The sequence below is a fragment of the Peromyscus maniculatus genome, chromosome 20 (genome assembly GCF_049852395.1).
Source record: "Peromyscus maniculatus bairdii isolate BWxNUB_F1_BW_parent chromosome 20, HU_Pman_BW_mat_3.1, whole genome shotgun sequence".
NCBI classification, from domain to species: domain Eukaryota; kingdom Metazoa; phylum Chordata; class Mammalia; order Rodentia; family Cricetidae; genus Peromyscus; species Peromyscus maniculatus.
Genome location: NC_134871.1, coordinates 45,210,726 through 45,333,248, shown reverse-complemented (window position 1 = coordinate 45,333,248; position 122,523 = coordinate 45,210,726). Strand labels below are relative to the sequence as shown.

The window sequence follows — 122,523 nt, the reverse complement described above, 5'->3', positions numbered from 1 at the left end:
TGGGTGCTGGGAATAGAACATGGGTCCATCAGTACTCTTTCTTTTCTTTTTCTTTCTATCTTTCTTTCTTTCTTTTTTTTTTTCTTGTTTTTTTTTTTGTTTTTTTTTTTTGTTTTTTTGTTTTTTTGTTTTTTCAAGACAGGGTTTCTCTGTGTAGCTTTGGAGCTTGTCCTGGATCTCACTCTGTAGACCAAGCTGGCCTCGAACTCACAGAGATCCACTGGCTCTGCCTCCTGAGTGCTGGGATTAAAGGCATGTGCCACCGCCAGCTAGCTCCAGGACTCTTTCCTGTAGAACCATCTTTCCATGCCCTGCCCCCCTACACCCACACAATCTCTTATTTATTTTTTTTTTTTTTAGAGATAGAGTTTCTCTGTATAACAGCCCTGGATATCCTAGAACTTGCTTTGTAGACCAGACTGGCCTCGAATTCACAGAGATCCACCTGCTTCTGCCTCCCTAGTGCTGGGATCAAAGGTGTGTACCACCATGTCCTGCCAAAACTTTAATCCTTAATGCAGAGATTAATCAAGAGAGCTAGACAACTTGAAATTTGGGCTACATAGATAGATGCTGGCAGGGCCTCAGAATGTGAGTGACCACCGATACATGCCAGCTGGGTCAGGTGGTCAGGGCAGGGGCTGTACTCTGGTCCCTTCACTCATCCAGCAGTGTGAGTGCCCGAAGTGACCTTGGCTGCCTCCTGGTCTGAAGAACCTCCACAGGCTACCTGCAGTAGTTTCTTTGGAGCTGATCCTATTTAGAGTGTGCCGAACTCCCTCGTACCCGGAATTTATCTGTCTCATCAAATCTGGGACATTTTCTGAATTTTCGCTTCAGACTGCTTTTCTGTAGGCCTGTCCTCCTTTCCTCCTTTCAGACTTTGCAATGCAGGCAGTGATCTTAGCTCTCTTGATGCTGTGCCCCCAGGCTTTGAAGCTTTGTTCGCCTCTCTGAAGTCCCCCTTTTTTTTTTTTTTTTTTTTTTTTTTTTTTGGTGGCACTGAGCCGTAACCCTAACCTGCTATTTGGGACTTTTCTCCCAATAATTCTAATACCTGGACTCTCACCAATGCTATTTGTCGATTGTCTTCTCTCTCCAGACCCTCCCACTCACTCCAGCACTTAGAATTCGAGCCATTTTTGTTGTTTATCTTGTATACTTTCATGACCTGCTGTGTCCTGGGAAGGACCCCAGAGGATGTTGACCTTTTGTGCAGCTGGCCCTCATTTTGGTTAGGTTTGGTCCATGGGTAATGTCCACCTCCCAAGCTGGTGCTCTCAGTACCCACTCTCTTTTGAAGCTTTTGCTGTGCTGTGGTGACACTTTCTCCACCGGTGTCCCTCAGTCTGGAAGTGATTCTGAGCCTTGGGTGAGCTGTGTGAAGAGCAGAGGGTCTCTCCTCTAGCCCTAGGGAGGCTGCCTGGATTCCCCACCTCCACATACTCTGGTCCCCAGAGGTTCTCTTGTGATTGCCCATTTAGATGCCAGGGCCTTTTCCCCACCTTTTAATGTTCTGTGCGTGCCAGGCAATTCCATATAACATGCTCAGAGCAAAGCATCTGGAGAAGAGAGGGGCCCTGCCATGCTGCTATGACCTACCAGGACTCAGTGCCGAATCCGCTGTCCACAAAGGTAAAAGATTCTGAGGCTCTTAGATCCATATACTGACACCCATGCTGACACCCATGTTGAGAAAAAGGGAGGAAATGAGGATTCCTGTTATACTCTAGATACAGTGGTTGTCAACCTTCCTAATGCTCTGACCTTCCCATACAGTACTTCATGTCGCGGTGACCCCCTGCCATGAAATTATTTCTTTGCTACTTCATAACTGTAATTCTACTACTGTTATGAATCATAATGTAAATATATGATATGTGACCCCAAAGGGGTTGCAACCCACAGGTTGAGAACCATGGGGTTAGAGCTTGTAGAAGAATGAGTTAAGTTTTTCTCAGGACTTTTAACTTGCCATTACCCACTGCAGTGCCCAGACTCTGCTAGCCTCTGGTCAAGGCCATAGGTACAATGAAGAGGCTCCCTATGGTACCAGTTGTCTGTGATCTGGTGTTCCCATCCAGCCACCACTGTGAGCATTCCAGTCCCCCCAGAGAAGTAGCTGTACATGTTCTATCCAGAGAGATGAGCTGTGGGAGATCTGGACTGAGGCGTGGGGCGGGGGGGGGGGGGGGGGGGAGGCTCAGTGATTGGCTCAGTGATTGCTATTGTGACTTGAGAAGCAATATCACTCCAGGTTCTAACTTGCAAGCACCAGCTACAAACTGCAGCCTCACCCAGCAAGCTCTTGTCGGCCGCTGAAAGGATGTCACTGGCCATATCCTGTTCCAGGAAACTCAGGATCCTAAGAGACGGTCAGGGTTTGGACAATGCATGCTGGTGGGCCCTCCTCGGCTCTCTGTGCCCAGTAGCTTCTGAATGTGCTGACAAGTAGACCCGAGGTGCTCTGGGGTAGCCAGTGGGCAGCATTCTGTGTGTCTGAAAAGGAGGCGGGTGAGTGGGGTCAGAATTCGAGAGGTGCAGCAGCCCACCTGTGCGATCGTAGTGCCTGTGCATACCGCTCATCAAAGCCAACCCTGTGATCCTGAGACCCCTTAACAAAATGTCTCCCAGCCGTAGACACCTGTGCTCACAAAATGAGCATGGCTTCGAAAAAGAGTGAATCCCGGCGCAGGCTCCAGCTCCTGCTCAGCTCCCAAGTACTGCCTTTGACCGCCAGCCACCTCCTCTTTGGCCAGTTACTGGTGTCTCAACATTCCAGTTTCCTTTCTTTTTTATTCTTTTTTGTTTGTTTGTTTGTTTTTTGTCAAAGGGGCATAATAGACTCAGAGGTGGTCGTGTATACAAGTCAAATGTATCCTGGAGTGATACCAAAACGTCTGTAGTGATGGTTCCATGGAACAGCTTTTTAACATGTTTGTAGTTTTCCTCTTTTTATTTTAATAGAAGACCCCCCCCCCCAAAAAAAAAAATCAGGCCAAGGCGTCCTTCTAGCTAAAAGGAAATTAGAGTTGCTTTAGAAACTATCCAAAGGCACAAATTAGTTAATAGTTTGTGCTCAAAACTGTCTTTATACTGGGCATAGAGGCCTGTACCTGTAATCTCCCCCACTCAGAGGTTGAGGCAGGGAGATCATGAGTTTGAGTGCAGAACACCGGTCGAGTGCATGTATGCATGCACGCACACACACACACACATACACACACACACACACACACACACAGAGAGAGAGAGAGAGAGAGAGAGAGAGAGAGAGAGAGAGAGAGAGAGAGATTTCACAGAAGGCTGAATGCCAGTATTAAGTGGGTTCTGGCTGCTTCATTCCCTACAGGTCAGGCACAGCATTTTGTCCAGCTGCCAACATACCAGCATACTGTTTATTCCTTTTTCCTGGTGACATGAAGGTCAGATTGGGGCCGTCCAATGCCTGATCTCTTTTCCTCACTCAATTTGCCTAGTATTGCCTGACCAGGCCCAGGAGGAGTTGTTTGACAAGCCCAGCATGGAGAGGACCACCCAGATCCGAGCGTACCTGTGGCGACGCGGGTGACGGAGAGGAGTATGCTATCTAGCTGGGTAAACCCCTCCAGGTTCCCTTGTGTGCTGGAGGCTGGGGTAGAAACTGACTCATCTGATGCAGGGCCCAGATGGGGACAGGTGGCTTCACAGCAGAACACATGGATGTCCTCCATCCCACACCAAGGCTGAGACACTGGGGGTCAGGAGACACCTAATTCCTATGTGTCCCGAGGACCTGACACCAGTCACATCTGCAGCCATTTGAACTGTAATGGACACAGAAGAAGCTGGACTTCTTAGGTATCCAATTACCTTGGGATCAGCAGAGGTTCCGGGAAACTGAGGAGACCCCCAAACATCTTTCAAAACGATCCCAAGGGCTGTATGTGGCAGCTCACACTAATAATCTCCGGACCCAGGCTGGAGAGACGGTTCAGCAGTTAAGAGCATTGGCTGTTCTTCTAAAGGTTCTGAGTTCAATTCCCAGCAACCACATGGTGGCTCACAACCATCTGTAATGAGATCTGGTGCCCTCTTCTGGCCTGCAGGCATACATAGAGGCAGAATACTGTATACTAAATAAATAAATCTTTAAAAAAAAAAAAATCTCAGGACCCAGGAAGTAGAAATTGATATACCAACTCCCCACTTAGACAAACACCCAATGGTGGTCTTCAGAAAATAAGGTTTTGAGTTCAGCTGATATGGCTGCAGACCAATGACATTCAAAGTCACAAACAAATTTCCCTGGAAGATGTGCCGTGTGGCACCTTCACTTTACTCCTGTACGTAATTTTCAAAGCAGTGCCATCGGGACACAGTGGTACAGTGTTCTTTCCTGTCTTCCCTAGTCTCCACATTTGAAAGTCTAAACTAAGAGGGTCATTGTTGAGCCATTCACAAGCATCCTGGACAATATATTGAGATTCTTGTCTCAAAGCAAATAAAATGAAGTAGTGCCCACCACATAATCTGAGGACATAACCAAGAGTTATAGCTGCAGGGCTGAGAGCTCCTAGAAATAATAGAGCAGGGAACAGGCATGAGCCATGGTCACCACGCTCGTGAGGCAAACCTGAAAATGTCACCAGGAAACTGGGCATTTTACAAAGAGAAAACCTCACCCTGAAAACTACTGTAAGGAGCCGGGCGGTGGTGGCGCACGCCTTTAATCCCAGCACTTGGGAGGCAGAGGCAGGAGGATCTCTGTGAGTTAGAGGCCAGCCTGGTCTACATAGAGAGTTCCAGGGTAGCTAGAGTTTTACACAGAGAAACCCTGTCTTGCAAAACGAAACAAACAAACAAACAAACAAACAAACCACAATAAATAGAGTTAAACAGATTTAACAACAGGCAGGTTTCAGCAGCATATCACAAAACTTGCCAGCAGATGTGGGTGAGAACTTCAAGTCAGTGCAGCAGGCTTTGTGAAAAGCACAGCACGTGGTGAGGGAGTCATGGGGCACAGAGGGGAGAGGAGAAGCAAGGCACACAGCAGGACCTCCCAATGTTCACCAACCGATTCCTAAAGGGAAGGGGCTGGGACATGGGCAGAGGAAGTACCGGAAGGAGTGATGAACTGGAATTTGCCAGATGTGAACAGACATTAATGTCTACTTTTAAGAAGTTTCCAGCCGGGTGGTGGTGGCACACACCTTTAATCCCAGCACTTGCAGGGGGGAGGGGGGGAGGGGGGGGCAGAGACAGGCAGATCTCTATGAGTTCCAGGCCAGCCTGGTTTACAGAATGAGATCCAGGACAGGCACCAAAACTACAAGGAGAAACCCTGTCTCAAAAAACTAATATATATATATAACAAAAGAAAAGTCAAGAAGAAAAAAAGAAGACATTTCCAAGAAGCTGGGCGTGATATAGTACATACCTTTAAGTGTCTCCATTACTTAGGAGGCAAAGACAGGCAGATCTCTGTGAATTAACTGAAGACCAACGTGGTCTACATAGTGAGTTCCAGGACAGCCAGGGCCACAAAAAAAGAGAAACAAAACCAAAAAAGAAGTTCCCAGGACTGGGAATGTAGCTGACTGGCAGAGCACCTGCTTAGTGTATACAAGATGCTGGGCTTGATCTCCAAAGCCCCAGCAAAGACACAATGATGCTACAGACATCCAAGAGCCTCCGGGAAGCAAAAGGTGGTTGGGCAGAGAGCTGAGCTCTCCAAGGCAGCAAGAAGTCAGCTGGAGTAGGTCCTGGATGCAAGACCACACTTGGAGAGCCAAGGACACACACATAGATATAGACCTAAGGTATTGTTGATAAGGTATACAATGCCACCTTCAGTCTAGTGACTCTCAAGATGACCAACCAGAGACCGTTTGAATTATTTTGTGGATTATTACCAGGTATGGCCTCTGCCTTTTTGGTCTACAACAAGGCTTGTGAGTCAAGCCAAGTTGGTTACCAAAGTCTGTTTTACTGGGGGGGGGGCTGATAGAAGGAAGCCCTACACACAGAGTGGATCCAGAACAAATCCCTCTCTCCAGCTCACACGCTGCCCTTGCACAGGACCTTGCTTTTTGATTCTTCGGGGTTTGTTCCTGTTCTGTGCACAGTCTCAAAACATTCCACATGTTCTTCTGGGCCTTCAGGGATATTTGCACGCTGTGTGGCAGTCTTTCGTTTGTAAACAATGAGGCCTTTGCTGCTGAAACTCTGGCTGGACTGATATCCATAGCTACACTGTAATCCCTGACACAAGCAAGGTGCTCTTTATATCCAACCCAGACCTGGCCAAGGGTTCTTAGCACATTCCGGGGAGCATTTTCCTTTTATTTCTTTAAAGAACTTAAGAATTTAGTGCTGTTCTTGTTTCTTGTTATAATGAAAAGCAACGACTTCTATGTTCAATTTTAAATTATTTTAATTGTATTTAATATATATATATTAGTATCCTGCCTTATGTATGCCTGTGTATCACATGCATGCTTGGTAGTCACAGAGGTCAAAAGAGGGCATCAGATCTGCCTGGGTGGGACTGGAGTTAGGTTGTGAAGCCCCATGTGGCGCTGTCCCCATGGGGCACTGGGAATCAAAACCCGGTCCTCTGGAAGAACAGTCAGTGCTCTTGACTTCTGAGCTAACTCTCCAGTCCTCTATGATTAATTATTTTGCTTGTCTTTAGAGACCCAGCCTCATGCAGTCCAGGCTGGCCTCGAACTCCTTGTGTAATTGTGTATGACCTTGAACTTCTGGTTCTCCTGCCTCTCCCTCCCAAGTGCTGAGATTGCAGGCAGATGCCAACATGTCAACCTTCTATGTTCAAAATTTAAAGACCCTTCTAAGTTAAGAGTGCTTACTATCATTCCAGAGGATCCAAGTTTATTTCTAGGGCACAGATCAGGCAGCCCACAGCCACTTGTAACTCCAGCTTCAGCAGATCTGGCTCTCCTGGTTTCTTCAGGCACCTGACACACAGATGACATTCATTCACATTCGTTCACACACACACACAAATAAAAACAATAAAAATAAGTCTTTAAAAATATCTTTCTAGGGCTGGAGAGATGGCTTAGCAGTTAAAGGATAGGCTTGAAACAAACAAAAAAAATCTAATAATCCACTAACAAACCATACTGATGTAAAAGTAACTAGTTATAAAAATTACTCTAAAAAGTTCAAATATAGACATTCTAACTGTTAGATTAAATGCGTTTTAAAGTTTGACTATTTGGCCACGTGGTGGCAGCGGCGGCGACACACACTTTAAATCTCAGCACTCAGGACATAGAGGCAGGTGGATCTCTGAGTTCGAGGCCTGCCTGGTCTACAGAGCAAGTTCCAGAACAGCCTGAGCCACACTGAGAAAACATGTCTTAAAAAAAGGGGTGTGTGTGTGACTACTTGGAGACAGGATCATTAAATGGAAATTAAGATATACTGAGGTCACTAAGGTAGTCTAGAACTTTCTATATGGCTCAGGATATCCTCAAGTTCCCAATCCTCCTACTCCAGCTTCCTCAATGTGGAGGTCACAGGTATGCACCCTCATACCTGGTGTGACTGATTTAAGGAAGAGGAGGTCAGGGCCTGGAGAGATGGCTTAACAGCTAAAAGCACTTTCTGCTCTTCCAGAGGACCCCCTTCCACTCCTAGCACACATGTAGAGACAACTCTCTGTAACTCCTGACCCTCTCCTGGCCTCCTTGAGCACTCCATGCACATAACACATGCAGTCAAAGCACTCTTGTTGTGAGATCCTACTCAGTATTATCAATAAAAACTTGGAGACAGATGTTGAGGGTGAAAGCTGAAAGATCAGAGAAGCAGAGCAGCCAGCCACCAGAGACTTCTTAACTCTATGAAATCTCAGACCTAATGCAGGATCCTGTCTCTACGAATCAGACTGAATCCGGGCAGGGAGACTGTCTCCACCCACCTTACATTCCTGTCTCCACCTCCTGATTATGCTGGGATTAAAGGCATGAGCCTCCTAAGTGCTAGGATCAAAGGCATGAGATCCCACGTGCTGGGATCAAAGGTGTGAGCCACTGCCTCCGGCTCTGATTTTCTTTTAGACTGGTTCAATCTTGTGTAGTTCAAGGGTAGACTTGAACTCCTGATCTTCCTGCTTCCTCTTCCCAACTGCTGGGATTAAAGGTGTGTGCCACCACTGCCTGGCCTCTATGGTTAACAAGTGGCTAGCTCTGCCCTCTGTTCTCCGGGCAAGCTTTGTCAGAGCACAAACAAAATATCATATAACACACTTTTACACACACAATAAAATCAATCTTTTTTAAAAAGGAAAAAAGTTAAGACAGTCCTATACAGACAGATAACTGTTCAAGGACATGGGGAGATTCGATCCACATATCAAGGGGAGAACTTCAGGAGGGGCAAGCCCTGCCCCACTGTGATCTTAGATTTCTAGCCTTGGGCTTTGAGAAAATTAATTTCTGCTGTTCAAGTCACCAGGTCTGTGATATCTGTTATGACAGTTCAAATAAACAATATAATAACTGCTCTCTCTAATGAGAAGGAAAAGCCAGGTGGTGGTGGTGCAGGCACCCAGCACTGGGGAGGCAGAGGCAGAGGCAGGAGGATCTCTGTGAGTTTAAGGCTAGCCTGGTCTACAGAGTGAGTTCCAGGCCAGCCAGGGATACACAGAGAAACTCTGTCTCAAAAAAACCAAAGAAGAGGGGGGAGGGAAGGGGGAAATGTTACATTGTGTCACTTATTACACAAGTTAAATTTTGGTCTTCCACTTCCATCTATTTTTAGTCAATATTGAAAAATAAATAACACTTTCCCGTGGCATCTAGCAAGTCATCTCAAGAGGAGAAATAACTTGTATCTTTACATCTGTCTCGCCTCCACCTCCTCTAAATGCAGCTGGATGGCGTCCAGTGTCTCCCTGAGTGCTGTGACTACTGACAATCCATGCAAAGCTCAAAACTCTTCCACCGAGAGGTGTGCCCACCACACGGCTTCGTAGTTATTTGCCTCTACTGTTCTATCGATCAAGTGCCATTTGATCTTTTCGGCACATTTTTGTTGGATAAAAAAATGTAAACATCCAAGTCGTTCTTGACGGTAATTTGCTGGGTATGGTGGTGGGGTTTCATCACTGAGGGCCTTGTACCCGGGAAGCACTTGGCTGTAGCATGCATTGCTTCCATTTAGCACTACTGCCTCTATTTCTTAGTAATAATTAAAGATTCAATAGATGTCTATTCTCCTGCAATCTCTTGAAACAGTTCATCTCCCCCCCCCCTTTTTTTTCTTAACTGATTGCTTTCAAACGCACACACGCACTAGGAACCACTTTCAAACTTCAGAAGCTGCAGGGAGGGTGGCTTGTCCCCACTGTTGTAAGGAATTTTCCTGCCACACGGGATTCCCCAGAGGAGCCCAGAAGATCAATGTTGGCTTCCTTGGAGAGAGAACCGAAGCCACAGTCTCGCCACCCATCCCAAAGGGGCCAGCCTCTCCACTGCATTCCCCTGGTCTTGGAGGCAAGTTTCCAAACCCAGGCTGCTGTTCTGGAAGGTATTCCTAAGAGCACAAAGCCAAGTGGCGAGACAAGGAGCCTCCTCCCTTTCTATCTGGAATGCTTGGCCTCTGAGGACACCTGCCCAAGCCCTGAGAGCCACCTGACAGAGGAAAAGAAACAGGAATTCTGAAATTAGATCACCTGGCTACCCTCAGCAGGGAGAGGTTCGGAGAGACCCTGAAGGGACACCTGAGGGGTCATGGTAGATCCACAAGAGGCAGAAGAAAAGCACTAGGTACTAAAGCTCAGGGCAAGAGGTTAAGGGGGTAGATGATTTCTGAGAAGTGGGGGTAGGCGGAGTTTCTCTGTCCCAACTGCCTGCTCCCAAATAACCGGCAGCCGTTTAACCGACTCAGTGACTTAATATAAATTATAAATGCTTGGCCAATAGCTCAGGCTTGTTACTAATTAGCTCTTACAATTTAACCCATTTCTATGTTACAACTTAACACATATCTATGTGTTGCCCCAAGGCTCGTGGCTTTTACTACTATCCCATTTTGTGTGTCCAACGCTCTATCCATCTGGCTGGTGACTCCTCTGACTCCTCCTTTCTTCATCCCAGCATCCTCATAGTCTGGTTTTCCCACTTAACCTCCTCCTGTCCAGCTATAGGTATAGCTTTTTATTAGAGAATGAGAGTAATACTTTTTTTTGTTTTGTTTTTCAAGACAGGGTTTCTCCATGGTAACTTTGGAGTCCTGGAACTCGCTTTGTAGACCAGGCTGGCCTCAAACTCACAGAGATCTGTCTGCTTCAGCTTCCTGAGTGCTGGGATTAAAGGCGTGCACCACCACTGACCAGCTTGTAATATATATTCTTAGTGTACAAAGATTGTTCCACAGCAAAGGGGTAAACCCAGAGGACATCTGATAAATAGCAAGGACCTTGGCAGAATGTGAAGATGGATAAGAGTGGAGGCAGGGACTAGAAGCAAACTGGATCTGGAGCAGTGGCTGAGGAAGGTGACTAAGAGCATTCTTCAGGCTTCTGCCCCATGCCAAATGTTGGATTCCAGAGCCCTCCCTAAATCCAATGTCTCAAATAAGGCCATTCCCTAGGCATTAGGTTAGAATGCACACATCCGTTTGACCTGTGACTGGCAGAAAAGGGAAAGGAAAATGCACTGAGGCTCGGCTCAAATGTTGCCACTTCAAGAGTCCCTTTGAACCACCCACCTAACCTTTCATGCATCCTCTCCCGCACATCATCGCTCACACCACTGATGAGGGCCTGGTGTGTGCTGAACACTGTCCGTGGCACCAAGAGCAGACACTCTACCCTTGCCACTCTCCAGCATGGACAGATGAAGCAGAGCAACACGTGCGGGTCAAGTGCCAAAGGTCAAGTGCCAAAGGTCAAGTGCCAAAGGTCACGGGAAAAATTGTGCGGCTGGGGAGGAAAGGAGCTGTGCAAAGATGGAGCCCAGGAAAGTCTTGTCTGAGAGATGACACTGGAGTCAAGACCTGGAGGACGGGGACTCAAAGGATGACAGAAAGTGTATTCTGTGCATAAGACACAGTCGGAGCAAAGAGCCTACAGGGATGGGCCTGTCAAGTCCAGCGAGCAGTCAGAGCCCAGGGCAGGTTTGCCCACCACAAAGGCTGCTTATGAACAACAGTGGTGAGGCTGGGCATGGTGGTGCGCACCTTTGATCCCAGCATTTGGGAGGCAGAGGCAGGCGGATCTCTGTCAGAGGCCAGCCAGGTCTACAGAGTGAGTTCCAAGACAGCCAGGGCTGTTACACAGAGAAACCCTATCTTGAAAAATCAAACCAACCAAAAAACAAAACCAACCAAACAACGCCCCCCCCCCCAAAAAAAAAAAAAAAAAACAGTGGTGGCAGAGGTCATGTGGGATGGAGCCTAAGGGAAGCCTGTGTGGGCATCCAGATGCCCTCTCCCCGATGATTCTTAGACAATATGTGTTTCTGCCATCACTAATGTATGAACACCACTAGCCTTGGCGTTGTGGATTGTTTTTACGATTTATTTTATATGTCTATAATAGTGAGTGACTGCATATATGTACGTGTACCACTGTGTGTGCTTGGTACCCATGGAAACCAGATGAGGGCATCAGATCCCCTGGAAGTGGAGTAACAGGTAGTTGTGAACAGTCTTGTAGATGCTGGGAATTGAACATGGGTTCTCTGTTAACGGATGAGCCATCAGTGTTGTGGGGTTTTTAATTGGGTTCCATCTGTAGTCTGAACCCTCAAGAGGCTCTGCTAACACTGTGTGGTACAAGGCTCCTCATCATTTACATTCTTTGCGCAGACTCTCCAGTGCGGCTAGGGCCCCAGTTTAAAAGACGTTAATAGGTGGATCCAGGGACTTGGGAATTAATTGTCTTCCAAGCATTGGCCCTTTTCTGGTTTCTGTGGGCAGCCCTTTTTCAGATTAGGATGGATAGGCCACCAGGACCAGCTGCAGCATTCTGAGCAAGCTATGCTAGAAGTCAGGAGCAGAGGGAGCAGAGCTGGTCAGCGCCCAGCTGGTGTTTACTTCCGGACGGCAGGTTATGGTCTCTATATAGCTAGGAGGGCAAGTGTGAGAGTGAGGGTGGATAAAGGTTTTTCGGGAATTCTGCTGGAAGTGGCAGGTGAGACGTGCTCCGTCTTCGTGGTTCCACTGCTTCAAGGGAGCCCACAGTGGAAAGGAGAGGGTCACATGGGGGCGGGGGAAGAAACTTGCCATTATGCAAAGTGGGCTTATTCACTGAAAGGGAAGCACGGAATTCTGGGACAGGGAGAGACAGGTGGTCAGGATTTAAAGTGCATCCTGTCAGTTTGCTGGTGCATTCATCCGCCACCTCTAGTGGTGCTCTCCTTGTGTTCCCTTGGCTACCGGAGGGGAGAGCTGGTCCCACTTCTGAAACCTTACGGCCTCCAGCCACTGAAGTGCCTGCCCCCAAATGCCCTTGACCCTTGCTGCCCCATCCAGGCTCTCGGACCCTCTCCATTGGGCCGAGTTCAGGACATATGTGATAGGATGCAGTGCAAAAAGAACTGGCTCCGAGGGTTAACCAGAGTGGTTCCCGAGGAGGCCAGCCACGGCGGCGTGCTGCGCACGGAGAGCACAGCTCCTAGGATAGCCTAGGAGAGGCCTCCGCAGGAATGGGCGGTGCCTTTGAGGGGCGCGTCTCTCCGGGGCGGAGCTTTTGGGGGGAGCAGGCGTGGTCTGGGTGGACGAGGCGTGTCCGGGGCGGGGCTCTGCCGCCCTCGGTCGAGCTACTCTCCAGCACCGGCCCGCAGAGGCGGCTCCGGAGGGGCGGGGCAGCTCCTCCCTCGGGTCCGCTGCGAGCCCGCACCTCCCAATTTCCCGGAGCCGAGGAGGGCTCGCGGCGGCTGCTTCGCTGGGCTCCAGGTTGGGCTGCCGGGCTCTGGGCCAGGGCGGGCGGGAGCGGAGCGACGGCTTGCGCGGAGGGCGGCGGCCTGGGCCCGCCGAGCCATGGCGGCCCCGGAGCCGGCGCCGAGGCGAGGCCGGGAGCGCGAGCGGGAGCGGGAGGACGAGAGCGAGGACGAGAGCGACATCCTGGAGGAGAGCCCGTGTGGCCGCTGGCAGAAGCGGCGGGAGCAGGTGGGCACGGGTGCGGGTGACGCTGCCGTCCCGTAGCCTAAGGCTGGAGGCCACGGGGCCCGTGGTGCCCGGGCAGCCTGACGGTCTCCCCTGACGCCCTGGTGAGAAACCCCCGTTTCTTGAACACCGGTGTCATCCTGGGACCACCTCCACGTGCCTCTTGGACCCCCCCGCTACCCCTCTGGGGATCGTCCCTAGCCTCTAAAACCTGCTTCACATCCTGGTCCACCCCTGGACACGACCCCTATCCTTCTAGGGGGTAGATCCCCAGCCTCAGCACCCCCAGCTCTCACACTGAGCTGGGCAGAGCTGGCAGCACATTCATGGTTGGGGGAAGGTTGTGACAGGGACCACGTCCACACCCTGGCTCTATTCGTACCAAGACACACATCCTTCCCACCCAGGTGAACCAAGGGAACATGCCGGGGATCCAGAGCACCTTTCTGGCCATGGACACGGAGGAGGGGGTAGAAGTGGTGTGGAACGAACTCCACTTCGGGGATAGGAAGGCCTTTTCGGCCCATGAGGTGAGGCCTGTCCATACCCCCTTTGCTCCATGTCATGATTGCCCCCCCACGACCATCCTCCTTCCCTAGGAGAAGATCCAGACCATGTTTGAGCAGCTGGCGCTGGTGGACCACCCCAACATCGTCAAGCTGCACAAGTATTGGCTGGATGCCTCTGAGGCCCGCGCGAGGGTGAGCTAGGGGCGGGTGTAGGGCGGAGTGAAGCCACAGGCTGGGTGGGGCAGCATGGGGACCCACCCGCAACGGCGGAGCCCGCCTGCCCGCAGGTCATCTTCATCACAGAATACGTGTCGTCTGGCAGCCTCAAGCAGTTCCTCAAAAAGACCAAGAAGAACCACAAGGCCATGAACGCCCGGGTATGGGGAGTGGGCTAGGGACTGAAGGGAGTCCGGCAAAAACTTAGGGACAGTAGTGGGGCGGGGGGGACTCGGAGTGGCCGCGGGACAGGAGCGGGGTAGCGGGCGGGCTCCGCAGGCTCAGCAGCCTTTTGGTGCCCACCCGACGGAATCGTGCGTCCGCTGCCAGGCCTGGAAGCGCTGGTGTACGCAGATCCTGTCGGCACTCAGGTGAGGACCTGGGCTTGCCCACGCGCTTGCCCCCTGCCCCGCACCTTTCCGGTACCCTCTGACCCGGTTCTTCCTGCCTCCCTCCCTCTATGCTTGCAGTTTTTTGCACGCCTGCAGTCCCCCCATCATCCACGGGAACCTGACCAGTGACACCATCTTCATTCAGCACAATGGCCTCATCAAGATCGGCTCCGGTGCTGGCGAGGCGGGGCGGGACAGGGGGCCGGGTTGGGGAACCTGCGGGAGCCCAGGGCAGAGACTGCCCAGTGTGCCAGCCTGCTGACGCCTGCTTTTTCTCTCCGCGTTGGCCATTGCAGTGTGGTACCGCATCTTCTCCAATGGTGCGTGGGGCCTCTGGGGTGTGGGGACCATGGAGAAACTGGTCTGCTCAGCCCCACGCTCTCCCTTAGCACTTCCTGATGATCTACGGAGCCCCATCCGCGCTGAGCGGGAGGAACTTCGAAACCTGCACTTTTTCCCACCAGAGTACGGCGGTGAGTCCTTAAGGGGCTCTAGGGCACCTGACCTGCTGGCACATCCGACTGACCAGCCCTGCCTTGTTCTTCCCATTTCAGAAGTCAACGATGGGACTGCAGTGGACATCTTCTCCTTTGGGATGTGTGCACTGGAGGTACCCTCCGCTCTCTGCCTAGCCTCTTCTCCTCTGGGCTCCACCCCATCTCACCATGTCCAATCTGTCCCTGTACCCAGATGGCTGTACTGGAGATCCAAGCCAATGGGGATACCCGGGTCACAGAAGAGGCTATTGCTCGAGCCAGGCACTCACTGAGTGACCCCAACATGCGGGTGAGCAGCTTACCTTGCCCCTCTGGGGCTGGCTGCAGGTGCCTCAGCTTGCCCTTAAAGTGCTTTAGGCAGGCTAGAGGTATAGCCTGATCAGTCAGTGCATCTGAAGGTCTACCAGCTGCTGCTCTGAGGCCTACCTGGGAAAAAAGACTTCTGGGAGCTCACAAAGTTCACAAGGGTGAATGGAAGTGGAGCGTGTGGGTGTCTGGGGCCCAGGGCTGTCCTCAAGTTTGCAGCATCAGATGCTGAGCTGCTAATGGGATGCCTTCTCTTCTGTGCATTCATACAGGAAGGCTCTTGCAGCATCACGGGGGAGGGAGGATGTGGTGATTGGACCCGAGGGGTCTAGGGTCTTCAGGGACCCCCTCGAGAGCGAGAGTTTTCCACCCACCTGCCTTTCCTCTCTACCACCTAGGAATTCATCCTCTCCTGCCTGGCCCGGGACCCTGCCCGCCGACCCTCCGCCCACAACCTTCTCTTCCACCGAGTGCTCTTTGAGGTGCACTCGCTGAAGCTGCTGGCAGCTCATTGCTTCATCCAGCACCAGTGTGAGGGGCAGAAGCGCTGGGGTGGGCCGGGAACCTGGGGTCAGAACATAGAAGGGTCTTTGCAGGACCCTTGGCTTGGGTCCACCTCCCTGAACGTTCTTATGGTTCGCAGACCTCATGCCTGAAAATGTGGTAGAAGAAAAGACCAAGGCAATGGACCTCCACGCAGTCTTGGCTGAGATGCCCCAGCCTCATGGACCCCCAATGCAATGGCGGTGAGCAGTGACCACATGAGCCCCCCCCCCTTGCTAGCTGCCTGGCTAGCCTTTGGCCTGACATCCCCCATGTTCCTCCCTCCCACCCTATTCTAGGTACTCGGAGGTCTCCTTCTTGGAGCTGGACAAATTCCTAGAGGATGTCAGGTGAGAGCCGGCGTGAGACTGAGGACGAGCGCTGTCAGGCCTGAGCCCCCAGTTATCCGCTGGTATACCTCTAGGAATGGGATCTATCCACTGATGAACTTCGCGGCTGCCCGGCCCCTGGGACTTCCCCGTGTGTTAGCCCCGCCCCCGGAGGAGGCCCAGAAGGCCAAAACCCCGACGCCAGAACCCTTTGACTCGGAGACCAGGAAGGTGAGCCCCAGCTCCTGCTGCCCTGTCCTGCCTCTCAGAATTGTCCACAGCCACACAATGGGTGCCTTTCCCTGGGCGCCTGTCTTCCCCCACGCCAGTTCTCCTCCAGGCTGCCAGAGACCAAACCCAAGCTGACCCCTTGGTGGAAGCCGTAATCACACTGAGACACCCATGTCCCCCCAGAGGCTCCCGTCTGGCTTTTGCAGCCCTTTTCCCCCATCCTGTTGCACGCCCCGTCCCAGAGGCTTTGGACACCTCCATTCCTCACCTGGATCCAGAGCCATCACCCTCCCTCCCTCCCTCCCTCCCTCCCTCCCTCCCTCCCTCCTTCCTTCCTTCCTTCCTTCCACAGTGCACCTAAGTTTAAGTTCAAAGGCCAGTAGTCAAAGTGTCCTGGATCCTGGCTGCCCAGGGAGCCCCAGCCTCCTGGCCTGCTCACCTTGCTTTTGCTTTTCTGTACAGTCACATCCTGGGACACAGCAGTTCTCTCTCTCTCTCTCTCTCTCTCTCTCTCTCTCTCTCTCTCTCTCTCTCTCTCTCTCTCCCTCTCTGTCTCTCTAACACCTCAGTGCTGGTGCAGTGAGATGAGCTTTCTGGACTTCCCTTGGAGAGATTTATCATTTGGGGGGGTCTCTGCCGATCCTTCTGGGCTCCTTTGCTAGGCTCCTCAGACATTTGGTGTATGTGCTTGGCTGAGGAGCCAATGGGGCGAAGCTACCATCTGTGGGATTATGACTGAACGCCTCTAAGCTGTGCACACTGTGGCTCATACGGCTTCCCTGCCCTCAGGTGGTCCAGATGCAGTGCAACCTGGAGAGAAGTGAGGACAAGGCCCGGTGGCACGTGAGCAAGGGCCCTGGGCGGGGCGAGGGGAGAGAGATGGGGAGGTGTCAATGCTGGCTCCACCCTGACCACGCCATCTCATCCACAGCTCACTCTGCTTTTGGTGCTGGAGGACCGGCTACATAGGCAGCTGACCTATGACCTGCTCCCAAGTAGGCTGATAGGGGGGACCCGGTGGTGCACTGGGACTCACGCAGGCTCTGGCCGGTGCCACAACTCATTTGTCCTATGTCCTCTCTTCAGCCGACAGTGCCCAGGACCTCGCCGCTGAACTAGTGCACTATGGCTTCTTGCACGAGGTAGGCGGGTATACAGCAGGTTTGGAAGGGTGCAGGGGTGGGCCGAACTGCCCAGTACTCCCATGCCTCCCTACCCATCCACTGCAGGACGACCGGACAAAACTAGCAGCCTTCCTGGAGACCACCTTTCTCAAGTACCGTGGGACACAGGCTTGACCTTCCCAGGCCTGGCAGCCCAGCAGGGATACCAGGGTTCAGGGTTGTCCACTCGGCAAAGAGCCCCATACTGCTCAGAGCTGCCTTCTGCCTGTGTTCCCTGGAGCCAATGAACACAGGCCCTGCTAGTGAAGACACCGCCCCACCCCACCCCCAGCTTTCTGCAGCAGTCAGGGTCCCGGGGGTGGTGATGGAGCCCCAAGCCTGGATGGGAGTAGAGGATACAGGTCATTTAGGGGAACTACTCCATCTGTTATTGGACAACAACCATGCCTTCAGGTGACAGAGAAACCCAGGGGAGGAGGCCGAACTCAAAAGTAATAGAGCTCCTTCAGGTGTCGGACACAAAATTGGGCATGAGGCGGACTAGACCTGGTTGGAGCATCAGAGGTTAGGGAGCTTAGAAGAGTTGGACCCATGGCCGGCAAACTCGCTGGCCCCACCCAGACCAGTCCCAATCCCGTGCAGACCTGCCCTGAGTCCTCTCTCCGATCTTCCACAAACTTGAGACCAGGACCTGTGTCCTCCCCAAAGTCCTCCAGCAGGGTCTTTCTGGTCTTCATTCCTGAGGGCTCAGAGGTCAGGTGTCCTCTGCACCTCCTCCCTGGGGAAGTTGTGTGTCAGAGCTCAGAGGCTGTGGGCTCCTGGCTCCCTCTTTCTCCCCAACCCAACTTATCTCAATCTTACGCGTTTCAAAGTCCTGATAGATACTGCCCCTCACAACCACCCTGATTTCTTGGTTCTTGAACTGCCTGTCTTCCAACTTCAAATTTAAAGTCTTAAAAATGTTTTTAAACGTATGTATACATTTTATGCCTTCAAGTTCCTTTTTAAACACTTCTTTGTATGTGAAACCAAGAAAGCTCACTACTGTGTTATAAATAGTTCCACATTGCTGCTGTCACACTCATGCCAAAAGTAGTGGCTTGGGACAACGCAAACACAGTTCTGTACATCAGAAGTTTGATACCGGCTCTCACTAGATTAAAACCCGGGCATCAGTGGCTAAGTTCCTTTCTGGGAAGTGGGGGGGGGGGGTTGGGTGGGGGGGGGCTCACCTCCTGCTCCTTCACGCTATTGGCAGGAATTCACTCTCCTGCCGTGGTAAGGCAGAAATTCCTACTTTTTTACAGCCGCCAACTAAGAGCCCTTCTCAGCTTCTAGAAGCCACCAACTTTTCTTAATTCTCCTTCCACCTGCAAGACCAGCAGCGTCAGGTTGAAACCTCTCTCATGGACTAGGTGTCTGGTTTCCCACTGCCTGGAAGGTTGGGGCCTTTTGTGAGTAGGTTGGACCCACCTAGATAATCTAGAATGCCGTCCCTCTCAGGGCCTGTAGATGGATCACACCTGCAGAGTACCTTTTTCATGGAGACTAGTCATCCCGGGTTTTGGTGCTTGGAGAATGGGCGTGGGCACAGGCAGGGGTGGGGGCGTGTTGTGTTGCCTACCATATCATCTTAACCAAAACCTAAACCTAAAATAAAGCCTATTTGTCATGGGACACTTAATAAAGTGAATGAACACTTGATTATGCATGGTCTGACATAGCTTATTTGGAAAATCCATAACAGATTGTACAAGTGATTAAACTGAACTTGAAAGCATCAGTGCTGTGCTTTATCTTGTCTCTGTTCAGCTTATCTTTAGAGATAAGATACTGTGTTGCCACGTAGCCCGGCTTGCCTGGAGCTCAGTATCCAGACCGGGCCTCTGCTGGGTTTATAGGTGTGAGCCATCATGCCTTACTGCATATTGTTTTAGAAGTAGAGTTGTTGGGGGGCAGTGTCAATAGTAAATAACGAATATAGTTGTCTACCCTGATTTTCCACGAATTCCAGTCTCTTAGCCTCAGCCTGGAACTCACGCCGTAGACCAGGCCTGCCTCAAACTCACAGAGATCTGCCTGTCTCAGACTCCCCAGTGGTGGCATTAAAGCTGTGTACCACCATGCCAGGCCACAAGCATGCTTTTGGTTCTGTTTTTTGGTTTTTTTCATATGTTAGGTGTGCCCACATGGCAACTTGTAGGGCTCATCACCTGCCCACCCTCTGCCCACCCCAGCATCATCCAAGTTTGATGGGCATCACAGCTGTCTGAATTTTGTAGTGTAGGTCTCCGCAAGGAACAAGGTGTCCTAGGTTGTATTTTGTTTCTTGCACAACTTTTTGTTTTCTCTGAAGTTAATAATTTTCTTTTTTGCTTAGTTTTTAGAAAACATTCATTTTGGTGTCGTGTGTGTGTGTGTGTGTGTGTGTGTGTGTGTGTGTGTGTGTGTGCCATATCACAGAAGGAGGTCAGAGGGCAATCTGTGGGTGCTTGCTTTCTTCCCACCATGTGGGTTCAAGGGACTGAACCCCGATTATCAGGCTTGGTGGCAAGCCCCCATGCCTGGAAAGCCCCTCACCATCTCTCCTCCTTAGTTTTCTGTATGTGTCTGCCATTAAGTCATCATGGGGGTCCTCTCTCAATATTTAGGACGAAGTACAACTGACCACTATTCCTCCTTTACTGGCTCTCCACTGTGAGGGCCTGGTGCCTCAGGCTGCTTGTTCTGCATGGTGGCTCAGTTGCTGGCATGTGTCGTCCTGCACCAGGATTCTACTGCATGCTGTTTTCTTTTCTCTGGGTCCCATGCATTCCTCTTCCTTTATTTTACCCCCCTCCCCACCCTGAAAAGGTACATCCTTCAAAGTGCCCCAGAAAAACACATGGGAAATTATGGAATCTTTGCCTGTGTGTCCTTATTCTAATCTTCTACATGACTGAAAATGTACCGAGGTACAAGAAGTTTGCTTAGCTGAAAACCCTTTCTGCTCAGGACGCAGGGTGTCAGGTTACGTACATTCTTCTAGTTCCAGGAATTGCCATGCTTCTGAATTCTGACCTTTGTGTAAGAGCTCTTCTGTCTCTCCTGTCTTTGCCTGCTGTTTTGGAAATTATCAGAAACTCACCATTGGAAGAAGAAGAGGAGGAGAGGGATGAGGGGGAGGAGGAGGGAAAAATGACATTTTAGTAAATTGTTTATTGACTTCTCTATTTCCTAGATAAATTATTGAGATGTACATTTGTATTTTCTATTGTTCTACATTTATTTATCATGTGTTTATGTGTATACACTTACATGAGAGGGCTCAAAGGCAGAAGTGAAGACTTTTTTTATTTTCTTATTTTTTTGTTTTTAACACATCTCAACTGCAGTTTTCCTCTCCCTTCCGTCCAGCCTCCCCAGTCCCCCAGATCCACTGTTCCTCTGTTTCCCTTCAGAAAAGAGCAGGCTTCTCGGGGATATCTTCTGAACACTGCATAACAAGATATAAGACTAGGCACAAACCGTCATATCGGGGCTAGGCGAGGCAATCCAGTAAGAGAAAAAAGGTACCAAGAACAGGCAAAAGAGTCAGACACCCCATTCCTATTGCTAGGAGTCCCACAAAAACACCAAGCTAACAACCATAACATACATGCAGAGAACCTAGCACAGACCTATGCAGGTTCTGTGCGGGCCGCTTCGGTCTCTGTGAGCCCTGATTGATCCGGTCTCTGTGAGCCTTGATTGATCCGGTCTCTGTGAGCCCTGATCCGGTCTCTGTGAGCCTTGATTGATCCGGTCTCTGTGAGCCCTGATCCGGTCTCTGTGAGCCCTTAGGAGCCCTGCTTAGTTGATTCTGGGGACCATGTTCTCCTCGTGTTCTCCACCTCCTCCGGCTCCTACAATTCTTCCCCCTCTTCCTCAGGGGTTTCCCAAGTTCCAAAGGGAGGAACCTGATGGAGATCTCCAACTTGGGCTCTCTCTCTCTGCCTAATGTTTGTTTGTCTGTGGGTCTCTGCATCTGCTTCTATCAGTTGCTAAGGGAGGCCTCTCTGATGACACTTGGAACAGGCACTGATCTGGACTTCTGGCTGCCAGGGTGGCCTCTGGTAGAGCAGGGAGACAAGACTTATTTTCAAAAACAACTCTGTGAAATCCTGGGGTTCAGATGTTTTACATGAGCAGGACTCAGAGGGGGATATTGCCTATCGGCAACTCTAAGAACCTGGTCCAAGCTGGGCGATGGTTGCACACACCTTTAAAATCCCAGCACTTGGAAAGCAGAGGCAGGAGGATCTCTGAGTTGGAGGCCAGCCTGGTCTACAGATAAGAGTTCGAGGACAGCCAGGGACACACAGAGAAACCCTGTTTGGAAAAAACAAACAAACAAACAAACAAACAAACAAACAGCTAACACTGAAACACTGGTGTTTACAGGCTGTACCACCCCTTTAGGAATGGATACAGGTCCTTCGGAGTGACAATAAATCAGGGACAGGAGAATCAGAGTAGGGGGCAACCGTGTTCTGGGCCACGCTGTGACAGGCATTCAGAAGCTGCTTTTGATAAAAATCCTTGACTCTTCCTTGACTCACAAGGTATCTAAAGCAGCCAAATGCTGTTACCATGCAGTCTAGCCTTGGCTAGTTCTTTTAAAAAAGACGGTCTCAACATCTCAATAAGTTTTAAGTTTTTAGCAGCTTGCCAAAGATCTTTTTGGAAAGTGTTGTACATTACTATCAATGGAAGCTGCCACCAGAGGGTGGTGCCTGGGGTTCCCCCTGGTGGTGGTGGTAAGACCCAGCCCACTCAACACCCTGGGTGCGGGGTGGGGATTGGGTGGAGGGGTGTTGGCCTCCATTTTCATGGGCTGGTAAGCCCATCTTGTTCTAAATCTTGGGGAATATTGACCAATGTGATTATTACAGTTTCTGTTTTCTGGTACTTTTCAATTTCTTTCTTTCTTTCTTTTTTTTTTTTTTTTGGTTTTTCGAGACAGGGTTTCTCTGTGTAACAGCCCTGGCTGTCCTGGAACTCGCTCTGTACACCAGGCTGGCCTCAAACTCACAGAGATCCACCTGTCTCTGCCTCTTGAGTGCTGGCACTAAAGGTGGGTGCCACCACCAGCTGGCTTTTTTTTTTTTTTTCTAAGATAGGATCTCTTTATATCTGGCTGTCTTAGAGCTTGCTTGGAACTAAACTACTTGGAAAGGTAGACCAGGATGGCTTCCAACTCATAGAGATCCGCCTTGCCCCTGCTTTGAGTGTTGGGATCAAAGGTATTTGCCATTCACATACAGCTGAATTTTATTTTTCAATCTATGAACTTGCTCGTTTTCAGATTTGTTTTTCGAGACAGGGTTTCTCTGTGTATCCCTGGCTGTCCTGGAACTCACAGAGATCCTCCTGCCTCTGCCTCTCGAGGGCTGGGATTAAAGGCCTGCATCACCACCACCTGGCTTTTCCTTCTCATTAAGAGAGAGCAGTTATTATATTGTTTATTTGAACTGTCATAACAGATACCACAGACCTGGACCTGGTGACTTGAACAGCAGAAATTAATTTTCTCAAAGCCCAAAGCTAGAAATCTAAGATCACAGTGAGCCGGGTGGTGGTGGCACATGCCTTTAATCCCAGCACTCAGGAGACAGAACCAGGAGGATCTCTGTGAGTTCGAAGCCAGCCTGGTCTACAGAGGGAGATCCAGGACAGGCTCCAAAACTACACAGACATACCTTGTCTCGAAAAACTAAAAAAAAAAAAAAAAAAAATTCACTGAAGCTCTTCCCTTGATATTGATCAAATCTCCACCCCATGTCCCTTATCTGTCTGTATGTGACTGTCTTAAATTTTTTCCTTTTTAAAAAAGATGTATTTATTTTATTGTATGTGTAAGAGTGTGTTATATGATATTTTGTTTGTGTTCTGACAAATAAAGCTTGCCTGGAGATCAGAGGGCAGAGATAGCCACTAGTTAACCATAGAGGCCAGGCAGTGGTGGCACACACCTTTAATCCCAGCATTTGGGAACAGGAAGCAGGAAGATCAGGAGCTCAAGTCCACCCTGGGCTACACAAGATTGAATCAGTCTAAAAGAAATTCAGAGCTGCAGACGGTGGCTCACACCTTTGATCCTAGCACTTGGGATGGCCTGCCTTTGATCCCAGCACTGTATCAGAGATCCACCTGTCTCTGCCTCCTGAGTACTGGGATTAAAGTGTGTGCCCACCACACCATTGGGCTCTTTTCAATCTTTTTATTGGGGAGGGGGTGGTTTTGACAGGGTTTCTCTTTGTAACAGCCCTGGCTGTCCTGGAACTCACTCTGTAGATCACGCTGGCCTGGAACTCAGAGATCCCCATGCCTCTGCCTCCAGAGTGCTGGGATTAAAGGCATGCCACACCGCCTGGCCGAATTTTTTTTTTTTCTTTTAAGAAATCTCATTGGGTGATCTTTATGTTCTTTTTTCTTTTTTTTAAATCTTTGGTGATATTGCTTTCTCAGTTTTCAGTCTTATTCTTCTGCTTCCTTTATTGCTTCGGTTCCTTCTGTCTTATTTCCTCATCCTCTTTTGCTTGGCGATTCTGGGCTGGCTGGCTGGCTATGCTTAAGAATGAGATGCTAAGCCGGCTCTCAATGCTTCTTTTCCAGAGTGGAACTAATTTGCAGCCACTGTTGGCAGAGCCAGACCTTCTAGCACCATGTAGTAGGAGCAGAGGTCTTGAGACAACTACGTTTTTGTTTTTCCCTATTTGCGCTTTTCCAGAAAATTCCAGACACAACCATTAAAAACCAGACTGCTGAAGCAGCAGCGCCCACCCTCTCCAAAGCATTTCACTTCTCTGTCCTCTGAAGCTTTGTTTTCCATATAGCTCCTGTGTAGCAGGAATCTTAGAAGGTCTTATTAATAAAAAACAAACCCAGGAGCTAGATATTGGGGTGAACACTGGAAGATCAGAGAAGCAGAACAAGCCACAGCCACTTCACCTTGCCAATTCCTCAGCTGATCCTGTTTCCTCAGACTGGATGCCTCTCAGCTGAACTGTGCTGCTCAAAAGCCTAAAAGCTTAACCAGCTCTGTTCCTGGTCCTCACGCCTTACATACCTTTCTTCTTCCTGCCATCACTTCCTGGGATTAAAGGCTCTTGTTACCACACCTGGCTGTTTCCAGTGTGGCCTTGAACTCACAGAGATCCAGGCAGATCTGCCTCTGGAATGCTAGGATTAAAGGCGTGTGCCACCACTGCCTAACCTCTATGTTTAATATTATGGCTGTTCCATTCTCTGACCCCCAGATAAGTTTATTGGGGTGCACAATATATCAATCACACTCGTATGGTATGAAAGGGACTTCGGAAGGAGAGGAAAATATTTTGCCTTATTTTGCTAGAGATCTCTAAAATTTTCAGGGGTAGAAAACAGAATGGCTACGGGAGCAGTCGAAGGTGCCTGAGCTTACAGATGTGGTGTCTTGCAGGCCAAGCCTTAGGGTCTTGGGACTGGGTGCAACTCGAGACAAATATCAGGACAGCTCCTCCTCACAGAGCAAGGATGAACATACAGATTTAAATATAGCTCAGAACTTGGGGATCAGCGTACATATTATGCCCACAGGACTGTATCCAAGGGATGGGCTGGGGAAATTATCTCTTGGGTCCATCTGCATGTCATCGTTTAAGGAGGCTACTCTCTCGCTAGGAAAGAGATGGTGTTTCCAAATAAATGCGGAGTCCTGACTTTGAAGACGGACAATACAAAGACGATGCATCAGTCCTTTTGTCTCTTGTTTCAGCTGTCTATGAACAATCAAGGAGGAATCTGCCACTCTTTTCAGCTGCTTTCTGCGAGTGGACTCAAGTGAAATAAGGGTGCTGGTAAAAGGGGCACGTGGAACTGAGTCAAGAATGCTACCTGCCCGGCGGTAGTGGCGCACGCCTTTAATCCCAGCACTCGGGAGGCAGAGGCAGGCGGATCTCGGTGAGTTCGAGGTCAGCCTGGGCTACAGAGCGAGATCCAGGACAGGCACCAAAGTTACACAAAGAAACCCTGTCTCAAAAAAAACAAAAAACAAAACAAAACAAAAAGAATGCTACTCCCACACTTCCGCCCCGCCCCGCCCCCGCCCCGCCCCGCCCCGGCCGCCCCTCTCCGCCCCGCTCCGTTCAGTCCTACTCCGGTGCTTTAACTGCCTGCTCCGCCCCGGAAATACGTCCCGGTCTCCGTCCACGTAGCTAGGGAAAGGTCTATCGCGAGACTTCCGCGTCCGGCGCCCAGATCGCGCGAGACTGCGGAGGGAGCGAAGGCTTGTGGCGCGCGCGGCGGCCGCGACAGACGCAAGATGGCGACGGCGACTATAGCTCTCGTAAGTGAATCTCTCGCTGCCGGGGATGGCCGTCAGCTAGTGGGAGTGAGTCGCGGGCCCGGCCAGGGCGCGGAGGGCCCCTGGGTGCGCGGCGGCTTGATCGGGCCCCACACGGATCCTTTTGTGGCCCTCCGGCACGCGGGGCGGGGGCGGAGCGGGCGCGCGCCTGCCGCGGCTGTGGCTGTAGCTTCCGGCTGGAGAAATGCAGTTTCCGGCAGCTGGGCGGGGTGGGCTGGCTGCAGGCGCCCCCAGCTGAGTCTCCGCGGGGCGGTCCTCGCTCTGTTGAGGCTGGACGACCGTCATCTAGGCGGGCGGCGGCACCAGGGAGCCGTGACCCCGGCTCCTGGCCTGCGCGACTGCGCCCGTGTTGGGGGCGCGGAAGGGGCGGACCCATGGCATTTGCTCTGCGCGGTGGTGCACAGAGAAGCGGGTTTCCGATTCTGTTACCCCACGCGGGAGGGCAAGGACATCCTCCCACATCTTTCGAGCAGTCATTCTGTCCCTGGCTCTGTTGGAGAACCCGACAGTCAGTGCCGTCCTTGGTCGCAGGTCTTGTGGGCATCCTAAGACTTTGCAAACCCCGTGTCTTGTGCTGGCGAGCCTTGACCTGCTCTGCTCAACGTGTCCCCTGGCCAGTCAGGAATATTCCGGGAGTGTCTGCCCCAGGTCTTCCTCCCCCACTTACTTTAGGAACCACTTATCTCTCGGCCCTAACCCCACTGCAACCCGGCCTTTTGTTAACTGCCACCCTCACCCAGAGGGATGGAGCCAAGGTCTGAGAACACTTAAGCAGGTGACTGGAGTCAGGACTGGTAGGGTCAAGTAGTATACCCAGGCTGCCATTGCTTGGCCCTAGCTGGGAGCTGCACCCTCACACTTGGAAAGGGGCACTTGCTACAGCTTGTGATGGATAGATATAGTGTGTGCCAGTCACATCATGGGTGACTCTTTTTTTCTGGTTTTTCAAGACATGGTTTCTCTGTGTAGCTTTGTGCCTTTCCTGGAACTCACTCTGTAGCCCAGGCTGGCCTTGAACTCACAGAGATCCACCTGCCTCTGCCTCCCAGAGTGCTGGGATTAAAGGCGTGCGCCACCACGGCCCCGGCTCCTGGCTGACTTTTTAAGAGATCATGCTCTGCTGCTTGAAGCTACAGGAGCAAATGGTCTTTGTGTAGAGACAGCCAGATGGTTGAGTGTTTGGCGACTGTCCTTAGGGGGCTGTCGGATTATAGAAGAGAGGGGGACAAAGTATAAGATACTTTGAACAGCACTGGAGGAGAGTGGATGCCTCATCTCTGAGTAACCCCCAGTATTCATGCAATACTGAAAGGTTAGCTGGGGGGGGGGTCAGCTTGGTGCCAGACAGGTAGTGTCATTGTGGAGATGGGCTCGAGATGGACATGGGCAGTTAAGTCTTACCATTGAAGCAGTTGGAATAGTCTTTGTCCTCAGTTGACTATGAGGCCCCTAGAGTTGTCTTTTTCTCTTCCTTGTTTTGCTGCATCCACAGTGCTCAGTACAAGCCTGGCTACCCAGGAAGCAGCACTGCACCAGTGAAGGGACCTGAACAGATGGAAGACAGCGTCCTGCAGCCAGTCCCCTTCTAGGGCCTGACCCTGCTGTCAATGGTACTAATAACTGCTAGAACCTGTGGCTCACTTCCCAGAGACTAAGGGACTTCATGGAAGATGGTTCTGTAAATCTTCGATGCTGCCTAAGAGCTAGGCCATGCCCCTGCACGAGAGGAGCTTGAGGCCTAGATTTTAGGTGATTTGCCTCAGGTTATTTAACGTGTTTTGTAATGGAAGTAACTAACTGTTCTGAGCTGGTGAAGGGCAGAGCTTGGCTTGTGCACTGGAGACCTCCGCAGCACTGTCCCTCAGGGGGCTTCCCCTCTCTTGATGCACCACTGCCTGGTGTCGGGGAGCACTGTGACTGCAAGGCCTCTGTTTCCATTGCCCAAGGTGACAGCCTGTGACTGTTAGGTCTTAGACCTGGGACAAAGGGCTAAGATGCATATTAGTGATTAGCCGGGATAACAAATGATAGTTTTCTCTAGGCTTTCCTGGTGACTGGTTAGAACAGAATTCTAGATTGTTGGAGAACTCTCCACCATGGTAAATGGGCTAAATTGGGTGGTTTTCCTTTCCCTTTCTTTCCTGTCCTGTCCTGTCCAGTCCTGTCCAGTGTCCATAGGTGAGCTTTCCCTGGAATGCTCATATGCTTTGTCTGCTGCTTTCAGCACTATCCCTGATCCTGGGTGGCTAGTAATTTGGAGAGGCAGTAAGTTATACATGTGCCCCAGATTCTCATTTCTCACTGGTGTCTGGCTGATGCCTGAAGCATGCTTCCACTGTGGGTGGTAAGAAGCAGCTTCTGTTGTGGATGCCTGTGTGTGCCACGGGACTCACCTTTCCTTTAGTTGACTCTGGGATAGCATTTCTAAGTCACGGTGGAGCTGAGCTAGGCAGTAGCGCAGCACTGGTGTTTGTAGCACCAGGAGCAGCTCCAGGTACGTGCTGGGCCGGCCACACATAGTCTTTGCAATATCCAGGCTGTGCTGCTGTCTCCCTTCAGTAGTCTGATGACCTGAGAGACCCCCTTTGTCCAGGTTGGCCAGCCTCTGGCTTTGTCTCCAAGAATGGGCACAGTCCTCTCTGTGTTTTGATACTTGTGGAGCGTGTTCTTGAGCTGTAGTGTAAGCACATTCTGACTTCTGTTCACACTGCAATCTCTGAGAAGTTGGGGTGGATTTTAGGGCCTGTCCATCACATCCTACTCCTTATACATTGCCCACTTCTATCAAGGTCTGTCGGGTGGCAGGGGCTACTCCACTAGGGCATATTAAGAGCTGCATATTAAAGGGCTGCCTTTAGACAACAGTGTGCTATGTTTCCTCTGGGGTGGGTCTTACCCAGTGTAGAGAGCTAAGTTCCCAGCTGTCTCCTAGGACAGCTTTGTACTTTGGCTGCTGGGAGTAGGAAGCCTAGATTGAACCAGAGCTTGTGGAATTACTGGAATAAAGGTTGAGCTTAGAGGCCTGGCCCAAGTATGTGTAGTTAGTGTCTGATGGAAGCAGTGTTCCTGCTGCCTTGGGAAGGATAGGAGGATACAGCCAGCTCGTCACCCTGTCATCTAATCTGGCTCAGTCTGTCAGCAGAAAGGGGTGGCTTTCCTTGGCCTTGGGCTGGAACACTGCTTGCTCTCTGTCCTTTTCTTTTTGTCCCTTCCCGGGAGACTGTCAGCTTGCTCCAGCTGCTGCTCTGCTTTATGTCCGAAGCCTGGGTGGCTGCAGATGTGCTGGCAGGGTAGAGGGTCTAAGGGCAGTACAAGGTGCGATTGGTGCTGGTAAGGAAGACATCCTCAGCCGACCTTCTTAAGCCCTTGCCCAGCCTCCCTTGTTCTAGATGGGGAAGGCAGCCTGCAGCTTTGGAAGAGGAGAGGGTCTGGATGATGGGTTTCTACATGACTGTTGTGACATTTCCTTCCTGCCTGCAGCAGGTCAATGGCCAACAAGGAGGGGGGTCCGAGCCTGCGGCAGCAGCCGCAGCAGCAGCGGCGGCAGTGGTGGCAGCAGGAGACAAATGGAAACCTCCACAGGTATTAACCATAACCTTCTTTTCCTTTCCGTCGTCAGACCATGCATCCTTGGGCCTAGAGAGACCTGACTGGGGCAAGCAGGACATGTGGTCGGGGAAGTCCAATGAGCAGCCTCTGCCTTGCCCTGCCCCCTCCTCAGCAGGCTTCTCTTCGCCTCTTTTCTATGAGAGTCCATCTAGCTGAAGCCTGGCAGCAGGGGGAGGAGATGGGATGATGGGAATAACTACAGCCTAGCCCTCGGTGGTGCTGGCTTTGAGCCATTAGCATTGTGCAGAAGGATGGGGCCCGTTTCAGAGTGGCAATGGGCAATGTTGTGTCTAGAGCCAGAAATGGGGATTTCCATTTTTAGCTCTTTGTTTTCATGTAAGTAAAACAACAACATGTAAATCAAAGCACACGTGTCTTAGGGACACTCCCCCCCCCCATGCTTCTCTGGGCTTATTGGTGGGTGTGGATGGATTTTTTTCTCTAGTCACTGGCCCATGGGAGTAAGTCTTCTGAGACGTGAAGCTGGGCTCTGTTGTTACTAGGTGATAGGTTCTTTATTCCCGCCTCCACAGAGTCCCACAGGTTTCAACAAGGTAGTGTGGTGGCCTCTGACTAGGCCTCCCAGGCACTGGGTGTGTGCGTGTGCGTGTGTGTGTGTGTGTGGGGGGGGGGGCAGGCAGAGATGTTGGTATGCAGCCTGGGTCTTGGGAAGTTGTGGGGGCTAAAGCTCTCTGTCCTGACTGGCTGGCCAGTATGCCATTTGTTGGTGAGAGAAGGGTCTTTTGTTCACTAAGACAAAGAAGAGATTGAAAAGTTTCTAGGGGGCTGAGAAGAACTGGCTTTTATTTCCATGGTGACAGCCTACTCTAGTGTCACAGCCTCCTAGGTCTGGGGCCAGCTGAGAGGGCAGAGGACAGATCTAGTATGAGCCAGACTGCAGGCCTTGGTCCCATCCATTGCCAGCTCTTGAGAGACTTTGGGGTCTTGGGACTCTCCCCCAGGGGGGTCTTATAAGCTTCCTGCCTTTTGACCTTTGACCAGAAACTCAGCACTCTGGCATCCGTGATGGGGTTTATGGGTTTTGAGTCAGGCAGACCCTACCTGCCTCCTGTGTACTTCAGTCCTTGCCTGTTACTCCTATGCTGAGGGCCACCTTCTCTGCTGTTTCTCTCAAAGGCTGTGTCTGAAAGCCTAGAAGTCTCACCAGAGGTATTTTGAACTGCTTAGATACGTAGACTGGCTCTGTCCCTTACACACTGGGCTTTCCCTGCTTACATGGCTGTTTCCCTTTCCTGCAAACAACTTGGAAATGGCATTGATAGGAATAATAATGTAAACACAATTCTGGTAGCATTTCATTATGTCTGCAGCAAGTGTGAAGCCCTCCCTAGCCAGTCCCATGTGTTTTACATTCATTTGGCTAGGGTCCTTGCTTTTGGTGTGCTGAACACATGTATGCCATGCAGGAGTGTTAATCGAAATGGGATGGAGCCTCTTGGAGGGCTCATAAACCAAGGAGAAACACTTACCTTCTCGGGGAGTTGTGTAGAAAGACTGTCTTGAGGGCCCCAAAGGGCATTATTGGAGGGAGGCCCTTGCCTTATTCCGGCGTGGCCCGAGGCCCTCGAAAGGGCTGTTGAGGGAACCAAGAGGCTAGAGTGCCAGGTAGCCTGTAAATGATGAATCTTCAATCCTGGTTCTGCTCTCTTGGCTCTGGAGGACAACAGAGGTTGGCTATTGGGACAGAGACTCTGGGGTCAGATTGTCAACAAGGGGGTAGTAGGCACACTGCTCTCCTATGATAGTTGCATGAGGAGGCCATTGTACTGCTGGCCCTACAGGGTACCTGCCTGGTTGAGTATGTCCTACCCATGAGTCAAGCCTGTGACGGGAACCTAAATGGGGATAGCAGTGTCTGAAGGGAAGGCCTGCATCCTAACCAGGCAGGAGGTAGCTTGTACCGGGGCTTGTTTTACTTTGGTTTAAGAGTCTAGAGATATAGAGGGCCTGTGGGGTTTCTGGAACATAAGAAATTTGGGGTTTGCTGCTCAACAACTCCCCTGTTTCCTACTCCAGGGCGCAGATTCTATCAAGATGGAAAATGGGCAAAGCACAGGCACCAAGCTGGGGCTGCCTCCCCTGACGCCCGAGCAGCAGGAGGCCCTCCAGAAGGTGAGAGTGCACCTCTTGGGCACAACTGCTCAACTAAGATTGGTAAGGGAGGCCACCCCCCTGCAGACTGGGCTCCCCAGTGCTCCTCACTGCCATCTCTTGCAGGCCAAGAAATACGCAATGGAGCAGAGCATCAAGAGTGTGCTAGTGAAACAGACCATCGCGCACCAGCAGCAGCAGCTCACCAACCTACAGGTGAGCCCCACCACCCTCCTGCACGCCACTGCCACTATCTTGGGGCTGGCTCTGCTGGAGGTCCTCCTGCCCAGCTTGGGCCAGGAAACCTCCACTGCCCCTCCCCATTACCTCCACCGTCTCCTCCTCTTCTCTGCCTCCTCCTGTGCCTGTGGCCGACTGCCCCCAGAAGGTGTTATCACTCTCAGACTCTCAAGATTCATTCTCTGGACCACCAGGGTCCTCTCTGAGGCATGAGTGGCCTGGCCTTTCCTCCTGTTGCTTGATAAGGCCCTTCTCCACCCCCTCCCCACTCCTTCTCTGTAGCTCCGCCCAGTTCTCCTTCTTGGTCTAACCACTGGTGCCTCTGGGTCTCTACCACACCCAGGCTGTGCACAGCCATGGTGGCAGCATGTAGGTTGTGATCCTCCCTGCCCCTGTGGTCAGGCCTTTATCCCCGAGGCCCTCGGCCGAAGGGGCAGTTTAAGGGTATGCTCCACTGGGCCCTACTCTAGGCTGGAGGCTGTGATATCTGTGGGAAGAAGCCTGAGTGAAGCTGACAGGTTCCTGGGCCTTGAGCCTTCCCCATCCCCAGGTCCAGCCCTTAGACGTTCATACTGGCTGTTCACTGTGCTCTGTCCATCCCTCTCCTCCCTTCCTTCTGCCCTCGCCGGTCTTGCTGCAAAGGCTGTGGGCGGGGCACCTGGGGCTCTGAAGCCCCCCTGGGCAGGTGCCAGTGACCAGCCAGAGTGGCCAGCAGTGTGGGAAGGCAGGCGGGCCTCCCTGGCAGGGCGGGGACTCCGCGCCTTGCTGCTGTCCGCGTGAGGTGTTGACGAGAGCGGGAGACTGCTCGGCTCCAACAGACTGAACTCTGTCTTTACTGTCTTTCAGATGGCAGCAGTGACAATGGGCTTTGGAGATCCTCTCTCACCTTTGCAATCGGTCAATAGAAATGCTCACTTCTTCTGGGGCTCATGTCCTTAGTCAGGGCTAGAGGGGGGCAGTGCAGCCCACTGCTGGGGACCTTGCTCCCCTGGCCGGCCCTGCCCGCCAGCTCTGGACGAGCACAGCAGAGCGCCAGGCATGGTGGGGCCAGTGGTGTGGGCACTCACCCCGGGACCGCCCCTGGGGAGGCCTCCATCTGCTCTGAGGGTCCACCTTAAAACTAACCGGCCAGGTAACTGCGGAGGGCAGCCGCGGCAGCCAGCCAGGGAGGGTAGCTGCCAATGCCAGGCTCATCTGTGCCTTGCCACCCCATGTGGGGGATGTACCTGTGGGCCTCCAGCTCCGACAGTCTCCAGGCTGCCCGGGCTCTTGGGTTGGGGTCAGGCCCCCTGATAAGAGAGGGGTCCTAACTGTGGCCCCATCATACTCTGGAGGGAGGATGGATGGATGGGGTGGGGGCTGGGGGCCTGAGTGAGCAAGAGAGGGAAGGGCAAATAACAACTTGGGTCACAGACCTAGCTCTCAGCAAGGGGTAGAGGTCATGTGGCCATGACTGCAGTAAGCAGAGGAGTCTGGGAAGGAGATGGCTCTTCCTTGCCCAGAGGCAAGTTGAAGTGGCCAGGCCCTATCCTGGGGAGATCCTATGGGAAAGACATGGCCCTTTCTCTGGGGTATCCATCCACTTGGAGGGCCATCCCTGGATGAGTTGCCCTCACATTTGAGACATACTCTGTCTACTCTGGGAAACACCTGTCTGAAAGGGAGCTGTTGACCCTCTGAGGAGTCCCGGGAGATGTGGGCAGAGAGACCTGTAGTTGAGTAGTCTCACCTTGAAGGGGAGACTTAATACTCTCTTGTCAACTGTGACCTGAAGGACAGATGTGGCTTCATGTCTGTGTGGGGCTTAGAGAAAGGGTGGCTCTATCCTTGAGGCCCTTCACCTGGGCAAGAGCCTGAGGCTTATCAGGAGCCAGTTTGAGGGAATGACCTCCAATTCAGGGAGCTCCTAATGTGAGGAAAGATAGGCCCCACCTGGGTGAGTCCTGTGTTGGTGGACCTTTTAGTCCTCTCTCTTAGGGAGACTGGGCTATTCTAGGCCTGCTAATGTCTGAAGAAGTCAACTGGTCTCTTGCCACTGGGACCTTTGTTAGGGTGAGAGGAGCCCATGTCTGTGTTAAGGATAAGGCCCTGCCTGGCACATGGGGCCCTCCCTGTGGCTCTAGAGCCCCCTGCCTGGCATGTCTATAAAGTGTTGGAAGGAGCCTTTCCCAGGGCATGGGGAGGTCCTTCATTGCAGTGGCCCAGCTCACTGCTAGTCCTGCCAGCTTCCCTGTCCCAAGGATCCCTGAGGCTTCTTCATTGGGTTCTCTGCTGCCTTGTGATGCTCTTACCTGGGCCAGCTCTTATGGCTACAGTCATGTGCTCCAAGCAGCTCTTTTTTTGTGGGAGGTGTTGGGATGGGAGAGTGTAGAGCACACTGAGTCCTCACCTATGGTTCCCTGCATGAGCAGCTTGCTCCTTGTTCTCTCCAGAGAGCCCCTGTCTGGGCTCCCAAATTCCTTCCCTGGGATCTCTTCTGGGCAATGGCTGCCCTGTCTTCTGCCACCCTCTCTTCTGGCCTCCATGCCAGTAGGTGTCTCTGGCTTGGACAGCTCCTCCTTCCCTCTTCTGTCCCAATACTTGGCTGGACTAGTGGGAGGATCTCCCAGCCTAGCCCAGGTACCTGGCCCCCAGACTGGAGAAGTGGGCTGAGTTACAGGGCATTCAGCCTTAGCTTCTGACCGCCTGTCAGCTCTGCTGCCACAGTCTGTCTGGGACCTGGGTGGGCTGGGTACTTCCATGTCCTGCTGTTGGGCCTGGCCTTACTTGGGGTGGGGTCCTGCTGACCCCTAAGCCCTGGCTGCAAGGGCCCAGCCTGCACTTGACTGCTGCGTGGGGAGCCCTTCCCACAGCAGAGTTGGGTGGGTGGGCCAGGACGGGAGAGGGCTGCTGAGTCTCCTGCCTTCCTGACAAGCCAGTGGCTCTCTCCTTCTGTCCTGCTGCAGATGGCAGCTCAGCGTCAGCGGGCACTGGCTATCATGTGCCGAGTCTATGTGGGTTCCATCTACTACGAGCTGGGGGAAGACACCATTCGTCAGGCCTTTGCTCCCTTTGGCCCCATCAAGAGCATTGATATGTCCTGGGATTCTGTTACCATGAAGCACAAGGTAAGGAGGTACCCCAGTGCCCTAGCCTGCCCCCCTATCTGCTTTCCTGGCCTGACAGCATCTCTCTGTGTTTTAGGGCTTTGCCTTCGTGGAGTATGAAGTCCCAGAAGCTGCACAGCTTGCTTTGGAGCAGATGAACTCAGTGATGCTTGGGGGCAGGAACATTAAGGTAACAATAAGAGAGTGTGGTCTTGGACCTGTAGCTGAGAATGCAGGGAGTGCTTTGTGTACTCACATACATACAAGCAGTCACCACAGGCCTAGGCTGATGGTAGACTTTGTTCTTGACCTCTTTTCAGGTGGGCAGACCCAGCAACATAGGACAGGCCCAGCCCATCATAGACCAGCTGGCTGAGGAGGCTAGGGCTTTCAACCGCATCTACGTGGCCTCTGTACATCAGGACCTCTCCGATGATGACATCAAGAGTGTGTTTGAAGCCTTTGGCAAGATCAAGTCTTGTACGCTGGCCCGGGACCCCACAACCGGCAAGCACAAAGGCTATGGTTTTATTGGTAAGTTTGGGGAAAGCCAAGGAGAAGAGGGAGCCCCCCTGGTACTGGGGCCGGCCTTCCTCACTGCTCATCCTGCCCTGCAGAATATGAGAAGGCCCAGTCGTCCCAGGATGCTGTATCGTCCATGAACCTCTTTGATCTGGGTGGCCAGTACTTGAGGGTGGGCAAGGCCGTCACACCCCCCATGCCCCTGCTAACACCTGCCACGCCTGGAGGTCTCCCGCCTGCTGCCGCTGTAGCCGCAGCTGCAGCCACAGCCAAGATTACAGCTCAGGTACGAACTGGTGCAGTGGCGTGGGTGGACAGTGAGTGGGTGGACAGTGAGTGGGTGGACAGGCCCATTGATCCTTCGGGGGTGGAGATAGCCAGACTAGAAACTGACTGTGGTTGCCTTTTGGTTGCAGGAAGCAGTGGCTGGAGCAGCAGTGCTGGGTACTTTAGCTACACCAGGACTAGTGTCCCCAGCGCTGACCCTGGCCCAGCCCTTAGGCGCTCTACCCCAGGCTGTCATGGCTGCCCAGGCCCCTGGAGTCATCACAGGTGAGTGTGAGTGGGTCAGGCTCTCCACCGTTCTTTACCCCTCACCTCGAGGCTCTGTCTTCAGCTCCCCAGCCCATACTTACTTCAGTGTAAGACTTGAACCCAGGGCAGGCTGGCCATAGCCAACCAGCTCTCTGCTCCTCAGGGAGGGTGTATGTGTGACTGTTGAACTTGGTTTTGCTGCAGGTGTTACCCCAGCCCGCCCTCCCATTCCTGTCACCATCCCCTCTGTGGGAGTGGTGAACCCCATCCTAGCCAGCCCGCCAACACTGGGTCTGTTGGAACCCAAGAAGGAGAAGGAAGAGGAGGAGCTGTTTCCTGAGTCAGAGCGGCCAGAGATGCTGAGTGAGCAGGAGCACATGAGCATCTCAGGCAGCAGTGCTCGGCACATGGTCATGCAGAAGCTGCTCAGAAAACAGGAGGTAGGTGGGCCGGTGCCGGTGCCTCTCAGGGAGAGGGGGTAGAGTGTGCTTGACAGGCCACGGCATTCAGTCTCCTTTCTCACAGTCCACAGTCATGGTTTTACGCAACATGGTAGACCCCAAGGACATCGACGACGACCTGGAGGGAGAGGTGACAGAAGAGTGTGGCAAATTTGGTGCTGTGAACCGAGTCATTATCTACCAAGAAAAGCAGGGCGAGGAAGAGGATGCAGAGATCATCGTCAAGATTTTTGTGGAATTTTCCATGGCCTCAGAGACTCACAAGGCCATCCAGGCCCTGAATGGGCGCTGGTTTGCTGGCCGTAAGGTGGTGGCTGAAGTGTATGACCAGGAGCGTTTTGATAACAGCGACCTCTCTGCGTGACTTTGGCCTCATTGCCTGGACTTGCACTTACCCCTTACTTCCTCTGGGTTTTGTAGAGTGTTAACAGTGGTGTCCCTGGGACCAGGCACTCTGCCCAGCCCATGCTGTAGTGTACATAAAGGTGCAGATACTGCTGGCCCTGAAATCCCTGTCTTCAAGTTGGTCCCTTGCCCCAGGCCTGTGTGGGATATCTTGTCTGCTGCTCTGTTGACAAGGCACCAGAGACCAGAAGGGTGTTAGGCATACTGCGCAGGCGTGAACAGAAGGGCCGGGGTATGGGGGGGCGGGCAGCCCTCGCATACATGAGTAGTGCTGAGAGGGGTTTGAATCTTGGAGCCGTTCGATTCAGGATCAAGGGAGTGCCTGGCATGCTGCATCTACGTTGTCACAGCTGCTGTAATGGGTCACGTCGGAGTCGGGCCGGAATTCCCGACATGCTCTGCGCTACGAGTTCCGCTACGGGTCGTCGGAGGCGCCGCGCCGCGGGGCCTATTGGGAATTGCAGTTTTGAGCAGTGAGGGCGGGCCTAGGCTTCCCGGCGGGCTGCGCGGCTGGGCGGTTGTCGCGGGCAGCGGCGGCGGTTCCGGCTGCGGTGCTGCGGGCGGACGAGCTGCTAGGTGAGCAGGCCGGGCGGGATGCGGAGCCGCCGCCGCGCCCCCAGCACCTGAGAAAGCGCTGCCGGGTCAGGCCGCGCCGCCAACTGGGCGCCGCCGCCCGAGACTATAGCTCGTATTGAACGCGGGCCGAGCCTAGTGCCGACCCCGGCCGCAGTCCGGGTCCCGGCGGCCCGCCCCACCCCCGCGCGGGCCGTGCCGCTCCGCCCGCGCCCGGCGCTCATGCGGGCCGAGCCCCGCCCCCCGGCCCGAGCCCGCCGTGCGCCTCCCGAGCCCGCGCTCACTGCCCGCCCGCATCATGCTCAAGTGCATCCCGCTCTGGCGTTGCAACCGGCACGTGGAGTCGGTGGATAAGAGGCACTGCTCGCTGCAGGCTGTGCCGGAGGAGATCTACCGCTACAGCCGCAGCCTCGAGGAGCTGTTGCTCGATGCCAACCAGCTGCGCGAGCTACCTAAGGTGAGCGGCCGCCGCAGCACCTGCTGCCCCGCCCGCAGTCCCGCGCTCAGTTTTCTGGGCAGTGTGTGACTTCTGGGGCGGCCGGCTAGAGCGAGACCTCAGCAGGCGCTGCCCGGGCTCGGTCGGCACCGCAACCTCCAGCCGGCCCTGCTGGTTCCTACTGGCCAGAGCCCCGCCCCAGCCAGCCCCACCCTCCCCCAGTCGCTTGTGTTGGCACCTGGTGGCAGCCTGTCTGGGGACCGGGTGGATACTGAGCCTAAAAGGGGAGCCAACAGAGAAACCCGTGAGAGCACAGGAGGTGGATGGGACCAGGGTGCGAGGTCGACCTTGGCTAGCAACAGCTTGCTGGGCTGCTTTAGAGGTAGGGCCTGGTTTTCGTGCACCGCGTTCGGCTCCTTTTTTCCCTTGGGTTCGAAGCTGAGTGGGATCCTCCTCAGAGGATAGTGTCAGATCTATTCTGTCATCTCTCAGCGGAGGGCCCACCTCTGACTGCCAGTGTTCCTTCCTGTCGGTTTGTTTTTGGTTTTGTTGTTCTGAGGCCACTCCAGAAAGACCAGAGGAAGCAGGTTGTGAAAGATTTACTTTTCTGAGATGGGGGGCCGAGTGGTCTGATATTCTTGAGGGCTGGGTGGCACGGGTTGTGACCCCAGTCCAGGTCTGTTTGTGCCAGCTCTGTTCTTCACGGATCTTTATAGTATCTATGTGTGGATCCTGAAATTTTGTACCTGTGTTTCTCTCTGGTATTCTTACTACAGTTCTCTGGACGGTCTTTGTCCAGCTCTTGCTGCTCGTTGCTGGGGTGCCTGAAGGGTTTATCTGTGGTGGAAGAAGCAGTTTGGGGAGTGGGTAGAATCCTAAGAGTGGCCCATAGGGCAGAGGGCAGGACCTGTCTAGTCAGGAGCTGATGATATTTCAGCTGGGACATGTTATCTGGGAAGCAGAACAGTAGTGGTGCTTATGGCAGATACCACAAGGGAGACCACCACACCTCAAGTGGACAGGGGTATGTTGTGCATGTTTCTCTGCCTGGTTTCTAGCACACCAGGTGTCATGGCTAGACTGCCAGAACCGTGTGTGACCTGGGACACACAGAGGTCCAGGGACCTGTGGCTGTGATCCTCCTGGTCTAGAAACGCCTCACTACCCTTAGAGCTTTGGCTGTAGATGTTCACTGATCACATCTTCTGCTACCCACAGCCTTTCTTCCGGCTATTGAACTTGCGAAAGCTGGGCCTCAGTGACAACGAGATCCAGCGGCTGCCTCCTGAAGTGGCTAACTTCATGCAGCTCGTGGAGCTGGATGTGTCCCGGAATGGTGGGCAGGCAGGCGGGGGTGGTCCTCTGGCTGTGTGGAAGTAGGGTGGAGGGGGGGGGCTCCTGGGATCTGAGCCTATAGCATCCTCATGCAAGCCCCTCTCCACACGTAGACATTCCTGAGATCCCCGAGAGCATAAAGTTCTGTAAGGCTCTGGAGATTGCCGACTTCAGTGGGAACCCCCTGTCCAGGTAAATGTCGTCCATAGTGGGGTTGGCTTTGGGCCGTGGAGGGTTCCATAACCCTTCTGGGGGATCTAAGGTCTGCTGCTTCCTTTCCCTAGGCTTCCGGATGGCTTCACACAGCTGCGCAGCCTGGCTCACCTGGCCCTAAACGATGTGTCCCTGCAGGCGCTGCCTGGAGATGTGGGCAAGTGAGTGATCCCCTTGGTGAGTGGGTCTGAGTGCAGGGAGCACGCGTCTTGGCCCTTTCTTCCTCAGCCTTGGTCCTTGGTCTCTTTCAGCCTGGCCAACTTGGTGACCCTGGAACTCCGGGAGAACCTGCTTAAATCTCTCCCTGCGTAAGTTTGGGGCCTCCACCTAGACTGTGGTAGAGCTATCTGTGTTGGGGCTTGGACATCAAGCCTTTTTCTTCTGCAGGTCCCTGTCTTTCCTGGTCAAGCTAGAACAGCTGGATCTGGGAGGCAATGATCTGGAAGTGCTGGTAGAGTGAGGGCTGCCTGGGGAAGGACAGGCGGGGTAGCTGCCGGAGGAGGTCACACTGGTTTCTCCTGTCTCTGTCCTTTCTTGTAGCCTGACACTCTGGGGGCTCTGCCTAACCTAAGGGAGTTGTGGCTGGACCGAAACCAGTTGTCGGCACTGCCTCCGGTAAGTGAGGGTGGGGCTGGCTTTACCCCCCCCCACACACACACACACATGCTGCCCTTTGACCTCTTGCCTGTCCTCAGGAGCTAGGGAATCTGCGGCGACTGGTATGCCTGGATGTGTCAGAGAACCGGCTGGAAGAGCTGCCTGTGGAGTTGGGTGGGCTGGCACTGCTCACGGATCTGCTGCTTTCCCAGAACCTGCTTCAGCGGCTGCCAGAGGGCATCGGTCAGTGTGCCTGCCCAGAGGGCCCTGGGGACTGTTCACTCTCATCATTGGCCTTATGAGGTGTCAAACCGTGTCTTGGGTTAGGACCTGACTTTACCCAGGCTAGAGGTGTCCAGTGAGGGAAGGTTAAGATAAGGCCAGGGTTGGATACCCCACTGTCCAATTAATACCCAAGGGTCAGCATCACTTATGGTGACCGGAGTCAAGAGTATGGGTTTACAAGGGTCAGTGGGTGGAAAGAGCCTTGGGGAATAAGCATAGGGAATCTTGGAGTTCTCAGAGAGCTACCACCCGGAATGTGGGACCAGGCTATGGCCATTCTGAGGAACCACATACTCAAGTACCCTTGACTTGACTCAATCTAGTCACCGTGTCTCCTTGATGCCAGGTCAGCTGAAGCAGCTGTCAATCCTGAAGGTAGACCAGAACCGGCTGTGCGAGGTGACTGAGGCCATTGGGGACTGTGAGAACCTCTCTGAGCTGATCCTCACAGAGAACCTGTTGACGGTAGGGCAGCCCTGAGTCACCAAGCCCTTTAGGGTGTGCTGAGTGCAGTCAGTGCTAATATGTAGCAGGGACACAAGTACCTCGTGGCAGTGGCATGTGCTGGTGGTGGCTGATCCCAAGGGAAGTGCTTGCTAGGGCACCCTTGGTCAGGAGAAAGAGCTCACTGGCAAATGAGATGGCCTAGGACTTCGGGGACCCTATAACCCTGCCAGTTAAAGCACTCAGGCTGTGCTTCTCCAGACACCGTGCAGTGTCGGGGAGGACTGGGAGGAAGGCCAGGGTAGAGTGGACAAAAGGAAGACTGCCCTTCAGTGTGTGTGCCCCATTGTAACCAGGGGGGGGGAAGCTGTAGCGCCCAAGCTAGAGATGTCTGCTGTGATGGTAGCCTCGGGCTGAAAGTCAGACTGGCGTGTGGGTAGTGTGGAATGTTCCTGTGTGTGGAGTACCCAGAATCACAGTAGTGAGAGAAGACAGTGCCCTGGAAATGAAAGAGCAGCTCTGAGTGCTAGGCACCTTGGATGGTGGGGGTCACAGGTCCATAGCCTGGGTAGACTGAGCTAAGTGGTTATAGGAAAGGGCTAGAGAAGACAGTCTGGGGTCTTTCGTGGCTTGGCAGGGCGTTTGGTGTCCTTGAGGGTAAACAAAACAAAACAAAAACTGTGCAAACTGGGTCCATGTCCAGCCGTAGTTCCTGAGGACTTGGGGAACCCTGGGGAACTAGTCAGCTTACCTCAAGGGAGACCTTTCCTTTCCCAAAGCCTCTCTCTTTCCTCCTGCCCCAGGGGGTTTCTGTCAGCCTCAGACCCTTCCTTTTCCCGGCCAGGCCTTACCCCGCTCTCTGGGCAAGCTGACCAAACTGACTAACCTTAATGTGGACCGGAATCATCTTGAGGTGCTGCCACCTGAGATTGGAGGCTGTGCAGCCCTCAGTGTCCTCTCTTTGAGAGACAATCGCCTGGCTGTCCTTCCCCCTGAGCTTGCCCACACAGCTGAGCTGCATGTGCTTGATGTAGCTGGGAACCGGTGAGTGTCTGTGTGGCCCCTGGGGACCAGGCTGCGTCCTCTGTCTGTGCTGACCATGCCTGCCTGGCCTCCAGGCTGCGGAGTTTGCCGTTCGCGCTCACTCACCTCAACCTCAAGGCACTGTGGCTGGCGGAGAACCAGGCGCAGCCCATGCTCCGCTTCCAGACTGAGGACGATGCCCAGACTGGCGAAAAGGTGCTGACCTGCTACCTGCTGCCCCAGCAGCCCTTGCCAAGCCTCGGTAGGTTGCTGATGGATGGGTCTTGAGTTTTGGGTGGCTGAGGCAGAGAGACCAGCGTGAGTCCCTGACGCATGCCTTCCACAGAAGACCCCGAACAGCAGAGCAGTCCCTCAGGGAGCTGTAGTGATGCCCCTCAGAGCCGTGTCAGCGTCATCCAGTTCGTGGAGACGCTTGAAGGTGACGAGGATGCTGAGGAAGCTGCAGCCGAGAAGCGGGTATGGAGGGGTGGGGACTCTGGGCGGTACGCTTCTATCCCACCCCTGCCTGACCCCTTCCCGGCCTCTGTTCCTCATCCCTGTCCCCATGGCAGGGCCTACAGCGTAGGGCCACACCTCACCCCAGTGAGCTCAAGGTGATGAAGAGGGGCATTGAAGAGCGCCGGAACGAGGCCTTCATCTGTAAACCTGATCCCAGCCCACCCTCACCTTCAGAGGAGGTAGGCGTGAAGAGATTGGGAGCCCTAGATGTCATCCATCCTGACAGTGAGCCCTGAGGGCAGAGGCTCCATGGGGAGGGGCCCGGAGATAGGGCTGGTGAATTGGACTGGGGCCACATAGTCAGGCAGCACCTGGGGCTTGGGCTGGGCAGCAGCTGGGTGCAGGATGGGTCTTATGTAGTGCCTACCTGTGGAGTCAGAATGAGGGGCAGAGCCAGGGTTGGAGTTTCCCAGGTCTGAGTGCTAGGCATGCCTTGGTGTCTCGGGATGAGGTTGGCCAGGGGTCAGGCTGAAGGAGAGCTCTGTTTTCCATCCCTCGGCTGTCCCTGGGAAGGAGTTTGGTGCTAGAGCAGGCCAGGTCACTTGCTTATTAAGCTTCAGGGCTGCGGGATGAGTCTGGGTAACTGGGTCCAGCGGTTAGGCAGACGGGGCATGTACTGGCCGTGCGTGGCTACTTCCCAATTTCGATAGCAGTAGGAGGGCTCACTTCAGACTGATGGCCTCCTGGGACCTCCTGTGCTTGTCTTCCCGAATCCGGGAGAAGGCCTCGCTAAGGTCTGGCCACAGAACCGTGACCTTGCATGACTCTGGAAGCGGACAGGGAGTGATTGCAGGAAGTAAGCCGGCTGGGGTATTATGACCAGGGCAGCAGGAACCGGCCACCTGGGTGTACCTCTGGGGGACAAACTTCCCTGCAGCCTGACCCCACTCCTCCTCAGGAGAAGAGGCTGAGTGCCGAGTCTGGCTTGAGTGGAGGCTCTGGCCCATCAGCAAGCACAGTCTCCGAAGGCCAGCCTGAGATCCTGCTGGCTGAGGAACAAGGGCTAAGCCAGCAAGAGGCCATACCTGGACAGGAGGAAGACACAGAGGAGGACTATGATGAGGTAAGGGCAGACGGGAAGGCAGCCTGTAGGCCAGAAGGCAGCCTTTCTAGGGTCGATGCTTCTCACATCCTATACGTCTTCCTGAGCGGGATGTGTGGTTGGGGCCGTGCCAGGCGTCGGTGGAATGGTGAAGGGCTTCCTCTGGCAGAGTTAGTGCCAGATGTGGGATAGGCGGTGGTCGTGAGGGCTCCAGGGCAGGTTGAAGTTCACTTCTCAGCCAAGTTCAGTGCAGCCAGATTCCGCACGTCCGTGCTTTCCCTAGACGGTGGGTGTCCTCCTTTTCCCGGCCCCAGTGTATGCTTCCACCTGCTTGGTCTCACATGTTCCCAAGTCTCCATCTGGAAGGAGCAGTGTCCTCCGGTCTCCACAGCTGGATTTCCTGTGCACTTCTACATTCACACCAGGGACCTGGGCAGCTTCCGGCTGTTACCTGCAGGGCTTAACCAGTCAGCCCCAGAGCTGGGCCCTGGCAGGAGCGAGCTAGGGCCAGGGTGCCACCCTCATCTTCCTACCACTTAGCCCACAGTGCACTTCGCCGAGGACACACTGATGCCCAGGGAAGATGGTGAGAGCGAAGAGGGCCAGCCCGAGGCTCCCTGGACACTGCCCAGCGGCCGGCAGAGGCTCATCCGCAAAGACACACCCCACTACAAGAAGCACTTCAAGATCTCCAAGCTCCCTCAGCCCGAAGCTGTTGTAGCCCTGCTGCAGGGCGTGCAGACAGACAGGCAGGGCCCCGCTGGAGGTTGGCACAATGGCCCCCACACACCTTGGGCTCCTCGAGCCCAGGAGGAAGAAGAGGAGGAGGAGGAGAACAGGGTTGAAGAAGAAGGGGAAGCCACCACGGAGGAAGAAGAAGAAGAGGACAAAGAAGAGGCCGTGGCTTCTGCCCCCTCTGTCAAGGTGTGTGTCATTCCTGTCCCAGTCTGACCCAGGCTCCGCTGGCTCAGTGGGCTGCTTTGAACCCTGGCAGGTGACAGCATGGAGAACATCCGGCCCTAATCTGACAGCCCTAATCAGGTCAGGCCCTGGTCTCCTGACCCCTTGGTCCTCAGGAGAAGAGGACTGAATGTGCTGTAATGGGCATTGTTGTCACATGTCCCCATCACTGAGTCCCAGGGTTCCCTGCCTGCCGTTGATCTTATTTCAAGTGCTTAGCAGCTCCCTGGGCCTGCCTGGTGGGGTAGGAGGCCAGGGCGCTTGGAAGCTGAGGGCCCCTGTGTGTCCTGTGTGTTCAGGAATCTTGGACAAGGTCTTCCTCAGGAGCTGCTGGCTCTCCCAGGATCCTTCCTGCCTCAGGAAGTGACCAGCTTTGAGGCCTTGCCGCTGGCCTGTGGCCCATCCTGTGGATCTGGTGGAAGCTCTTATGCCTTGTCAGGGCCTTGTGGGATCCAGGCAAATCTATAGAGCGGTGGCATCTCTTCTTTATCGTCATGTTTGATTTTGATGCCTCAGAAAGGACCTTCCCACTTACTGGAGACTCCTCGAGGCCAGAGAAAGCCCTAGCTACCAAACGTCCAGCCCTTTGCCCCGTACTGCTCCTACCCTGAGAGTGTGGGCTGATGATACATGATATCCGGGGCAGTGTGGGGGTCAGTCAGGGACAACCAGGAATAGACCTGCCCCCCTGGAGCCTTCACCCTAGCCAGCCGAGCCACGCCATAGAAGTGGTCTGCAGAGTTGCTCATGATCTACAGACGGGGGATCCAGGTGGGAAGGGGCTGACTCGGATCACAGGAGCTTGATGAGATCTTCCTTCTGTCCTGCCTACTTGTGGTGAGGGCTGGGTAAGGTGGTGGCAGTTCCCAGCGGTGGCTAACCTGCATGCCTCGCTGCTCCTGTCCTAACAGGGGGTGTCGTTTGACCAGGCCAATAACCTGCTGATAGAGCCTGCTCGCATTGAGGAGGAAGAGGTCTGTACTGCTCACTGCTGCTCTTTGCTCTGGGCCCGGGGCTCCTGCTGACTTTTGCTTCCTGGGCTGCGGGCTCTCACTTCTCCCCACCTCCATGGCTCAAACTCAGACCTTCTCCCAGAAGAGTTCCTGACAGCTGCCACAGGACTGGGGTTCTGGCTCCACTTCCCCAGGGCCTCCTGCTCCCCTGGCTGGGCAAGCATGTCTCCACACTGGGGCAGCCTGCCTTGTAGGGGATGAGTGGAGGTACTGGGCCATTTTTTATATCCTACTGAGAGCCTTCAGGTGTCCTTACGGATAGAAGCAAGGCCAGGCTTCCCTTTCTGGAGGACAGCTAGCTCTGCACTGCGTGGGCTAGCTCACAGAGGTTGTGCCTGCCCTGGGATCGTAGGCACCTCCCCGCTTCTCTTTACTACCCTCGTCGGCACAGCTCCCCAGGGATGAGTTGTAGGGGGTTGTCAGCAGCCAACCAACCTGTCTTGCTGCTGCAAGCTCCTGGGCTTCCCAGGTCTTCTCAGATATCCACGTCCACTCTGTTTGCAGTTGACGCTCACCATCGTGCGGCAGACGGGGGGCCTGGGCATCAGTATTGCAGGGGGCAAAGGCTCCACCCCCTACAAAGGAGATGATGAGGTAAGAGCTGCCTTGTCGGTAATACCAGGCCCCCATCTCCATGAGCTCCCTCTTGCCCACACCGGTCACTCTGTCAGGGGTGTCAGTGGTCACATCCACTCGGGTGGTCAGGCAGGATGTTTGGAGTCTGAGAACAGCTTACAGGGCAGCTGAGTTTTTCCCTTTGCAGACAGGTTTTCCTTCCCCATTTTCTCATGCCAGCTCTGGGGTCAAAGTCTCTTTCGAGGTTGACTTGTGTATTCTCGCTTCTTGTGCTAGAGCCCTCCCAGTAGCTGAGTGCAGCCCCTCTGACCTCGAGGACTGCTGTTCTCCAGGGTGCATGTGGGGTCTTTGCATCCTCTGCAGAAGCAGGCCAGACTGTCTGGCTCTGCACCTTTTACAGCCATGAGGCGGGGCTTGCCTCTGCTGGTGCTCTTGTGGACCAGTCCCCACTTGTCTTCTAGGGCATTTTTATCTCTCGAGTGTCTGAAGAGGGCCCTGCAGCCCGTGCTGGAGTCCGAGTGGGTGACAAGCTCCTTGAGGTAAGTGTGACCTCCTCGACTCGCAGCAAGGGACAGCTATGCCCTTCCAGGTCCAGATAGTCCTGATTATTAGGCTACTTGGCTATTCCCATCAGGAAGTAGTCTTCCCATCCAGAAGCCCAGGGTCCAAAGATACCTGGGTAAAGTTATTGAGACCTTCAACAGTAGGCTTAGAAGCCCTCCGTGCCAAGCTTCCTCTCCATCCGGGTCTGGGATGTAGCTTAGTGGTAGATCACTAGCCTACCACGTATTATTATAACATTTTGGGTTTAATCTCTAGTACTACAAGGGCATGAGTGTAAAAACAAAGAAGCTGCCCTCGGCCTAGACAAGAGGCACCAGGCAAATCAGAAGTAGCCCGGCAGGGTCAGACCTCTGCAATACTGGTGGGAATCTTGTGTGGAAACCCTGGAAGTTTCTGCCTGGATACTTGGCCATTGGAGAACTCAGAGGAAAGCTTTGCTCTTCCTGGGGGGACAAGGATGAGTGAGAGAGAAGGTTCTGGGGTTCTAGAACAAGAGGGCTTGGGGAGAAGGTGGGTGCTGATGTCCCTCATGCTTTCCTGCTCAGCTCCACTTCCAGCTCTGCCTTGAAGCATGTGGAGTTGGCAACCTAATAGCCTTGCATGTTCTCTGCTAAGCAGATGACAGTTTCTGAGTGAGCGCACTGGTGTAGAATGGCCACAGGCATCTGCCCGTGCCTCATCGCTAGCACAAAGACAAAAAGAGCATAAGTGCTGGGCGGCGGTGGCGCACGCCTTTAATCCCAGCACTCGGGAGGCAGAGGCAGGCGGATCTCTGAGTTCAAGGCCAGCCTGGGCTACAGAGTGAGTTCCAGGGCAGCCAGAACTGTTACACAGAGAAACGCTGTCTTGAAGAAGAAAAACAAGAGCACAAGCATGCTGTCAGGATGGCTGTGCTGTCAGGATGGCTGTGCTGTCAGGATGGCTGTGCTGTCAGGATGGCTGTGCCTGAATGCTGATTTGTGCTGCGGCTTTGTCCTCTGCTGCCCACAGGTGAATGGTGTGGCCTTACAGGATGCAGAGCACCACGAGGCTGTGGAAGCACTTCGAGGAGCAGGTGCTGCTGTGCAGATGCGAGTGTGGAGGGAAAGAATGGTGGAACCTGAAAACGCAGTCACCATCACCCCCCTGCGCCCTGAGGATGACTATAGTCCCCGGGAGCGGCGGGGAGGCGGCCTGCGCTTGCCCCTGCTTCCGCCTGAGACTCCTGTACCCCTCCGCCAGCGCCATGCTGCCTGTCTTGTGCGCAGTGAAAAGGGGCTGGGCTTCAGCATTGCTGGTGGAAAAGGCTCCACACCTTACCGGGCTGGTGATGGGGTGAGGCAGTGGTCTAGAGGGGAGGGGGTCTGTCCCTGATGAACGGAGGCATGTTAGGTCTCTAATAGAGTGGCTTCAGTGTGGCTTCTCTGTCCCTGCAGGGCATCTTCATATCCCGCATTGCAGAGGGAGGGGCTGCCCACCGGGCAGGCACTCTACAGGTCGGAGACCGGGTCCTCTCGGTGAGTGGGGCCAGGTATGTCCTGGTTAGTGTCTTTTATTTGTCTTGCTTACCCTCTCTGACCTGAGTGTGTCCCTGCAGATCAATGGAGTGGACATGACTGAGGCAAGGCATGACCATGCTGTCTCCCTGCTGACTGCTGCTTCCCCTACCATCTCCCTGCTTCTGGAGAGAGAGACTGGAGGGACTTACCCACCTAGCCCCCCACCACATTCCTCCCCAACCCCTGCTGCTACTGTTGCTGCTGCCATGACCACTGCCGTCCCCGGGGAACCTCTGCTCCCTAGGCTGTCCCCTAGCCTGTTGGCCACTGCCTTGGAAGGACCATACCCTGTGGAGGTGAGACATCTGCCCTTGTCCTGCTCAGCATCCACTCAGCTCCCGGTGTAGAGGAAAAGCCTGCCCAGGATCCGCTAGGCATAAGTTGTAGCCACACTAGGCAGAAAGCAGCACATGTCCTTCCTGCGCGTGCCCGAGAAACTGAGGTTCTCCAGGCAGCCTCCATGATGTTTCCCCTCTGCCCTAGCATAATCTGCCAGGAGCCTGCTCTGCTCCTTGCTGTGGTCGGTGAGGATGTGGAGATGTCAGGCTGTGTGCATAATAGGGTAGCAGCCTGCCCCACAGGCAGATGGGCCGCCTGGGTCCATCCATCCTCCTTGCACTTGTGGAGTCAGCTCCTTTCACCCTTGCCCTGTTCTGACTGAGGCCCGCCCTGTGTCCTCAGGAAATCTGCCTGCCCAGAGCTGGCGGTCCTCTGGGGCTTAGCATCGTAGGAGGTTCTGATCACTCCAGCCACCCATTTGGTGTCCAGGATCCTGGCGTATTCATCTCCAAGGTAAGTAGGCCTGGCAGGCAGCTTGTGCAGGAAGCGCCCACCCCAGCCAGTCTGGGCAGCCATCAGTGCCCCTGGTCTGCTGATGTTGTCCTTCCCTATAGGTGCTTCCTCGGGGCCTAGCTGCTCGCTGTGGCCTTCGGGTTGGGGACCGCATCCTAGCAGTAAATGGGCAGGATGTTCGGGAGGCTACACATCAAGAGGCAGTCAGTGCCCTTCTCAGGCCCTGCCTGGAGCTGTGTCTGCTTGTGCGGAGGGACCCACCACCTCCAGGCATGCGGGAACTCTGCATTCAGAAGGCTCCTGGGGAGAAGCTGGGCATCAGCATCCGAGGAGGCGCCAAGGGCCATGCAGGGAACCCCTGTGACCCCACAGATGAGGGCATCTTCATCTCCAAGGTGAGGGCTCTTCCTTCCCGGGGCCACAGATAGGCAGGTGCCTGGCGGCGATCTCACACTGTTCTCCCTCCAGGTGAGCCCTACAGGGGCTGCCGGGCGTGATGGGCGGCTGCGTGTGGGGCTGCGGCTGCTGGAAGTGAACCAGCAGAGCCTGCTGGGCCTCACACATGCTGAGGCTGTGCAGCTGCTGCGCAGCGTGGGTGACACCCTCACCGTGCTTGTCTGTGACGGCTTTGACACCAGCACCACCACCACGGCAGCCCTGGAGGTTAGTGGCCTACCCTGGGGACCAGGTGCTGTCCTGGCACTGCCCTTTAGAGTCTGGCAGTCTGGTGTCTGTGCTTGGGTCGGAAAGTGCTTGGCAGTTATGAGCCATCCGTGTGTGGGGTGGAGGGACTGGGTTTTGCAGGCCCTTTGCTGAACCCTGTCACTACTGTCTGGGGGCTGGGGTCTGGGTGGGCAGGCAGTGTAGAGGTAGGGGAGTCCGCAGCTGAGTGACAAGAAGCTGAGAGAAGAGCTGTAGCAGGGCTCTGGGAAGGCAGCACTTGAGGGCATGTGGCAGCTGGCAGGACAGAGAGGACAAGGAGCCCTGCTCAGAGTCTCCCTGTACCTCCCCCCAAAGCAGGAAGGCAGCTTCCTGGCTCTGCTGGCCCTTAGGATGTCTCTCTGACAGGCCCTTGGCCGAGCTGACTCCCACCCTCTGGCTCCTGGTTTCTTTTGCTATACCACAGGGCAGAGCCAGGGCATGGGCCCAAGATAGATCCTCTTCTGCTCTCTTGCTTCCTGGAGTAGAGCAAGACTCTCCGGCATCAGAACGAGGCTGAAGCCCAAGAGGCAGGCACCCTGGGCAGGTCTCCCGCTAGCCTCGTTGCTCCTCTTGGGGTTCATGCTTCCTTCCTCATTGTCCTGCTTCTACCTGCTCTCCTTAGGACCCTCAGCTTCTTTCCCTGTAGTCCAAGTGAGTGTTCAAGGAACCTTTATGTGCACTGGCTGTCTGCTGCTCCTGGACATCCTCACTAGCCAGGCGGGTCTCCAAGGTGCTGGTGGCTGTACTCCCGGGAGCCATGGCTTTTACTCCTTCATCACTAGGGACAGGCAGCCATCCTAGGTTGGTCTCCTTTGGCAGTGGATTTTTGAATTAGTGACTTCCGGTCAGATGCTGACAGAAAGATACCCTCTGGCCACAGACCCTGCCTCTTGTCCCAGACTAGCTGGCGAAGGTCACTGGATGGGAAACAAGTTAGCCTTGTCTTTGTGTCTAGATGGGTATTGGGCTGCAGCCTGTGTGAGCTGCTACTCCCTGGCTTAAGGTTGGCCCCTGTCCTGCTTCTCCCCAGGGGAGTCCTGTGTCCTGGGCCAGTTTTTTTGTGTGACTTCTCCCTGGGTGATCTAGTACCAGAGAAGCCCCGCCACCGCTGCCTTTTGTTTATGCACATCAGCACGTGTGTTGGAAAGTGTTGCTTCGTGCACACTTGAATCTTTTGGTTCAGAATGAAGCCTCTGGAAAGAGCCGGAATGTCAGTGCTCCAGGGCTGGCGTGGTCCTGGGTTCCCTTGGCTGTGCATTTGCTCCCCGCTGTAGTGGCCCAGGCTGTCCTTGAAGTACCTGGGTGGCTCAGGAGTGTAGGGAAGCAGCTGTGTATCTGCACGTGCTTGGTCCTGCCAAAACCTGTCTTGGCTGGATCTCCATCTGTATCCTGTCTGGGGAGCAAAGCAGGTTTCTGTTAGCCGAGCTAGTGAGAAGGTCTGGGCAGTGGGCAGCTGACCAGGAGCCTTTGAGAGTCCTTTCCTGCCCACAGCAGCTGTCTGCTTTGATGCCCCTTCTCAGTCCTTGTCTCATCGAGATGCCTTCGCATAGTCGACTTTCTGCTCCCACACCCTAGGAGGGGGACCTTGCCCGTGCTAGGGAGGGCTCCACTGAACTCTGGCCCTAGCCCTGGGACCCCCTTGTGAGCTTCTCAGCACAAAGCTGTTGTCCTTCTTCCACTGGGACTTTTTCTTTCTTGATGCTTCTGGCTCCAAAGTTTGTTTGTTTGAAACAAGTCTCACTGTGTAGCCGAGGTTGGCAGTCCCCTGCCCTCTCCCCTGCCCTCTTCCCCGCCCTCTGAGGTTAGAGTTACATCTGTGTGCTCCAGCACCCATCTTGTTTCCCTTTTAGGGTGGGATCCTTTGATTTCCAAAATTTGCAAATTTATGAATTAAGGCTTCTCCTGTAGGACTGTGTGTGTGGTTTGGTTGTTTTGTTTTGTTTCAAGATAGGGTTTCTCTGTGTAACACCCTTGGCTGTCCTAGAACTTGCTTTGTAGACCAGGCTGGCTTTGAACTCAGAGATCCGCCCGCCTCTGCCTCCTAAATGCTGGGATTAAAGACATGCCACCCCTGCCCAACATACTTTGATTTTGACAATACCACAGTGGTTTGTGAAAAGCCCTTGCTTCTCACTGCTGAGGGGAGCAGGATTTGGCTGTGTGGTAGGTCCTGTGCACTCTAGGACCTGTTTCTGGACTTGGTCACGGTGTTCTGTGAAGCTTGCCAGGACAGTGCCACCCTGTGCAGAGGCAGTCACTTTATAGTGTGTTCTGCTGCTGCTCAGTTACACCACCCTTCCATTTTTTTTGTTCTTTTGAAGTTTCGTCTGCTGTGTCTTCTCTTCTGAACAGATATGCCAGGTTCCATCACAGAACTGGCTGGGACTCTGGGATCATTTTGTGGGATTTTCTTGAGCCTCTTCCTGGCTCGCTCTCTCTTCCTGTTGGTGCCAGGGACCCCTGTTGGCTGGCTTCGCGGTGTCTCCTGGCAGAAGCCCTGCGGCTCACAGCCATCACAGTGATGCTGGGCCTCTTCCTAGGGCTTCCCTCTTTGTCTGTTTTCAGACAAAGCTTTGGGCCACTGATGGTGGTGGCCAGGGGCCTTGCCTTGTACCAAACTTTAGCAACTGTTTGTTGTAGTTTCTTTAAGAACATTTTCAAAAGGCGGGAGCTACCTCTGCTTGTAATTGTAAAAACAGCCCTCTCTAGTGGACATCGGGTTTCCTGAAGGGGCCTTACATATATGCTCAGTGGGACTGGCCTGGTCCCAGAGGCTCTAGCAGCATGCTTGGGAGAAAAGAACCATTCTTTACATATCAGGACTCTTCACTATAATGTATGATTCTTGACTTCTCATAGAAAAGCTGAGGACCTGGCACTGGTGGCTTTTGTCCCCACAAGATTGCCCATTCTGAACCCTCTAGGCATGGAAGAGCATACATATATCTTCACTCACAGTCCACTTTAAAAAGAAAAACTTATTGCACTTATTTCTGTGTGTGCCTTGATACGTGTATGGAAGTCAGAACAACTTGTGGGAGTTGGTTCTCTTTCCCATGTCAGCCCTGGGGATTGAACTCAGGTCATCAGTCTTGGCAGCAATTGCCCTTCTCCCCACAAGCCATCTTGCTGACCCAGCACCTCACTTTCCTCACACTGCCCACTTGAGTCATCTGGGCTTGTTTGACCTGTGGGATCAGTTTGCCCGCTATTGAGTGGCTTTGACCTGCACCTTTCTGCCCCCCTCGGGCTTTTGGGTGTAGTGGGGTCGGGGGTGCCCTGTGCTGAAGACTGGTGTTTCCGTCGATCTAGGCTCTTGCTTATTGTCAGACCCGCAGCTGTGGACTTCTCAGTTTCTCCCTACAGCAGCTAGTGGGTCCTAGAAAGGGTGCCACGGGTCGACTCAGCAGCTCCACTTCACCCCCACCCGAGGGGGCCTGAGTCGTTGTGGTCTCAGAGGAAGCGCTTAGTCTTTGTGTTTGGTGTCAAGAGGATATTTTCTGTCGCATCTCTAGTTCCCCTGTAGGTCGAGTTCATCCTCTTGATCACACCGGCCCATCTTTCCCATCCAGATGGGGCTTGACTTGCAGTTGTGGGACTTGGTGCAGCAGTGATGCCCATGCAGTAGCAACTGCTTCAGCACTCCCCCACCCCAGCTAGAACTACCTTGAAGACTACCTGACCCTCCTGTCCTCTTCACTTGAGTCCGCCTGGGTTGGTGCCGGCGTGAGTCCTCATCCTTGACTTGTCCCTGAGCATGTGCCCTGAGGACCGGCTCTCTCCTGCTGGCATCTTGTTCCCATCTCCTTACCCATCACCAGTGCAGACTCTTTCCATGGGCGCTAGTGTGTATTAGTCAGTTCTGTCTTGTTTAAGAGTTATTATTTTATGTGTATGAACATTTTTGCTTACCTGAATGTTTGCCGTGTGCATGCAGGAGCCCGTGGAAATGAGAAGGCATGGGATTCTCCTAGAACTAGAATTTTGGACAGGTGTGAGCTGCCATGTGGATGGTGGGAACCGAACCCAGGTCCTCTGCAATTGCTCTTACTGCTGAGCCATCTGTCTCTTCAGCCCCAGCCATGGCTATTTTAATGATCAAATTGCTCCAATATTGTCTCATGGAAGGGACTTCAGGCTGGCCTGGGTCATTTTGATGCCACCCATCTACTCTAAGCACTTCCTGACTTCTGGACTCGTCCCACACTTTCCTGCCCAGCTGTACTGATTTCTTTTGGTGAACAGTGATGTGTAGAAGCCAAGGTCTAGTGCATTGCTCTTGGGGTATCATGATCAGAGATAAGGGCTGTGTGTGGATAGTTGCTGTCTGGTTATTTCTGGAGCCATAGGAAGCCCGGGTCACTTCATGGCATTGTCCATCTTTCCAATCAACACCACAGGTCAGCCCTTGTTACTCAGTGGCCTTTTCTGACGTGGGAAACCAGGCTTCTCAGCCTTGCTGTTTGTACTTTCTGCTCAGTCCCTGTGTATGACAGTCCTTCCCACCCCGCTGAGCCTGCCTCTCTTGGGCCTCCCCAGGGCCTTTTTGACTAAATTATTCCAGAAGTGAAGAAGGTAGGCACCTTGTTTATGTTGGATTTAGTAGTGTTGTCAGAGTCTGCAGGAGACAGATTGGTCTGCCATTGTGATTGCTTTTACCCAGCGTTCTTACTTCTAGTGATCTTTGCTCTGTGTGTTTAGCTACTCATTTGGTTGGTGTTTGTGATCACTGCACCTTCGTGAATTCACTTTCTGCTCTTCGTTGTCCCCTGTTCCTGCTTGACACTCTTGACCTCCAGTTCATCTTCCCCATGTGAGCGGCTGCTCCCTGTGTGTTCTCTCTGTCTCTCGTTGTTCCCGTGCTCTGGATCAGCATTACACAGCTGGGCTGTGTCTGAGGCCACACTGTGCACAGAGTAGGAACCCTGATGGCAACCATGAGACTGTTATCTGTCTTCCATTCTGCTATCACCTCCTCTGTATTCCTCTGGTGGTAGAGGCCTGAGCTGGTCCTTCGTGCTTTGTGGACAGAAGGCAGCTGATGCCGCATTTCCATCACCTATGTTTACCCTTCTTCTAAGTACATTTTAGGCCCAGGCCATGTGTTCTCAGCTGCCTTCTCCCTGCCCAGGACCGTGCATGCACGCATGCATGCATGCGCGCGCGCGCGCGCACACACACACACACACACACACACACACACACTCACACACACTCACACACACTCACACACACACACTCCATCCCAGACTTCCAGTCCCAGAGCTAGTTGAATTTCACCTTACAGTATTTCTGAATCCTTAATCAGCACCCAGACTGCACATTTTAAATGCAGCCTATCCATCTGGAGTGTTACTGTGCTTCCAAGGTCATTGCCTTTGGCTACTCTCTTCCCAGTGCCATCTTATCAGCATTCCTCCTTTGTCCCTAGAGTGGCCACAGTCGGCTTGTTTTATCCCCATGCCAAGCATTGTGGCTGAGCATGGCTGCTTCACATTCCTGTCATGTTACAGACTTGACCTACTCCCACAGTGACCCCATGAACCTAGGACCACAACTGCTCTTTGTCCCTGGACGACTGGGGACAGGTACACAAAGAGTCATGGGTGGACCAGCAGGTTGTCCACAGAACCTCAGGTGGCCAGCTTGTCAGGATATGGGGTCCTGGTCCAGTCCTCAGCCTGCCCCAGAAGTGGGACCTTGCCAGCAAGTTTCTTCTCTCAGCCCAGTCCTTTCCTTTCAGGTGTCTCCAGGTGTGATTGCCAACCCATTTGCAGCAGGCCTTGGCCACCGGAATAGCCTGGAAAGCATTTCATCCATTGACCGGGAACTGAGTCCTGAAGGCCCAGGCAAGGTCAGGATCAAAGTGGCTGGAAGCCCGGGACTGGCTCTGAGCTACTGGTTCTTGACCATGTCTGCTCTGCTTATAGGAGAAAGAGCTGACCAGTCAAACCCTACCCTGGGAGCCTGAGGCTGCAGAGACTCTGGTGAGTCCCACACAGCCCAGCTCTGCGTCCTGGGTAGCCGCTCCTGTCAGGACATTGCAATGGAGTGGTGGGCAGTCACTTTCCTGGGACATAGATCCTCTCTTAGCACTGTGGTCCATTCTGTCCTCCAGGGACGGAATCTGGAGCCCCTGAAGCTGGACTACCGGGTCCTGGCTGCTGTGCCCAGTGCGGGGAGTTTGCAGAGAGTGAGTGGTGCATGCTGCATTTTTCTGATCTGCCTGTCGTCCCCCTTGTCTTAACTTCCTCCTTCCCTGGGGGCCACTGCTGCCAGCTTGAGAGCCAAGGTCACCATGCAGAGAGCTTTGTCTTGGGTCAGGCAGGGCTTGTAGGTCTGAGCTAGAGCTCTGCCTCCTAGCTAGGCACCATTTGGGGTGCTGTTGTTGTTGTTTGGCAGTGCTGGGGATACAGGATGGAGCCTCATGAATGCTGTATCCAAGCACCGTACCACTGACCTACATGCCAGCCCTTGTCTGTCAAGCTTTTGACCTTTCTTTGTGGCTGTTGCTGTGAGCCCCTCTCCTAGGTGCCAAGGGACCCTTTGAAGTCCCTGACCTCTTCCTTGCCCAGTCTCTCCCCCAGCTAGCTGGGGAGGGCAGAGCCCTGCTGCAGGCAGGCTGCTGGGAAGAGGCAGCTGTCATTCCTCTCAGGCGTCTTGGTGGGGTTTCACGGACATGGCTGCCATGGAGGGGTGGGCTGAAGCAGCTGCAGCCTGTGGAAGAGGCCTTGTGGGTGTGGAAGGTGCAGCACCAACAGCTGGTCTGGGAGTGGCCACTCGGGGACCTAAGCTAGGGGTGTGGCCTGTGAGACAGTCGTGGGCCTGGGAGCAGGAAGAAAGGACATTCGGTCCTCATTGTTCTCCGAGAGGTATTTAAACTATCACTCCCAGAAGATGATGGGAGACCATTGCCAGAATGGGAGGGCTTAAGGGGTGGGCTTGCCGGGACATTGCTGAGCAGTGGGGGAACAGGGAGGGGTCAGGAAGGGCGTTTGGATTTTTGGGTATCTCTCCCCACTCCAAACAGCCCTAACAGAGAAAGCCAGCATAATTTGAGAAAGGGGGACAGTTATAGATTGGGATGCTTCTCTGACTCATGTATGATTGGGAAAGAAGCCCGGGTCAGGTACTGGTGGTAAGTAGGCTTTTTGTGTCCCAACCATCTGGTTTCAGTCTGTTCATCTACTGCCAACTTTCCTTGTAGATTTTAGGGCTGCACCCTTGGTAGTAATCTACTGCTGTCAGCAGGCACCTGACGGTCCAACCTAGACCCTGGGGAGAGCAGAGGCTGAGGGCCAGGGCCACCTGTGTCCAGCCTTGGGGAAGGAGAGCCCTTTATGGAGGTCTCATGGTCGGTCATCCAAGCCTGTCTGATGGCATCCCTGGGCTGTGTGTGTGGTCAGGTTAGGTCACAGGGCTGTGCCTATGCTGCCAGGGTAAATGCGTGGACCAGTTCTTGCCCTGGGTTACTGCTAGGCCAGCTGACCCTCGTTCCCAACTGCTACCCTCTTCCTCAAGGGACCATCTGTGACCACTGGAGGGAAGATGACTGAGGCCCCCTGTTCCCCTGGCAGCCAGCAAGTGAGCATCCCAGGCACAAGTGCCTCATTGTGGGCACCTGTGCAGGTGGGTCCTGGTATGCAGGGTCCCCTTGGGGTACTGCTGTGTGATGTGTTTTTGTCCAGGGACACCTTCCTGATTAAAGCTGGCCTTGGTGAAGGCAGACAGCTTGCTGGAGGAGTTCAAGGCTTCCAAACATTGAGCATGAGATCTTTTCTGTACAGTCGTTCTTGTCTGTGGGTCCCTCCTAGTCCTTTCCTGATGCAGGGAGAGGGAGGGGCCAGGTCTCCAGCCTTCCTGGCAGTGCCTTGCAGGGTGGGGGTAGGGGTGGGCACAGGGTCATTCCCAGCCTAGCTCCTAGCCTCAACCCCTCCAAGACAGGTTTCTGGATGAATGTCCCCTTGTAGCCTGCCTTGTCTCCATCTCTCTCTCTGTCTCTCTCTCTCTCTGTCTGTCTGTCTGTCTGTCTCTCTCTCTCTCTCCCCCTCTCTCCCTCTCTCCCTCTCTCCCTCCCTCCCTCCCTTCCTCCCTCCCTCCCTCCCTCCCTCCTCCCACTCCTGGACCTCTGATCCTGTTCTCCTCTGTCACCACCCCCTTCCCCTTTGCAGACAAAACCGGGGGTGATCCAGCCAATGGCTCAGGCCTGGCCAAGGGGCTCCCCGGCCCCCGGGGGCAGAGGTGGTCCCTGTTCTGTGAGTGTCCTGTTCCACAGTGGGTGAGGGTGGGGAGCAGGATGGTGGGTGTGGGTCAGAGGCAGTTGGAGGATCCAGCTGATGGTTCTTTGGAAGTGGCTGCACGAACAGCTGCCCAGCCTCCCTTGGGGTTTTTCCCCAGCTGCCCTCCCCCGATGAGCTGCCAGCCAATGTGAAGCAGGCCTATAGGGCCTTCGCGGCCGTGCCCAGCGTGCACCCCCCTGAGGACAGTGCCACCCAGGTATGTGCAGTGAGGCCCTGCTGCTGCTACTGCATGCTCTGTAGGGTGGGTGCCCGAGGTGAGTGCCCCCGAGAGAAGCACCAGCCAAGTCTGAGGGCCTGCTCCCCCTCTAGCCTCCAACACCTGGTCCCGCAGCCTCCCCAGAGCAGCTGTCCTTCCGTGAACGGCAAAAGTACTTCGAGTTGGAGGTACGGGTGCCGCAGGCAGAGGGTCCCCCGAAGCGTGTGTCCCTGGTGGGTGCTGATGACTTGCGGAAGATGCAGGAGGAGGAAGGTGAGGAGCCTGGACGTGAGGAGAGGTCTGGGTGGGAAGATGACCTGGCCTCCCTCGTCTGACATGTGTGCCTGCCCACAGCCCGCAAGCTGCAGCAGAAGAGGGCACAGATGCTCCGGGAAGAGGCGGTAACCTCAGGGCCTGACATGGGGCTGGCCTCAGACAGGGAGTCCCCAGATGATCAGCAGGAGACTGAGCAGCCCTGGGCGGTGCCAGGCCATGCAGGAAGGTGAGCGGGGGAGGCTGAGCCCCACTCCCTGCCTGTCTGCCGCATGCCGTTTCCCACCACGCATCCTGTCCTTCCCCAGCCCCAGCCCATCCTCACCCCCACCCCTGGGAGGCAGTGTCCCCGTGAGGACAGCTAAGGCTGAGCGGCGCCATCAGGAGCGGCTGCGCATGCAGAGCCCTGAGCTTCCTGTCCCAGAGCGAGCCCTGTCTCCTGCAGAACGCCGGGCTCTAGAGGCAGAGAAGCGGGCACTGTGGAGGGCAGCCAGGTGAGCACACCCCCACCACCACCACCACCACCAGACCCTACCCACTGCACATCAGGTCCCCTGAGCAGCATTCACTGTCTGGGTCCGCAGGATGAAGTCTCTAGAGCAGGATGCCCTCCGTGCACAGATGGTCCTCAGCAAGTCCCAGGAAGGCCGTGGCAAGCGAGGACCCCTGGAGCGGCTGGCTGAGGCTCCCTCACCCGCACCCACTCCATCTCCCACTCCGTTAGAAGGTGTGTGTTTTCATGGGCCAGCCCAGGGCCCCGCCTGCCATGAGCACCTCTCCCAACACTCTCTTCCTGTTCCCCCAGACTTCAGCCTCCAGACCAGCGCCTCCCCTGGACGCTTGGTAAGGATCCTAATCTAGGGCCTTCCACAGGCCCCGGGGTCTGTCTGACGCTGCAGGGCTCTAGACTCCCCTCCAGCCTCACCTCCCTTGCTCTCTCTGCCTTTCCCCTCATGCTGTCCTTTCAAGCCCCTGTCTGGAAAGAAGTTTGACTACAGGGCCTTCGCAGCCCTGCCTTCTTCCAGACCTGTCTATGACATCCAGGTACCCGAGGCCCCCTGGCCTGTCTGCATGCTCCTGCTCCCTCCTGCCTGTCACCTGCCTCCCTCCTTCATTCCTTTCTGTGTGTTTCCTGCTGTTTCCTGCGTGTGGGGCCTCCCCACCCACCTTGGTCTCGGCCGGCTGTCTGCTCTGACCCTGCCCCAGGCTCTGTGGGCCTCAGACAGCCAAGCCTGCATGCGTTCAGTTCAGGCAGGCCCGGGACCTGCCCTGACCGTCCTGTCTCCCCACCAGTCACCAGATTTCGTGGAAGAGCTTAGGTCTTTGGAACCATCTCCCAGTCCTGGTGAGTTGACAGCTGTCTGGGGTGAGGGCCCAGGCACCCAGAGTTCTGGCTACCTTTGGTTCACGGCTTTTCCACCCTCTCTGCCAGGCCCACAGGACGAAGACGGAGAAGTGGCCCTGGTGCTCCTCGGCAGGCCCTCGCCTGGCTCTGTGGGCCCTGAAGACATGGCGCTGTGCAGTAGCCGTCGGGCCGTGCGGCCAGGACGCCGGGGCCTGGGCCCTGTGCCCTCCTAGGGCCAGGTTCCTCCCCAGACTTAGGGTGGGGAGCCTGCCAGCTTCATCACCTCCCTTACCCCAAGTCTTTTAGCCTTGGTGTTAGCATTTTAAAGAGACCCCTCAGGAGCTCCGGCTTCTGACTAACTGCCCCCGTAGCCGGGATCTCGTGGCGAGACTGTAACTAGTGATGTTTGTACAACCAAAGACTCTATTTTGTGGTTTAAGGAGAATAAAGTTAACTACATTTTACCCTCTGTTGCCTTTTATGCTTCCACCCACCTGTGCTGACTTCCCTGCCCTGAAAGGTGCCAGTGCTCAAGGCTACCTTCCCACGCCCTTCTCCTTCCCACGCCCTTCACCCTTACCCTGGCACCTGTTCCCCTGTGGGATTCAAAAGCCGCTGTCCTCCTGCCTGGGTCCAGACTGGGGATGTGGACTGCTCACATAAATGCCTGGGGCACGTGCTTTATTGGGGTTCGACTAGAGTCCTCCACTGGACAGCTGCACGCGCACTGGGAGCAGGGTCTGCAGCTGGTCAGCTGGTGGCCACTGAACTCGGGTGACGAAGAAGAGGCGGAAGTGGTCCAGGCGTGCCTCTTGGAACTGGGAGGGGTCGTACTCGGGTCCGTCAGTGGGCCGCAGCAGGGACAGATAGCCCTCCTGCGCCAGCAGCCCTCGACTCAACAGCGCCTGCGCCAGGCCAGGCTGCACCGCCTCCAGCTGCTGCTGCACGACTGGGAACAGGTCCATTTCCCGCAGGTCAAACACCAGCGGCTTCCCGTACCTGCACGTGCGTCTGGTGAGGGGGCAGGTAAAGGCCGGGGGAGGGGGGGAGGGGGGGAGGGGGGGGCCGTCCTGGGCCCTGCCCGCCATACCTGATCGCCCCAAGCAGGGCCAGCCGGATCGTCTCGGGTCTCAAGTGCTCCGGGTTTACAGTGTCCACGTAGTTGGTGTCCTGATATCTCAGGAACGTGGCTGCCTGGCCAGAAGGGTCGATGACAAGAGGCCACCTGAAAGGCAGCCACCTGGTCACTGCCGTCCGTGGGCACCTCTGACTTTGTACCCACACCCAGCCTGGATACTGACCGTCCATCAGCTCGGATTCGGTCACCTACATCCTTCATCAGCACGTCGTGAAGCTCCGTGACCTTGCACTTGAGCCCAGGGGCTTCTGTCTCATCTGTGGAGGTGCCAGTCTGAGGAGCACGGGAAGTGCTAAATCCCTTCCCTGGCGTCTCCTCTCAGGGTCCCCCAGCTGCCCCACCACAGCCATGCCCACCCTCCCTGGTGTCTCCTCTCCGGGTCCCCCAGCTGCCCCACCACAGCCATGCCCACCCTCCTGGGTGTCACCTCTCTGGGTCCCCCAGCTGCCCCACCCACCACAGCCATGCCCACCCTCCTGGGTGTCACCTCTCAGGGTCCGCCAGCTGCCCCACCCACCACAGCCATGCCCACCCTCCTGGGTGTCTCCTCTCCAGCTCCGCCAGCTGCCCCACCACAGCCATGCCCACCCTCCCTGGTGTCACCTCTCCGGGTCCCCCAGCTGCCCCACCACAGCCATGCCCACCCTCCCTGGTGTCTCCTCTCCGGGTCCCCCAGCTGCCCCACCCACCACAGCCATGCCCACCCTCCCTGGTGTCTCCTCTCCGGGTCCCCCAGCTGCCCCACCCACCGCAGCCATACCCACCCTCCTGGGTCTGCTCCCGCAGCTCCAGCCTGGCCATGGCCAGCGTCTCCTCAGCCTTTTGTGCCTCCTGCCGCAGCCTGTCCACTTGGGCTTCTGCGTCCTTGATGGCCTAGAAAAGGGGCCACGCCGACCATTGCTCTCCCCGTCCCCTCGGCGTCACCACCTGCTTTGTGGGAGGGTGGGAGGGTGGGGGTGGCTGCCCAGGTACAAGAGGTCAGTACCTGCCAGGACCTCCTGGCTCTCCACCCATGCCCCCCAAGGAGGTTTGGAAGGGGAGCCCCCAGAGTGGTGTGGGGGCATGGGGAGGTGTAGGAAGCACAGAGGCGGGGGAGCCCCACCTGCAGTGTGAGCTCCGTCTTGCCCATGCCCTTCCTCTCACACTTATCGTGCTCCGTGATCCTCCGGTTGAGCTCACAGTAGGCCTGTTGTAGCTGCGGGCAGACAAGGCTTGCAGCAACTCACCCCCGCCTGACCCTTCAGCTCCCCCACCCCACCCCTCCCCGCCCGGAGGGAGGCCTAGATCACAGCTCACCTCCTTGTGACACCTCTGCTGCTCCTTAGCCAGCTCCTGCACCTTGATGTTGATGCTGCGGTGGGAAGAAGCCGGCTGGTCAAAGTCGGCCATGTTGTTTGCCATCATCCGCCCCCCTGCGCCCCGTCCCCCCCCCCTCGGCGCACCGCTTGGCCTCGGCCTCCTTGTGCTTCTGGATCTCCTGAGCCCTGCGCTCCTTCTCAGCCTCCATGTTCTGGAGCATGGCTTCTGTGAGGCTCAGGTCCCACGACTGCAGCACGCTGGCCACGGTCACCAGCGAGGCCACCTGAGTGAGGACAAGGCATTTGGGGCGTGGAGCCGTGTGTGTCTGAGTGGCCTGCCGGCCTAGGAAGGAGGCGCTTCCTTTTTAAGAGGAAAGGCTAGGGTGCCGTGGCTGGGAACCGAGAGATCACAAGCCAAGACCACAGGTCCCCTGGGCAAACTGTCCACATCCAAGCAGGACCTGGCTCCAGGGGCAGAGCTCCCAGGGCCACTTTTGCCCCTCTCCAACTGCCCACCAACCAGGCTGGCCTCCATCTACCACTCATGCTAGGCCATCAGGGCCTCTAGGCTGCCCGCACTACAGGCACAGACACCGTTGTCTGGAATTGCTGTAATCTGCTGTCCGCCTGAAGACCTGCCCTTCTAGGACACAACCTCTAAGAGCCACAGAGACCTGGGTGTGACGGTTTACACGTGTGACCTCAACATTCTCTTCCTAGCCTGGCTGTGAAAAGCAGAGATGATGCTCGTGAGGTCACAGGAAGAAGAGGGATGGTGAGGCCTGGCAGACTCGGCCATCATCCACAGATACCGGAGGAGAGATGGAGAAGGGTCTACACAGAGGGCTGTGAGCCTCAGGAAGGCTGGGGACGCGGCTGACCCGCACGAAGTACGTCTGTCCAGCCCCCCTCGTGCCGATGCCTTAGAGTCAGGCCCTGTCTGTTGGCCCCAACTTGGCTCAAAGCCCGACAGAGACAAACGCATAATCTTTCAGATTCAGCGGCTTTGCAGGGAGCCCAAGTTTAGTTTTAGAAATTCAGGGACTGCCTGCTCTTCATCGCCTACCGATCAATACCCAGTTGCTGCAAGCCTCCGTCAAGACGCCGCCCCCGAGGGCTGCCTGGGCTCTTCACTGCCAGCATTGCCCTTCACAGATCTGAGCTCCTTGGTGTTGAGCGACATCAGATGGCAGTGGCCCACCCACCACCTACAGAGGGTATGCCTCTGACACCTTTGTCCAGTGTCTTCTCTGGTCAGCTCCATCCTTGGACATCATAGCACCCATGTCCTCGCCTCTAGATCCCTCCTGTTTGACGCCTCCTTGGACAGATCCATCCTGGACCCCTTCCTTAAAATCACCACTCTCCGCCTGTCCACCCTAGGAACACAGCCTCTTACCCTCTCCACTTCTCACGTTTCCTTACAGTTTTATACTATGGAGTGGACTATCCACGGGCACTTATCTAAAAGAATAGTTATTGAGAACTATGTGCCAGGATTTTTGCCAAGGAACTTGATGGTTATCTGTGGTCCCGCAGTGGATAGAAGAGCTGCACTCAGTGGAAACCAAGAGCACCAGAGAGCGGCGTGGTGCGTTGATGGGTGTCCCCTGAGCAGGTCGGTGGTTTAATAAGTTAATGAAGTGTCAGGATAAAGACTGAGCTAATTGAAAGGAAGACATAACACACGACATGTGGCAAGTTACTGCAGTTAACTGATGCCCGAGTCCGGCGAACATAAGAACGAGTTGATGAATTTACTCAATACAATCTTCTGGACCCACCACCTCAGCACGCCACTGTCCTTGTCCCCCCCCCCCCCCCCCCACACACACACAGCCACAACCACTCCTCTTCTCCCTTCTGTAAAAACCACCAATCTGTCCTCATTTCTATCATTTCACCACTTTGGGATGGAATCGCAGACTTAGCGCTGCAGGAGGGGCTTTTTCTCATAGATCCCTGGAGGGTTATGCGAGTTGCTGCCAATCACTGCCTCCATCCTCCTGGCTGAAAGGCGGTCCAAGCTGTGGGTGTGCCGGCTTTCACCATGAAAGGATATCTGGATCCGGACTGTGTCCAGTTTGGGGCTCTTGCCTTGCAAGCTTCAGTGGACATTGTTATGGGAACAGAAGCTTCAGTCCGCTGGGCTAAGTGCCCAGGGACGTGGCCGCTGAGGGACGCAGTGTGTTTTGAGGGACACAGTGTGTTTAGATCTTCAAAGTCCGCAGAGGAGCAGCCCTTGGTCGTGTGTGCAGCAAGGCATGAGACTCCAGGTTGTCTACAGCTTGCCAGCACCGGTTCACCCCTTCCGTCACTTCAGCTGTCACGGTGTGTGCTCACCCAGGACACGCTTCTCCCTGTCTGTCATGGCAGGACAACGTTTATTTGCTGTTGAGATGGAATTTGCTTATATGCCCCAGGGGAGTGTCCTTGGTGATATATGATTAGTGGCTGGTTTCTCCCCGTAGCTGGCCATTACTTCTTGTCAGGATCTTGTGAAAGGAAACTTTCCTTTCTTTTCTTTCTTCTTTCTTTTTTTCCCCTTCAGAGAAGACTGTGAATGTAGTCCCCCACCACCACTAATTATGCCATCGAGTTTCCCACATGTGGGGAAATCGCAGGGGTCAGCACATCTGGAGTGCAATGGATAAGCCTCGCCCTGGGAAAACACCTCTGTGATCACGGTGTCTCCCCTGCCCTTCTGTCTTCTCCGTGTGGTTTCTAAGAAGGCTTCTGCATGCCCTAGGGCCCAGAGATACTCCCTGTGTCCAAAAGCTTAGTGGTTCACTGTTTATGCTGAGATCTCAGCTCTGCTGAGTTGATTTTGTGTCCGGTATGAGACTCAGATCAGAACTCCTTTCTTGGCCTGTGGACTGCCAGTGAGTGGCTCTGGTACCTCGGGTTGAGATGGGTGTCCTTGTTGACAGCTAAGATTCAGGACACCTCCCCAATTACCAGCCCTGTGGCTGCCCAACTGACCCTCTGTGCCCGGAGCTCTTGGGCACTCTCTGAATCCCCAGACTCCTGCTGTACCGTTCACCTGTAGACTTCACCTGCTAGCCCAGGAGCTTAGGCTAGACCCCAGAGAAGCGTCCACAGGAAGCAAAGCCGGAAGGGGCGCCTGAGGCTGGGGGTCCCAGGCTGGGCAAAGAACCCGAGGTCCCTTCAAGGGGCGCAGAAGCAAGTGTTTGCCCAAAGGCCTGACACCCACCCTGCCATTGCCGGCAGCACCCTCAGCTTGAGGGGTGAGATATGGGGTGACTAGCTTTAAATTCAGGTGACCTAAAGGAAATAAAGGTGAGGTCAGGGGTGGTACCCAACACCTGTGACCCCAGAACTGTAGAGTCTAAGGCAGAAGGATCAGGATTGTTCCTGGCCAACCCGGGATATGAAGTGAGTCATTTTGTGTGTGTGTGTGTGTGTGTGTGTGTGTGTGTCTGTCTGTCTGTCTGTCTGTCTGTCTGTCTGTCTGTCTGTCTATGTCTCTGCGTGTAAACAAACAAACAGAAGGCAGAGGCACTTCCTGGCCTGGCTTCTCTGAGTTGCCCCACAGCTGAGTGAGCCTCAGCAGCGACCTCCGACCCGGACCGGGGACCCACGTGTTCCCAGTGCTCAGCCTGGGCACCACAGCACTCCCTCCAGCTGGGAGGCAGTTCCACCGACGGAGCCGGAAGACACAGGAAGTGCAAACTAGTTGGTGCATCCCCAGTTGCCTAAGCACCTGGGATACCTGGCCAACCTCTGAAGCCAGAGGACTGTTTCCTAATCTACCACAGCAGCTGTATGCTCGGGTAGCCAGCCAGAGCACTGATGGCGCTAAAATAAACTGCACAGAAGGTGTCCCCTAGCAGACCACAACCAATGTTCAGAAACCGGCGGCGGCGGGTGGGGTGGAACCAGATGCAGAACCTAGGGATCCCTGTATACTGTCGACATTTTTTTTTTCTCCTTATGAGACAGGTCTCTCTGCCAGGCTTCTGGCCTGGAACTCCTATCCACCCACTTGCCCAGTCCTGGGATTACAGATGTGCACCACCACACCAGAAACCTTTGGAATAGGGATGTGTGCATGCCAGGGCCACACCTGCTCCGGAGTGCTCCCGTCATCCGCGTACACCCGGGGGTCTGCTCCGAGCTTCAGAAGCACCTCCACGGCTTCCAGGTGGCCCCCAAAGGCAGCCCGGTAGAGCGGCGTGCGGCCGAAGGCGCCCTGCGGAAAGGGCTCCCTGAGCGCGGGCGGGGACCGGGCCACGCCGCCGCCGCGCGCACCGCGCCCACCTTGCTGTTGGGGTTGGCACCCAGCTCCGCCAGCAGCTGGATGGCCATGGGCTGCCCGCCCGCCGCCGCCTCGGACAGAGGCGTGTTCCCGTGGCTGTCCTCGCACTCCACAGTGGCCACGCGCCTCTGCAGCCGCCGAGCCTTGCCCGCCTCGTCGTGGCCCACGCCCTCGCGCGTCAGCAGCTGATCCACCTGGGCGCAGGGCAGTGTCACCCCGGCGCCCGCCCCTTCCCGCCCACCCGCCGCCGCCGCCGCACGGACCTCCTTAAGCACCGCGCGGATCTCGCCCAGGTCCCCTTCGAAGGCGGCCTCCAGCAGGCGGCGGCGGCGCTGCAGCTCCTCCCGCCGCGCGCGCTCCGCCGCCTCCTCCTGCTCGCGCTGCCGTCGCGCCTCCTCCTGCTCCCGGCGCACCATGGCCAGGTAGGCCTGCAAGACATGCATGACCCGTGGTCACCGTCCCCAACGCCCAGACCGCTGCCGCAGTGTCCGCAACTCACGGTCACTGTGCAATCCGGACATCATGCCCACAACCTTGAGGGCCCCGTCTAAAACCCAAAGGTCACGGCTCCCCTTCACACTCTGTCCAGACCTTCCCTCTTCCTCCGTCGGGTCCTGGCACCCAGGGTCTTGTGGCTGGGCCCTGCTCACCTCTCTCTGCAGCTTCTCCATTTCATCCAGGTACTCCTGGCGCTCCTTCTGACGGTGGGCCAGATCCTTTCGGGCCAGATGTTGCCGGAAGGCACACTGGATGATAAGGGCGGCTTTGTCCTCGGCGGTTAGGGCTGGAGTGAGGGAAGCAGAGATTTTGGTCCCCAGTCCTCCTTCCTAGCCACCACCCATGCAGCTTCTGGGGCCATATAGAGGACCTGGATGGTTCTCAGAAAGCATGAAGGCTGGATGCAGGGACCATGTCTGTCTCCCAACACTCAGGAGGACCTGTGGAGTCCAGGAGTTTGAAACCAGCCAGGGCTATGTGGTAGATAGTGTCTCAACAGTGATAAAAATTCCTAAACAGCTGAGTCAGAATAATGCTCCCTCAGTAGAACCAGGGAAGGAGAGCCAGCCAGGCTTGAACAGGAAGTCCACATCCCCTGGGGCCTGAAAATCGCAAGCAATCTGCAGCTGGAAAGATACGGTCTGGGAGAAGTTGTCGGAAGCCTCCAGGAAAGAACATCAAAACTGCCACTGGGTCCTCGGGGCTCCCCAACCAGAAGAGAGGCCCAACACATCCTCGAAGCCTGGTGGTTGCAGCTAAGCCATGAAGAACCCCCAAAGGGGAGGTTCTCAAGTGGTCTCAGGACATTCAGAAGAGGCGGTGAGTCTAGAACGTGAGCCTATATAGCCACACATTCAGGCCATTTTGCAGAAGTGTACCTGCTGCTGGCCTGGCACAGTGGCTTCCAGGAGCAGGGGATGGGGAGGACACCATGCAGTCCTTCCTGTCACTGGCTGTCACTGGTGAGAAAAGTCATGGGGACTACTGCACCCCACTGGGTCTCTCTGTGTCCCTTCCTCTGTGTGTGTGTGTGTGTGTGTGTGTGTGTGTGTGTGTGTGTTTCTAGGTGGGTGGGGGGCAGCAGTGAGATCAGCAGCATTTAACAGAAAGCTGTGAAGAGTTAGAAGAATACGAGCAGACAAGCGAGGTGTCCAGAAGTAGCTTATGCACCCAGGATAGGTGAAAATCTTGTCTAACAGGGACTCCAAGACAGGCTGGGTAGACCGCCAGGATAAGTGAAAGATGAATCAGTGGGCGTCAGGAAAGAGACAGAAAACAGGACTTAGATGGACGGACACAAAGAGATTCAGGAGCGGGAAGACTGGGCAATGTAGTTCGGCTCGGCAGAGAGAGGAGGTCCCAGGTGGGTGGCTCAGTTGAAGAACAGCATAGAGCAGAAACCAGGGAGAAAAAAACAGAGCACGGCACAAAGTCATCTGATTACCTAGGACCTCCAGGACGCAGGCAGACCGTGGAAGGAAGAGACCATGCTTAGAGAATCAAAAAGTCCAAAAATGGAGCCGACCCCGTGGCCCACGCGGGAAGGTCACTTGATCCAAGGGGTTGGAGACTAACCTGGGCCACGGTGAGAACCCCTCTCAACCATTCCCCCAAACAAAAAGAAGACCCAGAAATCCATCGTGTGTGTGCAGGTGCGCATGGCTGACTGGCCAGCGATCCCAGGGACCCTCCTGCTTCTGACGCTCCAGGGCTGGAACTACATGGGTTTTGGGGATTGAACTCAGGTTCAGTGTCTGTGGTGCAAGCCATTTGCTGAATGCACCATCTCCCGGTCCCCAGAAAGGAATCTTTTGATTCGGCCTTTGGTGGGTACGGTAAGCAAACCCCCCACCACCGAGCTATACCCGGGCCCTATTTTATTTTGTTTGTTTATTAATTAATTTTTTATTTATTTATTTTCGAGACAGGGTTTCTCTGTGTAGCCCTGGCTATCTTGGAACTCACTTTGTAGACCAGGCTGGCCTCGAACTCACCGAGATCCACCTGCCTATGCCTCCCGAGTGCTGGGATTAAAGGTGTGTGCCACTGCCACCACCCCGATTTTGTTGTTGTTGTTGTTGTTTTGAGATAGGTCACAGCAATAAGACAAGTGACTAAGACATTTAAGATTCCTCCAAATGGGCTGGAGAGATGGCTCAGAGGTTAAGAGCACTGACTGCTCTTCCAGAGGTCCTGAGTTCAATTCCCAGCACCCACATGGTGGCTCACAACCGTCTGTAATGAGATCTGGTGCCCTCTTCCATATACATAATAAATAAACAAATCTTTAAAAAAAAAAAAAAAAGAAGAAGAAGAAGAAGAAGAAGAAGAAGAAGAAGAAGAAGAAGAAGAAGAAGAAGAAGAAGAAGATTCCTCCAAATGTTTCATTGGGAATGCAAAGGGCCTCCAAAATAGGCAACTGGAGAAAGAAGATACGATTGAAAACAAAATGACAGCCGGGCAGTGGTGGCACATGCTTTTAGTCCTAGCACTTGGGAGGCAGAGGCAGAGAGATCACTGAGTGAGAGGCCAGTCTGGTCTACAGAGTGAGTCCCAGGACAGCAAGGACTAAACAGAGAAACTCAGTCTTGGGGGGGAAAAACCCACAAAGATGTTTGAGGAATTAAAAGGGAAAACTGAAAACTTTTATAAGAGAACTGGACCCAGTTATAAACTCTAGAGTGTAAACAAGCAAAACTCAGAGCTCAGAGCTCAGCAGGGATGGGCATGGTGGCACAAGCCTTTAACCCCATCACTTGAGAGCCAGAAATAGGTGTGTTTCTGTGAGTTCCAGAACAGCCTGGGTTACGCCAAGAGAACCTCTGGAAAATAACCACAAAAGAACTCAGCTGGGGCCCAGTGTGGTGGTGGTGCATGCCTTTAATCCCAGCATTTGGAGACCAGACCTAGGCAAGTGGATCTCTGAGTTCAAGACCAGCCTGGTCTACATTTAGTGAGTTCCAATCCAGACAGAGGGACATAATGAGATCCTGTTTCAAAACAAAACTAAACAAATTAAGAACTCAGTTAAGCTGGGCAGTGGTGGCACATGCCTTTAATCCCAGCAATCAGGAGGCAGAGGCAGGCAGATCTCTGTGAGTTTGAGGCCAGCCTGGGCTACAGAGTGAGTTCCAGGAAAGGCACAAAGCTACACAGAGAAACCCTGTCTTGAAAAACCAAAAAAAAAAAAAAAAAAAAAAAAAAAAGAACTCAGTCAAGTGTTAAGTGTAACAGCATAATACAAAGAGCTGAAGTTAGAATTAGTAATAAATATTAGGAAAAAGACAGGGACAAAAGACAATGGCTAATGCGGGTATAACTGGAATAACACATAGACTATCGATGTTGCAAGACAGGTTTTTGAGACAGGGTTTCTCTGTGTAGCCCAGGCTGTCCAGGAACTCGATTTGTAGACCAGGCTGGCCTCAAACTCACAGAGATCTGACCACCTCTGCCTCCTGAATGCTGGGATTAAAGGTGTTTTGTTTGGTTGGAAGAGTTTTGAAAGCTAACAAAAGCCATCAAGTCACGGCATTGAAATGCATTTTGAACCTCAAGAATGGTAAATACAAAAGTAAGCAAGCACCCAAAAACCACAGAGTCAGAGAAAGCGGCCAAAACCGAGAGGGGAGGCGAATACACTCAAAGAATCGATACATTTATTAAAAAGCAAAAATAAACAGCAGTAGCACATGTATGCTTCTGGATACAAAAAGGCATGCTTCAGACAGATGGGAGCCATGACAAATTAGACTCGTAGCTTCATGAAAGGATGAAGCAAATAAAAAGACATGTGTGACTAAACACACACAAAACAGTAATGCCACTGTCAGATTCTATGAGAGTTACAGGTAAAATGCAGACGTACAAAAACAGCACAGGAGAACCACACAGCATCCCACAACACTGCGCCCGTCTCCTGTCTCATGGCTCCGATGCTCTTTCTGCCCTCTCTTCGATGATGTGCCCTGAGCCTTGCAGAGGCCGACATAGATGCTTATGGCCTGCGCATTCAACACCACTTTCTCAGCACTCTGACCAGTTATGAGTCTCTGCAGTTACTGCTGCCCACTACAAAAACGACGAAAAGAACTTTTCTAACTGTGGTGGTCTGAACAAGGATGGGCCAATAGGCTCCTGTATTTGGACACTCAGTCACCAGAAAGTGGAACTGTTTGAAAGGATTAGAAGGATTAGGAGGTGTGGCCTTTTTGGAACAGGTGTGTGGCTCTGTTGGAGGAAGTGTGTCACTGAGGGTGGGCTTTGAGGTTTTAAAAGCCCATGCAGGGCCCCGTGCCTCTCTTGGCCTGTAAATGAGGATGTACTGGGCTGGAGAGATGGCTCAGAGGTTAAGAGCACGGACTGCTCTTCCAGAGGTCCTGAGTTCAATTCCCAGCAACCACATGGTGGCTCACAACCATCTGTAATGAGATCTGGTGCCTCTTCTGGTCTGCAGTCATATATGCTGTATACATAATAAATAAATAAATAAATAAATAAATAAATAAATAAATAAATAAATAAATAAATAAATAAATAAAATGATATAAAATCAGGATGTACTATTACTTCTCCAGCACCATGTCTGCCCTGCATGTTGCTATGCTTCCCACAGTGATGATAATGGACTAACCCTCTGAAACTGTAAGCCAGCCCTCAATGAAATTACACACACACACACACACACACACACACACACACACATGAATTGCCTTGGTCATGGTGTCTCTTAACAGCAACAGAACTATGACTAAGACACTAACTGAAGCTGACAGCAGCACTCATCTATGCATAAACATCATTACCTAGTCACATCATAGCCATTTACCAAAACAACAACAGTGTCTTCCCCACCAGGGTCCATGACCTCACCAGCCGTGGGTGGTGTTTGGCGAGCTTCACGGTACCGGATGGGAGCTCCCTCCAGTGAAGCAGGCCTCAGATCCAACCAGAAAGCCGTTGGTTGCTCCACAGCAGACCCGCCACTATTGCGTGAATGGACACATCTTGCCTGGACAGTCAGCCGGGCCGCGGCGTCCACAGCTGTGTTAGCCTGTTTGGTGAGCTCCCTCCCCCAGCAGCCTGCACAGCCCCTTCCAGCGTGGAAAGGCCACAGGGAGGGAGCTTCCAGATCAGCTCCAGCTTGATTTCTCTGTGTCTTCAGCAATAGGTTCTTCCCATCTAGTCCCAGTGGGCAGCCGACCGCACTGGCATTTGAATGTATTGTGGGAGCCGAGGGGGGCTCCCTGACCTGCAAATCTTTGGGTGGTAGCTCATGCCTGGCACTGAAATTTTCATTTGACAATCTATAGCTTCTGGAAACTTCTTTATCTAACCACTCGGGGACCTCCATTCAAACTTTAAAAAAGGAAGTGTTGGTTGTAAATTAGATTACCAAATATTGGTTTCCTTGTGGCTTTTTTGTACAACTTCAGTTTGGGTTTACCTCCCCCCACTCCCTCTTCCTGTCCCCTCCTCATTTAAGGGTTTTTCACCCTGAGTATTCCCCATTTCATTTTCATATCACATGTGTTTTATTACTCTCCTCCCCATGACCTAAAGTGTCTTTTCCCCTCTCCTGGGCCCTTGTCTAGTTTCTTGCCTTAAATACACTCACTTCCACATCATGAGTGGAAAATGAGAAGGTAGGGATCGTAGTGATGGCACAGCAGTTAAGAGGATACAGATTTGGTTCTGAGCACCCACATGGTGGTACAACCATCTGTAACTCCAGTCCAGAGGATCTGATGCCCTCTTTTGACCTCCACAGGTACCACGTGTTGCACAGACATATATGCAGGGAAAACGCATATGAACACATAAAATAAATACATCTAAATTTTTTTAATTAGAAAGTAGAACAGAATATACTTGTTTCTGAACCTGGGTTAGCTCACTTAATGTAATATTTCCCAATTACATCCATTTTTCTTACAGATTCCATTTTTTTTTACAGCTGAATAAGATTCTACTGTGTATATGTACCACCCTTTCATTATCCATTCATCACCTGACGATCATAGGCTGATTCCATTCCCTAGCTGCTGGGAATAATAGAGCAGCAGTGAATATACAAGTGTCCCCGTGGTCAGACACTGTTGTGGAACATTATTTTAAGATGTGTTAAATTTGTTTATGCTGTGGAACATTTGCTTCAATGGTGCAAAGATGTGTTGCATTATTTTATGTTACATTTGTTTAACTCTGTGAAGCTGGGTTACTTTGCCTGTCTAAAACACTTGATTGGTCTAATAAAGAGCTAAATGGCCAATAGCAAGATAGGAGAAAGGATAGGTGGGGCTGGCAGGCAGAGAGAAGAAATAGGAGAAAAAGAGAGAGAAAGATCTAGGAGCAAGAGAAGGAGGAGGACTCCAGGGGCCAGCCACCCAGCTACACAGCCACCCAGCTACCCAGCAAGCCACGGAGTAAGAAGTAAAGGAAGGTATACAGAAATAGAGAAAGATGAAAGCCCAGAAGCAAAAGATAGATGAGATAATTTAAGTTAAGAAAAGCTGGCTAGAAACAAACCAAGCTAGGCCAGGCATTCATAAGAAATAATAAGTCTCCATGTGTATTTATTTGGGAGCTGGGTGCCAGCCCCCCCCCCAAAGAGCCAAAAGAGAAAAGAGTGAAAGCAACCAACAACAGGACACAGGCTTGTGGCCCCGGAGTGGTGGGCTGGACACAGGGGAGTTTGTTCTATTTTACGTTTCAGTTTAGTGGCTGCACTAGTTAGGACTCTTGCCAGCAATGCATAAGGGCTCCATTTTGTTCAACGTCCTCCCTAACATTTTTTTTTCATTTTTATTTATTTATTTATTTTTGTATTATCAGCTTGATACAGTACACATTCTTATCCTAATAGTGAAATGTTTCATTGAGGCTTGCCCAGTGATTGAGTAAAACCAAAACTTATAAGCCACAGTCGTCCTAGGGTCCCCCCTGCTATGTAGCCTCCCTGGATCTGTGGAATGCAGTCTGATTGTTCTTTGCTTTATATCTAGTATCCACTTATGAGTGAGTACAAACCATGTTTGTCCTTCTGGGTTTGGGTTACCTCACTCAGGATGATATTTTCTAGTTTCATCCATTTGCCTGCAAATTTCATGCTTTCATTGTTTTTCTCTGCTGAGTAGTACTCCATTGTGTATATGTACCACATTTTCTTAATCCATTCTTCAGTTGACGGGCATCTAGGTTATTTCCAGGTTATGGCTATTACAAATAGTGCTGCTATGAACATAGTTGAGCATGTATCTTTGTGGAAAGATTGAGCATTCCTTGGGTCTATGCCCAAGAGTGGTATGGCTGGGTCTTGAGGTAGTTCGATTCCCAATTTTCTGAGAAACCGCCATACTGATTTCCACAGTGGTTGTACAAGTTTGCATTCCCACCAACAGTGGAGGAGTGTTCCCTTTGCTCCACATCCTCTCCAACATTGACTGTCATTGGTGTTTTTGATCTTAGCCATTCTGACAGGTGTAAGGTGGTATCTCAGAGTCGTTTTGATTTGCATTTCTCTGATGATTAAGGATGTTGAGCATTTCTTTAACTGTCTTTCAGCCATTTGTGATTCTTCTTTTGAGAATTCTCTGTTTAGTTCTTTAGCCCATTTTTAAATTAGATTATTCAGTATTTTGATGTCTAGTTTCTTGAGTTCTTCATATACTTTGGAGATCAGTCCTCTTTCAGATGTGGGGTTGGTGAAGATCTTTTCCCATTCTGTAGGCTGTCTTTTTGTCTTATTGACCGTGTCTTTTGCCCTACAGAAGCTTCTCAGTTTCAAGAGGTCCCATTTATTAATTGTACTCAGTGTCTGTGCTGCTGTTGTTATATTTAGGAAGTGATCTCCTGTGTCAATGCATTCAAGAGTACTTCCTACTTTCTCTTCTATTAAGTTTAGTGTAACTGGATTTATGTTGAGGTCTTTGACCCACTTGGACTTGAGTTTTGTGCATGGTGACAGATATGGATCTATTTGTAATCTTTTACATATTGACATCCAGTTATGCCAGCACCATTTGTTGAAGATGCTTTCTTTTTTCTATTGTATAGTTGTGGCTTCTTTGTCAAAAATCAGGTGTTCATATGTGCGTGGATCAATGTCAGGGTTTTCAATTCAATTCCATTGGTCTGTATGTCGGTTTTTATGCCAGTACCAAGCTGTTTTTATTACTATAGCTCTATAGAAGAGCCTGAGGTCAGGGATGGTGATGCCTCCAGAGGTTGCTTTATTATACAGGATTCCTTTAGCTATCCTGGGTCTTTTGTTTTTCCACATGAAGTTGAGTATTTTTCTTTCCAAGTCTGTGAAGAATTGTGTTGGGATTTTGATGGGGATTGCATTGAATCTGTAGATTGCTTTTGGTAAGATTGCCATTTTTACTATGTTAATCCTACCTATCCATGAGCATGGGAGATCCTTCCATTTTCTGATATCTTCTTCAATTTCTTTCTTTAGAGATTTAAAGTTCTTATCAAAAAGGTCCTTCACTTGTTTAGTTAGTGTTATCCCAAGGTATTTTATATTATTTGTGGCTATTGTAAAGGGTGATGTTTCTCTGACTTCTTTCTCAGCCCTTTTATCATTTGTGTATAGGAGGGCTACTGATTTTTTTGAGTTGATTTTGTATCCTGCCACTTTACTGAAGGATTTTATCAGCTGTAGGAGTTCCCTGGTAGAGTTTTTGGGGTCACTTATGTATACTATCATATCATGTGCAAATAGTGAAAGTTTGACTTCTTCCTTGCCAATTTGTATCCCTTTGATCTCCTTTTGTTGTCTTATTGCTTTAGCTAGAACGTCAAGTACTACATTGGATAGATATGGGGAGAGTGGACAGCCTTGTCTTGTTCCTAATTTTAGTGGAATCGCTTTGAGTTTCTCTCCGTTTAATTTGATGGTGGCTGTTGACTTGTTATAAATTACCTTTATTATGTTTAGGAATGTTTCTTGTATTCCTGATCTCTAAGACCTTTATCATGAAGGGGTGTTGGATTTTGTCAAAGGCTTTTTCAGCATATAATGAGATGATCATGTGGTTTTTTTTCTTTCAGTTTGTTTATATGGTGTATTACATTGACAGATTTTCATATGTTGAACCACCCTTGCATCCCTGGGATGAATCCTACTTGATCATGGTGGATAATTTTTTTGATGTATTCTTGGATTCGGTTTGCCAATATTTTGTTGAGTATTTTTGCATCAGTGTTTATGAGGGAGATTGGTCTGTAGTTCTCTTTCTTTGTTGCATCTTTGTTTTCTTGTTTGTTTGTTTTTCCAGACAGGGTTTCTCTGTTTAGCCCTGGCTGTCCTGGATCTTGCTCTGCAGACCAGGCTGGTCTCGAACTCACAGAGATCCGCCTGCCTCTGCCTCTCAAGTCCTGGGATTAAAGGCGTGCGCCACAACCGCCCTGCTATCAGTTGTTTTCTTGATGGTAGCCATTTTGATTGAATTGAGATGGGATGTAAGAGTTTTAGGTTTCATTTTCCTGATGGCTACTGATGTTAAACACTTTAAAAAATATCTATTGGCTGGTTTTGTTTGGTTTTTCCAGACATGGTCTCTCTGTGTAACCCTGGCTATTGTAGATGTATTTCCTCTTTTAAGAATGCTCTGTTCACCCCTGGGTGGTGATGACACACGCCTTTAATCCCAGCACTCAGGAGGTAGAGACAGGCATATCTCTGAGTTCGAGGCCAGCTTGGTCTACAGAGTGACTTTCAGGAAAGGCTCCAAAGCCACACAGAGAAAGCCTGTCTCAAAACAAAACAAAACAAACAAACAAAAAAGAATGCTCTGTTCAGTCCCTTAGCACATTTTGTGACTGGGTTGTTTGTTGATGTTCAGTTTCCTGAGCTCTTTGCATGTTCCAAAGGACTGGTCGTCTGTCTGATGTACAGCTGGCAAGGTTACCTCCCATCCTGTACGCTGCCTCTTCGCTTGCCTGTTTCCTCTGCTGTAAGCTCTTTAATGTCTTGAGATTCCACTTATCAATTCTTGGACCGGTTTTCTGAGTAACAGCTACAAAATGGCACACACAGTTTCCAAATTCTCACAGACTGTAACAACTTCTGCCACTGTGCAAACAAATGATCCCAAAGTCGCTTATCTCTGATTTTTTTAAAAACTTTCCACTCTTTTTGTTTGTTTGTTTGTTTTCAAGACAGCGTTTCTCTGTGTAGCTTTGGAGCCTGTCCTGGATCTCACTCTTGTAGACCAGCCTATTCTCGAACTCACAGAGATCTGCCTGGCTCTGTCTGCCTCCTGAGCGCTGGGATTAAAGGCATGTGCCACCACTGCCCAGCTATTTACTTTCCACTCTTAAAAATCTTTTATCTCGATTCCGGATGAGGACTCAGAGGCCTCCAGTCTGAGGAGACAAGACCAGCTGAGGATCCGGCGAGGCCCGGCGGCAGAGACAAGCAGACGCAGGTAGGCCTGCGGCGGGGGCCGGTGGAGGTAGACGGGCCCAGCGGCAGCCCGCTGAGGTAGACGTGCAGCGGCCGACAGGGACATTCAGACCCAGCGGCAGCCGGCAGAGACATTCAGGCCCAGCGGCGGCCCACAGAAGTAGACGGGCCCAGCGGCGGCCCGCTGAGGTAAACGGGCCCGGCGGCAGCGGCCGACAGGGACATTCAGGCCCAGCGGCGGCCCACAGAGGTAGACAGGCCCGGCGGCAGAGACAAGCAGACGCAGGTAGGCCTGCGGCGGCGGCCCGCGGAGGTAGACGGGCCCAGCAGCAGCCCGCTGAGGTAGACGGGCCCAGCGGCGGCAGCCTCAGGCCGGGCGGCAGCCGGCAGAGACATTCAGGCCCAGCGGCGGTCCACAGAGGTAGACAGGCCCGGCAGCGGAGACAAGCAGACACAGGTAGGCCTGTGGCGGCGGCCTGTGGAGGAAGACGGGCCCAGCGGCAGCCCGCTGAGGTAGACGTGCAGCGGCCGACAGGGACATTCAGGCCCGGTGGCGGCCCCCAGAGGCAGACAGACCCAGCGGTAGCTGACAGGGACATACAGGCCCGGCGGCGGACCGCAGACGTAAACAGGCCCAGGGACGGAGACAAGCAGACACAGCTTGGAACAGGGACGCCCCTAACCCCAACATCTGGGGAAGAAGCTATCTCCGTGGGTCAGAACCAGAACGAATCTGAACACTCCGTCTGAGGACAACCCAGGGCCCAGCTGCTGATCCTGTGAAACCCAACAACTTGGAGGTGTTGGTGAGACTACCCTGCTCAGCTGAAACCCATCTGGGAGAGGATTCAGATGCCTACAGCTTAAAGTCTGAAGAAACAAGATCAGCTGAGGAGTTGACAAATGAACAAAAAGTGACCTGAGAACACAGAAGAAGGCGCTACCCAGACACCAAACCAGATCACCAGAATCATAAGTATATAATTCACAGATCGAAATCAGCTGCCCCTGAAGAAATAGCCCAAAAGCACCAATTTAACCAAGAACCCCTACTAAACCAAGACTAAAAATTAGAACAAGAGAGGCACTCTCAGACACAGACACCACCTGCACCTCACAGAGGAAGAGATGAGTAGGCGCCAGTGCAAAAATACAGGCAACAACATAAAGACCTATATGGCAACATCAGAACCTAATGATTCTACACCTGCAAGACCTAAACATACCATGACAGAAGAAACAGAAGAAATCAACCCTAAAAATGACATTAAGAAGATGATAGAGGCCCTTAAAGAAGAAATAAAACATTCCCTCAATGAGGAAATAAAAACTTTCCTTAAAGAGGAATTGAAAAACTACCTTAAAGAGGAAATAAAAACTTTCCTTAAAGAGGAAATAAAAAACTCCCTTAAAGAGGAAATAAAAACTTCCCTTAAAGAGGAAATGAAAAACTCCATTAAAGAGGAAATAAAAAACTCCCTTAAAGAAATGGAAGAAAAAACGAACAAAAAATGGGAAGAAATCAAAGAAAGCCAAGAAAAAGCAATTAAACAGATGAAAGAAACATTCCAAGATCTGAAAAATGAATTTGAGACAATAAAGAAAACACATGCTGAGGGAATGCTGGAAATAGAAATCCTGACAAAACGAACAGGAACTACAGAAACGAGCATAACCAACCGATTGCAAGAGATGGAACAGAGAATCTCTGACACTGAAGACACGATAGAGAAAATAGATTCGTCAGTCAAAGAAAACAATAAAGACAAAAAAGTCCTAACACAAAACGTCCAGGAAATTTGGGACACCATGAAAAGACCAAACCTAAGAATAATGGGGATAGAAGAAGGAGAAGAATACCAACTCAAAGGCACAGAAAATATATTCAACAAAATCATAGAAGAAAACTTTCCTAACCTAAAGAAAGAAATACCTATGAAGATACAAGAAGCTTACAGAACACCGAATAGGCTGGATCCAAAAAAAAAAGTCCCCTCGCCACATAATAATCAAAACACTAAACACACAGAATAAAGAAAAAATATTAAGAGCTGCAAAGGAAAAGGACCAAGTAACATATAAAGGCAAACCCATCAGAATAACACCAGACTACTCAATAGAGACTATGAAAGATAGAAGATCATGGACAAACCTCATGCAGACACTAAGAGACCATGGATGCCAACCCAGACTATTATACCCAGCAAAACTCTTAATCACCATAGGCGGAGTAAACAAAATATTCCAGGATAAAACCAGATTTAATCAATACCTGTCCACAAACCCAGCCCTACAGAAAGCACTAGAAGGGAAAATTCAACCCAAAGAAGCTAAACACATCCATGAAAAATCAAGCAATAGATAATCCTACACCAACATACACCACAGAAGGACAACACAACACAACCAAAAAAATAACAGGAATTAACAATCACTGGTCATTAATATCCATCAATATCAATGGTCTCAACTCACCTATAAAAAGACACAGGCTAACAGAATGGATTAGAAAACAGGACCCATCCATATGCTGCATACAAGAAACACACCTTAACTCCAAAGACAGACACTACCTCCGAGTAAAGGGCTGGGAAAAGGTTTTCCAAGCAAATGGACCTAAGAAACAAGCTGGTGTAGCTATCCTAATATCTAATAAAATAGACTTCAAACTAAAATCAATCAAAAGAGACCAGGATGGACATTACATATTCATCACAGGAAAAATCCACCAAGATGAAGTCTCGATTCTAAACATTTATGCTCCAAATACAAAAGCACCCACATTCATAAAAGAAACACTACTAAAGTTTAAAACGCACATCAAACCCCACACATTAGTAGTGGGAGATTTTAACACACCACTCTCACCAAAAGATAGATCTACCAGACTGAAACTTAACAAAGAAATAAAGGACCTAACAGATGTTATGACTCAAATGGACCTAATAGATATCTACAGAATATTCCATCCTAACACAAAAGAATATACCTTCTTCTCAGCACCCCATGGAACCTTCTCAAAAATTGACCACATGCTTGGACACAAAACAAATCTCAACAGATACAAAAAAATTGGAATAACCTCCTGTATTTTATCAGACCACCAAGCCTTAAAGTTAGAACTCAATAACAACAAAAATTATAGAAAACCCACAAACTCATGGAAACTGAATAATACCCACCTGAAACATCAATGGGTCAAGGAAGAAATAAAGACAGAAATTAAAGAGTTCCTAGAATTCAATGAAAATGAAAGTACAACATACCCAAACTTATGGGACACTATGAAAGCAGTGCTAAGAGGAAAATTCATAGCTCTAAATGCACACATAAAGAAGATGGAGCAATCCCATACCAATGAATTAACAGCACAACTGAAAGCTCTAGAACAAAAAGAAACAAACTCACCCAGGAGAAATAGACGCCAGGAAATAATCAAATTGAGGGCTGAAATCAACGAAATAGAAAACAAGAGAACAATACAAAAAATCAATGAAACAAAGAGTTGGTTCTTTGAAAAAATCAACAAGATAGACAAACCACTAGCCAAATTAACCAAAAGGCAAAGAGAGAACACCCAAATTCACAAAATCAGAAATGAAAAGGGAGACATAACAACAGACAATGAGGAAATCCAGAGAATCATCAGATCATACTTCAAAAACCTGTACTCCACAAAAATGGAAAACCAGGAAGAAATGGACAATTTTCTGGATAAATACCAAATACCAAAATTAAATCAAGACCAGATAAACCATTTAAATAGACCAATAACCCCTAAAGAAATAGAAACAGTCATTAAAAGTCTCCCAACTAAAAAAAGCCCAGGACCAGATGGTTTCAGTGCAGAATTCTACCTGACTTTCAAAGAAGAACTAATACCAATCCTCTTCAAAGTGTTCCACACAATAGAAACAGAAGGAACACTACCAAACTCTTTTTATGAGGCTACAATTACCCTGATACCCAAACCACACAAAGATGCAACAAAGAAAGAGAACTACAGACCAATCTCCCTCATGAACATTGATGCAAAAATACTCAACAAAATATTGGCAAACCGAATCCAAGAATACATCAAAACAATCATCCATCATGACCAAGTAGGATTCATCCCAGGGATGCAAGGATGGTTCAACATACGGAAATCAGTCAATGTAATACACCATATAAACAAACTGAAAGAAAAAAACCACATGATCATCTCCCTAGATGCTGAAAAAGCCTTTGACAAAATCCAACACCCCTTCATGATAAAGGTCTTAGAAAGAATAGGAATACAAGGAACATTTCTAAACATAATAAAAGCAATTTATAGCAAGCCAACAGCAAACATTAAATTAAATGGAGAGAAACTCAAAGTGATACCACTAAATTCAGGAACAAGACAAGGCTGTCCACTCTCCCCATATTTATTCAATATAGTACTAGAAGTTCTAGCTAGAGCAATAAGACAACAAAAGGAGATCAAAGGGATACAAATTGGCAAGGAAGAAGTCAAACTTTCACTATTTGCAGATGATATGATAGTATACATAAGTGACCCCAAAAACTCTACCAGGGAACTTCTACAGCTGATAAACTCCTTCAGTAAAGTGGCAGGATACAAGATCAACTCAAAAAAATCAGTAGCCCTCCTATACACAAATGATAAAAGGGCTGAGAAAGAAGTCAGAGAAACATCACCCTTTACAATAGCCACAAATAATATAAAATACCTTGGGATAACACTAACTAAACAAGTGAAAGACCTTTTTGATAAGAACTTTAAATCTCTAAAGAAAGAAATTGAAGAAGATATCAGAAAATGGAAGGATCTCCCATGCTCATGGATAGGTAGGATTAACATAGTAAAAATGGCAATCTTACCAAAAGCAATCTACAGATTCAATGCAATCCCCATCAAAATCCCAACACAATTCTTCACAGACTTGGAAAGAAAAATACTCAACTTTATATGGAAAAACAAAAGACCCAGGATAGCTAAAAGAATCCTATACGATAAAGCAACCCTTGGAGGCATCACCATCCCGGACCTCAAACTCTACTATAGAGCTATAGTAATAAAAACAGCTTGGTACTGGTATAAAAACCGACATACGGACCAATGGAATCGAATTGAAGACCCTGACATTAATCCATGCACATATGAACACCTGGTTTTTGACAAAGGAGCCAAAACTATACAATGGAACAAAGAAAGTATCTTCAACAAATGGTGCTGGCATAACTGGATGTCAATATGTAAAAGATTACAAATAGATCCATATCTGTCACCATGCACAAAACTCAAGTCCAAGTGGATCAAAGACCTAAACATAAATCCAGTTACACTAAACTTAATAGAAAAGAAGATAGGAAGCACTCTTGAACGCATTGGCACTGGAGACCATTTCCTAAATAAAACACCGACAGCACAGACCCTGAGCACAACCATTAATAAATGGGACCTCTCAAAACTGAGAAGCTTTTGCAGGGCAAAAGACACAGTCAATAAGACAAAAAGACAGCCAACAGATTGGGAAAAGATCTTCACCAACCCCACATCTGACAGAGGATTGATCTCCACAATATATAAAGAACTCAAGAAACTAGACATCAAAGCACTGAACAGTCCAATTAAAAAATGGGCTAAAGAGCTAAACAGAGAATTCACAAAACAAGAACTACAAATGGCTGAAAGACATTTAAAGAAATGCTCAACATCCTTAATCATCAGAGAAATGCAAATCAAAACGACTCTGAGATACCACCTTACACCTGTTAGAATGGCTAAGATCAAAAACACCAATGACAACCAATGTTGGAGAGGATGTGGAGCAAAGGGAACACTCCTCCACTGTTGGTGGGAATGTAAACTTGTACAACCACTATGGAAATCAGTATGGCGGTTTCTCAGAAAATTAGGAATCAAACTACCTCAAGACCCAGCCATCCCACTCTTGGGCATATACCCAAAGAATGCTGATACATACCATAAAGATACATGCTCAGCTATGTTCATAGCAGCACTATTTGTAATAGCCAGAACCTGGAAACAACCTAGATGCCCATCAACGGAAGAATGGATGAAAAAAATGTGGTACATATACACAATGGAGTACTACTCAGCAGAGAAAAACAATGAAAGCATGAAATTTGCAGGCAAATGGATGGAACTAGAAAAAATCATCCTGAGTGAGGTAACCCAAACCCAGAAAGACAGTTATGGTATGTACTCACTCATTGGTGGATTCTAGATATAAAATGAACAATCAGACCACAACCCATAGAACCATAGAGGCTATATATATAGCATGGAGGTCCCTAGGACGACTGTGGCATATAATAAATTTCAGTTTTACTCAATTATTGAAAAAAAAATAGCCAAATGAATGGAAACACATGAACTATGAACCAAAGACTGAGGGGCTCCCAGCTGGATCAGGCCCTCTGAATAGCACCAATCTACTTCAGAGAAGATGATGGACATCAAAGAAACTCCAAATGGAGTTTACTTTTTTTGTGGCAAAAGTTAGCCACTGGGAAAGAAACTGCCCTTTCCTTGACTGCTGGCAGTATGCTGCCCAAAATGGACAAGCAGGACAGACAAGAAAGTGACTTGCCAAACTTTGCCAAGACAAGGCTGATGAAGAACCTCTCCTCACCCTCATCCCTCTACTTTCCAAAAGGAGTTCCCAAGGGAGATCTGTCAGAATATGGATAGAAAGAAAGAACTCTAACAGAACCTCAAATAACAAAACAATTGTCAAAGGAAACCTTCAGTAACTTCCAGAGAAATGATACCACTCATTCTAGTAGCCAAAGACAGGTCTCAGATTCTGGATGAACCCAAAATTAATGTTTAGGTCTTGCTCTGTTGGGGGATGGCTGCAGATCTGATGTAGCATCACCTTGACTGAGAAGGGAATATAAGATTCAAAGCTAAGAAAAAGAAAAAAACTGTATGACTTTATGCTCTCTCCCTCTTTACTAGACTCTGTGTTATATCTGGTTTACCAGATAGCTGAGAGGTTTTTCAGGAATGCATGGTGCTATACATCTATTCCTAAAGAGGCATCAAAGCCTCCACCATAAGCAAATTTTACTATACCACTTAAGCTATAAAATCTGAAATTATCAAATAAATAATAAATGCCACCAACCATTGGAACTAGTGATGTAGACTAGGCTTACTCACAAACACTGATTTTATAAGGGCAGTAATTGTGCTGGCTTGCTGATATAAGTCTTTAATCCATGCACTGTGGAGGAAAAGATGGGCGGATCTCTGTGAGACTGAGACCTGCCCCATGTACAGAGTAAGTTCTAGGAGAGACAGAGCTATGTAGAGAGACCATGTCTCAAAAAAAAAAAAAAATCTTTTATCTCTGTGATTTCTTTGCTTTTTGCCTAAAAAAAAAAAAAAAATCTCAATCTCTCAAGACTATTGTGTAAACTCTTGATCTCAGGTTTGGAGTTTTTTGTTTGATTTTGTTTTGTTTTGTTTGGGGGGTGGTTTACACAGGGTTTCTCTGTGTAGCCCTGGCTGTCCTGGAACTCACTCTGTAGACCAGGCTGGCCTCCCAAGTGCTGAGATTAAAGGTGTGTGCCACAAGTTTGTAAATTCATCAGGTATAGTTTAAAACTTAAAAAAAAATTTCAGCATTCATATGGCAGCTCTCAACTGTCTGAAACTCCAGTTCCAGGGGATCCAGAACCCTCACACAGACATACACACAGGCAAAACAAAACAAAAGTGCTTCTCATCATGCTGAAAACATATCTGTCTAATCTATGCACCCAGCCCTCTTGACAGAGGATAGAGTGTTCATGATTTTAACCAGAACCATCCTTTTGCGTCCCCAAGCTTTTGCTGCGTCTCAAAGGAGTGAGTCTGCTCCAGCTGTTTGAAGACATTGTAAACTGTTTTTGCTGCAATGGGGATTTCAGTATAGAGTACAGTGTTAATGTTAATATATCTAAAGCTTTCATCTCTTTTTGTAAACTTAAAAAAATTCATGTGAGCTTCGGGAAGTCACAACTTGAATCCACGTGTCACAGGTCAAACAGACTCCAGATAACTCCGGTCAGTCAACAGATGACTAAGCTTTCCCGCCTACTGCCTACCCCTGAGGATGGAGGTCTCTCTCTCTACTTCCACACTCCCAACTACCAAGACCACAGACCTGGAAGTTTCAAGTGTACACCCAGGGTAAAGACTTTTCCCCCTAAGCTCCTTAATTACCCTCTGTTCTTCGTCTAGATCTGTCCCAGAAGATTTCCAATCAACTGCAGACTGCAGACTGCTCCCAAACTGTCTGCAACATGCCAGTCTCAGGTCATCTCCTCACTCCAGGCATTGACCAGCATTCCAGACTTCCTGCCCCCCCCCCACCCGCCACCATCACTCTCTAGTTTCAGCTTAGAAACAGCTTAGAAAGAGATTACTTTGCTCTTTATCATCAACAAAATGCTAGAATGTCGAGTCAAAAATGGCTAACTGTGGAGCCTATAAGATACTAAAGCACGTGCCGGCCTCCAGCTCTCTCAGCATCTCAGAGTCCACGCTGGCATCTTGGCTCCTCTCTCTCCGCCCCACCTTCCACAGAACTGCTCCAGCTCATAGGCTTCCCATCCCCCAGCTCCTCATTCCTATATAACCCTGCCATTTCAGCTCTGTGTTCTGGGCCCCCTCCTCCTTACCCCTCTTTCTCTCGGTCATCTCTTCTCTTCCTCTCTCGCTCTCCTGATTTCTCTCCCTTTCTCACTGCCCAGTTCACTCTGCAGGTCATGTTGAGTGTACACTTTCTCTCCTTGCTCTGTGCTCTGCACACTCCCGATGCCGCTACAATAAAAACCTTTCCCTCAACCATACCTGGAGCAGTCATGCCCTCACTTTATACACTACCATCACTTTTAGAATGGAAATGTACAGTCTATGCCCTTGTATGATGGAAGTATGTGATTTGCTTTTATATTTTACAGGAGTTGCAATTAAGAGATTGCCTTGAGTCTCAGGAGACTTTGGACTTTTTTTTTTTTCTTTTGATGTTGTCTCTCTGTAGTTCTGGCTGTCCTGGATCTTGCGCTGTAGACCAGGCTGGCCTCAAACTCACAGAGATCCACCTGGCTCTGCCTCCCAAGTGCTGGAATTAAAGGCGTGTGCAACCAGAGCTCCACAAAACTCTGATTTTCTGCACTTTATAGGCACTGCCATCTGGTGCACAGGCATACATGCAGGCAAAAACACGCAAACACATAAGAAATAAAAGATTGAGCTGAGCATGATGGCATATGCCTGTATCTCCTAAACTCAGGTGACCAAGGCAGGAAGGCCATGAGTTCAAGGCCAATATGTGCTACATAGTATAACCCTTCCTGAGGAAAAATTTTAAAAGAGAGATTATCTCAATAGATAAAAGCACATGGTCTAAAGACAGATCAGCAAAAGACTCACTTTAGATCCAAATACACAGATAGCTGAAAGTATACTGCCATCCTGTGCAGCTTCTCCTTGGCACCCTAGCTGGGGCCAGTGAGGGAAGAAGAAAGGGCAGACACACGTGCAGAAAAGCTGGGGTCAGATGAGTAGCTGCGCTCTGATGGAGCGCCGCCTGCTGCTGCCGCACCCTGGACCGGCGTGTTTACTGGGCTGATTGTGCACAGGCAGGAGGAGCTAGCTAGTCTCAGACTGCAAAGACCAGGATGACGACGACGACGACGATGACGAAGCTGTGGATGCTGGTTTTACACACACTGACCAGTTGTGCGTTTGTACACACACATTCACACGTAGAGCACAGGAAGAAGGCTTTGCCACTCTCTAGCCTGACCCACATGGGGATAGGCTCTGTCAGTTTCCCACGGGTCCGAGTCCGTGGTCCGTGTCATGGCTGTGCCCACGTCAACAACGCACATCCATTCAGAACTTCGCTTGCTCAGGGCTTCCTCCACTCCCTCCGAAGAGGTATTTCGACAACCAGTAACCCAAAGAAAGTGGCGGCGGCGGGGCCCACAGTGAGATGGGTCAGTGGGCAAGGGTGCAAGCTTACCACCAAGCATGAGGACCTGAGATCAGTCCCCGGAATCCAAAGTACCCAAATAGTGTAATGAGAGAACCAACTCCCCCAAGTTGTTCTCTGACCTCCACACATGCACTGTGGAAAACATGTGCTTGCCTACACACACATACACACAGAGAGAGAGAAAAAGAAAATAAACAGAAATATTTACTATAAGAAAACATGGGGCCTATGTTATTAGCAGATAAAACAAACTTTAAATTAAAAGATATAGCCAGGGGGTGGTGGTCCATGCCTTTAATCCCAGGACTCGGGAGGCAGAGGCAGGTGGATCTCTGTGAGTTCAAGGCCAGCCTGCTCTACAGAGTGAGTTCCTGGACAGCCAAGGCTACACAGAGAACTCCTGTCTTGAAAGATCAATATATATACAAAGACAATGTAGCCAGTGGTGGTGCATGCCTTTAATCCCAGCACTCAGGAGGCAGAGGCAGGCGGATCTCTGAGTTCAAGGCCAGCCTGGTCTACAGAGTAAGCTCCAGAACAGTCAGGGCTATATAGAGAGACCCTGTCCCCCGCCAACCCGCCCCCCCCCCAAAAAAAACCCTTATGTGGCCAGTGGTAAAGGAGCTTGCATGATAATCTGAGTTTAATCTCTGGAGCCCAAATGATAGAAGGAGAGAATTAACTTCCACAAGTTGTCCTCTAACTTCCACATGTGGGCTGTGGCATGTATGCACCCATATACATACAAATAGATTAAGAAAGTAAGGGCTGGAGAGACGGCTCACTATTCTTCCAGAGGTCCTGAGTTCAATTCCTAGCACCCACATGGTGGCTCACAACCATATGTAATAAGATCTGGTACCCTCTTCTGTGTACATAATAAATACATTTTTTAAAAAATAAAGTAATACAAACACTAAAAACCTGTTGCTGTAGATACCATATATTGCGGTCATAGGACACCTAAAAATCAAGCTGGAGCTGAGCTGAAAGCTCCCTCCCTGATGGCTTACGCTCTTGGTGCTGGAAGGGGCTGTGCAGGCTGCTGGGGGAGGAAGCTCACCAAACAGGCTAACACAGCTGTGGACGCCGCGGCCCGGCTGACTGTCCAGGCAAGATGTGTCCATTCACGCAATAGTGGCGGGTCTGCTGTGGAGCAACCAACGGCTTTCTGGTTGGATCTGTGGCCTGCTTCACTGGAGGGAGCTCCCATCCGGTACCGTGAAGCTCGCCAAACACCACCCACGGCTGGTGAGGTCATGGACCCTGGTGGGGAAGACACTGCTGTTGTTTTGGTAAATGGCTGTGATGTGACTAGGTAATGACGTTTATGCATAGATGAGTGCTGCTGTCAGCTTCAGTCAGAAAAGTTTTTGTTGTTGTTTTGCAGTGGGCAGCAGCAACTACAGAGACTCATAATTGGTCCGAGTGCGGAGGCTAAGTGACTACTGAAGGCTCAGGCATAGGCAGGACATCGATATCATCCTTTGCAAGGCCTGGGGAGCATTGCGGAAGAGACGGAAGAAATAACGTCATCAGTGAAAAGGGGGACTGCTGCATGATGATGTCTTCCAGACAGGACATGGATATTAGAATCTTTTTTTCCCTCAAGACAGGGTTTCTCTGTGTAGCCTTGGCTGTCCTGGAACCCACTCCTGTAGACCAGGCTGGCCTCAAACTCACAGAGATCCACCTGTCTCTGTCTTCTGAGTGCTGGGATTAAAGGCATGCGCTACCACCGCCCAGCTAGGATATTATAATCTTTTTTTTTTTTTTTGGTTTTTCGAAACAGGGTTTCTCTGTGTAGCTTTGCGCCTTTCCTGGAGCTCACTTGGTAGCCCAGGCTGGCCTCAAACTCACAGAGATCCTCCTGGCTCTGCCTCCCGAGTTCTGGGATTAAAGGTGTGCGCCGCCGCCGCCGCCGCCGCCGCCGCCGCCGCCGCCGCCGCCGCCACCACCACCACCACCACCACCACCACCACCACCACCACCGGACTAGGATATTATAATCTTAACTCACAGTAGTGATTATCTACATAAGACCTGCTCAAGATTGGGTCCATCAACATCCTGCCAAGCAGGGGAAAGGAGAGACATTTTATTCATTGGTACAGCCACTGGTAAGGTGCCCATGTTTCTGTACATAGTCCCTCACTCACATGCCTATAGGCAACCCTAGAGAAGTGATTTCTCTTTCTCTCTCTCTTTCACACACATACACACACTCATGCACACACACTCATGCACACACACTCATGCACACACACTCATGCACACACACACTCATGCACACACACTCATGCATACACACTCATGCACACACATACTCATGCACACACACTCATGCACACACATACTCATGCACACAAACTCATGCACACACACTCATGCACACATACTCATGCACACACACATATACACACAGTCATTCATACACACACTCATGCACACACACTCATGCACACACACTCATGCACACACACTCATACACACACACACACACGATATGAAAGTAGAAGGGGGAGTGGTTGGAAAGAAGATGGGGATTAGTGGAGGTGAGGGGGGACGAGAGAGAGTAATGGGGGTGGATATGATCAAATACATTATATATCAATATGAAAATGTCAGCATGTAGCCACTATATAATTATCTATAAGTAATATATGCTAATAGAAATATAAAAGGCTTAAAAGAGGATGAAACTGAACATTATATAATCAAAAGATTTAAAGCATGCCAGTTCTAAGTATGCATGCATGTAATGATGACCCACCAATGTTCAGAAAAGAAGTCCCAGAGTCAAGGAAGAAACCGCTCTACAACAGCAGCTAGAAGCTGCTGTGTCCCTAACCCAAGCAGAACACCAGACAGAAGCAGGAGGAGAAACAGAGTTTTTAACATAAGAGAGCCATGGGGCCCAGAGCAGCACTGCCCAACACCCACATGCACACAGTGCCCAAGTGCACAGGGGACATCATCTTGGAACATGGGGCAGGCCGCAGAATGAGTCTCCGTGACTCCTTTGCGGAACATGCGCTCTGCCACTGGGCTCCACTTGTCCTCGGAGGAAGACATGAGACTGGGGCACCTGCCCTGACCACCGTGGGATGACATAGAGGTTGATGACAGAACAGAGTAAAAATGGAAATGCACAGAATGTGAGAGTTAAGATACGGCTTTTGTTTGTTTGCTCGGTTTGGTTTTTCCAGACAGGGTTTCTCTGTGTAGCCCTGGCTGTTCTAGAACTCACTCTGTAGGCCAGCCTGGCCTTGAACTCAGAGATCTGCCCGCCTCTGCCTCCTGAGTGCTGGGGTTAAAGGTGAGCACCACCACTGCCCAGCGAGCTTCGTAAACAAGGGATCATAGACAAAATCACCAGGGAGATTAGACAATGCTTAGCAGTAGATGAAAACACACCACACCACAACCTACCAGGTCAGAAAAGCAGCACTGAAGGGAATTAGACATTTATTATTATGTTACTAAACAAGACAGATCTCAAACCAGCAGCCCACCTTTACCACTTCAAGAAAAAGAAAAGTAAACTAAACTCAAAGACAGCGGAGGGGAGGAAAATAAAGATTAGACAGAGAGCACACGGAAACAACAAAATTCAATGAGACCAAACGTTGGTGTTTTGAAACTATCAACACGCTGCGTGTGGTGGTGGTGCACGCCTTCAACCCTAGTGCTTGGGAAGCAGAGGCAAGCAGATTAGAGAGTTCAAGACCAGCCTGAGTTCCAGGTTAGCCGGTGCTATGTAGTGAGATCCTGTCTCCAAAAATAATAATAATAATAATAATAATAATAATAATAATAATAAACCTCTACATATATAGACAAAGAAAAGGAGAAAGGATATAACTAGTAAGATTAAAAATAAAAGTGGGAGTGGCTGAAGAGAAGGCCGAGGAGTTAAAAAGCACTTGCTGACTTCAGGAGACCTGGGTTCGGTTCCCAGCACCCACATCAGGCCTCTCACAACTGCCTGTACTTTCAGCTCCAGGGACCCCATCACTCTCTTCCGGCCTCTGTACCGGCACCTTCATGATTCATACACATAACTGAAAATAAAAACTAAAACCTTTTTTTAACAGGAAAAAATGAAAGGGGGATCATGCTACTGATTCTGCAAAAATAAAAATTACTATAAGGGAATGGGTGTAAGTCAGGATAGACTCATGGGTGGTAAAGAGATTGAATTCTCTCTCCCAGCAGGGTCTGGAGAGGTAGTTCAGTAGTTAAGAGCACCTACTAGTCTCCCAGAGGACCTGGGTTTGGTCCCTAGCACCCATGTGGAAGAGTTCAGAGCTACCTATAACTCCAGTCTCAGGGGTCCAATGTCTCTGGACTCTGTGGGCACCACACTTACATGCTCATACTACCCCCACATAGGCATAATTTTAAATAATAAAAATACATTCTTTTTTTTTTTTTTTTTTTTTGGTTTTTCGAGACAGGGTTTCTCTGTGTAGCTTTGCGCCTTTCCTGGAGCTCACTTGGTAGCCCAGGCTGGCCTCGAACTCACAGAGATCCGCCTGCCTCTGCCTCCCGAGTGCTGGGATTAAAGGCGTGCGCCACCAACGCCCGGCTTATAAAAATACATTCTTAAAAGGTAAGGGGCCACGGTGAAAAGCTATGACTGCTCTTCCAGAGGCCCCAGAGCTCTGTTCTTCGCACTCACATCGGGTGCCTTAAAACCCACTGTAGTTTCAGCTCCAGGAGACCCAATGCCTTTGAGCCTCAGCAACCACCTGCATGCACACGGTGCACATAAATGTAGGCAGGCATACATATAGATACATTCAATAAATATATCTGAAGAAGAAATTATGACACCAGAGCGAGTCCCCTAATACTAAAGCCAGGCAAAGAAACCACAAGAAAATCCAGGTCAGCTTCTCTTAGGAACATGAATGCTGACTCCCTGGCTAAGCTGAAAGTACTTTCTAGAAAGCCCACAAGCATTCCTGGCATCCCAGCAGTAATGCTCCTGAGTCTGGCCTGCCCAACCACTGAAGGTCTTCCAGGTTGTGCAAAAACTAGGGGCAACACGGTGTGTGTGTGTGTGTGTGTGTGTGTGTGTGTGTGCTGCAATATAAGAAATGCCACTGGTCCTTCTGGAGGACGCTGATTCCTCCTATATGGCCTCCCCCGTGGTCTGAGTCTGTGCTAGGAACTGCATCCCCACACATTTGTCTCTGCTTGTGTCTCAGGACTCTGACCTTGAGCTATACAGAACCCAGGTCAATGCATCAGGCATATTAAAAAAAACTACACTAGAACAACCCATAAGACCTCACTTGTATCCTGTCCTCAGGACAAGGCTCAGTCTCCTTATCCCGGCACCCGAGGATGGGAATGGAGGAGGTTCACAAGTGACAGGGTTGTTCACCAGCAACGCAGCTGCAATATCTGCCAGCCTCGCACACCCTGTGGCTGCTCTGAGAACCTTGGGAGGGAGCGGCAAAGGGCAAGCCTGGGCAACAACCCGATGAAAGCAGGCATCATCAGTGAGACCTGGAAACCGGGCAGGGAAAGTATCGCACACCGAGGTCGTCTGGAATGGGTCCAGCATCAGCCACTGGGAGCACTGTGGTTGGAGGGACTCCGGGGTGAGCGTAGAGGAACTTGGCTGGCTGTGCTGGCTTCAAGACACCCAAAGAGGAGTTGGGTGGTATCTGAAATGGGGTCGAGGTGCTGGCGGTGAGACCTTAACCTAATCGTTAGGTTGGGAACCTTGGGAACACCGAGCAGAGCCGGGGCCAGAGCCAGGAGGTGAGCAAGCCAGACAGATCCGGTCCTGTCCGTAGGTGCTGGAGCCCAGGAAGCAGGCACAGGACTCCAGACTCCACGGGGGGACTCCCCATGGAGTGGCCCATGACTGGATCAATTTCCTGCCGCCAGAGGGCGATGTGCTCAGGGCAGGAGACTCATGCTGACTTGGGGAGGCAGACCAGAGAACCAAGGGCTAAAAAGGCACAGGAAGAGGGTTTCTTTGTGTGCTTCTGGCCTTCTGCATAGATTATATGCACACACACACACACAGGTATACGAATGCACACATGCCCTCGCACATTCATGCATGCACACATGTGCATACATAGATGCACACACTTGTGCATACCGTGCATGCCTGGGCCCAAGGCAGACCCTTACTGCCGGCCCATCATCCCCTCAGCAGAGGTAGGACACCCAGGATCTCACCTGCAGGGACCTTGGGGTCCTCAGCATAGGACTCTTTGGCCGGCTGGCCTGTCTTCTTCTGCACCTGGCGATTCTCTTTCGGCTTCCCTGAGGGAAGGTGGTAGAAGTGTTAGGATGTGAGTTGTCCCTCACCCCATCAACTTCAGGTGGCATTTATGGGACACCAGCTAGGCTTGTTCCTGGGCTATTAGGGGAGGCCTCATGAGGCCAGCACATGCCACAACTTTAATGAGCCGCGTTTTCCAACAGCAAATACATCTTAGCCTGGTAATATCAAGAACCAACAGACACACCTACCCCTGTACCTGGAACTGAAACCCCAGGCTTGGGCATGGGAAGCCCCTAAAAAGTGTGCCCCTCATTGTCCTGACTGCTGTCTCCCACCCAAACAAGGCCTCTGCCATTCCCCACGCCCTTCAGCAGAGCCTCTGTCCAGCTCTGCTCCAGACAGGCGCTCTCCTTCCTTCCGATCCGAGGTGCCTGGGCAGGGGCAGGATGGATGGGGGGTGTGTGCCGGGCAGGGCTGGGCCAGGCAAACCAGTCTGGCCAGTGAAGTGAAGCAGAGCTGGCTGGGATGAGGCCCTGGGCGTGGGTGTGAGTCAGCGGGCTGGGGCTGGGGAACCACTGGGGAGGATGTCACCTGGAGCGCCGCCTCGAAACAGGAGGTCTGGGAAGGAAGGCTCAGATGAGAGTTGGTCCTGGACCCCCAGCTCCACCCCTGGGACTAACAGGTGGGCCTCGGAAGGGTCCCTCGGGCCTTGTTTTAATTCAAAGGGGGGAGCTGGATTCCCAATCATGGCAGTAGTCAGGTCCCACACCCCATCCTGGGAGACAAGCTAGACTCTTCTTTTTCTGGGCTTTTGAAGGCTCAGTGTCTTCACCAGCCCACAGTGTGGCCCAAGTGGTTCACACTGGGGCTATGGTGGCCTTCCTTCTCTGGCAAGTTCCCCAGGCAAGCTCCCCAGCAGGGTTCATCTGGGTAGGCTTGGGGCTCCAGCGGTCAGTTGGGTTGGGATGGTCTATGGCCAGGGAGGGTCTGGGCATTCGGGGCTGGCGCATTTGAGATGCAGCTCTTGCCTCTGTGGACAAGTTTGAGTTTCCCGCGACTGAGGGTGGGGTGAAAGGGTGGGGGGCCTTGGTGACGCCCAGGCAGGACCGGGCACGTCCTCGAGCGGCAGTCTAGCTACTGAGAGCCGCCCCCAGTTTCTTCGTCTCCTTCCCAGTCTGGCCAGTGAAGTCTGTGGTCTGTAAAGTCCCCGCACCCTGTGTCAGCACGTTAGTCAGCCTCCTGGGCTAGGGTGAGCCACCGAGCCGCCAAAGTCCCTATAAACTCCCTGGCGTGGCCCAGTGCCACAGAGTGGGGCCTGCGAGGCCTATGGGCAGAGCCAGGGCCCCGTGCTGTGTGTGCTACGGACACCTGGCCCAGGGGAAGCGCAGCCATTTGGGGCCGCAGGATCAGAGAGGGCTGAGCCTGGCTGAGAGCAGGCAGGCTCTCTGGGGTGTCCTCTGAGCTCCCCAACAAGGCCAGTGGATGAGCCCAGGCCCCTGGGGAGCAGACATCTGGTGAAAGAAGTTCTGGATCCAGGGCCATGTCTGGGAAACGAGGCCGAGCTCGAAAGCCCCGAGGCAAGAGGGTGGGCAGGGCCCAGCGGGCAGCTGGGCAGCAGCGCCCTGAGGCTGAGCCCCCGCCCCCCGACATAGGGGGCCCCCAGGACCAGGTGGGGGCGGCCCTGGCAGGGCACGTGACCAGCACTCAGCTGGCTCCTCAGGGACACTCCAGGGCCACCAGGCCAGAGCAGCCACAGGCAGCCTGGAGGCCAGTTGAGGCCACTGCCGTGGAATCCAAGCTGGTGCTGGCCCCTGAGCACATGGAGGGCTGTGGCGCCGGGGGCCCCATGCCAGCCCTGGGCCCTGAACTGCTGAGACTCCACGAAGTCCAGCTGTGCCTAGCCCAGGAGCAGCTGCTGCTGGAGGACCGGAGGCGGCAGGTCCAGCTGCAGATGCAGCTGTGGCAGGAGGAGCAGCTGTGGCTGCAGCAGCTGCAGGAGGAGCAGCTGTGGCTGCAGCAGCTGCAGGAGGAGCAGGCCTGGGTGCACATGGAGGGGCTGCAGCTGGCCGTGGCCCTGGAGCAGCTCCGGAGTGAGGGTCTCGAGGCCCTGCGGACTCAAGGCCAGGTAAGGCCTAGAGGGCTATGGGCAGGGGCTTGGGCAGTCTGAAGGTACAGCGGACACCCAAGCATCTTACAGATGTGTGGGGGCTGGGAACCTCTGGGGGCCCGTCTGCCGGGAGGGGCTGGCGCCCACTACCCACACGGAATCTTTTGCCCGGACAAAGGACAGCAAGCCTGCCCAGACCACACAATGCTTGGCAGGCAGAGGCCATGGAGGGAGGGAACTTGTTTGGGGATGGAGGTGTCAGGGGGCCAGGACAAGTAACTATAGGAGCTGTCCAGGGCAGCAGACGTAGTAAGGTGTGGGGTGAGGGCTGGGTGCACAGTTGACAGACAACAGCAGAAATGAGGAACAGTCCCCACCCCAAGTATCCTGGACAGCTTCTGGTCCGGTCCAGCGGCCCTGCCCCCTGTTTACTGCAGCTTGGCGCCCAGGGCTTGAGATCACAGAGGCAGCACGCAGTGCTGGTGCCCATTATCCTCATTCCAGGAGGAAGACTGGCCTCAGACGCAGCTGGGGCTATTTTGGGCAACTAGGATTTCACCCCAGCGTGGTGGTGTGGAGTCACCACCGCCTGCCAGCTCCAGGTCTAAGATGCCGCCGCCGGGCTGCATCGAGGTCTGGGTGGGCACTCTTGCAGCGGGCACACACCCCAGGCAAGTCTGGGTGCAGAGCCCAAGAGACAGCCTGGAGGATGTTCACAGCTGTGGCAGAATGGATGGCACTCAGAGCAAAGGGGTGATAAAGGCTGAAGGAGGGTGGACGCAGGGAGCGCGCTCACTCGCTCGCTCATGTGGGGTGGGGGTGGGGGTGGGGTGTCCATCTCCTGATGCTCTGCAGAAGCCAGCCCAGTCTAGTTGTAACCTTTCAGTGCTATGGTGAGGTGGTATGAGGAGGAAAGGCTGAGGCGGGGTGATTGTGGAATGAGGAGGAGTGGGACAACCACGTATCATGAGGATTCCCAACTTAGAGTCAAGCCCTGCTCTTTTTTAATATTGGTTTCGTTGCTGTTGTTGTTGTTTTCAAGAGAGTTTCTCTGTGTAGCCCTGGCTGTCCTGGAACTCACTCTGTAGACCAGGCTGGCCTCGAACTCAGAGATCCCCCTGCCTCTGCCTCCCGAGGGCTGGGATTGAAGGCGTGCGCCACCACCGCCCAGCTTCAATATCGTTTTTAAGCTATCTGCCCCTCCAGTCTCCTCTTGACCCCTATCCCACCTCCAGGGGCTCTAACACTGCTCTTCTGAGGCCCGTGCCCACTCCCCGCCCGGGCTCTAGAGGTCCAGGCTACAGTGGATGTCTGGGCTTTAAGCCGTCAAATCTAGCGTGCCCAAGCCCAGCTGACCGATCCCTTGAAGACTCCTTGGAGAGAAGGGTTTCTCAGAGGAACCCTGTGTACCTAGTGGTCTCATGGTCAGTGTCGGGGCGGTGCCCTGGAGGTCAAAGGGTGCACTCACCAGCAGCCGCTCGAAGCTTGGGCCCAGGTGGGGGCGCCTGTCCCTTCACTGCTGCAGCTTTGGCTCCCCCCTTCTTAGTGCTCATGCTCCTGGGGGGGCGGGAAGGAAAGTCCAGGGAGGGTATGTTCAGAAGGGCAGAGGACAAGGCAGTGGACATGCTGCGCTGGCCCTGGATGAGCATGCAGTAGGAGCACAGACCTCCAGCACACTTCTCAGCCAATCTCTTGGTCCACCTGCCTGCCCCTGGTTATCTGAGTATGTGTCCAGTGGGCCTGAGCAAGGAGGCCTGGCAAGAATGTCTCCCTTTATGCTGTGTGCCTGTCCTCTACAGTCCTGGCCCCGCCCACCCTGCTGGAATCCACAGATCTACATTCTGGCACCAGTTTCTAAATCACGGGAGTGCCAGCTGATCAGCCTGGGCTGTGTAGACATACCTTCAAGTGCCCTCAACCCATGGTCTGCTGAACCCAATCCCTCCCCATCCCCGAACCCCCTCTCCTTGTCTGGTTCTGGAAGCAACGCCCTTCCCCCTAGTATCCGAGGCTGGCCCCCATTCATTCCCCTAGGAAGAGTCTTCTTTCCACTTCGGCCCGAGTTAGGGTCTTCCAGTATCCTGGAACCCCTCACAGGGCCCAATGAATAGGAAGCCCAGGCAGTGCAATCTCCTGACTCCATACCGCTACGTTCCCACCCCGCTGGTGCCACAGGAACATTTGGAAATGGAGTTAATGAAATGTTATCCTGAAAACAGGACCAGAAAGTGACTGAAGGCTGTCTTACAGAGAATGTTCAGGCAGGTGGCAGACATTGAGAAGTTGGGGCAGGAGAACTGGTGGATGGGGAGCTGGCTTGGACACACGTCTGAGTTCAGGGCAGAGCCTAAGTAGGGAAGTGGGTTAGAGGGAGAACTGGGCAGACCAGGGACCTAGGAGGAACTAAGCGCTTAGGTGTATGGGTGATGTGTGGGGGTTGATATGTACATGGGGTTCCCTGTCTATAGAGGACCCAGCCACTTGCGGCATCCAGAGCGCAGAGACGCTTTAACGTACATGTGTGATCGTGGGACCCCTGTGCCTTCAGTTGGCGTGCGTGAAGAAGCGATCAGTGGGTGCCAGGACCACACTCTTGGTTCAGGATGTGATCCTCTATATGAGATGAGGGGCGGAGCTTGGTGTGCGGGATTCTGTGTGGCGGAGGGGCTTCTGCTGATGGGCCACCCGAGGTCCCTTTGTGCCTGAGGGGTCCCATGGGTACAGGGGTGTGGGTGCGCGCAGGATCCCCTATGTGGTTTGGACATATGGGTGGGAAAGCCCGTGGCGTTCCTGTGCCGTCGGTCTCTTGTGAGAGGATAGCCTGCAGGGAGTGTAGTGGGGAAACCAGAGGTGTGTCTGCGTGCTGTAAGGCGGCCACCGAGTGAGCGGGGGTGCTTGGTCCCGCGTCTGCGGCCTCACCTGCCTCACCTGCCTCTCGCAACGCACAGAGCCCAGAAGCTCCGCCCCTCACGTCGGGCCGGCCAGTTTCCTAGCGACTAAGCCGGAACTTCCGAGTCACCCCAACTTCCGGGGCGAGGGTCAGGGGTCGGCAGTAGGGGCTTCGAGCCATGGGCTCGCAGATGGGTTCAAGGGGTTCCGGGGTCCCGAACGAAGCAGCTTTGGCTGTACCCAGTGGAGCCGGCCAGTGTCCGGGGCGCAGTTCTGGGGACGTTCCCGGAGCGCTCCGGGGTTGGGGTTGCGGGCTTGGGGGCTTGGGGGGCGCCCGCGAGGCCAGACTGGGGGTCCCTCCCCCCGGGGGTCGCAGCCGGGGTCCGGGCCGCGGAGGGCGCAGGAATGCGGGCGCGTCGGGGTGGGGCCGCCCCGCCCAGGTGCTGCCCGGGCAGGCAGGAGGCTGAGCGCGGGCGGGCGGGGCGGGGGCGGGCGCGTGAATCAGGCCGAACGGGCGGGCGGGCCGCGGCGGCGGCGGCGGCGGCGGGGAGTGGCTGCCGGACCGACCAGACCGCGAGGCCGCTGGGCGGCGGTGGGCTCCTGCTGCCCCTGTGCCGAGACCCCGCTCACCTGGCCAGGTAGGGCCCCTTCCCCGGCGCGGGGGCCGGGCACGGCGCAGCGCGCAGGACGCGAGGCCGGGGCCTCCGCGCGATCATACCTGGGTCTGGTCTCGGGACCCCGGGCCGGGCGGTACTGTGAGCGCGTGCGTGGGGCTGGGTCGGGGACAGGGTGGACTGCTTCTCCGGGGTCCTGGGTGAGGGGTTTCCCAGGGCCATGCTGGCAAGGAGGAGGCAGATGGAAGGGTGCGACGCACACCCTCGTTCTCGCGGCCTAGATGGTGGCTGGGCATGACCTGTACCTTTACCGGAGCCTCACCCCAAGCCGCCATGAACCGGGGTGTCCAGGGCTGGATCCTTATGTGGAGGGCAGGGAAGACTGGAGTCTCCTAACTCCTGATCCCACAGCCCGGGACTGGATAGGCAGATAAAGACACCTGGCCTGGGTAGCGGCTAACTTCCTAGGGTACAGTAACACCCTTGGGCCTCGTAGTACCTAACCCGCAAGCTGGAACTCATCGACTTCCGGTCTTTGCGCCCCATCCCACCAATTCCCACCTCTCAGCTTCATGTCCCCTACCACCCACCCCTATTTGGTTGGCCACGGTCACCGGTCACCGTCTTCGTGTAGTAGCCCAAGGTGCGCCCCCATGGGGTCCCCCTTCCAGATGCGGGAACACTACCTCCTGTCAGGTAGGAGGGGAGTTACCGTCATTTGTGTGTGTGTGTGCGCTGTTCATGGTGAAGGGCCTGGAGAGTGGCTTCAGGTCGGAGGTCATCGACAGAAGCTTCCTGCTGAGTCATCGGTTTGGGTGGGATAGGCTCCCTCCTTAAGCAGCGGCCCTCTTGAAGAGCAGATGTCTGTGTGAGCAGGCTGTTGGGGTCATTTGCTGATGGGACTGGTCACTGCCCAGCCCATAGTCAAGCGGGGGACTGTGTGTCAGTGAGAGAACCTGAGGGCATTTGAGGTCGTGGGTGACGGCTGTGTGAGGCCAGGGCCCACCGAGGCCACTCAGGACAAGGGCTTCTTCCCAACCAGTAGTATCTTTGATGGTTCCTCACCAGAAGTCCACAGGCTGGACAGTATCAGTTCTCGGTCTTATATCAGGAAGTGCCCTTCCCCCCCCAGTGAGCACACACTGGTGAGTGTGAGGACACACCAGGGAGTGTGAGCATGCTACCCAGGAAGGCTGAGTGCGGTATATGGGGCCTGCCCAAGCAGACATGCCAGCAGGTGGTCCCCAGAACCGTGTGCCCCACCTCACACTGCAGACCGGAAGGAAAACCAACGGCCTACAGTCAGGGCAGTGCCCCAGAGGGAATTTAGAGCACTCTTCTCAGGGCGGGTAGACAAAGGAGTGTCCCCACCTCCAAGCTCTGTCACATTCGGACTTGTTCATGGGTTGCAGCATGCCCCTAGGGATGGCAGTCACTACAGCTCCCTGGTGCGCGCACACACACACACACACACACACACACACACACACACAGCAGAGTCCTGACCCCCAATATCACCAGACAAGCGTCCCCTAATGACAGCAGCTAGTGCCCCGTGCTGTCCCCATCACCGACCCCCTCCTCTTCCTGGGCAGAATCACTTTTCCCAGTCCGGGAACCCGTGTGCTCGGCAGAGCAAGAGTCCCAGGCCATTCCAAACCCGAAGGGCAGTGGGGAATGGGGTGAGCCTGCCCTAAGGCAGCTTCCAGAGGTGCAGGTTTCTAGGTGTCTGGTTGTTATTGCTAATGCCTTCCTCAAGCCTGAGTTCCTGCTCCCCCTCCCCGCGCCAGCCACTGGAGAACAAGAGCATTGGTTTCTGGGCCCCCCTGTGGTAATGGGGCGCCGACAGAGCTCAGCCTTCATTCTTAGTGCACTGAGAGGAGAGGGTGGTGATCCGGGGTGGTCTTGGGAATGTCTCCATTGCCATCAGGGTGGGTGGGTCTGGGAGGGTGTAGAGACCCCTACAAGGGAGGGGCCGGCCCCACGGAACTGTGGCCCAGAGAGGCTTTAAGCCGAGATGGGTCGGTAGCAAAGGGCGAAGTTTTCATTTAGAGAGGTTGAAAATTGAGGAGTGGGGGCAGGGAGGTGAGGGAAGGGGCTGTGGGAACGTACAGGTGTGGACGGAGGGAAGAGGTGTGGGTGGGGTTGGAGGCCATCAGCCCCGGATGAGTCAGTCTCCGCTCTGCCGTGCTCACCTTGGGCCAGGTACAGTGTCTTGCCACCCCTCCCAGCTGCATACAGAAAGGTAACAGGGCCAGAGCACTGCCCAGGATCTTCAGGCAGTGGGACAGTGCCAGGGAGCCAACGAGACTACTCTCTTAAGGAAAAAAATAAAAGGGGGTGTGTGTGCATAATCTCATTACTGGACTGCATTTGTGTCTTAACCAACAAGTTATTGTAGGAAAAGGGATCCATAAAGGAAATGGGCCATGAATCTACTGACCCTGAAGGAAGGGTAGGCGGGGCCTCTTCCCTGTCTGGAATGGGGCAAACACTGGCAGTCCCTGAGATCCTGATGAGAACAAGGTCTCGTCCCCAGGGAAGGGGATTTAGGACTGAGTACCAGTGGCCCATGACTGCCCCAAGGGGCTGTTTCTGAGCGTATCTTGGTTGGGCCCTGGAAGATCTCCCAGGGATAAGCTGAACCCCAAGATCTAGCAGCTCCGTCGGCTGTGTGTGTCCATTTGTGAGGGTAAGGTAAGTGGGTCCTAGTAGCCCTAGTTAATGCATCTTCCCGCCCCCTCCAGGCCCCTGGCCCCAACATGGCCCGTCGCTCCCAGAGCAGCTCGCAGGGGGACAACCCATTGGCACCTGGGTACCTGCCACCCCACTACAAAGAATACTACCGCCTGGCGGTGGATGCGCTGACTGAGGGCGGGCCAGAAGCCTACAACCGCTTCTTAGCATCTGAGGGGGCGCCTGACTTCCTGTGCCCTGAGGAGCTGGAACATGTGACCCGCCACCTGCAGCCCCCGCAGTATGTGGCCCGGGAGCCCCCCGAAGGCAGCCCTCCTGATGTGGACATGGATGGTTCCTCAGGAACCTACTGGCCAGTGAACTCAGACCAGGCTGTGCCTGAGCTGGACCTGGGCTGGCCCCTGACCTTTGGCTTCCAAGGCACGGAGGTCACCACACTGGTACAGCCACCGCCACCCGACAGCCCCAGCATCAAAGATGAAGCTCGGAGGATGATCCGCTCTGCCCAGCAGGTGCATTGTTATGGGCTCGATGGATGGTGAAGGGTAGCCTGAGCTGGGTCTTGAAGCATGAATAGGAGGGTGTGGGAAGAATAAAAGCATCACAGTACTGGGGATGCCCGGGCTGGTCAGCCAGACCTCAGCAGGAGAGTCACCCTGTAGGGTTTGTCCATCGTCACCTGGGAATTGGTTAGTGGCCTCTATACATTTGCTTGCCCAGGATCATGGCCAGTACCCAGAAATGTAGGGCCGTTGGCCTATTGGTCTCTCCAGACCTTGCCCAGCTGAGAGCGACCCACTCCCAAAGCAGCTGGCAAAGAGCAAAAAGAAAAGAAAAGGAAAAAAAAATGGCTGTTAAGCCAGGAAGACTGGCTGGTGCCAGTAATCTAACATTCAGGGAGGTTGAGGCTAACCTGGACTACATAGTAACAGTCCAGCCTGTATTAAAAAAACAAAAACACTCCCACAAAAATCTAGGAAGATTAGGTAAGGTAGCAGACCTAGCTTCTGTCCCTGCTCCAGGTTGTGACAACCCGGCATCCCCCATCGAGCCTGAGGTTCCGATCTGAACACACAGGGCCAGAGTTGCAGCTACTCCCCCTCTGAATGAAGCACCCTAAAAGTATAGGCTCTGCCCCTGCTCCAGGCTCCTTGGTGAACTCCCTCTCCCGTGTCCCATTTACCACCCTCCCGTTCATGGCCGCTCTCTCCTGGGGTTAGGCTACTACTGGTCATTTCACAGTGCGTGTGGGTGACCCTTCCGTCCCGCTGACCTGATACGCACCTACCTCACACAGGTGGTAGCCGTGGTGATGGACATGTTCACCGATGTGGATCTGCTCAGCGAAGTGTTAGAGGCTGCGGCCAGGCGAGTCCCGGTCTACATTCTGCTGGATGAAATGAACGCTCAGCACTTCTTGGACATGGCAGACAAGTGTCGTGTCAACCTGCACCACGTGGATGTGAGTGACCAGGCCGGGGGAGTGGAGGGAGAAAGATACCTTTGGTGAAGACCTGACTCCCCTCTCTTCCAGTTCCTGCGCGTGCGCACAGTGGCAGGACCTACCTATTACTGCCGCACTGGGAAGTCCTTCAAGGGCCATCTGAAGGAGAAGTTCTTGCTGGTGGACTGTGCTGTAGTGATGAGCGGAAGTTATAGGTATGCCCAGTGGGTTTCCCTCAGCCCTGGCCCTCCCCCGCAGAGCCCTTCCCCGTGGTCCCACTTCCTCCCCCCCCCCCAAAGCCCTTCTTGCCACAGCCCAACAACCCAGTTCCTTACAGACCCCGATTCCCTGATTATCGGACGGATGCCTTCGGCCTTTGTGGCCCCTACTTCCTCTCCCTGACTCCTTCCCTCCTGCCCACAGCTTCATGTGGTCCTTCGAGAAAATCCACCGCAGCCTGGCTCATGTGTTCCAGGGAGAGCTGGTCTCCAGCTTCGACGAGGAGTTCCGCATCCTCTTCGCACAGTCAGAGCCCCTGGTGCCCTCGGCTGGGGTGCTAGCCCGCATGGATGCCTATGCTCTTGCGCCGTACTCCGGGGCCGGGCCCCTGGTGGGCGTCCCCGGGGTTGGAGCACCAACACCTTTTTCCTTCCCTAAGCGGGCGCACCTCCTATTCCCACCGCCCCGGGAAGAAGGCCTGGGCTTCCCCTCTTTCCTAGACCCGGACCGCCACTTCCTGTCAGCCTTCCGCCGCGAGGAGCTGCAGCGCATGCCTGGGGGTGCATTGGAGCCCCACTCAGGGCTCCGGCCACTGGCGCGTCCGGCTGAGGCTGGACCCATTGGAGAGCTCGCAGGCCCCCGGGGCTTCTTCCAGGCGCGGCACTTGGAGATGGACGCCTTCAAGCGGCACAGCTACACCGCGGCCGACGGAGGTGGAGCCGTGGAGAACTTTGCCGCTGCGCGGCAGGTGTCACGACAGACATTCCTCAGCCACGGTGATGACTTCCGTTTCCAGACCAGCCACTTCCAGCGTGACCAGCTCTACCAGCAGCAGCATTACCAGTGGGACCCACAGTTTGCACCCGCGCGCCCGCAGGGCCTCTTCGAGAAGCTTCGTGGAGGCCGACCTGGCTTTGCGGACCCTGATGACTTTGCACTAGGTGCGGGGCCCCGCTTCCCAGAACTCGGTGCTGATGTACACCAGCGGCTGGAATATGTGCCATCCAGCGCATCTCGGGAAGTACGCCACGGCTCGGATCCCGCCTTTGGGACCAGCCCACGTGGTATGGAGCCCAATGGGGCCTCGCGCCCCAACCTGGGCCAGCGTTTTCCGTGCCAAGCATCCATGAGGCAAGGCCTGGACACCACTCCAGAGATGGAGCCTGAGCGCAGGGGTGGACCCGAGGGCCGGGCCGGGCTCCGTCACTGGCGCCTTGCTTCCTACCTGAGCGGCTGCCACGGTGATGGTGGGGAGGAGGGTCTGCCGATGGAAGCTGAGGCCTATGAAGATGAAGTGCTGGCTCCTGGAGGCCGGGACCTGCTCCCCTCCGCCTTCCGCGCTCCTGTACCCTTCCCAGCCAAGGGACCAAAGCCAGGCTCGGGAAGCGGTGGTGGCGACAGCTCAGAGAGAGAGGGCGCAGAAGAGACAGGCCTGGCCAAGCAGGACTCCTTCCGCTCCCGCTTGAACCCGCTCATCCAGCGCAGCTCCAGGCTGCGCTCATCACTCATCTTTGCCTCACAGGCCGAGGGTGCTGGTGGGACCACAGCAGCCACCACAGAAAAAGTACAGATGCTACACAAAGAGCAGACTGTCAGTGAAACCGTGGGGCCCGGTGGAGAGGCCGTTCGTTCCAGCGCCTCGGCAAAAGTGGCGGAGCTACTGGAGAAATACAAGGGCCCTGCCCGGGACCCTGGGGGCGCAGGGGGTCCCATCACTGCCTCCAGCCACAGCAAGGCGGTAGTGGCCCAGTCCTGGCGGGAGGAGGTGGTAGGGCCCGGAGGAGCGGGAACTGAGCGCCGCAGCCTTGAGAGCTGCTTGCTTGACCTGCGGGACTCCTTCGCACAGCAGTTGCATCAGGAGGCAGAGCGACACCCAGGAGCGGCATCGCTGACCGCTGCGCAGCTGCTGGACACACTGGGCAGCACAGACCGCCTGCCTTCGCGCTTCCTCTCTGCCCAGGGTCGCTCCTTGTCGCCACAAGGGCGAGATAGCCCTCCACTAGAAGGGCAGGGAACGCACCAGTTGCCTTATTCTGAGCCAAAAGGGAGCCCCACCGCAGCTTACCCTGAGCGCAAGGGGAGCCCCACGTCTGGATTTCCCAATCGGAGGGGCAGCCCAACCACTGGGTTGATTGAGCAGAAAGGGAGTCCCACTTCAGCCTACCCAGACCGCAGGGGCAGTCCAGTGCCCCTACCTGAGCGCAGGGGCAGCCCGGTGCCCCCAGTGCCCGAGCGCAGGGGCAGTCCAGTGCCCCCTGTCCCTGAGCGTAGAGGCAGTCTCACCTTCGCCGGGGAGTCTTCGAAGACTGGGCCTACGGATGAGGTGGCCGGCGGCCCCATGGAAGTCCTGCGAAAGGGCTCCCTCCGCCTCAGGCAGTTGCTGAGCCCCAAGAATGAGCGGCGTGGGGAGGATGAGGGCGGCTTGCCAGCTCCACAGGAAAATGGGCAGCCCGAGAGCCCCCGGCGGCCCTCGCTGGGCCGGGGTGACAGCGCAGAGGCTGCTGCAGACGAGAGAAGCCCCAAGGTTCGCCTGACTTCGGCCACCGCCAATGCCTTATACAGCAGCAACCTGCGAGATGACACGAAGGCCATTCTGGAGCAAATCAGTGCCCATGGCCAGAAGCACCGCGGGGTCCCTGCCCCAGGCCCGGCTCACAGCAGTCCTGAGCTAGGTCGCCCGACAACTGCAGGGGACTTGGCCCCAGACATGTCCGACAAGGACAAGTGTTCGGCCATCTTCCGCTCAGACAGCCTAGGGACACAAGGCCGACTCAGCCGCACGCTGCCGGCCAGCGCAGAGGAGCGTGACCGGCTCCTTCGCCGCATGGAGAGCATGCGCAAAGAGAAGCGTGTCTACAGTCGCTTCGAGGTCTTCTGCAAAAAGGAGGAAGCCGGCAGCACCGGCACAGGAGACAACCAGGCAGAGGAGGACACCAGGGACAGTAAAATGGGCAAGTTTGTTCCCAAGATTCTGGGGACATTCAAAAGCAAAAAATGAGTCCTCCGGTCCTGGAGGCCAGGACTCTGCATCACTGCCATACAGCACTCACGGGACCCGTCTGGTACTGATGGAGTGGTGACTGCCAGGCTGGTGTCAAAGCCGTTTGGGGCCTGGCTGACAACCACCCGAACTGAGCTCCACTTGAATCCACCTGACAGCACACTGCCTCTCTCTCAGCTTCTGCTCCCTAGGAGCTCGGCCCCTCGGCCCAGTGCATTTTCTCATCACCCCCCCTCACCTCAGCCTCCACCATCTCCTGGGCTCAGGTCCACTTTGGGGCTTAATTCACCTCAGGGATCCACATCTCTGCCTTATTCGCCAATTTTTCAAGGACTCAACACTTTACGCCTCGGTTGCCTCTTAGAGCCTTTTAGCTCAGGGTTTTTTCTCAGGGTGTGCATTTCCCTCACAAGCTCCTGGGTCCACTGCCTTCCTCTGGAGACAGCCTCCCTCCATCCCCTGACCTCCATCTCTCTCTCTCTCTGGAACTCACCTTCCCTGCCTCCACTCTGCCTCCTCACTGCCTCCTAGCACTTTCTTGGCATCTGTCCTCTTGCTGTGGGGAGGGCAGGGATGCTAGACAGGGCAGGCCACCGGGGAGTCGTTGCCAAGCACCTGCGGGGTCTGCCTTAAGTCGCGTCTGCCTTCTCCAGCAAGCCTCTGGCTAGCACCTGAAGAGGAGCCAGAGTGGGCAGCACTGGACTTCGCAGTACAATAAAGCAGTCTGGACAGACTTTCTGCTACCCCAGCTTCAGTAAGTTCCTAAGCCAAAGTCTGCGAAGAGGCTCTAGGTCGCGTCTGGGCCTCAGCAAAAGGCAGAAGACGGGGCATAGCACAGCCTGAGCGCCAGCCGCCACTAAGGGACAGCAGACCCTGCCCCCACCCCCAACTCCACCCTAGTCTTGCTCCTTTCCTAGTTGACACCAACAAAAAGAATCTGTCCAAGGTCCCGGGTCACTTTTACCTTTTCTTACCTCCAAGGATTTTGATTGGGAATAACGCCAAATGCATTGAGAGCCCCCCCCCCCACACACACACACACAGTTAGGCATTGAGAAACACGTTTCTGCTGTCTACCATTCTTTCCAAATAGTTTATACCCGTGTGTGTGAGAGAGAGTGTGCACGTGCGTGTGCACTCATGGTGAAAAATCCCAAGAGGGCAAAGATGTGAAAACAAAGCCACTAAGTAGTTCCTTCTGACTGCAGCAGCTGGAGAAGGAAGGACACTGGGGCTTGGGCAGTGACCGGATCCCACTGTAACACTTCCCTGTCAAAACCCCCCCACCCCCCAGGTTCCTGGCTGGGTGCACGTGTCTCCTGGGAACTGGATGAGCTGGAGTGTCTCCTAGTCTTGACATGCTCGCTGCTTAGCTCATCTTAGGGTGCACGGTCTGGGGTCCCGTGCGTCACTGCCCATGCTCAGACCTGTTGAGCTCCGCAATGGAAAAGTGGAGGCTGCTAGTCCTTCCTGGGGCCCCCTGAGACCCCTGGCTGCACCCTGCACACCTTTCTGAGAAGGACGTTTCCTGAAGCAGTGTCTCGTCCTCTCACATTAACAGTAAACACAACACACAAACTCCAACGCAGCCCAGTGCTGGGGAGGCAGAGGTAAGCTCGTCCCGAAGTTCTGGGGCAGCCTAGAACAGCAAGTTCCAGGCCAGCCAGGGCTACACAGTGAGATCCTATGCGCACACACAAAAAAAGCCAGCAAGTCCCCCAATAGGTGTGACTGTCCAATTTTTAAGCCTGTGACCCTCCTAGTTTCCTTTTTGGAGAACCATGAGTCCCAGTGGGGAATTCTTATTCCTCCCCCATGCCCCTGCAAACGCCTGGCTCTTTGGGTCCTTCACGGAGGCATTCTCCAGTCTTGAAGCCCAGAAGACACTTCTCAGCCCCCTGAACCCTTCTGCCCCGAGAGCCACTTCTTGGCCTTGCAGGCACACTGGTTTCGGGGGTTCGCTCTCGCAGACTCCTTTGTTCTGTTGCTCAGCAACTTGGAGCTATGCCTCAGACTCTTGAAACTGCGCGCTGACCACATTGGCAGTCGGCCACCTCAGGAGACAAAACCTTTTGGCTCTCGTTCTGACTGGCTCTCCGCCATGTTGGAATCATACCCACCCTCGCCCGGACCCGGTTGTTTGCTTCCTGACTCTCTCTCATTTCACCCAGTATCACTGCTATGCAGGTTCCAGCTCTGCCCAGCTTCCCCTACCGGTGCCTGGTCCCTGCTGTCATGGCCCCGCTGGGGCCAGCAGGTTTAGACAGCTCCCCTAGCCAGGTGGTGTGGAAACACTTGAGTGCCTACACAAGTCTGGTCTGAACTCACACCAAGCGCCCCCACGAGATCTTCAGGGTGTCTTCCTGCCCTTTTTATCAAGAACCCGAGACAAACCAGGAGTGTCACTGTGTGGTTGGAGCGCAGGTGGCAGTCACCGACAAAAGGGTAGCGAGAGCCTCGGGCCCAGAGAAGTGCCGCACACTTCCCCTTTCTTTGTGGCTCGGGTCTCAAGCAGTCATTGGTAACCTGCGCACGGGTGGGGAATGGGTCCACAGTCCTTGTCCCAGAGGGCTAGCCTGAGTGGGCAGAGGCCTCTGAGAGAGCAGACATGGCCCTTCCTTCAACTGTGTGCTGAGCACAGGATTCGGATATGGAGCACTCCGGAAGACTGTTTGGGACCCAGGAAGGGAGCCCTCGGAGGGTAGTGGGCGAGAAGATGGCTTAGCTGGGCTGGCAAAAATATGACTTTATTGGAAGAAGTTGTTGGGGGTGGAGTGGAAACCGCCATCTACTCCCCCTTAGGGGAGAGTGGCTCAGAGAACCCTCCCGGAACTCGAATGCATATGGACAAAGGAGGGAGATGCGCTGGGGGCTGGGGAACAGCGCCAGGTTGCCGCGAGGAGGCGGCGGGTGGGCGGCTCACGCACGCGGTCCGGGGAGCAGGGGCAGGCGGCCCAGCGCCGAGCGGCACACGGTCCCATAGGCCTGGGAGTAGCCGCCAAGCGCAGCTCTGGCTGCGCCCTGGGCCCCCTGCGAGGCCGAGGTGCCAAACATCCTTCGGCCGGGTCGGGGTTCCGGGGCCTCCCGGGGCAGGCGGGAAGGGACCTGCACGCAGGCGAGGGTCTTGTTCAGGAGGGAGGGGAGTGGAGCAGGGCTCTGGGGGGTACGAACCGCACTGGAGGGAGCTGGGAAGGGCCGGGCTCACCCGTCGCGCGCCGGCCGCCCTCGGCCCACCGCCCCGGGCCGGGTCACTGCGGATCAGGGCCTGATTGGCCGCCTGAGCCGCGGCCTGTGAAGTCAGGGAGGGCGCCACCACCCTGAGGTTTGTCTTCACCTGGAAGGGGTGCGCCACGGGGTCACGGAAAGGTACTGCAAGAGGCTCTTCCGTGCCCACCCAAGCTCGACTTACCCCTGAGGGTGCCGAGGGTGGCTCCGCTGTGGCCCCTGGTGGCCTTTCCCCCCTGCTTGGGGGCGGAAGTTGGAAGAGGGGGTCTGAGCTCTGCCTGGGAACTTCTGTGGGGTCATAAGAGCAACCCCCGGAGTTAGGTCCCCGCCGCGCACGTTGGTGGCCTTACAGAGAAGGGGCCAGGGGTGCGTGGGAGACAGGCAAAGCTCACCCACGTGCTCAGGGTTATGACCAGGGCTACTCTGAGGTCTGGGTCCCCGTTTCCGCGCAGGCGTCTCCGCGGGGACCTGGGGGAGGACTCCGGGCTTGACCCGGGCGGGGGACACCCTGAGCTCTGCCCGCGAGGCCGCACCCCCCAGGCCTTCCTCTCCGGGGCTGCGGCTGTTCCCCCTCCGCTCCAGGATCATCTGCGGGATTGGAGGGGCGCTCAGAGGGGGCCGGACGGCACTGAGGTCGCTGCGATAAGAGGCTTCGAGGGTGCCGGTGGAGAGCGGACAATGGGAGTCCCGGCACCTGGTACAGGCGGTTGCGATACTCCGGTGCAGAGAGCTGGTCCCCTTCGTGCACCGGGAGCCGCACGTCGGATCCCCGCGTCCACTCGCGGTCCGGGCAATGGAATCTGCGGGGCCAGGAAGACGGATGCAGGAGTGACGGGACACAAGTTGCAGAAGAGCAAGCCACTCGGGCTCCCACCCCTGCCCTTCACTCCGAGTCTCACCTCTGCACGTAGGGGTGTTGCAGCGCCTGCTCAGCGCTAAGCCTCTTGTCCGGAGCAAACGCCAAGAGTCGCTTGAGGAGGTCCAGGGCTTCTGGGGGGGTGTCTGGCGGCAGGAGGGCGTCCAGCGTCTGCCGTGGCCTGCGGGCAGCCGCCTGTCGTCTCCTCGCTAGGGCCCCACCCGTGGCACCTTCTGTCTGTGGCCTGACCTCTGCTTGTGTAAACCCCACTCTTCGCGTCCCCTTCCCGAGGCGGTCACCTCTCCATTCCCTCATTCCCCCCCCCCCCCCCCGCTCAGTGGGACGCTCTCCCCTTTTCTAAGGCTGGGTGGTCTCATTTCTGGGGGATGGGTCTTGTTTTTCTTTTCTCTTTTTCTTGCCAGTCTCCTGTATTCCCCTCCCCGCCGCCCCGCGGCCCCCCCCCCCGTAACTAAGCTTTAAGAGCATGGGGCTGAGCTCGCAGCTCTGCACCGCTACAAGCTGGCTCCTGTGCCAGCTTGCAAGATGGCGGCCCCCTCCCGCGACCTGCCACCCCTCCCCCACACCTAAGGGATCCACTCACTTGGACCCAAGGTTCTGCAGAATCAGGGCACTGTAGTCTGAGCCAAGGGCCTGGAGCTCTGCGAGTGGGTGGAAGACAAGAGGTATGAAGCAGGCAGGCTGGGCAGGGCTGGGGGAGGGAGGCAGCCAACCCTTCTGGCCACATGGATAATAAAGAGCCTCTCACAGAGTCGGTGGTCTAGAAGGGCTCAAACCCCTAAAAGCCAGCCAGCCACCTGGTCCAGGTGAGTGCCCAGAGCTGTGCCTTACCTGGAAAGCACACACTCTGAGCATGCTCACATAGAGGATGCTGGGGTCACACCAACCCAAAAGGCAGGAACTTGCTGGGGGGGACAGCGGCACCCTGCGGGGGGCGTTCAAAGGTGTCTCCCTCCTGCCATGTCCCTCTCCACAACGGCTGATCTCAGCCAGCAGCGCGGACGGACACTTCACTCTTGTTCAGCCCCTTCCTGTCCGTGTTTGGCTTGCACAGTCCCTGTGGCCAAGTCTGTCTCTGCACCAGCCCCAGCAGCTGCTCCTGGGCCCTCCCTCCACAGGGCCCTTTCCAGTTTCCCTGGGTCAAGTAAACTCTCTCCTGTGCACGGTACTGGGGAGATGTGGTACAGCGTCTCCACAGCTGTGCCCTCTGACTCTCATCATCCTGTGCCTAGGGGACAGGCTGCCGAGGCTGGGACCTCACTGTGTGCAGGCTCACCCTCCGTGGAGGGCAACGGAATGGTCTCCAGGATCAGCTCCAGCTGGTGGAAAGTCGATGTGCCGGGAAACAGGGGCTGCCCCCGAAGCATCTCTCCTAATATGCAGCCCAGGCTCCACATGTCCACCCCAGGGGTGTACCTGGAGCAGGAAGGGGGATGTGCAAGGGCAGGGAGCAGAGGCGGAGGCAGAACGGGAGTGCAGGGACCAGGTGGTGAGTATTCAGGTGGGCCAAGGCAGGACCAGGATACAGGGTACCCTATGGGACCTGAAGGGAGGAGGGAGATTGGGTCTCCAGCTGTTACCATCGGGAGGACAGAAGAACCTCTGGAGCTCGGTACCAGCGTGTGGCCACATACTCTGTCAGGGCCTGGCCCTCAGGCCCCTCCGGGAGGTCACTCAGGGAGCGTGCCAGGCCAAAGTCACAGAGTTTCACCCGGCAAGCAGCATCCAGCAGAACGTTGGCTGGCTGGAGAGAGGAATAGGCTTCTTGAGACCCAGTGGGCCGGGAGCACAGTGGAGCCAAGGGACCTGTGGGCACCGTGTGGACCCAACCTTCTGGTCCCGGTGGATGACACGCCCTGAGTGGATAAACTTGGTGGCCCTCAGGAGCTGGTAAAAGATGCAACGCTTGTGGATGTCCTCCAGGAGTTTGCCCTTCTGGATGACTGCATTCAGGTCGGTGTCTGGGAAGGGGCAGGAGCCGGGGAAGGAGACGCAGGTCAGTCTGGAGGGTGAAGAGTGCAGGTCTGTACCACTTCGAGCCTGCACCAGCCCTCAGCCCATCCTGGGCTCTCTCTGCCTGGCTACCCGGCCATCGAATCTGTCTTCACTGTCAATACAGCCAGAACGGCCTATGGGATTATTTTCATCCTACTTCATGCTCTTGTTTTACAAACGGAGTGGAAAAAAGGAGAACATCGCAAGTGAGGGCAAAGCAAGAATCCTGTGCAGAAGGGACGAAATGGGGGCGTCACCACCAGGCCAGGGCAGTCAGGGTAAGGGAAGAGGGGTCACTGCCAACCTTGGAAGGTCAGACCTCACCAGCTTTGTGCTCGGGTTCAGGGGACAGATGAGAGTGACAGGTACAGTATGGGCCAGGCATCAGAGGAACAGAAGAAGGGAGCCAGGTCCCTTAAGTAGGGCGGGGGTCTGGCCAAGGCCTCACTCACCCATGGACTCAAACACCAGGTAAATATCCCTGTCATTCTGTGCTGGGATCACATCAAGTAGGCGGATGATGTTGGGGTGGTTCCCAAACTCCTGGGAAGACAGACTGTTGCTGCTGCGAAGCCAAGACTGTGCTCTGGGTCAGTGGGGCCAGCTTCTCCCTTGTCCGTGGGGACCTGCACCCAGGGAAGGGATGTGGCCGGGTGGCCTGGGCCCCTTACCTGGAGAAGCATGACTTCCCTGAAGGTTCTCTGTAAGAAACAGAAATACGCAGCAGGCTGACCCCGAAACGCCAGGAAGCCTGCTGTGACGGCCCCTCCCACAGCTCCCCATACCTCCCCATACTCCCTCACCGCTCACTGACCTGAGCATCTGTCTGGTCCCTAAAAGCATCAAAGATTTTCTTGATGGCCACTACATCACCGGTCCTCCGATCCACTGCCTTCCACACAATGCCATAGGCCTGGGGGAACACAGGGTCAGCTTGCTGAACACAGGGGTGTCCTGCTACACACACACACACACACACACACACACACACACGCACACACACACACACACACACACACACACACACGCACACCAGCCAACCAGCCAGCCAGTCTGTCCTATCCAGCTCTGAATCCTGGGAGGGGTCAGAGTGTGGCAAGTCCTGGGTGGCAGAGCCAATGACGGCAGCATCTTCTGGAGAGGGGGGAAAAGGGTGAGAACTGGAGAGGTCCCTACCAGGACATGAAGCCACAAGTGGGTACTACTGGGCAGGACCTGAAGCCGGCTGTCTCTGGGATGACCTTTGACCCCTCCAGCATATTCTGATTCTCTCTACACCGCCGCACCCCCCCCTCCATGCCATCTGCTTAGCAAATGACCTTCAGAATGTATCCAGGGCCTGATGACGGCCTTCCCTTCCATCTCTGCTGGGCACTGGCCCATGCTTCCGGCATCTCTTGCGGGTTGGCTATCTATTCTCTCTGCCATTCCCGACCCATCACCACCACCAAGCCTCACCGGAGTCCACAGGGTGAGCTTTGTAAAAATGACTGTTCCAAACAGATGCTACAGTTCATCGATTAAAATAAAAGCCAAAGTCTTGAAGGTGCCCTAGATCCCTTCCACACAACGGGACCCATCACTACCACCCTATCCCATCTCCTCCTGGTTCCATGCATAGAAATGTCGTGTGTCTCCAAGAGCCAAGCAGGGCTTTTTTTTGCTTCGGGGTCTTTGCGATGGCTGTGTGCTTGTTCCCCTCCAGTGTACACAGAACACACCCACAGAACCACACACATTCACACACACAGCCCCATATGCTCAGACCCAATTACAGTCACCAATGCACTTGAACTCACACACAGTTCCTGCTCTCATTCTGTGAACCCCCTTACTCAGACTTCCTGAGCCTGGTTTGTGTGCTCCTGAGCCGTGCTGGGAGCAGCCCCTCACCCTCAGAAACTGAAATGGGCCAGGCTTCCCCAGAACAACCTATGAGAACTCAAAAAGGTAGGGGTGTGTGGGTGGAGCATCAATGCCACTCCTCTCGCAACCTGGAGCACCAATGCGACTCCTCCTGCAAAGTGGGGGACCTGCCTTCCAGGGCGAGGTCCCTGAGTGCTGCCCCATTTCCGTATGGGGTATAGGAGCCTCGGAGGAAGCAAGACTCGCGAGCCCAGGAGCCAGCATCCAGTGTCGGAAGAACTAGACCTTGGGGGGCTGACCAGGTCGCCAGGTGACTGCAGTGCTCCTCGGACGACGGGGCGTCCCTGAACTCACCCCCTTCCCAAGCCTCCGCTTGATCAGGTATCTCTGGGCTACGTGGCGGTCCACCTCGGCAGCACACATGACGAGAGGCAGGCGCAGGTTCTTAGTGTCCACAGACTCCTCCTCGGAGTTGGACCTGTTGATCCGTTGGCTTGGGAACCGGCGGCCGCGGTGCGCCACCCTTGCGCCTGCGCCAATGGGCGGGGTCTGCAGCCAGCCCCACCTGTCTGCTTGGGTCGCGGGGTGGGGGTTGGGGTGGGGAGGCTCTTCCCGAGTGCGCCGGGCACAGCGGCATCGCGACGCTGCCAACCCCTGGGTTGGGCACGTCTTAAGGTTCAGGGGGAGCTGAACGTCGGGGATTCAGATCCGGGCTCTCTCAGGAGCGAAGCTGTTGGATGCAACAGTGGATGAAAAGTCGGCGAGGTCAGGGCGTGGCGGGTGCCCTGGACCCTGGTAGAAGAGCCCTAAAGCTGGTGATGGGGAAAGGCGCCAAGTGGGAGTGAACCCGACATGTTTGAGGCTCCGGGCCTGCTTGCCAGGGAAGTTGGATGGAGACCAAAGGTATGGCCACCCAGAGGACCAGAGCACTGGGCCGGCTGATGTGAGGGAGGAAGTTGCAAGAGACCAGGAGGTCGCGATTGTGCTGGGCAGGAACACCACACAACAAGGCCAGGGAATACTGCATGAAAATGGATCCAGGCTGCTGGAGTCCTTGTTTGGATGTGGAAAGGGTGCAAGCCTGGGCTGGCCAGAGAGACCCAGAATGCCCGGTGTGTGGCTCAGTGGCAGAGAGCTTACCTAACGTGCAGGAAGCCCGGAGTTCCATTCCCAGTACCCCAACAAAACAAAAACTGGAAGATGCCGATTATTCCTCTCCCAGGCTCCTATGCCTCCGTTTCCTTAAGGAAACTGGCTGACACCCAGGAACCTCATCCCCGAAGGCAGGGGACCACCAGGGCCCCCAGCAGCCACGAGGAGAGTGGTTCGGATGATTCACCCACCTCCCAGGTACCTGCTTCCAGGGCTCTTGTTTCCACCAGACGCTCTGGGGAGGCCTGGCCCTCCCCCAGGCACCTATAATGAAGGACTGCTTCCAGCACGGCTCAGGGTCACATAAGCAGAGCCCATTTGAGTGGTACATAGAGTAAGGGCAGGGACTGTGTGTGAGCTTGGGTGTATCCCAGCTAATTTGTGTATTTTAGAGATCTTAGACATTGGAGGGACCAGGTGATACCGGAGTCACAGGACTAGAGTGCCACTTGGGGAACAGCAGAGAATCAGGCAGAGCTCTGAGCTCTCCCATTCACAGTTAGGTTGCCAACAATGCCTAGGGAGCAACATGTTTAGCAAGATTTTAATCTGGTGTAGATCAATAATTGTGTGAAATACAGTGAAAATGAATTGCTAAAAAAAAAAAATTAAAACCTCAAACTTACAAAAAGAAACCATCGTCATCATCATTTATTTACTGGCTTGGGTAGTTAAATTACCCTGTGCTACAGCTTTTAAGAGAGAATCTTGGGGCTGGAGAGACGGCTCAGTGGTTAAGAATTCAGCTGCTCTTCCCCAGGATCTAGGTTCGATTCCCCGCACCTACATGGCGGCTCACAACTGTCTGTAACTCCAGTTCCAGCCCCCTCAACACAAACCTACATGCAGGCAAAACACAAAAATTTTTAAAAATTATAACAAAAAGAGTTTTTCAGATTCTCCTGTCCTTTCTGCCTTGACTCACTGAATACCTGCCATCAACAACGAGAGCAGACAAGCCAGGCCTGTGGCAGCTAGTGGCCAAAGCATATCAAAGTATATCAGGTGGCACTGTGAGGTCTGACCACGCAATCGCTGGGATGTCTGCCATAACCACTGACCCCTGGCAGGGACAGTGTGCTCCTCCTGCATCCTGGGGAGTAATAAATGCCGCTCCTGGGGCTGGAGAGATAGATACCTCAGTAAGTAAAGTGGTTGTGATGAAGGGAAAGCTGGAAGTAATAAGCCGATGTCATAAAGGATTTTTCAATCAGCGTGCCTAGGAAATATTATTACACAAAAGTAGAATTTAGCTAAGTAGCACTGCCTCTAATATGGCAAGAAGATAAGCAGTGTGCTAACCAGACTTCTTAGGAACTACAGAAAGATAAACATGGAGTTTAGGCTGGGCGGTGGTGGCACACTCTTTTAATCCCAGCACTTGGGAGGCAGAGGTAGGAGGATCTCTGGGTTAGAGGCACTCCTGGTCTACATAGTTCCAGGATAGCCAGGGCTACTTGAGAAACCCTGTCTAGAAGAAAGAAAGAAATATAGGTAGAGCTGTACTCTAGTACTCTTAGAGTCTAAGGTTACTGAGGGTACATTTTAGTTCAGATTTGTTCACCAAGACTGCCCATTAGCATCTATTCCCACATCAAAAGGAGTGTAATTCTACCCGGCAGGCAGGCAGGCAGGCAGGCAGATCCTGGTTAATGATGACCTAAAGACAACCCTGGCCTATTTCAAAATAACTGGGAACTGTCTTTGCTACGTCAACCACCCATTTGTCCGAAATGGCCAAGCTTGCAGTTTCTGTAAAACGTGTTTAATAGCACAAAGTGTAACTTGGAGCTGGAATCTAAAAGAGATTTACAGATAACTTCAAGTGTGAAATGTTTTAGTTTAAAATCTGTTAGCAAAGAATTTCTGTTCAAGGCCAGTTTCTCTTTGGGCTTAAGCCAAAACCGGACGCACACAATGTTGAAAGAGTTTTGATTCATTATTATTGCCTAGTGTTTGGAGGAAAATCTCACGTACTGCTTCAGTAACTGTGCAGGCCTGAGGACCAAAGGACCTGAGTTCGATCCCTGGCACCACATAAAAAGTGGGTTTGCAATCCCACTGCCTGTAGCCTGAAATAGAAGGATCCCTGGAGCATGCTGGCTAGCCTGCCTTGCCTAATTCAGCTCCAGGTCCCAGTGAGAGACCTTGTCTGAAAAAACAAAGTGGGGGTCTCTTAAGAAACAACATCAACATTGACCTCTGGTCTTCGTATACATGCAGACACACCTGTATAGGCAGTGGACACATGCTCCTGCACAGACATGAACACACACACAACCAAAAATTCTACTACCAGAGGGGGGCGGGAAGGAGAGCATGGTTGTACTGGGATCTCCAAGTTTGTTAGATGGAACACAGGAAATAATGCATTCAGAGAAAATGGGGGGCGGATATTTCTAAAGTAACAGTGCTAGTTTCTTTACTTAAAATATGGGAAATTTTAAAAAAAGAGATTTTTTTTTCTGGGTGTGGTGGCAAATGCCTTTAATTTCAGCACTGGGAAGACAGAGGCAGGAGAATCTCTGTGAGTTTGAATCCAGACTGCTCTACAGAGTGAGTTCCTGAACAGCCAGGACTAAATAGAGAGACACTGATGGATTTGTCATTGTTTTTTTTTTTTTAAGATTTGTTTTTATTTTATTTTATGTGTGAGTGTTTTGCCTGTATGTTTATATGTGTACTGCATGTGTTCCTGGTCCCTGCGAAGGCCGAAGTGGGGCACTAGAGTCACTGGAACTAAAATTACAGATGATCGTACATCATCACTTGGGTCTTCTATCAGAGCAGCAAGTGCTCTTAACTACTGACCCATTTCTCTGGCCTCGAAAAACAAAACAATTGAGGGTAGATTTGGCTCCTTGTTCAATTTGTGGATGATGTTTTCCAATTTCATATATATATATATATATATATATATATATATATATATATATTTTTTTTTTTTTTTAAAGGGGTCGGAGAGGTAGCTCCATAGTTAAGAACATGTATTGCTCTCCCTTAGAACCTGAGTTAGGTTCTCAGCACCCACATCGGGTACCTCACAACCACCTGTAACTCTAGCTCCGTGGGTTTGACACACTCTTCTGGCCTCCGTGGGACCCACACACACACACACACTCACAGATACACATAAATAAAATTTAAATAATTCTTAGAATTCAAACATATCTCAGAGTTAAACGACTTTTGAGGGAAAGTGTTGCAAAAGCTGCCGTCTTGTCCTGCGTTAGCATCACGCCTGTTCATTCCGTGTGTTTTCACATGTCTGTCTGTTTTCCTGAACAACTGTTGTTGGATTATATTGTGATTTACTTCAAAGCATGGCACAGGCATCTGCAGAACTCTCCATGTGTAAGAAGGATGACATGATTTCAATGCTTATGAGCTACTTTGAAGCAAAATTAGCCAAACAGCACATAAAGGATGTGTTCATGCACTGAGTTCTAGCAAATGCGTACATCCACGTATGCCTCTGCCTCTGCCTATTAAGTTGGTGCCTTCATTCCCCAAGAGACAAACATTATTTTCTGCAGTGTACCATGTGGAATACTCTACTTTCTAATCTTCATAGAATAATTCTCTTTGGGGTCGGGAGATCACTCGGTCAGTAAAGCGCTGGCTTGCAAGCGTGAGGGCCTGTGTTCAAGCCTCAGGACCTACATCATTATCCCATCCCCGGGTGGCGATGTGTGCATGCAATCCCAGCCCTGGGGAGGTGGAGGCAGGTGGGTGCTAGAGCTTGCTGGCCAGCAAGCCTAGCCTACTTAGCCATTTCTAGGCTAGACTCGCAAGACAAGAAAAGAGAGAGAGAGAGAGAGAATGTCTGAAAACAGTACCAGAGGTTTTCTTCAGGTCTCCACATGCATGCACACCTCAAAACATATGCACCCATACATACTTGGACAGGACATGCACACAAAGTGCTCTTCCATGTAACAACTAATTCACTCAACCTGTTTCCTGAGAGTCATTCATGTTATGCATCAGTAATTTATCCCTTTGCAACGTTGACTATGGTATGAGTTCTGGACACTGGAGGTATTTTATCACTGGTTCTTTTATGAATTAACATGCTACCAATACTATATTCCCCCTTCGACAAACAATCCATCTTCATTATTCTCACATAAGTATTTAGAATTAAAAACTAGACAACTGGGGGCTGGAGAGATGGCTGAGCAGTTAAGAGCACTGGCTGCTCTTCCAGAGGACACAGGTTCAATTCCCAGCACCCACATGGTGGCTCACAGCCATCTGAAACTCCAGGTCCAAGGGATCTGACACTCTCTTCTGGCTTACTTAGGCACCCCTCATACCCCTCATTCATATGGTACATAGACATACATGCAGGCAAAATACCCATTCACATAAAAATAAAATTTAAACAACAACAAAACACTAGACAATAATTTCTTTCTTTCTTTCTTTCTTTTTCTTTTTTTTCTTTTCTTTTTTTTTTTTTTTTTTTTTTTTTTTTGAGACAGGGTTTCTCTGTCTTCCTGTACTTGCAAGCTGTACAGGAACTTGCTTTGTAGACCAGGCTAGCCTTGAACTCACAGAGATCCACCTGCCTTTGCCTCCTGAGTGCTGGGACTAAAGGTGTGCGCCACCACTGCAAGACTTAGACAACAGTTTCGTAAGTAATTTTGTCATTTTTACATCTGAGCAATGATGTGTGAAAACCCGAATTTCCTCAGATATCCAGGAGTACTTGCGATCAGCCTTGTCTTCTTTTGCCCGTGTAGTGAACATGGGCTTATTTTATCTGGTCTTAATTCGCCACTTTCCTAATATACAAATTCCCGTGTGTTTCATGGCTATTCCTGTGTCCACATTTTGCAGAATTCTGTTCAATTTTTTACACATTTTATTTTTGTCCTCTGTGCTACAAGTGAGTTGCATGACTTGTTCTTAAACCCAGATCTGGGTAACATGTTCTGTCAGGTACCTATTCTGTGAGTCAGATGACGTGTCCGTGTCTACTCTAACCAGTTATTCTGCCCATAGGTGTCAAACACCAGGCCAGTGGAAGAACTGTAGCTTAAACCGGGTGGTATTGGCTCACAATTTATTTTTATTTTTATTTTTTTTTTAGTTTTTTTTGAGACAGGGTTTCTCTGTGTAGTTTTGGTGCCTGTCCTGGCAGTGGCTCACACTTTTAATCCCAGACTCGGGAGGCAGAGGCAGGAGGATCTCTGAGTTCGAGGCCAGCCTGGTCTATAGATCGAGTTCCAGGACAGCCAGAGCTACATAGAGTAACCCCATCCCGAAAGACCAAAACAAACCAAACAAACAAACACAAAGAACTGTAGCTTTATAACGAGACAGGCTGCTGGCACAAAAGGCTTCTCTGACCCCAGAATTTCAGATCCAAAGACAAAATAGCACAGCCTTGACTTAGACACTCAAATTAATAAAAGGAAGGATGTTAACCATATGTACCAGTTCTGGCACCTTCTCAGAGCCCCACGATCATGGTAAAAATCTATGTATGGGAAGATCTTCTTAATACCGTCAACTTGTCCTCAGACAGTTTCAGGGGAGAATTGCCAAAAGGGGGTGACAGTTGTTCACTAAAGGGGACAACAATAGACCGGCGACAAGACAGCTGACACCACAGCTGAACACGCAGCTTTGCCCAGGGAAGTGGTTTTCCACGTACCTGGGTCTCCTCTGTATCGGTGGTGGATTTGTTCCCCTCTACTATAGAGCAAGAAATTGAGAAAACCAAGGGGGCAGCCTTTCAAACTCTTTTTATCAGGAATTCATGTTCCCTCACACATCACCTGTGTTTTCTCATATTACAAAAAAAAAAAAAAATTAAAGAGCAGAAATGAATGAATGTGTACATTAGTTTTTTTTGTCAGTCATAAACTAGAGCCATCTGGGAAGAGGAAATCTTAATTGAGGAAGTGCCTCTGTCAGGCTGGCCTCTAGGAATATCTGTGGTGCATTTCCTTGATTAAAGATTGATTTGGGAGGGCCCAGCTCACTGAGGGCAGTACCACCCCTGGGCTGGTTCTGGGTGCTATATGAAAGCAGGTTGACAAGCCATGGGGGGCAAGCCAGTAAGCAGTGTTCCTCCGTGGCTTTTCCTTCAGTTTCTGCCTCCAGGTTCCTGGCTTCAGGTTCCTTCCCTGACTTTGGCTTCACTAAGGGACGGTTTAGCTGAGGCGTTATCAGGGGAATCGGCTCCAGGTTGTCCTCAGTGTCTCACAGGTGTTTGGTTCAAGTCTGGGTCTGAGGAAGATGGGGTAGACACTCTGTCTTAAAGATTCCCCCATGTTCAAAAGAGAAGGGAGTCTTGGTAGTTTTGTGGGGTCCTGTGTGAGATCCCCATCTCTGCTGGGTGTGGCAGAGTTCTTTGTTCCAAGGTCCACCCTCTTCACAGGTATAAGGCAGAAGATTTTTTTGTTTTTATTTTTTGGTTTGTTTGTTTGTTTGTTTTTGTCTTTCGAGACAGAGTTTCTCTGTGTAGCTTTGCGCCTTTCCTGGAACTCACTCTGTAGACCAGGCTGGCCTCGAACTCACAGAGATCCGCCTGGCTCTGCCTCCCGAGTGCTGGGATTAAAGGCATGCGCCACTGCCGCCCGGCTGGCAGAAGGTTTTGTGGGGATTTTGTTTTTGGTTTTCCTTTCCTTTGGCATCAGCTGTAGGCTCCAAACTCTGCATGCCCATTAAATATCCCAACATTTTAAGTAAAAATAATGATACTTGGAAGGGAGGGCACACATCTCTTCACTGTCCTGACAGGGCTTCATGTCTCTGGTCTTAGAGGGGAATGGATGACAGACAGGCAAGCAAGGACCTACTTGTAAGGAAACAAAGTGGGTATTATTTTAATGAGATGTCCCCCATAGGTCTCAGGCATTTGAACACTTGATTCCCAGTTGGTTGAACTGTTTGGGAAGATTAGGGGGTGTGGCTTTGTTGGAGGAGGTGTGTCAGAACTCTCAGGCTGGTAGTGGTGGTGCATACCTTTAATCCCAGCACTTGGGAGGCAGAGGCAGGCGGATCTCTGTGAAGCCAGCCTGGTCTACACAGTAAGTGCCCACCAAGACCAGGCTACATAGTGCAACCTTGACTCAAAAAAAAAAAAAGATGTGCACTTCGAATTGCTGCCGGTCGCCTGCCTTTGCTAGGCCGTCATGGACGCTAACCCTCTCAACAGTAAGCCCCAAATAAGCCCCTTCCTTCTGTAAGTTGTCTGGGTTG

General features: G+C 53.0%; 6 protein-coding genes, 1 long non-coding RNA gene and 1 other non-coding gene across 62 annotated transcripts; 5 read left to right on the top strand and 3 right to left on the bottom strand.

Moving 5' to 3' along the window:
- The first annotated feature begins 12,786 nt into the window (after positions 1-12,786).
- On the top strand, positions 12,787-19,052 carry Nrbp2 (nuclear receptor binding protein 2). 2 transcript variants are annotated; one of them, XM_006989312.4, is made up of 18 exons: positions 12,787-13,128; positions 13,533-13,655; positions 13,725-13,826; positions 13,922-14,011; positions 14,181-14,221; positions 14,321-14,415; positions 14,539-14,562; positions 14,632-14,715; positions 14,797-14,852; positions 14,933-15,028; positions 15,444-15,576; positions 15,689-15,791; positions 15,888-15,938; positions 16,013-16,148; positions 16,938-16,991; positions 17,080-17,143; positions 17,235-17,290; positions 17,378-19,052. In XM_006989312.4, the coding sequence occupies exons 1-18, from the start codon at positions 13,000-13,002 to the stop codon at positions 17,444-17,446; spliced, it is 1,506 nt and encodes a 501-aa protein (XP_006989374.1). In that variant the 5' UTR covers positions 12,787-12,999; the 3' UTR covers positions 17,447-19,052. The 2 variants fall into 2 exon arrangements, with proteins under 2 accessions (XP_006989374.1, XP_042120634.1); XM_042264700.2 differs by lacking the exon at positions 12,787-13,128 and having other exon boundaries at positions 13,957-14,011.
- Positions 19,053-25,482: 6,430 nt separating this feature from the next.
- On the top strand, positions 25,483-36,710 carry Puf60 (poly(U) binding splicing factor 60). Of its 8 annotated transcripts, none has more exons than XM_076556155.1 (13): positions 25,547-25,619; positions 27,130-27,247; positions 29,118-29,219; positions 31,284-31,379; positions 31,485-31,574; positions 32,445-32,495; positions 34,544-34,705; positions 34,782-34,874; positions 35,005-35,218; positions 35,302-35,492; positions 35,623-35,758; positions 35,945-36,180; positions 36,266-36,710. In XM_076556155.1, the coding sequence occupies exons 2-13, from the start codon at positions 27,245-27,247 to the stop codon at positions 36,563-36,565; spliced, it is 1,674 nt and encodes a 557-aa protein (XP_076412270.1). In that variant the 5' UTR covers positions 25,547-25,619; positions 27,130-27,244; the 3' UTR covers positions 36,566-36,710. The 8 variants fall into 8 exon arrangements, with proteins under 8 accessions (XP_006989365.1, XP_006989367.1, XP_006989366.1 ...); XM_076556156.1 differs by having other exon boundaries at positions 25,564-25,619; positions 27,130-27,386; XM_006989303.3 differs by lacking the exon at positions 27,130-27,247 and having other exon boundaries at positions 25,483-25,619.
- Positions 36,711-37,324: 614 nt separating this feature from the next.
- On the top strand, positions 37,325-59,796 carry Scrib (scribble planar cell polarity protein). Of its 32 annotated transcripts, none has more exons than XM_042265131.2 (38): positions 37,325-37,636; positions 38,834-38,951; positions 39,064-39,142; positions 39,235-39,324; positions 39,415-39,471; positions 39,551-39,614; positions 39,704-39,778; positions 39,859-40,003; positions 40,392-40,510; positions 41,334-41,533; positions 41,608-41,774; positions 41,859-41,989; positions 42,085-42,210; positions 42,930-43,094; positions 43,614-43,997; positions 44,945-45,007; positions 45,551-45,640; positions 46,084-46,161; positions 47,177-47,500; positions 47,602-47,682; positions 47,763-48,020; positions 48,406-48,516; positions 48,618-48,911; positions 48,985-49,179; positions 54,962-55,072; positions 55,149-55,205; positions 55,337-55,411; positions 56,740-56,847; positions 57,390-57,473; positions 57,616-57,714; positions 57,828-57,987; positions 58,069-58,216; positions 58,296-58,481; positions 58,572-58,714; positions 58,793-58,830; positions 58,957-59,031; positions 59,281-59,332; positions 59,420-59,796. In XM_042265131.2, the coding sequence occupies exons 1-38, from the start codon at positions 37,478-37,480 to the stop codon at positions 59,563-59,565; spliced, it is 5,055 nt and encodes a 1,684-aa protein (XP_042121065.1). In that variant the 5' UTR covers positions 37,325-37,477; the 3' UTR covers positions 59,566-59,796. The 32 variants fall into 32 exon arrangements, with proteins under 32 accessions (XP_042121065.1, XP_042121066.1, XP_006989369.1 ...); XM_042265132.2 differs by having other exon boundaries at positions 37,351-37,636; positions 41,862-41,989; XM_006989307.3 differs by having other exon boundaries at positions 37,351-37,636; positions 56,740-56,802.
- Positions 59,797-59,987: 191 nt separating this feature from the next.
- On the bottom strand, positions 59,988-98,396 carry Iqank1 (IQ motif and ankyrin repeat containing 1). Its single transcript, XM_076556154.1, is given in 14 exon segments — positions 59,988-60,331; positions 60,423-60,557; positions 60,634-60,727; positions 61,235-61,343; positions 61,573-61,665; positions 61,767-61,821; positions 61,913-62,052; positions 65,856-66,025; positions 66,028-66,241; positions 66,311-66,475; positions 66,698-66,831; positions 93,174-93,260; positions 96,798-96,886; positions 98,258-98,396. Coding segments are annotated over 13 exon segments (1,785 nt in total). The 5' UTR covers positions 96,883-96,886; positions 98,258-98,396; the 3' UTR covers positions 59,988-60,027.
- LOC121824551 (U1 spliceosomal RNA) lies at positions 64,316-64,478 on the bottom strand. The gene has a single exon (XR_006066491.2). It is a non-coding gene; the product is annotated as a U1 spliceosomal RNA (small nuclear RNA).
- On the top strand, positions 93,770-106,927 carry Fam83h (family with sequence similarity 83 member H). Of its 5 annotated transcripts, none has more exons than XM_076556152.1 (5): positions 93,770-93,904; positions 101,580-102,041; positions 102,827-102,991; positions 103,064-103,188; positions 103,397-106,927. In XM_076556152.1, the coding sequence occupies exons 2-5, from the start codon at positions 101,595-101,597 to the stop codon at positions 106,188-106,190; spliced, it is 3,531 nt and encodes a 1,176-aa protein (XP_076412267.1). In that variant the 5' UTR covers positions 93,770-93,904; positions 101,580-101,594; the 3' UTR covers positions 106,191-106,927. The 5 variants fall into 5 exon arrangements, with proteins under 5 accessions (XP_076412267.1, XP_076412266.1, XP_015863199.1 ...); XM_076556151.1 differs by lacking the exon at positions 93,770-93,904 and adding an exon at positions 94,865-95,347; XM_016007713.3 differs by lacking the exon at positions 93,770-93,904 and adding an exon at positions 98,721-98,856.
- A 1,402-nt stretch (positions 106,928-108,329) lies between these two features.
- Positions 108,330-114,706, bottom strand: Mapk15 (mitogen-activated protein kinase 15). Of its 12 annotated transcripts, none has more exons than XM_006989301.4 (14): positions 114,508-114,704; positions 113,102-113,200; positions 112,959-112,988; positions 112,740-112,830; positions 112,123-112,253; positions 111,873-112,036; positions 111,569-111,708; positions 110,876-110,933; positions 110,318-110,455; positions 110,113-110,218; positions 109,811-110,006; positions 109,603-109,706; positions 109,399-109,527; positions 108,904-109,298 (listed from the first exon to the last, which is right to left on the bottom strand). In XM_006989301.4, the coding sequence occupies exons 1-14, from the start codon at positions 114,574-114,576 to the stop codon at positions 109,113-109,115; spliced, it is 1,641 nt and encodes a 546-aa protein (XP_006989363.1). In that variant the 5' UTR covers positions 114,577-114,704; the 3' UTR covers positions 108,904-109,112. The 12 variants fall into 12 exon arrangements, 11 of the variants coding, with proteins under 11 accessions (XP_042120925.1, XP_042120926.1, XP_076412240.1 ...); XR_013046454.1 differs by lacking the exon at positions 114,508-114,704 and adding an exon at positions 113,607-114,080 and having other exon boundaries at positions 108,908-109,316; positions 109,815-110,006; positions 112,740-112,866; XM_076556126.1 differs by lacking the exon at positions 114,508-114,704 and adding an exon at positions 113,607-114,080 and having other exon boundaries at positions 108,909-109,316; positions 112,740-112,866.
- LOC143269770 (uncharacterized) lies at positions 114,638-115,940 on the top strand. The gene is made up of 2 exons (XR_013046455.1): positions 114,638-115,056; positions 115,401-115,940. It is a non-coding gene; the product is annotated as an uncharacterized LOC143269770 (long non-coding RNA).
- Positions 115,941-122,523: the final 6,583 nt, after the last annotated feature.

What these genes read in the sequence shown, in the direction of transcription:
- Scrib (XM_042265131.2), top strand. Translation starts at nt 37,478, where the DNA reads ATGCTCAAGTGCATCCCGCTCTGGCGTTGCAACCGGCACGTGGAGTCG. An exon ending in CCTACAAAGGAGATGATGAG is followed by an intron (nt 45,641 to 46,083) that starts GTAAGAGCTGCC and finishes CTTGTCTTCTAG; the next exon opens with GGCATTTTTATCTCTCGAGT. An exon ending in GTGCGGGGAGTTTGCAGAGA is followed by an intron (nt 55,412 to 56,739) that starts GTGAGTGGTGCA and finishes CTCTTCCTCAAG; the next exon opens with GGACCATCTGTGACCACTGG.
- Puf60 (XM_006989303.3), top strand. Translation starts at nt 25,596, where the DNA reads ATGGCGACGGCGACTATAGCTCTC. An exon ending in AGCAGCTCACCAACCTACAG is followed by an intron (nt 31,575 to 32,444) that starts GTGAGCCCCACC and finishes ACTGTCTTTCAG; the next exon opens with ATGGCAGCAGTGACAATGGG. An exon ending in CTCTCTCACCTTTGCAATCG is followed by an intron (nt 32,496 to 34,543) that starts GTCAATAGAAAT and finishes GTCCTGCTGCAG; the next exon opens with ATGGCAGCTCAGCGTCAGCG.
- Nrbp2 (XM_006989312.4), top strand. Translation starts at nt 13,000, where the DNA reads ATGGCGGCCCCGGAGCCGGCGCCGAGGCGAGGCCGGGAGCGCGAGCGG. An exon ending in TTTCCCACCAGAGTACGGCG is followed by an intron (nt 14,716 to 14,796) that starts GTGAGTCCTTAA and finishes TTCCCATTTCAG; the next exon opens with AAGTCAACGATGGGACTGCA. An exon ending in ACTATGGCTTCTTGCACGAG is followed by an intron (nt 17,291 to 17,377) that starts GTAGGCGGGTAT and finishes CATCCACTGCAG; the next exon opens with GACGACCGGACAAAACTAGC.
- Mapk15 (XM_076556123.1), bottom strand. Translation starts at nt 113,681, where the DNA reads ATGCCGGAAGCATGGGCCAGTGCCCAGCAGAGATGGAAGGGAAGGCCG. An exon ending in GGGAAGTCATGCTTCTCCAG is followed by an intron (nt 112,867 to 112,958) that starts GTAAGGGGCCCA and finishes CCCAGAGCACAG; the next exon opens with TCTTGGCTTCGCAGCAGCAA. An exon ending in CACCCTCGGCACCCTCAGGG is followed by an intron (nt 109,528 to 109,602) that starts GTAAGTCGAGCT and finishes CACCCCTTCCAG; the next exon opens with GTGAAGACAAACCTCAGGGT.
- Fam83h (XM_076556151.1), top strand. Translation starts at nt 95,042, where the DNA reads ATGGAGGGCTGTGGCGCCGGGGGCCCCATGCCAGCCCTGGGCCCTGAA. An exon ending in CCCTGCGGACTCAAGGCCAG is followed by an intron (nt 95,348 to 101,579) that starts GTAAGGCCTAGA and finishes CGCCCCCTCCAG; the next exon opens with GCCCCTGGCCCCAACATGGC. An exon ending in TGATCCGCTCTGCCCAGCAG is followed by an intron (nt 102,042 to 102,826) that starts GTGCATTGTTAT and finishes TACCTCACACAG; the next exon opens with GTGGTAGCCGTGGTGATGGA.